At 42.4% G+C, this 144,179-nt stretch overlaps 5 protein-coding genes across 6 annotated transcripts; 3 read left to right on the top strand and 2 right to left on the bottom strand.

The window, feature by feature from the left end:
* Window positions 1-39,667: 39,667 nt before the first annotated feature.
* cmc2 (C-x(9)-C motif containing 2) lies at window positions 39,668-48,312 on the bottom strand. Of its 2 annotated transcripts, none has more exons than XM_067998147.1 (4): window positions 48,245-48,312; window positions 46,611-46,763; window positions 45,060-45,131; window positions 39,668-41,045 (listed from the first exon to the last, which is right to left on the bottom strand). In XM_067998147.1, exons 2-4 carry the CDS (start codon window positions 46,689-46,691, stop codon window positions 40,971-40,973), a joined length of 228 nt encoding a protein of 75 aa, XP_067854248.1. In that variant the 5' UTR covers window positions 46,692-46,763; window positions 48,245-48,312; the 3' UTR covers window positions 39,668-40,970. The 2 variants fall into 2 exon arrangements, with proteins under 2 accessions (XP_067854248.1, XP_067854249.1); XM_067998148.1 differs by lacking the exon at window positions 48,245-48,312 and adding an exon at window positions 46,878-46,948.
* Window positions 48,313-50,642: 2,330 nt separating this feature from the next.
* cenpn (centromere protein N) lies at window positions 50,643-74,037 on the top strand. Its single transcript, XM_067998146.1, has 11 exons — window positions 50,643-50,912; window positions 58,947-59,124; window positions 60,225-60,270; window positions 61,782-61,841; window positions 61,952-62,031; window positions 63,078-63,248; window positions 65,889-65,990; window positions 66,795-66,852; window positions 70,691-70,806; window positions 71,888-72,014; window positions 72,408-74,037. Exons 2-11 carry the CDS (start codon window positions 58,957-58,959, stop codon window positions 72,518-72,520), a joined length of 1,041 nt encoding a protein of 346 aa, XP_067854247.1. The 5' UTR covers window positions 50,643-50,912; window positions 58,947-58,956; the 3' UTR covers window positions 72,521-74,037.
* A 6,650-nt stretch (window positions 74,038-80,687) lies between these two features.
* On the top strand, window positions 80,688-109,658 carry atmin (ATM interactor). Its single transcript, XM_067998144.1, has 4 exons — window positions 80,688-80,990; window positions 88,162-88,290; window positions 88,946-89,145; window positions 99,097-109,658. The coding sequence occupies exons 1-4, from the start codon at window positions 80,694-80,696 to the stop codon at window positions 100,919-100,921; spliced, it is 2,451 nt and encodes an 816-aa protein (XP_067854245.1). The 5' UTR covers window positions 80,688-80,693; the 3' UTR covers window positions 100,922-109,658.
* A 558-nt stretch (window positions 109,659-110,216) lies between these two features.
* si:ch73-103b9.2 (uncharacterized protein LOC100150067 homolog) lies at window positions 110,217-119,263 on the bottom strand. The gene is made up of 3 exons (XM_067998145.1): window positions 119,084-119,263; window positions 116,129-116,392; window positions 110,217-112,264 (listed from the first exon to the last, which is right to left on the bottom strand). The coding sequence occupies exons 2-3, from the start codon at window positions 116,348-116,350 to the stop codon at window positions 111,251-111,253; spliced, it is 1,236 nt and encodes a 411-aa protein (XP_067854246.1). The 5' UTR covers window positions 116,351-116,392; window positions 119,084-119,263; the 3' UTR covers window positions 110,217-111,250.
* A 1,318-nt stretch (window positions 119,264-120,581) lies between these two features.
* Window positions 120,582-122,417, top strand: mplkip (M-phase specific PLK1 interacting protein). The gene is made up of 2 exons (XM_067998143.1): window positions 120,582-121,504; window positions 121,645-122,417. Exon 1 carries the CDS (start codon window positions 120,816-120,818, stop codon window positions 121,434-121,436), a length of 621 nt encoding a protein of 206 aa, XP_067854244.1. The 5' UTR covers window positions 120,582-120,815; the 3' UTR covers window positions 121,437-121,504; window positions 121,645-122,417.
* The last annotated feature ends 21,762 nt before the right edge of the window (window positions 122,418-144,179 follow it).

The raw sequence follows: 144,179 nt of genomic DNA, 5'->3' as shown, positions 1-144,179 counted from the left end.
TTTAAGGGGACATTGCTGCAATGTTGGTATTTTCAGTTTCTGGAAGAGGCTGCTCTCAAAGTTCCACTTTACAGCTGCTGAGGAGGCCTGTGCTGCGGGAAACAGTAAATGAAAATTGTTTTGTCATCGTGCCTCTTTTAAACTGCTATGTTGTTTCTGTGGTCACATTATCAGTCACGTCATGCTACACTTTGTGGATTATAAACTTGGTAGAATGACTTGAGTTGCATTGACAGAACAATGCATCTTTGAAATAAAGAGAAGTGCAGGTTGAATGTTGTTCCTGTATTTCTGCCACAAGCTAAAACTAAAAACAATCCTTGAATGCTTTCCAAGAGGCTGTCACTAGGGAAGGACTATTGGCAGAGTCCTTACATTCAGGGGGATGTTCCCTAAAGCAAACTCATGTTGCCACGATGCAAATCATTTTTGTTCTGCTCCTTCATTTCGCACCTCATTTCCATTTTTCTGTGCACTATGGAGGAGGGGACATAAGTTGGTTTAATGTGGTGCTGCCAAAGACATATTATTCCTTCCAAGAAGGGGGTCTGTCTGCTGCAGCAGCCAAGTACCATAGTGCTCAACTCATCCATGGACTGTTGGCTATGTATGTAATAAACACCACTAATAAGCAGGCTAGGAAGCCAAATTACTAATTCATTTATTTTTGTCCCAATTTTTCCAAATGTAAAAGAAACCATTCTTGTCAACACTGAAGAAATAATCTCTGACTTTTTTTTATGCAAGTCTAACGTTCCTGCAATTTGAACACACTTACAAACGGAATAACTAAAATATTGCCTTCAAACACTGATGGGTTGACACACTTGCTAACATACCCTAGAGTAATGGAACTCAGCCCTAAATGTTTAATCAAAACCTTGACTTCAACCCTATAACTTGCTGAGTTAGCAGCATCCACCTCAGGCAATGCCTGGACATAGACTTCAACAATCTTAGCCCTCTCTACGACAGCCTTAATGCTTTTAATGGAGATCTCCGCGCACCTCCAATCCTGGCCTCTTTCACATCCCCAGTTTTCATCACTCCACCATTGGTGGCCGTGCCTTCAGCTGCCTAGGCCCTAAGCTCTGGAAGTCCCTCCCTAAACCTCTCCACCTCTCTACCTCACCTCCTTTAAGATGCTCCTTAAAACCTACCTCTTTGACCAAGCTTTTGGTCACCTGGCCTAATCTCTCCTGATGTGGCTCAGTGTCAAATTTTGTTTGGTAGCGCTCCTGTGAAGCGTCTTGGGGCGTTTTACTACGTTGATGGCGCTATATAAATGCAAGTTGTTGTTGTAACGGTTTGCATGCAGATACCATAAAACCCGTCGAAATTTAGATGATGGTTTTGAGTCTGATTCAGAAACGAGAAAAGGAAGACTGTCACTTGGACTTTCACTTCCACATCAGAGCAAATCTCATTGGATCAATGCAGTGCCCAAGTGGCAAGGGTGATTCTTAATTATTCCTGTTGAATATTATACACAGAATTGAATTGGATTGGATTTTTTTTTTGTTCTAGATTTGGTGTTGGTGTTAATATTCGTAGTGAGGTGAGGGCAAGACCCATAAGGCTGGACTGAAGAAAAGCAATCAGACGGTGGTAGTAAGGATGATGGTGATGAGGTTTGCGGGACTGTTGGTGTATTGAGGATGGGGAGGATAGTTCACGTGAAGCACTCTTCGATGAACTGTTCTCTAAGAGCTCTGGAAGCTAGGGGTACTGGTGGTCAATGTTGCTCCTCCTCTTCATGCTCTTCCTCCTCCTCCTCCTGCTCTTCATGCTGCCCAGGTGGTGGTATGAGCTGGTCACAGTATCGCAAAGTTATGCAGCATGCAACAGACGACCACAAATCTGGATGCACGGTCTGGGCTGTACCGCAAAGCTCCTCCCGAAGAGTACAGGCAGCGGAAGCATTGCTTAAGCATGCCAACGGTCTGCTCAATGACGTTTCTGGTGGCAGCATGGCTCTCGTAGGCGAGCTCTACAGCTGTTCCCAGGTTCCTGACAGGAGTCATGAGCTACGTATGTATGCCCTGGTTCGACGCTCAAGTTGTGGCTGGAGCTCAGCGACAGCGTCCTTGGTGAAACGAAGGCGCCTGAGACATTACTCCTCAGAGAAGTTAAGATCGGAGAAGTGCTCACTGAAGACCTGCTGTGGGTATGATCTCCTGTGCAGTGCTCTCCTCCTCCCTCTTCACCCAGCTGCACCTGCTCTCTCCTGTCTTCTCGGCTGCCCCCCCCCTCGTCCTCCAGCCGCAAAGGCAGACCTACCAGACCACCCACGTCTACAGTAAAACTGTTGTGAAGCCAGACAAAAGCAGTCCAGCCATCAGCCCAGAAGTTAATCAGCAGCCTAAAAGAACAAACCAGCCACTAACCCATATATACTGGATGAACCCTTTAAATAGCGCTCTTGAAGGGCCCTTCCTGCCTGTTAGCTCCATAAGTTGCTAAGCAAGTTTATCACGTGGCAATTCGGGTGCTGGGGCAGACCATTTTTACAAAAGGATCGTACAACAAGTGTGGGATCCTTATTTAAATATGATGAGAGAGACATCACAGTGACGTCACAGTGAACAGTGAGGAGGAGCTCTGAGAGACCCGGAATAAAAGGGTAGGTTAATCGGGATAAGTTAAACAGTAAGTAAATTGATAATCGAGTATATAAAGGGAGTTCAGAAAAAAAAGGTTTCTAAATATAAAGGACGGGCGGCTGAGACCCATTGCCTGCAATTCCTGCGCCACGTGGGAACTTCAGGACACTTTGTGCAGAGCATAAGGGAGGTTGAAGGCTTCCTGGATCATACGTTCCAGGAGGTGGTCACCCCGCAACCACAGAGAATTCAGGATAACAAGTGGGTGGCCATCTGAAAGGGTAGGAAGAGTCAGGCAGTGCAGGAATCTTCTGAGTGTGTGGCACTCTCAAACCGGTATTCAGCATTGAATGAGGGTGACAACAACTTGAAGGAGTGCAGTCCTGATCATGGCACCATGGGGCTAAGGACTGCACAGGGGTGGGGGGGGCACACTGAAGTGTAGAAATGCAGTAGCCATGGGGATTCGATAGTCGGGGGGACAGATAGGCATTTCTGTGACCACCGACGTGAGCCCCGCATGGTGTGTTGCCTCCCTGGTGCCAGGGTAAAGGACATCACGGAGAGGGTGCAGAACATTCTGCGGGGGGGGGGAAGGGGAACAGCCAGAAGTCGTGGTCCATGTGGGTACCAACGACATAGGAAAGAAAAGGGATGAGGTCCTGCGGTCAGAGTTTCAAGAGTTAGGGAGGAAGTTAAAAAGCAGGACCTCAAAGATAGTAATCTCTGGATTACTCCCAGTGCCACGCGCTAGTGAGTACAGAAATAGGAAGATAAGGCAGGTTAATGCGTGGCTAGAGACATTGTGCAAGAGGGAGGGCTTCAGATTCTTGGGGCATTGGGACCAGTTCTGGGACCTGTTCAAGACGGACGGGTTGCACATCAAAAGAGCTGGGGCCAATGTACTCGCGGGGAGGTTCACTAGTGCTGTGGGGGAGGGTTTAAACTAATTTGTCAGGGGGGTGGGCACCAGAATGTCGCATTAGAAAAGAGAAACAAGGTGCACAAAGGATTGGGAGAGACAGATAGCACTAGAGTAAGAAATAGAACAGAATTAGGTGGGATCAGACTAAGAGAGAATACGGAAAGTTCTAAGATAGGTTTAGAGTGCATGTGTGTAAACGCACGAAGCATGGTAAATAAGGTTGGTGAGCTGTAGGTGCAAATAGCCACATGGGAATCTGATGTTGTGGCGATAACGGAGACCTGGCTCAAAAAAGGGCAGGATTGGGTACTAAATATTCCTGGATACAAGGTTTTCAGGAATGATAGGGAAGGTAAAAAAGGAGGGGTGGGGTGATGGTGGCAGTATTGATTAAGGAGAATATTTCAGTGCTGGAGAAAGAGGATGTCCTTGAGGAGTCAAGGACAGAATCTATTTGGTTAGAGTTAAGAAACAATAGAGGTGCCATTACACTACTGGGTGTATTCTATAGGCCACCAACTAGTGGGAAGGATATAGAGGAGCAAATTTGCAGGGAAATTACAGAGAGGTGCAAGGACTATAGAGTAGTGATAATGGGAGACTTCAACTATCCTAATATAGACTGGATGATAATAGTGTAAAGGGCAAAGAGGGGGAGGAATTTCTGAAGTGTGTTCAGGAGAACTTTCTTGATCAGTATGTTTCCGGCCCAACAAGGAAGGAGGCATTGCTGGATCTGGTTCTGGGGAATGAAGTGGGTCAAGTGGAGCAAGTGATACTGGGGGAACATTTAGGGAACAGTGATCATAGTATCGTACGGTTTAGATTAGTTATGGAAAAGGACAAGGAGCAATCTAGAGTAAAAATACCTAATTGGAGGAGGGCCAATTTCAGTGGGCTGAGAACAGATCTGACCCTGGTATATTGGAATCAAAGATTGGCAGGCAAAACTGTAATCGAACAATGGGCGGCCTTTAAAGAGGAGATGGTTCGGGTACAGTCTGGGTACATTCCCACAGCGGGGAAAGGTAGGGCAACCAAAGCCAGAGCTCCCTGGATGATGAAAGAGATAGAGAGTAAAATGAAGCAGAAAAAGGGGGCCTATGACAGATGTCAGGTTGATAATACAATTGAGAACCAGGCTGAATATAGAAAGTTCAGAGGAGAAGTGAAAAAGGAAGTAAGAGGGGCAAAAAGAGAGTATAAGAATAGACTGGCAGCTAACATAAAAGGGAATCCAATAATCTTCTACAGGCATATAAATAGTAAACGCATAGTAAGAGGAGGGGTGGGGCTGATTAGGGACCAAAAAGGAGATCTATGCATGGAGGCAGAGGGCATGACTGAGATAGTAAATGAGTACTAGAAAGGCTGGCTGTACTTAAAGTAGATAAGTCACCCAGTCCGGATGTGATGCATCCTAGGTTGCTGGGGGAAGTAAGAGTGGAAATTACGGAGGTACTGGCCATAATCTTCCAATCCTCTTTAGAAATGGGGGTGGTGCCAGAGGACGAGAGAATTGCAAATGTTACACCCTTGTTGCAAAAAGTGTGTAAGGATAAACCCGGCAATTAAAGGCCAATCAGTTTAACCTTGGTGGTAGGGAAGCTTTTAGAAACGATGATCCGGGACATAATTAATAGTCACTTGGACAAGTGTGGATTAATAAAGGAAAGCCAGCACAGGTTTGTTAAAGGCAAATCATGTTTAACTAACTTGATAGAGTTTTTTTAATTAGGTAACAGAGAGGATTGATAAAGGCAATGGGGTTGATGTTGTGTTTATGGACTTTCAAAAGGCGTTTGAAAAAATGGCACATAATAGGCTTGTCAGAAAAAGTGAAGCCCATGGAATATAAGGGGCAGTAGCAGCATAGATACAAAATTGGCTAAGTGACAGGAAACAGAGAGTAGTGGTGAACGGTTGTTTTTCGGACTGGAGGAAGGTATACAGTGGTGTTCCCCAGAGGTCGGTACTAGGACCACTGCTTTTTTTGATAAATATTAATGACTTGGACTTGGGTGTACAGGGCACAATTTCAAAATTTGCAGATGACACAAAACTTGGAAGTGTAGTAAACAATGAGGAGGATAGTGATAGACTTCAAGAGGACATAGACAGGTTGGTGGAACGGGTGGACACACGGCAGATGAAATTTAATGCAGAGAAGTGCGAAGTGATACATTGTGGCAGGAAGAATGAGGAGAGGGTTAAGAGGAGATTTGATAGAAGTGTTCAAAATCATGAAGGGTTTAGATAAAGTAAATGAAGAGAAACTGTTCAAATGGCAGAAGAGTCGAGAACCAGAGGACACAGATTTAAGTTGATTGACAAAAGAACCAAAAGCGACAGAGAAAAAACTTTTTTACGCAGTGAGTAGTTATGATCTAGAATGCGCTGCCTGAAAGGGTGGTGGAAGCAGTTTCAATGTGGCTTTCAAAAAGGAATTGGATAAATACTTAAAGAGAAAAAATTTGCAGGGCTACAGGGAAAGAGTGGGGGAATGGGACTAACTGGATTGCTCTTACAAAGAGCTGGCACGGGCTCAATGGGCCAAATAGCCTCCTTCTGTGCTGTAACCATTCTTCGGTTCTGTATTGAGGCTTTTAATGATTCCGGCACGTGCCCTGGAAGCCTACGGAGGAGCCCAATCCAATACAGTGGGCGACGCACTTCCAGCACAGAAATGAGTGCACGCCATTTTGGTTCCTTAGGCACCCATTTTACACCTGTAAAACGGGCACGGTGCAATTGAATTTCTAGGCCAACACGTCCAGCCGATGCAGAGCAACAATCAACATAGTCAGTAAAGTGTTTAACTTCACAGCCACAACAATAGAATACAAGTCAGAAGGAGTCATGATCAAACCGAATAGTGCTCTGGTCAGATCACATCTTGAGGAAGTACTGTGTCCACTTCTGGTCATCGAGCCACAAAGGAGACATTCAAGCATTGGAGGAAGTCCATATAGCTGGTCCCTCATGTCAGAGATCTGAGCTATGAGGAAATATTGAAAGTAGATGTCTAAGACGTGATCTTATAAGTACATACAGAAAATTACTTAAAAGTAAACTGCACAAATAGGACAAGGGCACATAGGTTCGGACTAGTAGGGGAAATTTAGGAATGATATCAGGAGGTTCTTCGCACAAAGAGTGATCAATGTATGGTATGGACTTCTAGACAGACTTGTATAATGTTGGGGTCACAAGGCTACAATGAGTATATGATAGATTGTCATACCAGAATGCATGTGGAAGCTAAATTTCAAAGAAAGTCTGAGGAGGAATATCACATGAATGTTGATAATTAATTTGTTTGTATTATTGAATTTTCCTGTTTGAATCTTGCTGTTGGGAGTTACTATCTTGCCCAAGTGTCTTGTGGAGACAAAAACTTTAGACTCATCCAAGAGACAGTCAGACAAAGTGTTGGACGGGATGGTGAATTACAATGGGCCGATTGGCCTCCTTCGTTAGTATATATCTTGTGATTTTTGCATTGCAGTTGCCAACTCTCCCTCTCACTGCTTTCGGCAATTCCAATTTCCAGAGCTCAAATATCAAAGCATAACATTGAAGAAAACACAATATTCCAGCACAAAATTGTAAGACTTGCATCCAACAAAGGAACAGTATCTGGTGCAAGAAGAACCCTCATCCACCCCCTCATCTGGGAAAAGAGTGAATCAGCAGGGTGTGAGTCAAAAAGGACAAAGAAAAATGTGATGGATCAGATGATTTATGCACACCCAGCCTTGTAATCTTACCTTTAATGTGGGACTGGGAGTCATGCATTTTAATAACTTGGTGTTCTAGTTGACTATTGTCGATAGATGTTTTTTTATTTGACCTGACATTGTCGGTAAGATGTTAGTTCTGGTGTATGAGCTTTTTCATAATAGAATCTTTGCTCAAAGATGTAATAGAAAAACATCTAGAGAACGAAAATGCAATAAAGAATAGTCAGCACGATTTCAGAAGAGAAAGTCATGCTTGACCAACTTTATTGAATTCTTTGAAGAAGTAACAAAGAGTAGACAAGAGTAATACTGTAGACGTAATGTACTTAGATTTTCAAAAGGCCTTGGATAAGATACCGCATTGTAGATTCATGACTAAGGTCAGAGCATGTGGAGTCAGGGGACAAGTAGTAGAGTGGATAGCAAGCTGGCTACAAAACAGAAAACAGAGAGTAAGGGTTAAGAGTAGCTACGCAAACTGGCAAAAAGTGGGAAGTGGTATTCCACAGGGATCAGTGATGGGACCACTGTTTTTCACAATTTACATTAACGATTTGGATTTGGGAATCGGAAGTACAATTTCAAAATTTGCGGATGACACCAAATCGGGGGGTGTAGTTAATACAAAGGAAGAATGCGTCAAAATGCAAGAGGAAATTAATAAACTTACAGAATGGCGTGTAATTGGCAAATGAATTTCAATATAGATAAGTGTGAGGTGATGCATTTTAGTAGGAAGAATAAGGAGACCACGTACTGCTTGGATAATAAGAGGCTAAATGGGATAGAGGAGCAGAGGGATCTGGGGGTACAGATACACAAATCACTAAAAGTAGCGACGTAGATTAATAAGGCCATAAAAAGGGAAAATCAAACTCTGGGGTTCATTTCTAGAGGAATAGAATTGAAAAGCAGGGAAGTTATGTTAAATTTGTATAGAACCTTGGTTAGACCATACTTGGAGTACTGTGCACAGTTCTGGTTTCCATATTATAGAACGGATATAGAGGCATTGGAAAGGCTGCAAAAGATTCGCAAGGATGATACCAGAACTGAGAGGATATATTTATCAGGAAAGGCTGAACAGGCTGGGGCTATTTTCTCTAGAAAAGAGAAGGCTGAGGGGTGAGCTGATAGAGGTCTTTAAGATAATGAAAGGGTTTGATAGGGTAGACATAGAGAAAATGTTTCCACTTGTGGAAAACTCCAAACTAGAGGTCATAAATATAAAATAGTCGCTAATAAATCCAATAGGGAATTCAGCAGAAACTTCTTTACCCAAAGATTGGTTAGAATGTGGAACACGTTACCACAAGCAGTAGTTGAGGCGAATAGCATAGATGCATTTAAGGGGAAGCGAGATAAGCACATGAGGGAGAAAGGAATAGAAGGATATGCTGATATGGTTAGATGAAGTAGGGAGGGAGGAGGCTCATGTGGAGCATAAACACCGGCATAAACCAGTTGGGCCGAATGGCCTGTTTCTGTGCTGTAGTTTCGATGTAACTCAATAGCACTTTTACTGAATTTTAGATTTTGTATCTGATTAAATCTGCCAGAACAGATGTGCTAGTGTAACATAGCATCTGCACTGCAATGATACTGGGATTTATTTCACAGCATGTTATGTGGGATGTCATAGCTCATGCATATTATATAATAATAGTTTTGTGCTGACCATTATTCTGTGTTAACACAGTTCCTCCAGTTCTCAGGTGATCAATGAGATGACTGAGCAAGTCAAAGGAATGCCCAGTTACTCTATTATAGTTATTTAAATGCAGCCTTATTACATCTATAATTATCATACTGATTTAAAATGAGAAAAAAAATCCATTTAATTGGCTTGAAATGAGATCTCATTTTGTAAGCTTTCCCTGCGACTGGATAGACCTCAATTTGTGTGCAATTACTAACTATATCTCCATTAACCTACATCAGTCATCGCACCTCTCCACACAGCTGGAAAAAATAATTTGCTGCAGTATATTAAATGCAGGATATTATTTTTCTTCACTCAGACTCTATCTTAAATAAATAACATTAAATCTAAAATTATTTAAAAGTGCTATAGTCAACCTTACAGTTCATACATATGAAAATATGAATATTTTACTGACATTGTCAGGCCAAATTTTAAAACAAATTCTGTCCACAGAGCCAGGTTTAAGAATTGAAACACTGAGTGAACACTCAAGGGAATGATTATGAAAATCCTTCTTGTGAATTCAATCCTACTCATTAAAAGTTTCTTATGTAAATGAGTAAGTTTATACTTAGCAGATAATGCTAGACAAGCACAATAGGACAATCAGAATCAGAAAGAGAAAGATCGACAACATTTCAGGTGTAAGATTTCTGAAGGGTCCTTGCCTGAAACATGAGCCTCTCTCTCCCTTTCAGGTGCTGATTGACCTGCTGAGCATTTCCAGGCATTTGCTGTTTTTATTTCAGATTCCCAGAATTCACGATTGGAAAATTTCATCAACTTTGCTTCCAATTTCCACCCTTCCCTCGCCTTCACATGGTCCATCTCCGACTCCTCCCTTCCCTTCCTTTACTTAGCAGATATTGTCCACCAATATCTATTATAAGCCCACTGACTCCCACAGCTACCTTGATTACACTTCCTCCCACCCCGCTTCCTGTAAGGACTCTATTCCCTTCTCCCAGTTTCTCCGCCTCCATCACATCTGTTTTGACGATGCCACCTTCCAAACCAGTGCTTCCGCTATGTCTTCCTTTTTCCTCAACCGAGGATTCCCCTCCACCGTAGTTGACAGGGCCCTCGACCATGTCCATCCTATTTCCTGCACTTCTGCCCTCATCCCTTCCCCTCCCTCCCAGAACCATAATAGGGTCCGCCTTGTCCTCATCTTCCACCCCACCAGCCTCCACATTCAACGGATCATCCTCTGCCACTTCCGCCAACTCCAGCGCAATCCCACCACCAAACATATCTTCCCCTCCCCTCCCCTTTCTGCATTCTGAAGGGACCGCTCCCTCCGCAACACCCTGGTCCACTCTTCCAACACCTGGGACAACGACTGGGAATTAAATATGCCAGGGTATTTAACAATCAGGAAGGACAGGCAGGAAGGAAGGGGAGGTGGGGTGGCTATGTTAATAAGGGAAGGAATCACTGTAATACAGAGAAAAGATATTGGGACAAAGGATCAGGATAATGAAACAGTTTGGGTAGAGATAAGGAATAATAAGGGGAAAAAACACTCGTGGGCGTAGTATATAGGCCTCCTAATAGTTGCAACTGCTGGAAGAAGTATTAATCAGGAAATAGTCGGGGCATGTAATAAAGGAACAGCTATAATTATGGGGGATTTTAACTATCATATTAACTGGACAAATCAAATTGGGCAGGGCAGCCTTGAGGAAGAGTTTATTGAGTGTATTAGGGATGGATTTCTTGAGCAGTATGTAACTGATCCTATAAGGGGGCAAGCAACCTTGGACCTGGTCCTGAGTAATGAGCCAGGATTAATTAATAATGTCCTAGTTAAGGATCTCCTTGGAATGAGTGACCATAACATGGTTACATTCCATATCCAATTAGAGGGTTGAAGGTTGGTTCTCAAACAAGCGTACTGAGCTTGAATAAAGGAGACTATGATGGTATGAGAGTGGAATTGATTAAAGTGGACTGGGAAAATAGTTTAAATGGTAAGACAGTACATGAGCAATGGTGTTCATTTAAGGAGTTATTTTACAACTTTCAAAAAATATATATTCCACTGAGGAAAAAAGGGTGTAAAAGAAATGACAGCCATCCGTGGCTAAGTAAAGAAATTAAGGATAGTATCCGACTAAAAACAAGGACATATAAGGTAGCCAAACTTAGTGGGAGGATAGAAGATTGGAAAGTCTTCAAAAGACAGCAAAAAGTAACTAAAGGATTGATTAAGAAAGGGAAGATAGATTATGAAAATAAATTAGCAAAAAATATAAAAACAGATAGCAAGAGTTTCTAGTTATATAAAAAGAAAAAGGGTGGCTAAGGCAAACATAGGTCCCTTAGAGGATGAGACCGGGATATTAATGGTGGGAAACATGGAGATGGCAAAAATGCTGAACAAATATTTTGTTTCAGTCTTTACAGTAGAGGATACTAAGAATATCCCAACACTGGACAAACAGGGGGCTCTGGGGGGGGAGGAGCTAAATACGATTAAAATCACCAAGGAATTGGTACTCAGTAAAATAATGGGACTCAAGGCGGATAAATCCCCTGGACCTGATGGCTTCCATCCTAGGGTCTTGAGGGAAGTGGCAGGAGGGATTTTGGATGCTTTGGTAATAATTTTCCAAAATTCTCTGGACTCAGCAAAGGTCCCGGCAGATTGGAAAACTGCTAATGTAACACCCTTATTTAAAAAGGGTAGTAGGCAAAAGGCTAGAAATTACAGACCAGTTAGCCTAACATCTGTGGTGGGTAAAATTTTGGAGTCTATTATTAAGGAGACAGTAGCGGAACATTTAGATAAACATCATTTAATAGGACAAAGTCAGCATAGCTTTATGAAGGGGAAGTCATGTCTGACAAATTTGCTTGAGTTCTTTGAGGACATAACGTACAGGGTGGATAAAGGGGAACCAGTGGACGTAGTGTATTTAGACTTCCAGAAGGCATTCGACAAGGTGCCACATAAAAGATTATCGTTCAAGATAAAGAATCACTGGATTGGAGGTAATATTCTGGCACGGGTGGAGGATTGGTTATCTAACAGGAAGCAGAGAGTTGGGATAAATGGTTCATTCTCGGACTGGCAACCAGTAGCCAGTGGTGTTCCGCAGGGGTCGGTGCTGGGTCCCCAACTCTTTACAATCTATATTAACAATTTGGAGGAGGGGACCGAGTGTAACATATCAAAGTTTGCAGATGATACAAAGATGGGAGGGAAAGTAGAGAGTGAGGAGGACATAAAAAACCTACAAGGGGATATAGACAGGCTGGGTGAGTGGGCGGAGATTTGGCAGATGCAATACAATATTGGAAAATGTGAGGTTATGCACTTTGGCAGGAAAAATCAGAGAGCAAGTTATTATCTTAATGGCGAGAAACTGGAAAGTACTGCAGTACAAAGGGATCTGGGGGTCCGAGTGCAAGAAAATCAAAAAGTTAGTATGCAGGCACAGCAGGTGATCAAGAAGGCCAACGGAATATTGGCTTTTATTGCTAGGGGGATAGAATATAAAAACAGGGAGGTATTGCTGCAGTTATATAAGGTATTGGTGAGACCGCACCTGGAATGCTGCATACAGTTTTGGTGTCCATACTTAAGAAAAGACATACTTGCTCTCGAGGCAGTACAAAGAAGGTTCACTCGGCTAATCCCGGGGATGAGGCAGTGGACATATGAGGAGAGGTTGAGTAGATTGGGACTCTACTCATTGGAATTCAGAAGAATGAGAGGCGATCTTATTGAAACATATAAGATTGTGAAGGGGCTTGATCGGGTGGATGCGGTAAGGATGTTCCCAAGGATGGGTGAAACTAGAACTAGGGGGCATAATCTTAGAATAAGGGGCTGCTCTTTCAAAACTGAGATGAGGAGAAACTTCTTCACTCAGAGGGTAGTAGGTCTGTGGAATTTGCTGCCCCAGGAAGCTGTGGAAGCTACATCATTAAATAAATTTAAAACAGAAATAGACAGTTTCCTAGAAGTAAAGGGAATTAGGGGTTACGGGGAGCGGGCAGGAAATTGGACATGAAGCTGAGTTCGGTTCGGTCAAGGCCCTGTGGGTGGCAGAGTGGGCCCAGGGGCTGAGTGGCCGTGTCCTGCTCCTACTTCTTGTGTCCTTTAGATTTGAGGTTAGGATCAGATCAGCCATGATCTTATTGAATGGCGGAGCAGGCTCGAGGGGCCGATTGGCCTACTCCTGCTCCTATTTCTTATGTTCTTATGTTCTTTTGAAGGCCATGATTGGATCTGCCTCCACCACCCCCTCAGATAGTGCATTCCAGATCCTAACCACTTGCTGTGTCAAAAAGTTTTTCCTCATGTCACCTTTGGTTCTTTTGCCAATCACCTTAAATCTATGTCCTCTGTTCTTGACCCTTCTGCCAATGGGAACAGTTTCTCTCTATCTACTCTGTCTAGACCCTTCATGATTTTGAATACCTCTATCAAATCTCCCAGCAACCATCTCTGTTCCAAGGAGAATAACCCCAGCTTCTCCAGTCTATCCACATAACTAAAGTCCCTCATTCCTGGAATCATTCTGGTAAATCTCTTCTGCACCCTCTCTAATGCCTTCACGTCTTTCCTGAAGTGCGATGCCCAGAACTGGACACAATACTCCAGTTGTGGCCAAACCAGTGTTTTATAAAGGTTCATCATGACTTCCATTTTGTACTCTATGCCTCTATTTATAAAGCCCAGGATCCCGTATGCTTTTTTTTAAACCGCTTTCTCAACCTGCCCTGCCACCTTCAACAATTTGTGCACATTTACCCCCAGATCTCTCTGTTCCTGTATCCCTTTTAGAGTTGTGCCCTCTAGTTTACTGAATGTAAAAATAAGAACTCTCCGGCCAGCACAAGAAGTTCTCCCCTTATAAACACACAATAATAATAAGCATAAAAGCAGAGCTCAGTGTGTCTGTGGAGATGGTTTCTCATTCTCAAAGTGAAAGTGCTACTGTGGCACAAGGATATTGTTCTGCTGCAACAGGAAGAAGTGCCAAACATGAAAGTAAAATCACCTCTTAATTCTTGCAGGCTACTCCAATCAACAGTTGCACTCTTTTTCAAAAAAAAAGTATATTTTTAACTTTCCCAAGTAACCTGGTTTGTTATATTCCACCTTTTGGGTTTACGAATAGATTCAGTGTTAAGAGACATGAACATATATCCACAAGACTAATCTGGGGAAACAATATTTCAGTGAGTGAATGATCAATCTGTGGAACAGAATCCCTCAGGAGACAGTGGAAGCATTTAGTTTTGATTCATTCAAATGCAAATTAGATTTCTTTCAGAAAATAACATTTCGGGATACAATATATGAGTAATTTGAGACATGACATGTGGTAAGTGGAGCATGCTTGAGATGAAAAAGGTGACTTTCGACCTATGGTTCCCAAAGCTCTCCACCACTGAGGTTTTCCCAGTCTCATTTCTGGGTCTGTTGTAGACTAATTGATAAGAGATTGATTGCTGTGATTAGTCAACAAATCCATTATCATTGTTTCATACAACTACTGGGCTGTGTCTAGCATTTTTTAATATATTATTCGTTCATGGGATGTGGGCATCGCTGGCAAGGCCGGCATTTATTGCCCATCCCTAATTGCCCTTGAGAAGGTGGTGGTGAGCCACCTTCTTGAACCGCTGCAGTCCGTGTGGTGAAGGTTCTCCCACAGTGCTGTTAGGAAGGGAGTTTCAGGATTTTGACCCAGCGACGATGAACGAACGGCGATATATTTCCTAGATTCCCAAGAAGTCCTTGCTTTCCAAATTCTATTAGGCTTGCCTGTAAAGGGTATATGCAAGCCAGTGAGCCCTCAGACCAACTAATCATATATAGCGGAAGAAATGCAGACAGCTATGAGGAAGTGTCAGGTTAAAAAAAATTAGGAATGGAGAAAAATAAATGTCAATTCAGCAGGAATGTTTTGCTGCACCCGTTGTACTTCTTTGAATCCACAGTTCAAACCTACTCCACAATGGAAGTGGAACCTGCCGATATATTTCCAAAAAAAAACAGAACAGAAGGCTGTGTTTTTTTTAAATTACTTTTTGTAAGATCTGGGTGCAAATCGAAGTAAAAGGAAAAGCACCAAATGTTGGGATCTGAATTCAAAATAAATATTTCTGCACAGCAGGTCGATCCGTACAGAAAGAGAAAGAGAGCTCGGTGTTTCAGCTTATCCCTTTGTCACAACAGATCTGGCAAAGGGTCATGGCTGAAATGTTGTCATCTATCTTTCTGTTTTGGATGCTTCTTGACCTATTCTATGCTTTCAGCATTTTCTGATTTTGTTTTCAGTGAATAGCCAGTTGACTGTTAAGAGAAGCACAGTGTGCTAACTTAAGTGGTAAAATAAATTTTATGGTCATCGTATCCGTATTGTAATTTTTTCATGAGGGATAGGGTTGAATTTTGTGCAATGTCCATGTTGAACAATGGGATATTTGTCTATGTTTTACACCCAGTGTCAGTACTGAATGGGTTCAGTTAAGGTTACCATTTGGGTTGGGTAGTCCAATTTTTTCACTCGGCTGTGCAGAAATTTCTAAAATGTAAAGTGGGCACCAAAACGCAGTTTAAAGCAGAGGTAATTTTCCTTTACTTATGTCTGTACCTCAAAATGGGGGACGGCGTTAGTTCTTAGGGTGTTCAATGAATTTTTATAAATAACAAAGCAAACTTTCGGAACTCTGGCCATGATCCCATCTTTCCTCTACCCCCTCTTTCCCCTTTCTGGTTTTGGACTATGCAAGAGCTGGCAATCCTTACCTTCCCAATAAGGTCATCAACAAGTGCTGCTGTGTTACTTAGGAGGCTCATTCATAAGATTACTGGGATGTGTGTGTGTGTGTGTGTGTGTAGACCAATTCTTACTAATGTGATAATGTAAGAAATTAGCAAATCAGAAGAATGAAAATGTGAAGATAGATACTGGAATACATATGGTGTGATTACATCTTGCTCTGATTGGGTTGAGCATTTCTAAAGATTGCACAGTTGTAATATTTTTCAGACAGTCTATAATTTTGTCCTAAGAAAAGTCTAGCAGGATAAGCTGAATTGATCAGCGTCCCAGTGTGAGTTTTAAAGAGTCCATTAGTTGTCATATTCATAGGAGCAGTGTGCGTCCTTTTAACATTCTCTCAGAGGCAACAGGGGAGGAGGAAGGAGAAAGTTAGTGAGCACTCGAATCTTATCCTTGGCAAAATATACAAGAGCCTAGTAGATGGCAAAATTCACATGAATCATAGAATTTTTATATTTTACTATTGTGAAAAATATTGCTGGTTCCCATGCAAAAGAATTTAGAATATATTTATATATTCTAACAGCCTCATTTGATTTTTCAGTGGAAGACACTGCGATGCACAGAAGACATCCATTCTGTACTTACTTTTCCCAATTTTTCTCTCATTGTCCTGTTCTGAAGGCGTTGTTTCCAGCTGGGGTCCAGTTTCATGGGCCAGCTGCCCATGGTACTCTTCCCAGTTTAATGTGAGCCTTGACTGTGAGCGGCAATGGGGTATACACAACTCAGCATTCAATATTCACAGACGTGTACTTTGCAGCAAGAGTCAGTGGACAGTTATAAGGAGCAGGAATGTTGGCTAATTCTGCTCCCCCCAGTCCAAGGGTGCAGAGTTCAATTGTAGAAGGACTCTTACCACTACCCCAGCTGAGATCAACTAACTCAGCACAGACAGGAAGTCAAACTCGGAATCTCGCTGGTCTCCAAATCCACACTGTCAGCACATTTATCAACGGGACCATTGCAGAAGCTCTCAGACTGCCCGTTAGTGAAACAAACAAAACCGAGAGCTGGAACATACAAATGAGTCGAACACTTCATTGCAACGGCTGAGATTTGCTTCTCTAGGTGAAGGCAAAATCCAATAAAACGCAAACAAAACTGGGCAGAGGAGAGGGAGGGAAATTGATGGAGTGACTAGTGTGAGTAAACTCGGAGGGATAGATTGTGAGGCCTCCCTCCTGGTGGAAACGGGACGGTGGAGCCCCCAAAATGTTGGGGAATGACTTACCGCCCCGTTCCCGCCGTCACTGTGGCCGTCGCAATAATCATCCCGGGCCTAACGCTGGGCGGGCCGGAGAGCCTGCCTGAGTCTGGTGGTAGGCCCATTTAAAATGCAAATTGGCATCCTATGACCTACGCGTGTCCATTCCAGATGTCAATTATAGAAACATAGCAGTCGGTCATTCAGCCCCTCGAGCCTGTTCCGCCATTCAATTAGATCATGGCTGATCTGTACCACAACTCCATTTACCCGCCTTTATTCCATGTCCCTGGATACCTTCACCTAACAAAAAATCTATCGATCTCAGTCTTAAAAATATCAATTACCCATAGCCTCAACAGCTTTTTGGGAGAGCGAGTTCTAGATTTCCACTGCTCTTTGTGTAAAAAAGTGCTTCCTGATTTCACTCCTAAATGGCCTAGCTCTGATATCAAGATTATGACCCCATTGTTCTTGATTCCCCCATCAGAGGCAATATTTTCTCAGTATCTAACCTATCGAATTCCTTAAGCATCAGATCACCCCTCAACCTTCTAAACTCAAGGGAATACAAGACAAGTTTATGCAACCTCATAATTTAACCCTTTAAGCCCTGGTATCATTCTGGTCAACCTGTGCTGTACCCTCCCATGGCCAATATATCTTTCCCGAGATTCAGTGCCCAAAACTGAACGCAGTACTCCAGATGGGTTCTGACCATGGCTCTGTACAACTGTAGCATCACTTCCTCACTTTTGAATCCAATCCCCTTGAGATAAAGGCCAGCATTCCATTAGCCTTTTTGATTCCTTTGCATCAAGTAGGAAAATGTTTACTTCAAACTCATCTGTGCCATTCATAATCTTTTGAAGACCTGCAACATGTCTACCCTTTCTGTTCCAGCAAGCGTCGCTATACAGTGGACAGGAGCGCAAAGGTGGGCTGATTATCTCTTTTGAAGTAGCCCAGGACCACTGGAGCTCCAAGTGAGACGAGCTAACTCAACACAAAGCAAGGATGAAACCTGGGAGCTTTCTGGTTTGCGTGGCAACTGTGTCCATGTATTTCATTTGGCTTGGAAGCAGTTGGTGTCTGTTATATTTGTTACCCAGAGAGTGGTTACCACATGGGGAGTAGTTGAGGCGAATAGTGTAGATGCATTTATGGGGAAGTCTAGGATAAGTACATGAGGGAGATAGTGTTAGAAGGATATGCTAATAGGGTGAGTGGGGGTACATGCAGTACTGTACTGGAATGTCAGCCTAGATTAGGTGCTCAAGTCTCTGGACTGGGGCTTGAACTCGCAACCTTCTTAACTCAGAGGTGACTGTGCTACCCACTGAGCCACGGCTGGCATACCCAGAAGTGCAGTCAACAGTGGGAGAAGTGGTTGTCTGCAGTCAGCTCACCTTCCTCAAATAGAAATGTTCCATTGTGTTGCAGCGCTGTCTCTACAAGCAGCTCTGCCCTCAGAGAGGCAGCAGTGCGCTATAAATGAGGGCGTATACATGCCTCTGGAAGCAAGAAGCTGCACCTCACACGGTGCTTTCACATCCTGCCCCTGAGGAAGGAGCACCAGCGGTGGCAAAGTTAAGTGGTCCCCACCGATGACGCTTGCTGCAGGGCTCTGGCTGGGGCTGGGCTCTCAGTTATAGGCCGGCAAATCTGATCTTGCTGGTGGGCTGCACAGCACGGGAATGATCGTGAGGGCGACTTTAGGGGTGTGTGGTCCTGCTGGATTTCTGAATCCACTGAAAACGAGATATGAGAGAGAGAGAGAGAGGGAAAAAATAAAAACACAGAGGTAGAAATTATGAAACAAATAGGCTTTTGTTAGTCAGCGTTTTAAGCCCTGGTGAAATTCTGAGAGTGCAGCACTGACAGGCTGCCTGCAGCAGCACTGATTATAGGAGCTGGAAATGTCCAGAGGGAGCGTAGTTGGACTCATTAACTGGCTTTACACAGCTTCTTGTACCTTTCAGTCAGTGATTTTATACACCAGATTTAAATCTGCGGGCTTTTATTTTACTGCAGCCTTGCAAATATATTAACACCCCATTAATATGAATGGTTTCAATGCACCTAATAAAAAAAAACAAGTAAGGATGTAATTTATTTTAAAAATATTAACTTGTTTTCATATAAATTGTTCAAAAGGCTTTGAGGGAACTGCAAGTGTTTTGCTTCTTAAACAATCTTCTGCAGTGTTGCTTTAATCGTAGAAATAATTAGTTTCCATCTATTTTATTTAAAGCCTTGGGAAGAAATTTGCTAATGATTTTTTAAGAGGTCATATTCTGATTAGAGCCTCCCCTGCCAGCAGCATAGCAAAGATTTGGGCGCTCACTCTGCATAATTTTTGACCACCAAACTGGGCAGCACAGACCTGAATTTCCGATATGTACTAATAATGGGCCTGGCTCCCCACCGGTAACATCATGGAGCCAGAAAACTTATGATTCATCTTATGTTTACGAATTTAAGTCGCAGTTTAAGCTTCAGTCTTGGGTAGGGGATAAGTCGAAGGAAATTTAAACTTGCTGCTTTCTATATTCACGTTGGAGGAATTTTTTTTTTCCAAATTCTCACTTCTCAACTCGACGTTTACAACCTTTCCCCGGGGTTTCTGCGGAAAGTACAATGGACAATCGGGAGAGCCGCTGTGGACCGTATGTGTAAGGCTTGTATTCCCTGGAATATAGACGGTTAAGGGGTGATTTGATTGAGGTTTTTAAGATTTTGAAAGGAATTGATAGGGTAGGTAGAGAGAAACTTTTTCCGCTGGTGGGGGAGTCTAGGACAAGGGGACGTAACTTTAAAATCAGAGCAAGGCCATTCAGGAGAGAAGTTAGGGAACACTTCTTCAACTGACTGTAGAAGTGTGGAGCTCACTCGCACAAAAAGCAATAGATGCTAGCTTAATTAATCATTTTAAATCTGAGATCGATAAATTTTTGGTAGCTGAGGGTATTAAGGGATTATGGAGCCAAGGTGGGTAAATGGAGTTAGGATACAGATCAGCCGTGGTCTCATTGAATGGCAGAACAGGCTCGAGGGGCTGAATGGCTGACTCCTGTTCCTTCATAAGTTGTTGGACGCAAACGGTATTCCAGTCCCCAGCATCCCTTAACTTAATCAGCACAAAAATTCACAAAAAGCACAAAGCCCCTGAAGCATTGCTGGCTCCTATACTCCTCTCCCACAGTTTACACATCGCTGAAAGAGCCACAGTCCTAACGAGCAAAAAAAAAAAATAATCTATGCTCCTTTGTGTCATTTCTGGCATTTTCTGTAGTTTTATTTTAAGGATTATGAAAAAAAAACGTGCCTTTTCGACGTGCTTGTAAAGCCATTAGGTAAGTCCGACTGCTTGATGATTGAGCAGTCTTAACATTGTCTGCTCCGACACAAATTCAGTAATCAATATGCTGAACAATATTCAATTAAAAAATATACCAACTGCGTCAAGCTGACACTTAAGGCAGAAGGGTAGGTGGGCAGCCTTTGTTAGTGTCAAGTCAGAAGCCAGCTGCTAAGGGGATTGGGATGGTCAAGTGACCTCAGGTGCTTTTACATTATACAAAGTGCAGCTGAGGGAGGAACTATGCGCTCCATAGTATAATCTAGCCCAGCTCCTTGATTCCAACAGCGTCCTGCCATCAGAACAAGGTGAGAAGCACCTACCCTTCTCTCGCTCACTATCCCTGATGGTATGGTTGAGGTCAGGATAGGGTACAGCAAAACCATGCTTGCAGTGGGACACAATGTACTGAAGTAGTTACCCGCTGTCCCAATGCAATTCCCAAACTTTTCTCCACCCTCCGTCTGTTTTTAAACCGAGTTCTCAATCAAGATTCACATTTCAAACCATGGCAGTAAGCCAAATTTTTTTTCAGTAGAAAACATTTCCAATTTGGTTTAACTTTTTTTAGAATAATCTTTTTAAAAAACATCACTCTGTCCTTTTTTTAACATGCATCTTGGGAGTGAGCCAAACTATAGTGTAATGAGGGAGTTTTACAGGAGTCCCATGATTCTGTGACGATTGTGATTGAACTATGCTGCGTGACCCAACATATAATCGCCTGTTCCTTAAATGGTTTCTAATTACCTGGACAGAAGAAAGATTTATTTTCTAAATCTATGCACCACAAAATGTTTTATGACTCAAAGTTGCCAGGGAGGACAGAATTGTCATAGGCACTGACTTTGAGATGCCAGGGAGAATAGAACTGGCAGGGACTGACTGAAAAGATATCTGGAATGACAAATCTGCCTGGAACTGACAGAAATACCAGGAGAATAGAATTGCCAGGGGAATAAGTGAGAGATAACGGGGAGGACAGAACTGCCTGGAAATGACTAAAAAGATACCAAATAGGACAGAATGGTCACATCTACTGACTTAGAGATGCCAGAAAGAACTGACAGGGGCTGACAGAGATACTAGAGGATTGACTTAGAGATATCAAGGAGGGCAGGACTTTCAATAACTAACTGAGATACAAGAGGATAGAACAGCCAGGGGACTGATTGAGAGATGCCACGGAGGACAGAACTGCCAATGGAATCATTTAGAGGCATGAGAAACCTGACTTCGATAGCGAGACGACAGCGAAGGTATCTATGATGCTATACTAGTAGCCTTTCCTCTGATATCCCTTCCATTGGAATTAGGTCCAAAATTGAGTTGGTCTCCATTTACACTGAGGGTGTATTCAGCAACAATGGGCAACTGCCAAAAATTACTAGGATCATTCCTGGCCAAAGACAAGGTGGCAGGCTTGACAGCAAATGTGCTGGTGGGAACCACTTAGCTTTTCTGCCACCAGCACATTTCATCAGCAGCACCGGTGAAACTGCTGAAGGCAGGTTTCAATGCCACCAGTGACACAGGCAGTTGTTTACATTACAAGGTCATCACGAATGGCCTTCAGAGGCAATCTTATAGTATGGGGGAGCGGGGGAATGATTGCTGGAGAACAACTGAAATAGTTTTAACACCTGAAATATCACAGCCCAAGACCCACATCTTTTTGGGATTGAATCTGCGCAGTTCAATATTAAGAACAAACATGTCAACTTGCTTGTTTGAAATTCCTTTGTCCATTAACAAAGGTACTGTACATTTATATAACAGATTCGTGCCTTTATTGAAATAAAAGCTGCAGGAATTGAACGTGTTCATTACAATCTCACAGTGCTAAATCAGCTCTTTTGTGCCTCTGATGAATTTGAGCCAATTTATGCCTGCTAGTTACCAACTCACTGACCAGCAGAAATAGTTTTTCCAGATTAACATTATCCAAGTTCCTCATAATTTTGAACATCTCTGTCAGATCTCCTCTAAACCTTCTTTGTTACCATGAAAAGAGCCTCAGTGACTCTCGTCTGTCTTCCAAACTAAGGCCACATATCCCTGGTATCATCTCAGAGGATCTTTTCTGCACTCTCTCCATGGCCTTGACATCTTTCCTAAAGTAAGGTGCCCTAAACTGATCACAATATTCTAATTGTGGGTTAACCAGTGATTTGTACAGGTATAGCAATAGCTCTTTGCTTTTGTATTCTGCACCCTTATTCATAAAACTAAAGACTCCATACCCTTTTGTTTTTTACAGCTTTATCAACTGCTCATGTCAGCAGCTACATTTTTACTCCATCAACCTCCACAGCTGCCACCTCAGGTTATGTAAGGAGTGCAGAAAGTTGCATACTGCTTAACCCCACGCTGAGCTGCCTCCCACACATCTGTTCTGTTGCCAAGGCTGCTTATTCCCCTACCTCTTTTCCATTTCTGCCAAAATCTTTGTCCATGCCTTTATCACCTCAACTTCTCGAATCCTCTCCCAGTTGATCACACCACCTCCACAAATTATAACTCATTCAAAATGTCACTGCCTGCATCCTCACCCACACTGGTTTCCCATGCCCCAGAAAATTGACTTCAAGACTCTCATCCTTGTTTTCAAATTCCTCCGTGGCATCAGTCCACCTACCTTAGTGATCTCCTCCAGCTACACATTCCTCTGCTCCTCTGACTGGTTCCCTGTTCCACCTCTTGCATCATTTGTGGTCGCTCTTTCAATCACTATGTTCCTGCCCTCTGTATCTCCTTCCCTGGACGCTTCCACCTTGTTATCTTCTTCCCTACTTCCAAAAACTTCCTCAAAACCCTTCTCTACAACCCTGCCTACACTCTCCTCCAATCTTTTCCATTTTTTCCCTGTGCTTGGTGTTCACGATCTGTCCTCCTCAGTGCGCATCACTTTAAGACACCTTCCTGTACGTGAGCAGCATTACAGATCAGCAGGTGGCAGTTGTCTGTGTTTTTGTGTTGGTTCTGTTTATTAAAAGGGTTGGATCTTAGTATATATTATTGAGAGAAAAGAGTTCTTCAAAAGAAAAATGTTAGTGTATATTTATTTTAGTTCATACAGTTTGGCGGAGCTAACAATTTCTGAATTGATGTGTATGTGTAAAGTGGGGGAGGGGAGGACAGCTCAAAGAGGAGAAAGGCTCGATGATAAGGGACTTGATGTTCAAGACAACTCGTGACAGAAAATGCAGCAGCCCTGTGACTGACGTTCACTGTGTGGTGAAATTCAACTGAGGGTGGACAGTCACACTGCAACACAGTTTAACCAACCACCCCCTTTAGTGGTTGAGCTGAGCAGCATTTTTGCATTTACCTTTACTTGTATACTGATGGTGTTATTGTATAATACAGTGATATACTGACGGTTATTACATTCTGCACTATCATACCGACTGTCATAAAATATTAGTTGATCTGAGGTGCTGCTCACTAGTTTTAGCCGATGCTCCCCTTATGTAATGTCCTCGTTGATCTTGGTCATAAGCACTGTGTTTCCATTCGAGTGACTTATTCCAGTCATATAGTCTTCAAGACATTTATTTCAGTGGCACATTTTTCAATTAGTGGAAATTGGGTCAACATTTAATGTTAGTCTTTTGAGAGCTGTTGCATCATTTACTGATGTCCTTTAGCACTGCAGAGCCAGCACTGCACTGGGCTGACTGAGTCTAAGACTGGGGGCAAGGGTCTGTTGGGCTGAGCTCAGTCGCCACTGTGCATAAAAAAAAGCTGCATAGAGCCATACCAAGTCCCGGCCAGAATGGAGATGATTGGGTAATTCCCCCGTCAATCATGCCTGGAGATCGCACAGCTGTAAGTGACTGGGATTGATTTTACCACATAATTTGTCTGTAACTATCCTCCACTCGCTGCATTTTGCTGGAGAAATAATCCTGCTTTTATCGGGAGACTTTGCTGTAGTTTTGCTATAGTTCATAGAGACTCTGTTTGCTGAGTAAAAAGACTTTGTTTGCTGTCAGTGACCCCCCTCCCCCTCCCCCACCTTCGCAGAAAAAATGTGAGGAGTGGTCAGGTTTGCCTGGAACTCCAGCAGTGGAGCCAGAATGATGTTAGGTGAGTGAGGAAGATTATTGGCTCGGAAAATCACGATGTGGAATCTGTATGGTTGGAGCTAAGAAAAACCATGGTGCACAAAACATTGGTGGGGTTGTCTATAGGCCCCCGAACAGGAGTGGAGATATAGGGGAGGGCATCAAACAGGAAATTAGAGATGCATGCAAGAAGGGTACAGCTATAATCATGGGTGGCTTTAATATACATATAGATTGGTCAAACCAAATTAGCAATAATACTGTGGGGGAGGAATTTCTGCAGTATGTACGTGATGGTTTTCTAGACAAATACGTTGAGGAACCAACTAGAGAACAGGGGATCCTAAACTGGTTTTTGTGCAATAAGAAAGGATTAATTAACAATCTTGTTGTGCAGGGTCCTTTAGGGAAGAGCGACCATAACATGATAGAATTCCTCATTAAGATGGAGAGTGAAGTAGTTGAATCCAAAACTAGGGTCCTGAATCTAAATAAAGGAAATTACGAAAGTATGAGGTGCGAGTTGTCTATGATAGATTGGGGAACTTTACTAAAAGGGATGACGGTGGATAGGCAATGGTTAATATTTAAAGAACATGTGCAGGAATTACAACAATTATTCATTCCTGTCTGGTGCAAAAATAAAACAGGAAAGGTGGCTCAACCGTGGCTTACAAAAGAAATTAGGGATAGTATTAGATCCAAAGAGGAGGCATATAAAATTGCCAGAAAAAGCGGCAAGCCTGAGGATTGGGAGCATATCAGAATTCAGCAAAGGAGGACAGAGAGATTGATTAAGAGGGGAAAAATAGAGTATGAGAGTAAACTAGCAGGGAACATAAAAACTGACTGTAAAAGCTTCTATAAATATGTCAAAAGAAAATGATTAGTGAAGACAAATGTAAGTCCCTTACAGTCAAAAATGGGGGAAATTATAATTATAATGGGGAACAAAGAAATGGCAGAACAATTAAACACATACTTTGGTTCTGTCTTCACAAAGGAGGACACAAATAACCTGCCAGAAATGTTAGGGAACCAAGGGTCTAGTGAGAGGGAGGAACTGAAGGAAACCAGTATTAGTAAAAAAATAATGCTAGGGAAATTAATGGGGCTAAAGGCTGACAAATCCCCAGGGCCTGATAATCTACATCCCAGAGTAATAAAGGAAGTGACCTTGGAAATAGTGGATGCATTGGTGATCATCTTCCAAAACTCTATAGACTCTGGAACAGTTCCTACAGATTGGAGGGTGGCAAATGTAACCCCACTATTTAAAGAAGGAGGGAGAGAAAAAACAGGGAATTACAGTCCAGTTGGTCTAACATCAGTAGTGGGCAAAATGCTAGAGTCTATTATAAAAGATGTGATAACAAAACACTTGGAGGGCATTAACGGGATTGGACAAAGTCAGCATGGGTTTATGAAAGGGAAATCATGCTTAACAAATCTACTGGAGTTTTTTGAGGATGTAACTAGTAGAATAGATAGGGGAGAACCATTAGATGTGGTGTATTTGGATTTTCAGAAGGCTTTTGATAAGGTCCCACACAAGAGGTTAGTGTGCAAAATTAAAGCACATGGGATTGGGGGGAATATACTGGCATGGATTGAGAATTGGTTGACAGACAGGAAACAGAGAGTAGGAATAAACGGATCTTTTTCTGGGTGGCAGGCAGTGACTAGCGGGGTACCGCAGGGATCAGTGCTTGGGCCCCAGCTATTCACAATATATATCAATGATTTGGATGAGGGAACTAAATGTAACATTTCCAAGTTTGCAGATGACACAAAGCTGGGGTGGAATGTGAGCTGTGAGGACGATGCAAAGAAGCTCCAATGTGATTTAGACAAGTTGGGTGAGTGGGCAAGAACATGGCAGATGCAGTATAACGTGGATAAATGTGAGGTTATCCACTTTGGTTGTAAAAACAGAAAGGCAGATTATTATCTGAATGGTGATAGATTTGGAAAAGGGGAGGTGCAACGAGACCTGGGTGTCCTTGTACACCAGTCACTGAAAGCGAGCATTCAGGTGCAGCAATCAGTTAGGAAGGCGAATGGTATGTTGGCCTTCATTGCAAGAGGATTTGAATACAGGAGCAGGGATGTCTTACTGCAGTTATACAGGACCTTGGTGAGACCACATCCGGAGTATTGTGTGCAGGTTTGGTCTCCTTATCTGAGGAAGAATGTCCTTGCCATGGAGGGAGTGCAACCAAGGTTTACCAGACTGATTCCTGGGATGGCAGGACTGACGTATGAGGAGAGATTGGGTTGACCAGGCCTATATTCACTAGAGTTTAGAAGAATGAGAGGTGATCGCATTGAAACATATAAAATTCTAACAGAACTAGACAGACTAGATGCAGGGAGGATGTTCTCGATGGCTGGGGAGTCCATAACCAGGGGTCACAGTCTCAGGATATGGGGTATGCCATTTAGAACCGAGATGAGGAGAAATTTCTTCACTCAGAGGGTGGTGAACCTGTGGAATTCTCTACCACAGAAGGCAGTGGAGACCAAGTCATTAGATGTATTCAAGAAGGAGATAGATATATTTCTTAATGCTAAAGGGATCAAGGTATATGGGGAAAAAGCGGGAACAGAGTACTGAGTTAGACGATCAGCCATGATAATTTTGAATGGCGGAGCAGGCCCAAAGGGCCGAATGGCCTACTCTTGCTCGTATTTTCCATGTTTCTATGAGAAATGGAGGCGCTGCTGGGTCCTGCAATGAGGGACCATAGACAGTTAGTTGGATCAATTGATAAGGCTGCAAGAGTACCAGGGACTGGACACTAAATGGGCAGCCACTCGGAAAGGAATAAGTGGAGTATGGAGAAAGCAGAAAAATGTGGTGTGGCCGTATCTGACATTAGAATGCAGGGAGAGATGGAGTCCTAAGTTTGTGCATGGCTTTGCGCAGCCGTGCATGCGTTCTTCATGTCAGTCCTTAGGACATGAAGTTGGGCTGCGGGCTGTAATACAGGGATGTGAGAAAATGTGGTGCTGTGTGGTAGCTGTGGAAGGTGTACTTGGAGTTTTGGGGAAGGAGATGTGTGCGTAATTGAAAAGAAAGACAAAAAGAAAGACTTGCATTTATACAGCGCCTTTCATGACATCAGCACGGCCCAAAGCACTTTACAGATAATGAAGTACTTTTCTGAAGTGTAGTCACTTTTGTAATGTAGGATTTGAAAGCTGGGATGGGGAATTTTGCAGTTTTTCTTTATCAATTATTGCACGTGCTTATTCTGTTGTAAATTTTAACCTAGATTTTCCATTATATTTGTGCCAGTCAATTAACACGGCAGGGGTAGGAAATGAGTTTCACTAGGGCCCCACTCATTTCTTTCATTGGTGCAATTTGCCAATCGATGTCATGGGCATCATACAATGTTCTTGCCCGCGGCCTGCAAATGACAGTAGTAGGTCGTCTGATGTGTCATTTGCACCATGACAACACTGGGCATAAGGGATGCCCATTTGTCCCTGGCGCCCTGTGTTTCCTTTGCATGGCGCGAGGGAGCTATTTAAATTTTAACGGGCCAAAGGTGCGCTTTTTGAAAATGTTTACATTTTTTTAAAATCAGCTTTTACAGGCCAACCATGCAATGCTGCTGTGTTTCTCCAAAGCCTGTCACGGCCATTCTTCGCTCCTCCCCCAACCACACTGGAGCCGCCAAAATTATCCCAAACGGAAAGTTGCTGGCGTCAAGGGCGTTTCCTTGCAGCAAGAGGAACTTTGCATCCCATAGCATTCCTGCCAAGTGGAAAATCCAGGCCTACAAATTTGGGGGGGGGTGTATAGTGGGAAGGCCTTGATTCCATCCACCTCCTCAATTGTCCTCTCATTCTATCTATATTTCTATATATGTATATATATATATCTATATAGAGTGGTGCGCAAGCTTGGCATCCTGTTCGACCCTGAGCTGAGCTTTCAACCCTACATTTGGCCCATTGACAAGTCCACACTCTTCCACTTCCAAAACACTGCCCCCAGCTGCTAATATGTTCATCCATTCCTTCGTCGCCTTGAAAATTAATTTCTCCTCACTGTCCCTCTGTTTCCACTCTTCAACTTATCCATCTGTGGAAAGCATATGACCAGGCTTCAGTAATGGAGGTGAATGTGACTCCGTGATTTTGCTTGCCTATCTTTGGCGGGGTGGGGGGGCGGTCAGGAAAGCATGTTGCAAAACTTTCCTTCAGGAAATTGATAGCCAAGTTCCGCACCCATGAGGACGGCCTCAACCGGGATCTTGGGTTCATGTCACGCTACACGTAACCCCACCAGCGAAAAAAGAGTTATCTGTTTTTAATACAACTGGTCATTCTCTCTCTTTCTCTTCCTTTCGGATGTTTCTCTCTCTCTCTCTGTCTTTGGGTTCGGACCGTTTGTATATTCAGTAGTCCTGTATGTAATGTCTCTCTGTCTGATTGCCTTGACAACGGGCAGTTGGAAAGATTATCTGTAATCACCAGGCATTGTTCTCTGACTATATATGCGGTAACCTTCATGGAATCCCACACTCACCTGACGAAGGAGAAAGCCTCCGAAAGCTTGTGATTTTCAAATAAAACTGTTGGACTATAACCTGGTGTTGTAAGATTCCTTACATTTGTCCACCCCAATCCATCACCGGCATCTCCACATCTTAAATAAGTGAGGTAGAGATTGTACATGGTTTTTGGAAGGAGTAGGTTTGATGAGTTGAATGGCCCTCCCGTGCTTATGACTTCAGACTTTGAATGGATAGAAATTGTGTGCGAAATGAGTGACAGGCTTAATAGGAGTGTGTTGTATTTTTTTTCAAGGGAGCCAGAGGTCAAAGCCAGTGTCATGTAGCCTTTCAATGCCAAGTAACACTTCTATCATAATCGCCCCATAATACAAAGGAAGAAGGAGCTTGCATTTATATAGCATGTCCTCAGGACGAGCCAAAGTGCTTCACATCCAGTGAATTATTTTGGAAGTGCAGTCACTTGTTATGTAGACAAACACGGCAGACAATTTGCACAAAGCAAGAACAGCAAATCAAATAACTGGCCAGTTAATCAGTCATGTAAAGGGATATTTTCCTCCGCACTCTAATTTTAGTCAAAAAGTGAACGTGAGATAATGCGTGAGACACTATTTTATACTCACCTCTACGTTTCTGCTAAAATTAATGAATGGGGGAAAATATACATGTGTTACGGCATTTCAAATATTTGTTTGGTCCCAGAAAGAATTTGTTTATCTTTCCGAAAGTTCAATGTTATAATCAAGTACTATTTTTAATGTGTTTCTACCCTAAAAATTAACTTTAGAGAACAATGTTCGACAAAAAGGGTGCCTTTCCCAATAAGAGAGGAAAGAAAAATCAAAGCACAAAGTGGTTACGATTTCTGAGTCAGAGCTAAGTGTTGTACTTGATAAAGACACAATATAAACACAAGTTGAAGGCAAAAGACCAAGAATATAATGCAATGCATTTAACTCAGAACAGACATTCAGCAGTCACTTACTATTATATCATCATTCAATGAGACATATTACAACCATTAACAAACAGCTGGTGTTAATATATAGCGGCCAGCAGAATTAACCATGGTTTGAAACTGAGCAGACAGCAATCGTTTATTTGTATTGCTGCTAATCATATCTACCTGCTTATTATTGAACTGCCATTCCTCTCTCTTCATTCCACAACAGCCTTCTTATTCCTATCCAATATCTTTGGCAGCTCCAAGACGCATTCATGATTAGACTGTCAGGCTTGGTCTAATTTCATCGGAAAGACTGTTGAAGGGATGGGAGAGTTCACGTTTGACTGTTTTTCAAGTCGACGGCCCTGTCATAATATAAACCGAAGCAAGATATCCCTGTGCATTCTATTTAACAATTCAACCATTTTATTTAGTCCCTAATGTTATTATGACCGTGTTTGGATTGCTGTAATTTTGAACTTGATTTTTTTTTAACGCTTATAATAATAGTGCAACATTTAAAATTAACACATTTATTTTTAATTTAGCATTTAAATAATCAACACATGCATTCTTTAAGCCAAATAAACCCTACAATTAATTCCTTCCTATAGCAACAACAATGACTCGCATTCATAGAACACCTTTAGCAAAGGAAAACATCCCAAGGCGCTTTGCAGCAGCGATGTTGCGTTGGTGGAATTGGCGTTTTTGGGGATGGAGAAGGTCATGGGGTTGGAAGCTCATCTCGGGGTCAAATAGGACGCCGACATCGCCTGCAGTCTGTGTCAGCCTGAGACAGTGGCCGGGTATGGGGATGGAATCGGTGACTTTGGAATGGAGTTTGTGGTGGGGGGGGGCATCGGTCTCCCCAATGTTCAATTGGAGGAAATTGCAGCTGAGACAAGCAGTCTGACAACGCAGAGGCAGTGGAGGGGTTCAGAGAGAGGTCATGACGAGGCAGAGCTGGGTGCCATCAGCGTCGATGTGGTAACTGACATCATGGCCCCGATATTTGCGGGAAGGGGACGGCGGTGGGGGGGGGGGGGGGGAGGGGGGTGGGGAGGTGTAGCGGCCGGGGGAACCTGGAAATGCGGGTAACCCGGAGGTCCTGCCGAATTTAACGGCAGGACCTCATTTGAATTTTTTTGTCTCTTTTTCCCGACTGGCAGCCAGACAGATTGAGAGGCCGGCCGGCTGCGGTGCGGGAAGGCCTGCGCTGGTAGGCCACAGCAGGGGAGCGGAGAGGAGGGAGGGAGGGAGAGATCGTGGAGGCCGGGGTGGGAGGTGGTGGGGGGCAGAGATCGGAAAGGCTGTGGGGGGAGATCGGATCGCAGGGGAGGAAGGTGGGGGGGTGAGGTTGGCCGATCGCGGGGAGGGAAGCAGGTTTGCTTGGTGGGCCGTGGGGAAGCACTCTGGCTGAACCCGGCCATTCTCGCCTCCCTTCAGCTGCCGGGTTTCCTGAGCCCTGGGAAGCCCGGCCCGCAGGCATTAAATCAAAAAGCCTGTTAAAATTTGACGGACCTGCCTCCGGAGAGCAGGTTAGTCGCCCGCTTCCCAATCCGCCTCCGTTAAAACCGGAAGTGGAAGCTTTGGAAGCAGGGTTGGGGTCGGGTTTCCAATTTTTGAAATCTCAACCCCTCTCCCGCCCATCCTGGGGGATTAAAATTCCCCCCCCTCATGAGAGAGATGAGAAATAGAAGGGGGCAAGGATAGACCCTTGAGGGACTGCAGCATTAACGGTGCGGGGTCGGGAAGAGAAGCCATTGCAGGAGATTCTCTGGGTACAACTGGATAGGTAAGGCTGGCACGAAGCAAGGACAGTCCCACTCAGCTGGACAACCGAGGAAAGGTGTTGGAGGACGATGGTGCAGTCAACTCTGTCAAAGGCTGCAGAGAGGTCAAGGAGGATGAGAAGAGACAGTTTACCATGGTAACAGTCACAGAGGATGTCATTTGTGACTTTGATTAGGGCCGTTTCAGTGCTGTAGCTGAAGCGGAAACCTGATTGGAAAGATTCAAACATGGAGTTGAAGGAAAGATGGGCATGGATTTAGGAGATGATGATCTGGGAGATGGGTTTGCAAGGTCAGAGGCGTCAAGGGTGGGCTTTTTGAGGAGGGGGGTTGACGACGGCAGATTTAAAGCGGAGGGGGACAGTACCTGAGGAGAGGGAACTGTTTCCAATATCAGCTAGCATGAGGGCTAGGAATGGAAGTTGGGTGGTCAGTTTAGTAGGAATAGGGTCGAGAGAGTAGGAGCTGGGTCTCACGGACAAGATGAACTTGGAGAGGGCATTAGGGGAGTGAGGAGAGGAACTAGAGAAAGATGCGAGGGCAGGGGGAACCTTGGGGGAAGCTTGGCATGGTAGGGGCAGAGAAAGCTGAGTGGATGGTCTCAATCTTAGTGGCTTAAGAAATCCGTGCACCTCTAGCACTAGTTGTTGGAGGTGAGGGTAGACAGGGCAGGGGGGAGGGGTTTATGGAGACTGTTGGCAGCACCCTACAAGCAACAACATTGACAAGGGACTAAAACCCACTCATTTAATTCTATTACTTGCTCTCCTGTCCATTTAATTATTTCAGATGTTTCTCAACGATGTCTAATGCCTGTGATCAAACCGAACTCTGCCCACTTTTTTAGGTCACCTGGGTTGTGAAAAGAAAGAAGAACTTGCATTTATATAACGCCTCTCACAACCTCAGGAGGTCCCAAAGCATTTTACAAACAATGAAGTACTTTTGAGGTGTAGTCACTGTTGTAATGTGGGAAACGTGGCAGCCAATTTGTGCACAGCAAGATCCCACAGACTATGCTATGTGAAAATAACCAGATAATCTGTTTTTTTCAGTGATGTTGGTTGAGGGATAAATGTTGGCCAGGACACCAGGGAGAACTCCCCTGCTCTTCTTCGAATAGTGTCATGGGATCTTTTACGTCCACCTGAGAGGGCAGACGGGGTCTTGGTTTAACGTCTCATTCAAAAGACGGCACCTCCAACAGTGCAGCGCTCCCTCAGTACTGCACTGGAGTGTCAGCCGAGATTATGTGCTCAAATGGGACTTAAACCCACAACCTTCCAACACAGAGGCGAGAGTGCTACCAACTGAGCCACAGCTGGCACAATCCAATCGCGCTACCCAAGCGGCAGGGGTATGGGGGGCTGGGGGTTGTGGGCACTTGTCTGCTGGTTGTACATACGAACCTCTTGGGAGCAAGGGGACCTTCTCCTCCCCGGCAGCTTAGTCCTGAGATGGAACTGCTGCAGGGTGTGCCGCTTTCATTACTGTGTGGGCAGTCTTGGCCTCTGTGTTTCCTGTCACATGCGCAGGTATCAAAGGCATTGGTGGGAGTCCTGAGAGACAACATCACCTGTCCCATTCCAACCATACCCCTGCGGCTGAGCTCCGTCTTGCCAATGGCTATTGAATGGTGTGAGACCAGTGCTAATGGAACAACAACAACTTGCATTTATACAGCACCTTTAATATGGTAAAACATCCCAAGGCACTTCACAGGAACGTGATCAAACAAAATTTGACACCGAGCCACATAAGGAGGTGTTGGGACAGGTGACCAAAAGCTTGGTCAAAGAGGTAGGTTTTAAGGAGGGTCTTAAAAGGAGGAGGGAGAGAGAGAGAGAGAGATGGTGAGGATTAGGGAAGGAATTCCAGAGCTTAGGGTTTAGGCAGCTGAAGGCACGGCCGCCAATGGTGGAGCAATGAAAATTGGGGATGCGCAAGAGGCCAGAATTGGAGGAACGCAGAGATCTCGGAGGGTTGTAGGGCAGGAGGAGGTTACAGAGATAGGGAGGGGTTTGAAAGAAGCCCTGCCTATGGCTCTCACTAACCAATCCCCAAGCCTGTCTAAGACAGAAGAGACAACCTCAGGCCTAGCAAGCAGCTCTCTCAGCATCCACAGGAGAAACACCAACTGCGTGTAGGGCCTCTGGCATGGGGATTCCACGGCAGATGTCACTAGAGCTGTCCCAGGCTCCGTAAGAAACTGTGGTGTTTGCAAAACCATTGGGCAAGGCTGCACACATGCAGCTAGCGGACCCTTTCACCCAAGCCACTACCCTGACGCATGGTTATCAGCACTTGATGCTCGTAAAGCATTCTTCATGGGTCCCGTGAGCAGTTTCTGGTTTTATTTCATGGAGGATACAAAAATGTGCCAGAGCACACTGGAAATGGAAAGCCAGTCTTCGGGGTTCTCCTCGCCTTTGTATACCCTGGAAGCTCTTAGTGTGCGTGGGTTGATGGGAGAACTCCTGACTGTTGAGGCTGATTTGTTTCTTTGTGTATTTCAGATGGCGCTACAGATAACTGACCCCCGACCTTTTGTGTTTCGGTGCTGTGAAGCATCTGGAACAAAGGTTACATCCACTCTGCAATCCCCTCCTATTGTGTTTTGCCCGTCATATGTTAACCATCCAGTTCTGGCAGATTCCACCCACTCGTCATCCTCTAAATTGGCTGAGTCACCCTCCTTCTCAGAGACAACAAAGAGTTGGAGGTCATCAGGGTCTTACGTCGTGGTTGTGATGTAGAATTCTGTGAGTACTGTATATGATTGTAGAATTGATGGATTTATTACTTTGTACTGCTTTTCATCTGAGGAGGATAATTTCTTAAATGGTTTGGGCTGGACTTTGAACTCTATTTGCTTTTATGAAATGCAAACACAAGAGAACAATAATCATTCCAAATGTGCTACATCAAGCGACTTTGGAATTCAGAGCAGGTTTGCTTACATCACATGCGTCTGATATCTGTACATGGTGAATGAGATAAAATATTAATGATTTTAACCCTTAAACTATTGATGTCTCCACAATATTTCATTCCCCCCCCCACCCCCCCCCCCAAACCAGCTGCTTTTTCCAATTACGTGAGACAAGACAAAACCGGGGATCATCAAAGTAAAATCAGGCTGTTCAATTGCTGAAACAGTTTTTGGAAGACAGTTTCTTTTCTTACCCAATGCAAAATAAGTTACACCTCATCACCAGGGAGAGGTCAAGAAGCATACGTGCAGTTTCAATAACCAAAGGAAGAGGAACCCATAAAACAAACCAACTACTTCTAGCAAAAAGAGACAGCACACACATGATGGGCCAAATGGCCTCCTTCTGTGCTGTGAACTTCCATGGTTCCATGGAGCAAGATATCAAAACGATGTATCTCACAGGAAATGAAGATACGGGACATTAGAATCATAGAATCTTACAGCACAGAAGGAGGCCATTAGGCCTGTCGTGCCTGTGGCGTCTCCTTGAAAGAGCTGACCAATTTAGTTCCACACCCCAGCTTTTTCCCTATAACCCTGCAAATTGGTCCTCTTCAAGTACATGTCCAATTGCCTTTTGAAAGTTTCTATGGAATCTGCTTCCACCACCCTTTCAGGTGGTGCGTTCCAGATCTTAACAACCCTCTGTGTGAAAAAAATTCTCCTAATTTCCCCTCTAGTTCTTTTGCCAATTATGTTAAACCTATGACCTCTGGTTACCGACCCACTTGCCAGAGGAAATTTTCTCTATCAAAACCCTTCATAATTTTGAACACCTCTATTAGGTTTCCCCTTAACCTCACTGCTCTGAGGACAACAATTCCAGCTTTTTCAATCTCTTCACATAACTGAAAACCCCTATCCCTGATATCATCCTGGTAAACCGCCTCTGTACCCTCTCCAAGGCCCTGACATCCTTACTGAAGTGTGGTGCCTAAAATTGTACACAATACTCCAGCTGAGACCTAACCAGTGATTTGTAAAGGTTTAGCATGACTTCTTTGTTTTTGTATTCAATGCCCCTATTTACAAAGCCAAATATCCCACATGCTTTCTTAACCGCCTTATCAACTTGCCCTGCAACCTTCAAAGATTCGTTAATATGCACCACCAGGTCCCTCTGCTCTTGCACCCCCTCAATATAGTACCATTTAGATTATACTGCCCCTCCATATTGTTCCTCCCAAAGTGCATCACTTCACACTTATCCACATAAAATTGCATCTGCCATGTGTCTGCCCATTTCACCAACCTGTCTATGCCCTCCTGAAGTCTGCTACTATCCTCCTCACTATTTGCTACATTGCCAAATTTTGTATCATCCGCAAACTTTAAAACTGTGCTCCCTCTACCCAAGTCCAGGTCATTTATATATCACAAGAAAAGCAATGGTCCTAATACCGACCGCTGGAGGACCCCACTGCAAACTTCTCTCCAGTCAGAAAAACATCCTTTCACCACTGCTTTCTGCCTCCTATCCCTTAGCCAATAACGTACCAAAGATACAACCGTCCTTTTAATACCGTGTCCTTCTATTTTCCGAAAGGTCTGTTATGTGGTACTTTATCAAATGCCTTTTGAAAGTCCATATATACGTCTACTGCATTACCTTCATCAAAGAATTCAATCAGGTTAGTCAGACACGATTTGCCTTTGACAAATCCATGCTAGCTGTCCTTTATTAACCCATGCTTCTCCGAGTGAGAATTAATTTTGTCCTTGACAATGGTCTCTAGTAGTTTTCCCACCACTGACATTAGACTGATTGGCCTGTAGTTACCAAGTTTATCCCTCTCCCTTTTTTTGAACAGGGGTATAACATTTGCAATCCTCCAGTCCTCTGGCACCACTCCCATATCCAAGGAAGATTGAAAGATTGTGGTCACAGCTTCTGCTATCTCCACCCATGTTTCCCTCAGCAACCTAGGATGCATCCCATCTGGACCGGGTGACTTGTTAACTTTGAGTAATGCCAACCTAATTAGCACCTCCTTTCTATCTATTTTTATCCTATCCAATGTCTCTACTCCCTACTCCTCCACTGCAACATTAACTTCATCCTCTTCTTTTGTGAAGACAGATGCAAAGTATTCATTCAGTACCTCAGTCATGCCCTCTGCCTCCACAGGTGATTTCCTTCTTTGACCCTAATCAGCCTCACCATTCCTTTAACTATTCTTTTACTTTTTATATGTTCATAAAAGAATTTTGGGTTCCCTTTTATGTTACTTGCTAATCTTTTCTCAATCTCTCTTTGCCCTTCTTATATCCTTCTTCAATTTCCCCCTGCACTCTCTGTATTCTGCCTGGTTTGTGACTGTATTCTGTACCTGACATTTGTCATAAACCTCCTTTTTCTGTTTTATTTTAACCTCTTTTTCCTTTGTCATCCAGGGAGCTCTAGCTTTGGATGCCCCATCATTCCTCCTTATGGGAACATGCTTGGTTTGTACCCTAATTATCTCCGCCTTGAAGGCCTGTCGTTGATCATTTGCTGTTTTCCTGGCCAATCTTTGTTTCCAGTCCATCTGTGCTCGATCCCTTTTCAAATCACTGAAATTGGCTCTCTTCCAGTTGGGTATTTTTACTTTGTTGAAGCAAAGTGTTACATCATCAACAGCACTCAATGAGTTCAAATTATAATACTAGAATCTGGGGATTTTCTTCACTTGAGTTCCTTCTTCTTCAAGGACTCCTTAATTTTTCACTGCAATTCAATAGTTTTTAGGTGCCACAGTTCGACCCTTTCACTTTCTGTGATAGGTCACCTTCAATCATGTCGCCCTTTTCGGGGCATTTAGCCTTTTCTCGCATTGTTCTGCACCCTTTATTATGTCGGACAACTTATTGCCAATTTGGGCTAATTTAACCCAACAACAATGCCTGTGTATTGCATCTTTAACATAGAAAAATGTAAAAGGATGATCCCAGGCAGCCTAGGGGGAAGATGCCTTCTTGAACCACTGCAGTCCGTATGGTGAAGGTTCTCCCACAGTGCTGTTAGGAAGGGAGTTTCAGGATTTTGACCCAGCGACGATGAAGGAACGGCGATATATTTCCAAGTCGGGATGGTGTGTGACTTGGAGGGGAACGTGCAGATGGTGTTATTCCCATGTGCCTGCTGCTCTTGTCCTTTTAGGTGGTAGAGGTCGCGGGTTTTGGGAGGTGCTGTCGAAGAAGCCTTGGCGAGTTCTTTCTTTGGTTAGTAATAAGTTAGGTGATCTCGTACTGTGTGGCAATGGGGGGGGGGGGGGGGGGGCGGGGGTACTACAACTGAACCCAGTGCCCTTTGGTGATGGGGAAAGGGGAAAATCAGCCAGCGTTCCTGCTCCTAATTGGTATCAATTTACCCCTAATTGGAAAGAGTGTGTGTGAATCGGGCTTGGCCATGGTACCTTCTTACTGATGCTCACTGCTGCAATTCAGACATGAAGGACCACCATTTGGGTGAGGTACTGACCAGTACCCACACAAGTGTCCCCAGCCCTGAGTCACCACCTTCGGGAACAGAGCAAAGAACGTTAGATCAAAAAAAAAGGTACCTGGTAGAAAGTACTTGGGTACTTTGAAAAATATATAAAACTCAGCACAGAGAGGGTTAAAAGGCAAGAGGGATGAAGCGAAGCCCAAAAGTATGAGTGAGCAAAAAAAAAACTTTCCCAAAATACGAAAAGGAATCTTGAGATCATGACAACACACATTTTTGTGTCCTTGCAAAGACCACAGAAAAACAAGTTCAGTGAACGCACTGTAGAGTTTACTAATGGACATCTGGATCCGACAGCAATGGGGATATTGTCCTGAACCACTTTGTATGCAGAAACCAAGCCAAGTTTTGGGAAATGGGTGGAATGCAGAATGGAGCCATTTAAAAAGGACGAGAAAGTGACCATCTTTAGTACCATAGGATCTGAAGCTCAAAGGATTTTCTGTGGGATTACTGCATAGGTCAAGTCGGACAATACTGTAACCCCGCCTAATCTCTTCAGATATAATTAGTTACTAAAGTGCTTTATTGCCAAGTGGTCTGTGAATTAAATTCTTAAATTTTATACAAATTGTGTTTAAATTTAGGAAGGAAATTACCAAAATTTATAAAATAAAAGTTGCATTTCAAAACATTAAGAAAATGGGAACATTTTCAGAAATTAAAAAAAAAACCAAGGCCATTGAAAATTCACTGCCCCAGCCCCGGCCGGGCCTACTCCCTCCGTAACTTCGGTGGGAGTTCACCAGGAGGGCCGCAATTTAGGCCAGGATCTGGCCGCTCCGAGTCCCGGCCTTGTGCTGTACTCTCCAGGATGGCCTGGTAGGGTGGAGTCTCCGTCCAACCCAAACAAAACCATTGAAGCGAGGGGAGGGAAGGGGGAAGGACTGGGGCCTCTCTCCGTCAGGGGTTCCTGCATGCCTGGTCTTCTGAGGAACCAGGCGCATGATTGGCAGGGGAATGCCCGCTGAGATCAGGTATACCAGCTGACAAATAGCGAACGTGGGGCCAGTCAGAGGATCTAGGCCAGGAGTGACGGTCAGACCTCCCTCGAAGGAAGAGTTTTTAAAAAAATAAAAGGGGTCTGCAGAGAGCAATTTCCGAATGTTTCTGCCGGTGGGGGGGGCGGGGGGGGGAATACATTGCTCCTATCCTCGTGGCACTTGGCTCAATGGTCATGACTGCAGCGCGCAATCCCTGCTAGCACTTCAGCACAGTACTGAGGGTGCTGCGTCAGAGGTGCCACTTTTCAGATGAGACGTTAAACCAAAATCCCGTCTGTCTGTTCAGGTGGATGTAAAGGATCTCCTGCCGCAATTCGAAGAGGAGCGAGGAGTTCTCCTGCTGTGCTGACCCACATACATCCCACTACCAAAGCAGATTAACTTGTCATTTATCTCAGTGCTATTTGTGAGACTTTTGCTGTGCTCAAATACATTTGCCTAAATACAGTGACTACGCTTCAAAAGTAATTGATCAGCTGTGAAATGCTTTGGGACAGACACGGCAAGTGCTGTTAATTATTTCACTTTCTTTTTACAGTAAACTGCTCCATTGGATGCCACTCTTCAGCCGACCACAACAATTCATACAAGGCGCGATGTTATTAGCCTCATCTCACTCCTGCTACAGACAGCACACATCTTCCACCAGCTGGTGCAATCAAGATCAAGAACTCAGCCTGTGGGGTAAGTGCTTTCCACAAACTTAAGCCGCCATTTTAGCTTCCAGGGCTAAAAAGGGTTAAATTATGAGGCTGGGTTGCATAGACCAGGCTTGTACTTCCTTGAATTATAGAAGATTAAGGGGTGATCTAACTGAAGTGTTTAAGATGATTAAAGGATTTGATAGGATAGAGAGAGAGAAACTATTTCCTCTGGTGGGGGAGTCCAGGGCCAAGGGGCATAACTTTAAAATTAGAGCTAGGCCGTTCAGGAGTTATTCCAGGAAGCACTTCTCCAGACAAAAGGGTAGTGGAAATCTGGAACTCTCTCTCCCCCCAAAAAGCTGTTGAGGCTGGGAGTCAATTGAAAATTTCAAAACTGGGATGGATAGATTTTTATTAGGCAAGGGTATTAAGGGTTATGGAACCAAGGTGGATAGATGGAGTTAAGATCCAGATCAGCCATGGTCGAATTGAAAGGTGGAACAGGCTCCTATGTTCCATTCCCTGGCACAGATATTGTAATCATTTAGTTTGTTCTTAGGCAAAATGGATTTTAAGAGGTTGACAGTGAAGCGTGAATTTTTTTTTTTAGAAACCTCCCCCATGGGATTCAGTTTTTAAAACAGTCAAACCTTCAATAGGGATCCACTTCCATCTCATAAAAGAGTTGCTAAAATTTAAACAAATGCCACATCTCACGTCCACTGCACTGCAACACACTCGATGTCCAGCAGGTGTCAGCGTCAGAATGCACTACTTCATGGCAAAGCTCGACAATGGTAACTAAGCTGGGGATCAATATATTACCAGAACTTATTTCTGGTTCAAGAAAAACAACAGGAATGATCTTACATTTCACTGCAGCAGAACAAAATCTGCAGAGTTTAAACATCTGGAGTTTGCAGGTCTTGTAACAATCCACTTCTGAAAGATTTTAATGGATAACAAACCCAACAGTCAGGTGTGAATATCGAGGATTAGAATATTTGCACCAGCGGAGAAACAAAAAAAAGAGCAAGTGAACACAACTGGCATCAGGTTCTGTAAATCTCCAGACTGCAGCACACGCGTCTGTGAGCTCAGTTCACAGCCCAGCGGGTTTGGACGCACCACCCGAGAGGAAAGTTACTCGGAAGACTCTCTAAGTTTCTGTCGCATCCTTTCTGCGTGTTCTCTGCTTTTGGCTCTCTTGGTCTGTAACTGTTGGGGAAGGGGGGAAAAAAACAAAGCTTTAGAAACAATAATCAATTAAGTAGAACTAATTTGAAAGCAAACTCCGATGGGAAAGTTGGTTTATCTAGTCAGTCGCAGAGACATACAGAACGGGAAGGTTTTAGGTTCGCTCCCCAGTTTGTTAGCTAACTTCGAATGTCGGGGCGGGGGTAGGGTGGGGTGGTGGTAGGGGGTAGTCAGGGCACTGTGATCCGCTTTTGGATTCCTTTGGTTAGGGAGGTGACAAATGGCCATAATTCCAGATTGCAATCCTGCGCCCCCCCCCGCTGGAGGCGTGCCAGCCCGCGGCCCCCTCCCCCCCGCTGGAAGCGTGCCAGCCCGCGTCCTCCCCCACCCCCCGCTGGAAGCGTGCCAGCCCGCGGCCCCCTCCCCCCCCGCTGGAAGCGTGCCAGCCCGCGTCCTCCCCCACCCCCCGCTGGAAGCGTGCCAGCCCGCGGCCCCCTCCCCCCCGCTGGAAGCGTGCCAGCCCGCGTCCTCCCCCACCCCCCGCTGGAAGCGTGCCAGCCCGCGTCCTCCCCCACCCCCCGCTGGAAGCGTCAGATGTCAGGTGAGAGCTGTGATGCCAAAAGGCCTAGTGGACATCATTTATAAGGGTTACAAGTGAATAATGGGCATGTGGGCGAGTTACCCGAGGGTACCCGATGCCTTGTTGAACCACACACCAGCAAGGTGTCAATTGCTAAAAGGAGAGAAGGGAGGAGAGCAAATGAACAAGAAAATTAAAACCACAGTATATTAAAACAGAATCTTAAAAAGGGAAACTCTTGCATTAATTGGTTGATATTTTTTAAGTTCCCAATGCTCTCCACCACTGGGGTTTTCCTCCTGGGTCTGTTGTAGACTAATTGATAGAGATTGATTGCTATGATTAACCAACAATTCCATCATCATTGTATCATATGACTATCAGGAAGGTGAATTCGACGGACCCTGGTCTCTAGCAATTCCTATGTTCCTAAGTCTGCAGAACTCGATGAGATACCATCATTCCCTAAAATTTACAAATAATTAATCAATCTCATTCTTTTTCCATCTTCCTTCCTGTTAATTTGGAAAAAAAAAGGTAACAATTCTATTTAAATGGAAGGTGCTAATGGCCACTGGTACCTGACCTGGAGAAGTTATCGAGCACGAGTGTGCACAGTTAAGTTTTCATTCTGGAATCCTACTCGCACAGTACGGTGCTCGCTAGCTGCCAGTTCCACCCCATTACTGGCTCTGGCATCAGGGTAATATAGACAGACGGGCAACGTCACTCTGTGAGATGGTAGAGCAGACAGAACAACCAATGTGGCCGTCGTGACATATTAAATAAATGGCTTGGCAATTGTAGCTTACAGGTGCTGCCAGAGGGAGAAGTTTCCAATCTCAGACAGGGTAGTGGGCAAAGCACACGCAGGGACGAAATACTTCCCAGTGAAGGGGATGAAACAAGAAGCTACAGTCCTGGTTGGTTGTTGAATGACACGGGCAGAAATGTGTAAACAAGGAGAAATAGAAGAAAAAATTTATTTTTTTAAAAAAAAGATAATGGAATCTTCACTCAAAGATGTAATAGACAGTCATCTAGAGAACGAAAATATTTATTACATTTTCAGTTTCTAGATGTTTTTCTATTGGATCTTTGAGTCAGAATTCCATTATCTTTCCTACCACCGACATTACACGAATGGTCCATAGTTCCCTGGACTGGTTCTATCACATAAACACATGCAATAGTGCCTCTGCAATCTCTTCCCTAACTTATTTTAATCTGTGCGGATGCAATCCATCTGGACCAGGGGTTTTATCCTCTCTAAGTTTAATTAGTTTATCAATTATCTCCCCCCTTTCTATATCTTTTCTGATCTCTTCTTCTAAATGTTTTATCCACCTTGTTAGTCTCCCTGGTAAATAATGAGGCAAAGTAACTATTCAATATTTCTGCCATTTCACTGTCATTACCTGTGAGTTTATCTTGTGTACCCCTTTGTGGCCCTATCCCTATCCTGATTTTTCTTTCGTTATTGATGTGTCTGTAGAATACTTTACTGTTTCCTTTTATATTCCTTGACAATTTAATTTTGTAATTTCTCTTTGCTTTCCGAATTGTTTTTTTTAAAAACCTTTTTCTATTCCCTTTTGTCATCCTTTCTCTTGTTGTCTATGTACTTAGTGAATGCCTTTTGCTTTAGTTTCAATGTTGCCCTTATTTCTTTATTCATCCGTGGTGTATCATTACTGGCTAGTTTGTTCTTGCTTTTTAATGGGCTATATTTCTCCTGGACTCTATTGATCACGGTTTTAAATGTTTCTCACTGCTGTTCTATTTCTTTGTTTATCAGTAAATTTTTCCAGTTTATTTTCCCTCGTTCCATTCTCATCCCCTGAAAATCAGCTTTTTTCAAAATTATTTCTTTGGTCTTTGTCTTACTTATGTCCTTCTCAATCTTTATCTTAAACCTTATAATGTTGTGATCGCTATTGCCTAGATGTTCCCCTATGCTTACTTCCCTTATCTGTTCTGGTTCATTTCCCATTACTAGATCCAGCAGTGCTTCCTCTCAATGTGCTTTTTACATACTGGGTAAGAAAGGAGTCCTGCACACATTGTAAAAACTCCATTCCCTGTATCCCTTTATCTACTTATGCTTGCCTGTTTATTCAGAGATAATTAAAATCTCCCATGGTTATTATTCTATGTCCTTTACTCATTTGCTTACATATTTCTTCCTCCACCATTAGGTGGTCTGCAGTAAACCCCTATTAGTGTGATCAATCCCTTGTCTTTTATTTCAATCCATGTGGATTCTGTTTCTATCTGTTAGTGATGCCCCCTTTTTCTAATTAGTACAGCTACTCCACCCCCTTCTTCCCTCCCTTTCCTTTGATTGTTACAGCCTGCAATATTTAGTTGCCAGTCCTGATCTTTATGTAGCCATGTTTCAGTAATTCCTACTACATCTGGTTCCTCGCCATGGATTATTGCCTCCAGTTCCCCCGTTTTCTGTTGGACGCTGTGTACGTTGTTGTGCAGGCAGTTTAATTCATCTTTAATAGTTGATCCTTTTGTACTTCTGTTTTATAATTGTATTTCTTCCTTGACCATTTATGGCACTGTGGGAGAACCTTCACCACACGGACTGCAGTGGTTCAAGAAGACGGCTCACCACCACCTTCTCAAGGGCAACTAGGGATGGGCAATAAATGCCGGCCTCGCCAGCGACGCCCACATCCCATGAACGAATTTTTTAAAAATTATGTTATCTTTATTCCTAACTCTGGTCTGGCCTTTACACTCATCTCCTGGTTCTTTTATCTTTAAGCTTTTGTTATTGCGACCAGATCCCTCCCCCCATCTTGCTCGTTTAAAGCCTTATGCACTGTCCTATTTATCCTTTCCACTAGGACTCTGGTTCCATTCCGGTTCAGGTGGAGCCCGTCCCAGTGGTACAACTCCTTCCTGTCTCAGTACTGGTGGCAGTGTCCCATGAAATGGAACGTCTCCTTCTCACACCACTCTTTCAGCCTCACATTCACTTTTCTGATCTGCCTATCCCTATGCCAATTAGGACGTGGCTTGGATAGTAATCCTGAGGTTACCACCCATGAGGTCCTGCTTTTTAATTTATTTCCTAGCTTCTGATATTCCCTTAGCAGGACCTCTTCCTTGTTCTTCCTTAGTCACTGGTGTTGAAATGGACCACGACAACTGGATCCTCCCCCTCCCTTTCCAAGTTCTTCTCCAGTTGCTCAAATAGCATAGATGCATTTAAAGGAAGCTAGATAAGCACATGAGGGAGAAAGGAATAGAAGGGTATGCTGATAGGGTTAGATGAAGTAGGGAGGGAGGGAGGGAGGAGGCTCGTGTGGAGCATAAATTCTGGCATGGACCAGTTGGGCCGAACGGCTGTGCTGTAGTTTTGATGTAACTCGATGTAAAGTGGTACTGCACCAATAACAAGCAAACAGCAAAATCTACATCTTTTAAGACCATCTTACCTCCACTTTTAAGCACTGCCTCATCTCTCGGTCAATATCGTTACATTTTCCCAGAAACTTCATGAAGCTGTGCTGTTGAAGTAAAATGATACCCAGTAAGTGACAACATTGGTCACATTACGCCAGCACTGTGAGTAACCCCTCACTATGACAAGACTATTGTAATCATCTGACAACGTTGCATTACCTGCCACGGTGCATTAAGGTCCTCCTATATTGCATTTAATTGGAAGACTTTAAAGAAAAACCTAGCAATAAAATCAACGATAGTTTGTATGTTTGATATTTTGTGCCCACGTTCCAGTGCAGGTAATAAAAATTATACAGATTTAAGAGTTATTGAAGGAGGGAAAGAAGTGATCGTCTCGAAAGGGAAAACGGAGCTTCTTGGAAGAGATGTGCGGGGTCCCCTTCAGAATGAGATGTCTCTGCCGTGCCGTTATGAACAATTAACAAACTTTCACTTTCAGAACTGCTGCCTCACCAGATTTTACACTCTCCAGCCTAAAGCGCTGCAGGCCAGGTACTCTGGGCAAGCATTCATGTGCCGGTATGCTTATTCAAATTAGGGGGAGTGACTCCTGATATAGCAAAGGAGGAAGGAGAGCAGGGGAGAAGACTAGGCGAAGAGTTGAGGAGCCAAGGGACCGGGGACAGGGAGAAAAATGTGGTTACAAGAGTGAGACAGGAGATAGTAAAAAAATAACAAACCAGGGACTGTGTTAATGAAATGATTAAAATCAGGAATTATATGTTGGAGGATTGTTTGAGAATTAAATACAAGATGTTGCATTTTATTTTCAATCTACAATGTGAATTTTTTACAAATTCAGCCAAATGCAACTTAGAAAGAATTCAGATTGGAGCTTTTTCCTGCTACGGTCAGTGTCGAGGCAGAACTAGTCAAACGTCCCCCCCACTTCACGTACTTCTGTATTGGGACTAATTCCATTATTACTCACACTAGTCAGCTAGTTTGGTAATTACTGGAGTGACTCTCAGACATGAGGCTTTTGCTTAAATCAGTTACATTATTAACATTAATAAATATATTAAAACATGAAAGCTTGGTAGGGAATGTAGTGTGCTATTTTTGTGATGGTGATGGTTGCCCCTTGGATTCTGCCGATGCAGTCTGTCTCTTCCGTTCATACCTCCCTCATATCTCACAGGTTCTGCCCTATACCTTTGCAATGCAGAAAAAAATTCATTTGTTTTTGAAAATCAGACCAGTCCAAGGAATTGCACAGTCCTGCCCCAAGGACCAACTTCTTGTGAATAGTTACCTGTGCCACATTCGTTTGTTTGGCAAAGCAAAAGCTGTCTGTCTACTTTTCTCAGATTATCCCAGTGCTAGTCTGTGAATACAACAGTACAGCACATCTGTGTGATTGCTAGATAGGCTCAGTGGGCCAATAAGGAAAACAGACAACGGTATAATATTTGGAATTAACCTTCCCGAATAGGATCAGCAATGGTGCCCAGGAATTCATTAAAACATATCACACAACACTTCAGAAATGAAAGTGCACCATTTTAATTCACACTCACTTCTCTATGGCACTGTTTGAGACGATCGATGATAATGTTGCACTCTTCCGTATGCAGATGTGGAGATAGATCCGGGTGCATGTTCGATTAAGGTTTATCCTTTGCTAATCTGGAAGTGGATCCTTACTACTGACGTCAGGGGTAAAAACTCGCCTGTGAAAATTGGGTTTATATGTACAGATCAATACCTGCAACCAATAATCACTAAATTGTACATTATCAGCAAAATTGCTCATGCTTACACCACAACGAGCACATTTCACTCACAAGTGAGAAAGGACAGGCTGGTGACGGATGTCAGAATGATAAAAACACTTTTCTTCCGTGATAGCAACATCAGTTGCTCCTTTAAAAGAAAATAAATCATCCCACTCAGAGTGCTTTCTCTTTTCCTTACGTGGCGTTTCAATTTTGGGTATTTATTGTAATGCATAATAATATTAAAATTCTTGCATGTAGAGCACACTTTGTCAACATCACACTTCCTGTCATGCTTCAAGTGTCACACTTTAGTGTACCCTCCAGCTCACCATAAGCAACGCCATGGGAGATCTGCCAGTAATACGATAATTTATACAGCTCAAAATTTCACACAATTCATTACTTCTGAAAGAAAGACTTGCATTTATATAGAATCATAGAATGATACAGTGCAGAAGGAGGCCATTCATCCCAGCATTCCTGTGCCGGCTCTTTGAAAGAGCTATCCAATTAGTCCCACTCCCCTGCTCTTTCCCTATAGCCCTGCAAATTTTTCCATTTCAAGTATTTATCCAATTCCCTTTTGAAAGTTATTATTGAAGCTGCTTCCAACACCCTTTCAGGCAGTGCATTCCAGATCATAACAACTCACTGCATAAAAAAATTTCTCCTCATCGCGCCTCTGGTTCTTTTGCCAATTACCTTAAATCTGTGTCCTCTGGTCACCGACCCTTCTGCCACTGGAAACAGTTTCTCTTTATTCTATCAAAACCTCAGGAGGTCCCAAAATGCTTTACAGCCAACGAAGTACTTTTGAAGTGTGGGCACCGTTGTAATGTAGGAAACGCAGCAGCAAGGTCCCACAAACAGCAATATGATAATGACCAGATAATCTGTGTTTTTTTAAAGTGATGTTAGTTGAGGGATAAATATTGGCCGATGAGATCTTTTACGCTCACTTGAGAAGGCAGGCAGGCCCTCGGTTTAACATCTCATCCGAACCACCGGCAGTGCAGCACTCCCTCCGGTACTGCACCCGGAGTGTCAGCCTAGATTTTGTGCTCAAGTCCCTGGAGTGGGACTTGAACCCACGACCTTCTGACTCAAGAGGCGAGAGAGTGCTACCCACTGAGACAGGGCTAAGTGCAGTGACTGTCGTTACATAAGCGAATACGACAGCTATGGTGCACCTATAAGTAGCAATGAGATAAATAAGCAGTTAACTGTTGCATAAAGTCTCCTGGGGCACCGGACAGGAACTCAGGGTCACAGAGGGGAGACTGCAAGACATTAATTTCTATATTTACACCTATGATTCCTGATGTTTTATTGTATCAATACATGACTTTTATTTAGAGCTCCTGGCATTTTAAGATTGATTTATTTATTTATTTGTAACTCCCAGTGTTTAATACATTCCCTACAACACTCACCGTGTCCTCTCTGCCTCCAGCTGCCTTTGGAACCTTGTGTAACTATTCCCCGCATGCCAGGAAGTAACTCTTTTTGTGATTGACAGCGGAACGGACCATACAGATGATCGAATTCCAGCGTCTGTCAAATAAAAGCCACCAATAGCACCAATAGCCAGAAGGGGGCGGGTACATCTGAAAATAACCAATCAGCGAATAGGGGAGGCGGGAGCTGTCTGCGGCTGGGTTGGAAATGAGGTAATGCGTCCAGAGCATCAACTGACAGCAGGCATTAGGCAAAGAATGAGGATTTAAAGGGGCAGGGACATGAATACAAAAAGCTGAGTCCTGAGGGAGGCTCTGCAGCCGGAATCCTAACCTCCCCTTTAAGGGAATTAATTGTAAACAATTTTACAACACCAAGTTATAGTCCAGCAATTTTATTTTAAATTCACAAGCTTTCGGAGGCTTCCTCCTTCGTCAGGTGAACGATGTGAACAATTTCAAGAGTTCCCTTCTCAATGACTAGCTGCATCGTCCAGTCCTCCACCTTCTGTTTCCTCCTTTCCACCTTCAATGTAAGTGTGAGACACTCATGGATTTTGTTCATTTACAAGATGAGGTCTATCTGCTCAACTGTCTCAGCATTGCTTAAATATTGCATGAGCTGGGTGTTTTCTACATAAAAAGCATTAAATTGTTTACTGTTCTAGCTCTTATCCCTTCCTAGCAACGTAGACAGTGTTAATTAAAAAACCATACATTAGCAAGATAATGTAATGGTGAGATCAGGTTTGGTAGTTATTCCATATGTGAATGAATCATTGTGAGCTTATCCAAGAGCAGGTCTGTACTCAGCTATGCAGCAATGTGAGATTCTACTTTTTGTAATATGGATGTAGCATTGAGACCTGTTTCATAACAATTAATCTGACAGGCAATATTTACCTCACTTATAAGGAAATATAGGTTTAGAAGGTATTATGGGAAACCAGGCTCGATAGGGTTAAATAGTCAAGGCTTTAGCTGGACCCTGCTGTGCCACACAATAGACAGCTTTTAAATTAACTTACTGCAGCTGCAGGATCACTGACAGCCATAAGCATCTTGTTATTGCAAACTGGGAGGACCATAATGGTACCCCCACTCCTTCAGACATACTGGAATGTGCTGCCAGCATTTTCTGTTTTATTTTAGATTTTCTGCATTGCAAATTCTTTTCTCAGATACATTTAAATGTTAGTATTCTCAAAGAATGTATGCAGAACAATGAAATAAAGTAAAACTTACAATAGTATAGGCTTATCAGCAATGCTTTCTTCTTCACTCTCCCATCTCAAGAAGGACCAAGTGACAGGTGTAAAAGCATAGAACATGAACCGTTGATATGGAGAGCTGGGATGGCAACTGTTACTGAAGCTGCTATTCTGGAAAGTCTAGATTTGTTTCCTGAAAATGCTTTACCTGCAACTAAATCCTGCAGCTAGAAATTTAAGATATCTTATGTAAACATAACTTTTGGCCACCACAATTAAAGTAGGGGTCTTTTCACCAAAGATAAAAAGAACAAATGCTGGAACTGTTCCCAAAAAAAAGCAAATGGTGGAAATACACCAGAGGTCAATCAGCACCTGAGAAACAATTTGAGTGCGATGCTATCTTGGAAACTTTAATCGACCTTCCCTAGTAGCTGTCAGATACTGACTCACCAGTCGTACATTTCCACCTTTATACAATGCCTTTAACATAGTAAAATGTCCCAAGGCGCTTCACAGGGGCGTTATCAAGCAAAATTTGACACTGGGCCACATAAAGAGATATTAGGACAGGTGAGGGGTGTCAAATTTTGTTGTTAAGGCTCCTGTGAAGCACCTTGGGATGTTTTATTACATTAAAGGTGCTATATAAATGCAATTTTTACATTTATTTATATATAGGATTAAATTTGCTCTTTGAGAAATAATCAAGGGGGTCTTTACTTCAATCTTACTGGCATGAGGTAAACAGTCTCAGTTATTTGCTGGACATGCTTTATCTTCTCAAAAGCAAAATACTGTGGACGCTGGAAATCTGAAATAAAAGCAGAAAATGCTGGAAATACTCCGCAAATCAGGCAGCATGTGTGGAGGAAGAAACAGAGTCCTTTAATTTTTTTTTGTTGGTTAAAACCCTTTCACACTTGAGCTGCGTCCATTCATGCTCACCCACCGCTCAGAGCTGCGCTGCCCGACAAGGCAGGATAAACCTTTTGGGGGGGAACGGGACCAGGCAGCGCAGCCGCTTTACCTCCTCGGCCAAGGACGGTGGCGCTGTGCTGGGATGAGCGGGGCGGGGCGAGGCGACGCGACCTTCTTGCCCTAACGGACGCGCTAGTGATTGGCCGTTTTAAAAAAAGACATTTGGCGGGGTTTGGGGGCGTGCGTCTGTCGGCGGTGAATGGAAGCTCGGTTTTGAGGTAAGGTTCGGGGGACGAAGAAAAACCCCATCGCTATTACAGCGGGGCTGAGAACTCCGCTCGCTAAACCCGGTGAACAAGTCGGCGTCCGAGAGACAGTAAATCCAGGCCGGAGGCGGCGGCGGCGGCGGCGGTCCGTTGGTCGGCCCAATTACTTCCCGAGCATTCATCTCGAGTTACACCGTTTTTTCCTCGGAGACACTTAAAACATTCCACCCGCGATAAGTTTATCAGGTGAGCGCTGTGCTCGATCCTTAGGACAACTGCATCTCTTGGCCGCCGGTCAATAGAAACCATTGTGACATCTGTGAAGGCCTAGTTCACAACACGAAGCTGTCACGTAATGTTTAGTTGCCTGTGTACGTGGTGCATCACTGTATATTTTATAAGGTGTCGGCAGTGGGGTTGGCAGCTCTCACCTCTGAGCCAGAAGGTTGTAAGTTCATGTCCCACTCCAGACATTTGAGCACAAAATCTAGGCTGACACTCCCAGCACAGTACTTGAGTGCTGCACTGTTGGGAGGCGGGGGTCTTTCGGATGACATGTTGAAAGGAGACTCTCTGCCCTCTTGAGTGCAGGCGAAAGATCTCACGTCATTTTGAAGAATTGTAAACAATTTTACAACACCAAGTTATAGTCCAGCAATTTTATTTTAAATTCACAAGCTTTCGGAGGCTTCCTCCTTCGTCAGGTGAACGATGTGAAAATGAAATCCTCGAAATGAAATCGCATTTATAATTCACAGAACAATGCTTGGTGATTACAGACAGTTTTTTCAACTGCCCGTTGCCAAGGCAATCAGTGTGCAGACAGACAGGTGTTACCTGCCAGGTCTCAGAATATACAAATCACCAAAAAAAACAACAAACAAAAAAAAAGAGATAGAGAGGTAGAAACATAGAAAAGACAGCAACTGACCCGTTATATTAAAAACAGATAACATTTGTTCGCTGGTGGGGTAACGTGTAGCGTGACATGAACCCAAGATCCCGGTTGAGGCCGTCCTCATGGGTGCGGAACTTGGCTATCGATTTCTGCTCGACGATTTTGCGTTGTCGTGTGTCTCGAAGGCCGCCTTGGAGTACGCTTACCCGAAGGTCGGTGGATGAATGTCCATGACTGCTGAAGTGTTCCCCGACTGGGAGGGAACCCTCCTGTTTGGCGATTGTTGCGCGGTGTCCGTTCATCCGTTGTCGCAGTGTCTGCATGGTCTCGCCAATGCACCATGCTCTGGGGCATCCTTTCCTCCAACGTATGAGGTAGACAACGTTGGCCGAGTCACAGTCAACTCCTGTGACTCGGCCAACGTTGTCTACCTCATACGTTGCAGGAAAGGATGCCCCAGAGCATGGTGCATTGGCGAGACCATGCAGACACTGCGACAACGGATGAACGGACACCGCGCAACAATCGCCAAACAGGAGGGTTCCCTCCCAGTCGGGGAACACTTCAGCAGTCATGGACATTCATCCACCGACCTTCGGGTAAGCGTACTCCAAGGCGGCCTTCGAGACACACGACAACGCAAAATCGTCGAGCAGAAATTGATAGCCAAGTTCCGCACCCATGAGGACGGCCTCAACCGGGATCTTGGGTTCATGTCACGCTACACGTTACCCCACCAGCGAACAAATGTTATCTGTTTTTAATATAACGGGTCAGTTGCTGTCTTTTCTATGTTTCTACCTCTCTATCTCTTTTTTTTTGTTTGTTGTTTTTTTTGGTGATTTGTATATTCTGAGACCTGGCAGGTAACACCTGTCTGTCTGCACACTGATTGCCTTGGCAACGGGCAGTTGAAAAACTGTCTGTAATCACCAAGCATTGTTCTGTGAATTATAAATGCGATTTCATTTCGAGGATTTCATTTTCACATCGTTCACCTGAGGAAGGAGGAAGCCTCCGAAAGCTTGTGAATTTAAAATAAAATTGCTGGACTATAACTTGGTGTTGTAAAATTGTTTATAATTGTCAACCCCAGTCCATCACCGGCATCTCCACATTTTGAAGAAGAGCAGGGGACTTCTCCCAATCCCTTGGGCAATATTTATCCATCAACTAACATCACTAAAAACCGTTTACCTGGTCGTTATCTCATTGCTCTTTGTGGGACTTTGCTGTGCATAAATTAGCTGTCACATTTCCTACATTACAACAGTGATTACACCAAAGGTACTTAATTGGCTGTGAAACGCTTTGGGGCGTCTTCAGGTCATGAAAGGTGCTATATAAATGTTTTTTTCTTTTTTAAAAAAAAAAGCAAATCCAATGGCATTTTCTGTTTTATAAATTTGTGCATTGAATGCAGGAGTAATAAATTTGTGCAAAACATTGGTTTTGTAGGTCAAAATCAAAATACTGTGGATGCTGGAAATCTGAAAAAAAAACAGAAAATGCTGGGATTAAGGGCGGTTTGAAGCAAGTGGAACGTGCAACGGTTGAATTTAAATTTAATTTTTTTGGTGGTGGGTTTTAAAAGCTCCGGTTGGTTTATTTCTGTGCTTTTTTCCAGCATCTGTGGAGAGAAAAACAAAGTTAACGTTTCAGGTCGATGACCTTTTGTCCAAACTGGAAGAAGTCAAAGATTTAACAGTTTTAAAGCAAGTCTAGAGCCAGGCAAAGGGAGGAGGAGGAGGAGGAGGAAAGCAAAGCAATAGGGAAGGTCTGTGACAGTGTGGAGGGCAGGGGTGATTAAATGACAGAAGTGATGATGGTGCAAGGCAAAAGGAGATGGTAATGGGACAAGTAAAGAAACAAAGGATGTGTCTAGAAGAGCTGTAAATGGCAACAGCAGAACCATTACCAGCACTTGCTGTCAGGAAAAAATGGGAGCAGTGGTTATGATCTGAAGTTAATGAAATCAGTGCTTTTCTAGGTGTCCCATTATAGAAAAGGTGTTAAAGCCATAATATAGTTGAGGAGAAACTTAAGATAGTAACAGATTTCAGGAGGACATAGACAGACTGGTGACACATGGCAGATGAAATTTAATGCAGAGAAGTGTGAAGTGATGCATTTTGTTAAGAATGAGGAGAGGCAATATAAACTAAATGGTACAATTTTAAAGGGGGTGCAGGAACAGAGATCTGGGGGTGCACGTACACAAATCTTTGACAGTGGCTGTTAAAAAGATATGGGATCCTCGGCTTCATTAATAGAGGCATAGAGAACAAAAGCAAGGAAGTTATACTAAACCTTTATAAAACACTGGTTAGGCCTCAGCTGGGGTATTGTGTTTAATTCTGGACACCACACTTTAGGAAGGATGTCAAGGCCTTAGAGAGGGTACAGAGGAGATTTACTAGAATGGTATCAGGAATGAGGGACTTCAGTTATGTGGAGAGACTGGAGAAATTGGGGTTATTCTCCTTAGAGCAGAGAAGGTTAAGGAGAGATTTGATAGAGGTGTTCAAAATCATGAATGGTTTTGATAGAGTAAATAAGGAGAAACTATTTCCAGTGGCAGAAGGGCCGGTAACTAGTGGACACAGATTTAAGGTGATCGGCAAAAGAGCCAGAGGCGACATAAGGAAACATTTTTTTACGCAGCGAGTTGTAATGATCTGGAATGTACTGCTTGGAAGGGTGGTGGAGCAGATTCAATAGTAACTTTCAAAAGGTATTGGATAAATACTTGAAGGGAAAAAAAGATTATAGGGCTGTGGGGAAAGAACAGGGGAATGGGACTAATTGGATAACTCTTTCAAAGAGCAGGCACAGTGGGCTGAATGGCCTCCTCCTGTGAGACTATTTCCACTGGAGCAGAGAAGGCTAAGAGACGATTTAATGGAGTTTTTAAAGTTATGAAATGATTTGATAATTAATAGGAAAAGATTATTTCCTCTGGTTGGGTAGTCAGTGATGAGGGGTCATCAATTTAATATTACCATTAAGTGAGGAGAGGGGTTAGGTGAAATTTCTTTATGCAGAGGATTGGAGCATGGAATGCTTTGCCACAGGGAGTGTTTGAAGCCGAGAGCATTGCATCTTTTAAGGGAAAATTGAATAAATATTTGAAGGAGAGGAAAATACAGGGGCACACACACGATGGGCTGAATGGCCTTCTGTGCTGAAAACTTCTATGACTCTGCCTGCTGTTGGGAATAGGGTCCGTGACCTCTTAGGGAGCCCCTGCTCCGCTACTTCCCAGTTTCGAAAGATTCGAGTTGACACCAATTGGTTACAGTGGAAATTACTTTATTGCAAAAAACTGTTTAATACTCTTAGTATTTAAGCATTAGTTTACAGAATAGAAACTGGAGATATATTACCCACTTCTACGCTGGATAGAGCTTGTTCCTTGACCTCTTCCGGTCCGCTCGGGTCCCCGCCCCTTGGATCCCACAGATCCTGCTTTCTGCGGACTTCTTCAGACTACACCGGCGTGGGCGAGTGCCAGCCTTTATGCCTGCCCAGACAAATCTCGTCCGTACTGTTGGGGTTCCTCTTCTCTGAACCTTGGTTCGAGCTGTATATTTTTGCACTGTAGCTGAGGATCATGTCATAGAGTCATAGAGTTATACAGCACGGATAGAGGCCCTTCGGCCCATCGTGTCCGCGCCGGCCATCAGCCCTGTCTACTCTAATCCCATATTCCAGCATTTGGTCCGTAGCCTTGTATGCTATGGCATTTCAAGTGCTCATCCAAATGCTTCTTGAATGTTGTGAGGGTTCCTGCCTCCACAACCCTTTCAGGCAGTGAGTTCCAGACTCCAACCACCCTCTGGGTGAAAAACTTCTTTCTCAAATCCCTTCTAAACCTCCCGCCTTTTACCTTGAATCTATGTCCCCTTGTTATAGTACCCTCAACGAAGGGAAAAAGCTCCTTAGTATCCATCCTATTTGTGCCCCTCATAATTTTGTACACCTCAATCATGTCCCCCCTCAGCCTCCTCTGCTCCAAGGAAAACAAACCCAATCTTCCCAGTCTCTCTTCATAGCTGAAGCGCTCCAGCCCTGGTAACATCCTGGTGAATCTCCTCTGCACCCTCTCCAAAGCGATCACATCCTTCCTGTCGTGTGGCGACCAGAACTGCACACAGTACTCCAGCTGTGGCCTAACCAGTGTTTTATACAGCTCCATCATAACCTCCTTGCTCTTATATTCTATGCCTCGGCTAATAAAGGCAAGTATCCCATATGCCTTCTTTACCACCTTATCTACCTGTTCCGCCGCCTTCAGGGATCTGTGAACTTGCACACCAAGATCCCTCTGACCCTCTGTCTTGCCTAGGGTCCTCCCATTCATTGTGTATTCCCTTGCCTTGTTAGTCCCTCCAAAGTGCATCACCTCGCACTTTTCCGGGTTAAATTCCATTTGCCACTGTTCCGCCCATCTGACCAACCCATCTATATCGTCCTGCAGACTGAGGCTATCCTCCTCGCTATTTACCACCCTACCAATTTTTGTATCATCAGCGAACTTACTGATCATCATACTGATCATCTTACTGAAAATCACAAGCTTTCGGAGCTTACCTCCTTCGTCAGGTGAGTGACGAAGGAGGTAAGCTCCGAAAGCTTGTGATTTTCAAATAAAACTGTTGGACTATAACCTGGTGTTGTAAGATTCCTTACATTTGCCTTTTTCTAGACATTCTAGGTCCTTTTATATCTATGAAATTTAAACAAAGTGTTAACGGTGCGGTTTGAACACACTAACAAGCTAACTACTATACAATTGCCTTGGTTACATAAAATAAATGGGGTTAATAAAATACGTGTGGTTACATATTAAATGCATTTCATGATTATATACATTGCATTAAACAATTCTTTTATCTGTTACTGTTTTTTTAAAACACAACAGCATAGTCTGACACTACTCGCTTGAGACATTGAGTGTGGATGTTACAATGTTAAACATTTTTTGTATATAAGAGAAGAAAAATATGCTCCAGAATATAGTGGACAGTTAGGTCCATTGTATATGCTTTAGAAAATGTAGTTCTAATAAGGATACCTTCTTGGCTGTGCCTTTTGAGTATAGATGTGGCTCTGCGTAGTTAAAATCGGCTGGGGTTTTTGCTCTGATGGAATCCCACCACGATGATGATGAAATTGTTGACTAATCATAGCAATCAATATCTATCAATTAGACAACAGACCCAGATATGACGTGAAGAAAACTCCAGTGATGGAGCGCGTTGGGAACCACAGGTCCAAAGTCACCTGTTCCTCCCAAGCATGCTGCACTTCATGTCTCAAATTGCTTATGTACAGTATCCCAAAATATTTTCTGAAAGAAATCTATCTAGTTTGCAGTTAAATGAATCAAAACTATCTGCTTCCACCATTTCCTTAGGGGAGCCTTTTCCATGGATAGACCACCCGCTCATGGTTTAGCAAGTTGTCAATAGCTGCACAGTTAAGCAGGCATCCATGCCCCTCTTTCTGGTTAATATGATTTAAATGTTTGCTTTTAACTTTCAATAGCATTGACACAGCCCCAGAGATTTGGTAGTCTAAACTTTACCAGTTCGTGATAGTGGAGGTTGAAAGCAAAATGCTGCAGATGCTGGCAATCTGAAATAAAAATAGAAAATGCTGGAAATACTCAGCAAGCCAGGCAGCATCTGTGGAGAAAGAAACAGTTAACGTTTCAGGTCGATGACCCTTCGTCAGTGCTTGCATTCATATAGTGCCTTTCACAACCTCAAGACATCCCAAATTGCTTTACAGTCGATAAAGTACTTTTGAAGTGGAAACTTTGTTGTAATGTGGGCATTGTAGATTCATGACTAAGGTCAGAACATGTGGAGTCAGGGGACAGATAGTAGAATGGATAGCAAGCTGGCTACAAAACAGAAAACAGAGAGTAGGGGTTAAAGGTAGCTACTCAGACTGGCAAAAGCTGGGAAGTGGTGTTCCTCAGGGATGGGTGCTAGGACTACTGTTCACAATTTCCATTAACAATTTGGAATCGGAAGTACAATTTCAAAATTTGCGGACGACACCAAATTGGGGCGTGTAGTTAATACAAAGGAAGCATGCGTCAAAATGCAAGAAGACATTAATAAACTTGCAGAGTGGGCGTGTAATTGGCAAATGAATTTCAATATCAGTAAGTGTGAAGTGGTGTGTTATGGTAGGAAGAATAAGGGGGCCACATACTGCTTGGATAATAGGGTCTAAATGGGTTAGAGGAGCAAAGGGATCGTGAGATACAGATACACAAATCACTAAGTAGTGATGCAGGTCAATAAGGCTATAAAAAAAGTCAAATCAAACACGGGTTCATTCTAGAGGGATAGAATTGAAAAGCAGAGAAGTTATGTTAAACTTGTATAGAACCTTGGTTAGACCACACTTGGAGTACTGTGCACAGCTCTGGTTTTCATATTATAAAAAGGATATGGAAGCATTGGAGAAGGTGCAAAAAAGATTCACAAGGATGATACCAGAACTGAGAGGACATACTTATCAGGAAAGGCTCAACAGGCTGAGACTCTTTTCGCTAGAAAAGAGAAGGCTGAGGGATGATCTGATAGATGTCTTTAAGATAATAAAATGGTTTGATAGGGCAGATGTAGAGAAAATGTTTTCACTTGTGGGGTAGTCCAAAACTAAAGGTCATAAATATAAAATAGTCACTAATAAATCCAATAGGGAATTCAAGAGAAACTTCTTTACCCAAAGAGTAGTAAGAATATGGAACGTGCCACCACAAGGAGTAGTTGAGGCAAATAGTACAGATGCATTTATCTAGCTAAGCACATGAGGGAGAAAGGACTAGAAGGGTATGCTGATAGGGTTAGAAGTAGGGAGGGAGGAGGCTCTTGTGGACCCCATAAATGCCGGCATAGACCAGTTGGGCCGAATGGCCTGTTTTTGTGCTGTAGACTTGATGTAACTCGATCAAACAGCCTATTTGTGCACAGATAGCTCCCACAAACAGCAAAGAAAGAAATGATCAGATCATCTGCTTTAGGTGTTGGTTGAGGGATAAATGTTGGCCAGAACACTGGGAGAACTCCCCTGCTGTTCTTCGTGTAGTGCCATGGGATCTTTTATGTCCACCTGAGTGACCTCGGTTTAACGTCTCATCTGAAAGACGGCACCTTCGACAGTGCAACATTCCTTCAGTACTGCACTGAAGTGCCTGCCTAGATTCAGTGCTCAAGTCTCTGGTGTGGGGCTTGAACCCACAACCTTGTGACTCAGGTGGGAGTGCTACCACTGAGCCACAAATGACATCCTGCAGCCTATTGTGTTTTTGTTTATCCCCCCGATGCATTGTCAGTGATTTTTTTTAATGTACTGTAAAGGTGCCTGGAGATGGATGGGACGGAATACCTGATTAAGGTGCTGTCAAGGTTTCGAATGGCTGATTTCCCCAAGTTGCTGAAGTCCTGGGATTTTCTGTCCGAAAGGCAACTGCAGAGAGTCAACTTCAACGAAAAAACGCGAAAAGATCTGGTTTTGCAGTTAGCTACACTTTGTGAGGTATTGTAGAGTGTGTACAAAATGGCTCATGGGTGACTGATGAATTATCATCCGATTATAAAAGACAGATAAGCGGGGATTTCTCTAGTTGTCATTTAGCCTGGCCTAGACAGACATGGGGCGATTACAGTAGCGCTCTGCAGTTTGTTTTTTGACATCATTCTTCACATACTTCCCAAGAAATCTGACTCTGGGAGAGACATGAGAGTGACTTGTGCGCATGGCCTCTGCGCAGTATCTCTTAATGGAGTGGCTGAGCTTTGAAATATGCTGTGGATAATCATGATTCTACAAATCTGGAGCAATGCTGCATTATTAAACATTGAAAATTGTTTAGCAAGGGTTTGCATACTGGTTCTGTAGGCAAATTTGTTGTACACTGTGGTGTTGACCCATCTAGACAAGTAAAGTACCAATATAATCCCTCATCTATGTTGTTATTTGATGTCTCAAAGAGCAGTGGTAAGGACACACTGCAGTTGGACTTGCTGTCCCTGGACAAGGAACAGAAAAAATAATTACGGTTCTTATTCCTGATTGTATTGGGTGAGGACAGGATCATGTTTTATTATTGTAACCAGGGCTGGCCTGATAGAGGTTTTTAAGATAATGAAAGAGTTTGATATGGTAGACGTAGAGAAGATGTTACCACTTGCGGGGGAGACCAGAACTGGGGGCTGTAAATATAAGATAGTCACTAATAAATCCAATCAGGAATTCAGGAGAAACTTCTTTACCCAGAGAGCGATTAGAATGTGGAACTCACTACCACAAGGAGTAGTTGAGGCAGCATAGTTGCATTTAAGGGGAAGCTAGATAAACACACGAGGGAGAAAGGAGTGGAAGGATATGCTGATGGGATTAGATGACGTATGGTGGGAGGAGGCTCGTGTGGAGCATAAACACCGCCCTGGACCTGTTGGGCCGAATGGCCTATTTCTGTGCTGTACATTCTATGTAATGTATGTTTTATGGTGACACAATGTTGCATGCTAAGTCTGTTATTGAACTTGTTTGGTTTGCAGAACAGAAAAATTTGGAGCTATTTTACAATTGCATAGAAAATTATTTTTTGATGCATTTCTTAAAATCTATTCTAGGACAATGGAGTAACCCTAACACAAGTAGCAGATTTAGAGATTATTTGTAAGTATTTTTTTCTTTTTCATTGCACATTCGGAATCGCATTTTCTTGTAACCAATTTGCAGCAGAACTTTTACCATTAAAATTAACACTCTCAAACAGATGTTTTTACACTCAGTAAAACACAGGAATCCACTATCTGTTTTTAGTTCACACTCGTGTAAGATACTAGCATTCTGCTTTGCCTTCTGTTTGAATGTTATCAAAAGAAATGTTACAATTATCTTAGTGTTTATAAGATGGAGATAGAGGAATATGCACAGAATCTAATTGGCGAAGACTCCAATTGTGGTTTTCAAAAGAATATTGATTTTCAGCAGTCCCATTTCTAATTTCATATTGATGGTTTTGATGATGCTAGTGTAGTTTATGTAAATGTTCAAACCATTTGAAGTATTAAAATTCGAATAAGTCACCCAATGACTGTTTAAGACTTGAGTTGCTGAGCCATTCAGACCAGTAGGGTACAAATTCATTCCTACATCTGTTTTTGCTGATGGCTGATTTCACCTGTTGTGGTGATTGGGGTATTATTGTTGGGATGGGAAGGTGGCATTGCCAATTTCTGACCAGTAATCCCTGCTGGAAGTCAGTGTGTATTGGGGATGATGTAATTGAACCTGGCTGTAAAGCTCTGCAATGTTAAATAGTGTGTCAGCACTCACTATTTAGCCTCACCAATGAGCTCTTGTGAGTAGGTCCTTCTAGGGCAACTGGCATCCCCATGGATCCTTACCTCAGCAAGCTATGTCCACCTTTTTTTGGGTGTGTTGGGGTTTGTTACTGGCAGGGAAAAGGGAACATGAGTGGGGAGGTATCTAGGAAAGCTTTGCATTAATGAAAAATATATGGAAGCTGTTCCTTGTTCATGTTGAATGATTTGTGAAATGAAGGTTGCAGTTTTGAGGTTTTGTTTTTTGTTACTTTTTTTAATTGTAATTGAGTGGAAGTAGCAAAAAGAATGATTATTTTGTTTGCTCTGTATTATGGGGAAGGGGAGGTCAGTTGCAACAATCTAGTAGAAATTGGTGTCGAATTTAATGTTTAGTAATTTTCAGAATTGTCAGGCAAATCTGTAGTCAGGCAGAGGTGCCAGAGACCTTTTTAGATTTATTTTATTTACAGCTTCATTCGTTAAACTTGGTGATTGATTTTGTATGGCTTGCATGTTATGAGAAAAGGGAAGTGTCATAAGCCAATAAACCTTATATTTTTAGCAGCGTGATTGAATTTCATTCACAGTCACGATGGTACTTATGTTTGTGAAATTTGATGTTTTTTTGGTAGCTGGGAATATTCATCTTCATACGACTGGTGACTTTTTAATTAATATGGTCAGAGGATGCAAGGAAACTGGGGGTGCTGGAAATCTAAAATATAAACAGAAAATGCTGGGCATACACAGGTTATCTGAAAAGAGTTTAGGATTACACCCACAATTTCAACTTTCTCTGATTTTTGTTCATAAGATGTTTAATTTGTGTTTTATTTTCTGCTTGGTATATGTCTTCAGATAATTGTGCATACCCTCAGAAGAAAAGATGGAATGCCTATCAAATGTTTAGTTCAAAAGGTAGGTAAATCAGTTTTCACTTTGCAATGACCATTTCTTTTCACAGCATTTAGTAGCTGTTTCCTATCTGTTGCAATATGCTGATTCACAACTGCTTAATTCCTTTTCAGGTGGAGAGGAAATAAAGTTATTTGATTTTGGAGACTTCAGAAAGGCATTTGAAATAAATCTCAAAATGCTTATTAGAAATGTAAGTTGCAAGACTTAAGGAATGATAAAATAGCTCTCGCACAATAAGCCAGAATACATTTTTAAATATGTCTTACCAAGTGCAATGTTAAGAGACTATATAAATACAAGTATATTATTACATTGTCAAAATGTTTCAAAGCAGTTTGCATTTATTTTTGAGGCGTGGTGACTGTTATGCAGGCAAACTCAGCAACCATTATGCACAAGTAATGATCACAAACTGCAAAAAAGGTGAATGACTAATCAATATATTTGTGGTGTTGTTGGTTGAGAACAGACACTACTCCTTGCTCTTCAGATATTGGCATGGGATCTTAAAAGCATTGACCTGAACTCCAGGGATGAAGGGCAGACAGAACCTTGATAACAATTTGTCCAATGGAAGGCCCATTGGACAGAGTAGCACTCCTTCAGTGCTGCATGGAAGTTTCTAGATTTTGTGTTAAGTCCTGGACTGGGCTTCAACTATGACTTTCTGACCCATAGGTGAATGCTCCCAACTGAACCAAGCTGATGCACGTTAACCTGATCCTCTTTAAAACTAACATACAATGGTCAGGGAGAAGTAAATATCAGAAATCTTAAATATAAAGAGAGAAAATGCTGGAGATACACAGCAGTTCGATCAGTATCTAAAAGAAACAGTGGGGCTCATCAGAACCTAATTAAAATTCTCAAACCAAACTTCTGTCCAATGTTCTGGGTTGTTTGCAGATATATTGAGTAACCCAAGAAATCCTGGAACAAATGACCGACTGGGTGAAGCTATAACAGATATGTTAAACTGTTGCATTCCTTTTACAAAACAGAAGGAATTATAATATCCTATGAGTCTGCTTTGTTTATGTTTCACTCCTGCAAGCTATTGGCCCATATCTATTTAGGTTTATGTCGTGTTAATTGACTCTGCAGATTATATTGAGTAACCCAAGAGATCCTGGAACAAGTGACCGATTTGTGTTTTTTGTAACAGTTCTATTGATTTTAAATAGTGCTGTTAACTAATTAGTTTAATTTGAAACCCAATTTATTTTCCCTCCATAGGTCACAATCAACATTTTAGAAGATGGGGAAGCTGTTTGGATCAGAATTGCTTGGGGCAAACGCCATTCCCCACCTAACCAGCAAAGGGCTTCCTATGCAGTGTACTACCCGCAGACGCCTTATGTCTTCATGGCTAATCTTGCTGCGCAGTACAGAGTGTATGTTTCTCAGGTAAAAAGACACTGCTTTGGTTTTACCTGTAATCTGGGTTATAGTGGTCAGTAGTCAGTTTTTTCATTCTCCTCCCCCCTTTTTTTAATTCCTGCACTCTGCACCATTTCAGTCAATACTGCTGTACATCTCCACTACGAGCAGTTAAACCAAGTTCAACCTCCCAATAGTTTTCTGGAAGAGTTTCAGACCTTGCCATGTGGTAAATTGAAGTTGTAAGTGCATGTCATATAGTTGCATGATGCAGCACTTTGGTATATTCATGATGTATGCTATTGAGCCATCTGTATATTGTGAGGTATATTATCCCAGTGGCTCAGCAAGTTTATTCGGTGAGTATCTGAGCTGTACAGACTGGACAAGTCCCAGGTTCAACCCTGGTCTCTGCTGAGTTGGCTGCTCTCTGGGCAGGAGTGCTACATTTGGTGTTGGTGCTCCTGGGTAGAGAAGGGAAAATTGACCAATATTCTCACTTTTGACATCCAGTGAGTCCAGCAGGAAGTGTGGATGCTGCCGGGAGATTGGGCCCAGCTGCAGTGTCCCTACTTGAGGCTCACTTGTGAATTGTGACCTCTTGGTCAAGGTTCTGTGGTACCATACCTCAACAGTCTAAAACGTTGAAGGTGGGGGGCGGGGGGGGAGTTTTGTTTGGCAGGGATAAGAATTGCTATGTAGAGCGTTTTTGTTTTTGAAACGACACAAAGACTGTAAGCCAAGTAATCTGTCCATGCAGTTCTCTAAGGATTTTTTAAAGAATACTCCTCCCAAAGAATATAACTTGAGATAAATGAACCACTATTCTAGCTCTGCTTAAGTCATCATGGATCAATTTTTCATTCACTAAACTAGGCAGTTGCTTATTTCAAAAGGTAAAAAACACATATAATGTAGCTACACAAGTTGTGTTCTACCTCTGGGTGTTTGATCCCCTAGTTCATTGGTTTTGTGTGGGGGACCCACTACAAATAGTGGTACTCCCAGTGGACCATGATCAATATTCCAAAAGACAGTGTCAGGAATACACTGCTATAATGTTAATTGGCATGCTACAACAACAACTTGCGTTTATATAGTGTCTTTAACATAGTAAAATGTCCCAAGGCGCTTCACAGGCACGTTACCAAACAAAATTTGACACCAAGCCACATAAGGAGATATTAGGACAGGTGACCAAAAGCTTGGTTAAAGAGGTAGGTTTTAAGGAGTGGCTTAAAGGAGGAGATTCAATTGTGGCTTTCAAAAGGGAATTGGATAAATACTTGAAGGGAAAGAAATTTGCAGGGCCACGGGGGAATGAGTCTAACTGGATTGCTCTTACGAAGAGCTGGCGTGGCCTCGATGGGCCGAATGGCTCCTTCTGAGCTGTAACCATTCTATAATTCTATGAGAGAGGGGTTTAAGGAGGGAATTCTAGAGCTTAGAGCCTAGGCAGCTGAAGGCATGGCCGTCAATGCAAGAGGCAAAAATTGGAGGAACGCAGCGATCTCGAAGGGTTGTAGGGCTGGAGGAGGTTACAGAGCTAGGGAGGAGTAAAGCCATGGAGGGATTTGAAAACAAGGAGGAGAATTTTAAAATCGAGGCATTTAAAAGCCCCAAACACAGTGGTGATGGGTGAATGGGACTTGGTGCAAGTTAGGATACGGGCAGCAGATTTTTGGATGAGCTCAAATTTACGGAGGGTGGAAGATGGGAGGCTGGCCAAAGAAGTCTAGAGGTAACAAAGGCATGGATGAGGGTTTCAGCAGCAAGTGAGCTGAGGCAGGGGCAGAAATGGGCGATGCTATGGAAGTGGAAGTAGGTGGTCTTGGTGATGGGAGTGGATATGTGGTCAGAAGCTCAGCTCATGGTCAAATAGGACACCAAGGTTGTGAGCGGTCTGGTTCAGCCTCAGACAGAGGCCAGGGAGAGGGATGGAGTCGGTGGCTAGGGAACGGAGTTTGTGGCGGGAACCAAAGACAATGGCTTTGGTCTTCCCAATATTTAGTTGGAAGAAATTTGTGCTCATCCAGTACTGGATGTCGGACAAGCAATGTGACAAGTGAGAGATGGTGGAGGGTCGAGGGAGATGGTGGTGAGGTAGAGCTGGAGGTCATCAGCATACATGTGGAACCTGACAACATGTTTTCGGATGATGTCACTGAGGGGCAAAAATATCATGCAAATAAGTCAATAGATGGAAAAAAAAATTGAACTCACCAGGGCCCTGGAGAGAAAAACTCTGTCCTAGTTCTTCCTGCATTGCTTATATATGATCCAGAAATTGGATTTGAGTTGGTTACAAGTGGACTTGCTGTAAATGATCAACCGTTTACCATTTCCTTTCTATCGCTTGTTCTTATCCCATTTGTCGAACTGGTTTGTCTACAGCTCTCTTCATGGGTATGAATTTTTTTTTAAATGGCAAGTTCAAGCAGCTTCAGCTTAGTTTTTTTAAAAAAGGTTAATCTTTTCAAACAGCTGAACTCCAATCTCCTACTTGATATATAACTTTGGCATGCATTTGGCTTGACTGTTAAGCAGTTTGAGTTCGTGTCACTCCTTGCTTAGAATTTGGGTTGGTTCTTATTACGAGGAACCTGTGTTAAAAATGGAAATTTCAAATAGCGGCCCTTTCCTAACTTGGCTGAATTTGTTTTACAGGCACTGGTTGTTACTACTGAACATAACATGCTCAAGGAGATGGATCTCCGAGGCCATTGCTTGAACTCACTCCGAGACATCGCTCTTAAAAGATTTAATCCGGTAGTGTAAAGCATTCTTTTCCCTTCAGCAAAACAGTTTTATTGTAAACCAGACTCTATACCTTGACTTTGAGTTGGATTGGTTACATAGTTAATGTTGTACCCCTTTCTCTTTCCCCATGTTCAATTAACAGAAGAGAGTCAGTATTCAAAAATTGAATTTTAGTCTTCCTGGGTTGTACAGATTTCTGCTCTGGAGCAATAACAATAGTAGCCAAGACGAGGGAGGACGTCAGTTGTCACAACCACAGTTCGAGCCACTGTTTGCCATTGAACCTATCCCTCTCCTTGACTGCTCACCTGAACAAAACTGTCTGTTGAACACACAGTTGAGCTTCAAGCCCCACATCCAGTTCATCGCTAAGCCCACTTATTTCCAACATTTAAGCATTGTCCATCACCCCTGCCAGTACTGAAACCTATAAATAGAAGTTACAACACAGAAACAGGCCATTCGGCCCAATCAGTCTGTGTTGGTGTTTGCCCTCCATGCAAGCAAATAGTCCTAATCACATTTGTCCGCTCTGTTTCCATGTCCTGTCATTCAACAATTCACCCTCCCAAAACCCACCACTGGCAAACCCTCTGCTACTCGCTGTTATTCTCCAGAGCTCCCCCTCCCTCTTAAAAGCCAATGTATCGACCAAACTTTCGGCTATCTTTCCCACAGAGTTAGTATATGTACCTTTCTTCCTCTGTGAAGCACCGTGGGACGTTTTTTTCTGTTAAAGTTGCTAAATAAATAAAGGAAATGGTTGCAGTCAGGAGTTGGAGTTTTATTATCTTCAATTTATTTTAATTTCAGGCACTTTCTACACACCACAGGAAACCTTTACAACAGCTAAACGCCAGCCAGGAATCTGGTATTGTTTTATTTTATTATTTCAATGCAGTTAAAATCTCATATGTTGTGACAGCATTCAAGTGATTTACAGAACGAGAATGTTAACACCCCCCTGTGCTGGTTTGCTGTTTGAGAAGTGTCTTGCACTAGAAGTAGTGGTAAAATTTTACTATTGTTCATAAAATGTTGTACGTACTTTTGGGATGGAGTGTGTGGTGTTTCTGTCTTTGTCGGTGCCCTTACCCTCATTCTTCATTGCAATAACTGTGCTTGTGATTTTATTGTGGAAAACCTCTTTTTTGTGGGGGGGGGGGGGGGATTTTAGCCGTGTAAACAACATTTTTACTTAGAATCTTCCAGTTTCTTTGCAGTGGTGGGATGGAAGTTTTAATCTGGCAGTAAAATTATGAAATGCTCTTGCTAGTGAGCTTGGGCTTTGGGTTAGTTTTGTGTATTGCATATCTACGATTAAACAGATCAAAGATACACAACAGTGGAATGCTACACATCCATCCGCACCAGTTATCTGTTGCGACGGGGATTTTTTTTTGCAGTGGGCCCATATCTTGGAGTGTAGCTGTCCAACATAGTGGTCCCTCATTGACTTTAAAACAAATATCTCTCTAGCAAGGATTGACTTAAGCTCTCAACTAATCTGCTTGTTGGGGAAGGTTTAAACTAGAATGGCAGGGGGATGGGAACCTGAGAAGGGAGACAGAGGAGGGGGAAACAAGGATAGAAAGAAAAGAAAGGGAAGAAGCAATAGTGGAAGGCAGAGAAAACAAGGGTGAAAAACAAATAGGGCCATAGTGCAAAATAAAACTAAGATGACTAGAAATCTTAAAAAGACAAGTCTAAAGGCATTGTGCCTTAATGTGCAGAGTATTCGCAATAAAGTAGATGAATTAATAGCGCAAATAGATATGAACAGTTATGATATAGTTGCGAATACGGAGACATGGCTGCAGGGTGACCAAGGATGGGAACTGAACATCCAGGGGTATTCACTATTTAGGAAGGATAGGCAAAAAGGGAAAGGAGGTGGGGTAACATTGTTAGTAAAGGAGGAAATCAATGCAATAGTGAGGAAGGATATTGGCTCGGAAAATCACAATGTGGAATCTGTATGGGTGGAGCTAAGAAACACAATGGGGAAGAAAACATTGGTGGGGGGTTGTCTCTAGGCCCCCAAACAGTAGTGGAGATGTAGGGGAGGGCATTAAACAGGAAATTAGAGATGCATGCAAGAAGGGTACAACTATAATCACGGGTGACTTTAATATACACATAGATTGGTCAAACCAAATCAGCAATAATACTATGGGGGAGGAATTCCTGGAGTGTGTACATGATGGTTTTTTAGACCAATACATTGAGGAACCAACTAGAGAACAGGCGATCCTAGACTGGGTATTGTGCAATGAGAAAGGATTAATTAAGAATCTTGTTGTGCAGTGTCCCTTAGGGAAGAGCGACCATAACATGATAGAATTCCTCATTAAGATGGAGAGTGAAGTAGTTGAATCCGAAACTATGGTCCTGAATCTAAATAAAGGAAATTACGAAAGTATGAGGTGCGAGTTGGCTATGATAGATTGGGGAACTTTACTAAAATGAATGACGGTGGATAGGCAATGGATTATATTTAAAGAACGTGTGCAGGAATTACAACAATTATTCATTGCTGTCTGGTGCAAAAATAAAACGGGAAAGGTGGCTCAACCGTGGCTTACAAAAGAAATTAATGATAGTATTAGATCCAAAGAGGAGACATATAAAATTGCCAGAAAAAGCGGCAAGCCTGAGGATTGGGAGCATATCAGAATTCAGCAAAGGAGGACAGAGAGATTGATTAAGAGGGGAAAAATAGAGTATGAGAGTAAACTAGCAGGGAACATAAAAATTGACTGTAAAAGCTTCTATAAATATGTCAAGAGAAAAAGATTAGTGAAGACTGTAGGTCCCTTACAGTCAGTAATGGGGAACAAAGAAATGGCAGAACAATTAAACGCATACTTTGGTTCTGTCTTCACAAAGGAGGACACAAATAACCTGCCAGAAATGTTAGGGAACCAAGAGTCTAGTGAGAGGGAGGAACTGAAGCAAACCAGTATTAGTAAAAAAAAAATAGTGCTGGGGAAATTAATGGGGCTAAAGGCTGACAAATCCCCAGGGCCTGTGGATCTACATCCCAGAATACTAAAGGAAGTGGCCCTGGAAATAGTGGATGCATTGGTGATCATCTTCCAAAATCCTCTGGAACAGTTCCTATGGATTGGAGGGTGGCAAATGTAACCCCACTATTTAAAAAAGGAGGGAGAGGAAAAACCAGGAATTACAGACCAGTTAGCCTAACATCAGTAGTGGGGCAAAATGCTAGAGTCTATTATAAAAGATGTGATAACAGAACACTTGGAGGGCATTAACGGGATTGGACAAAGTCAGCATGGGTTTATGAAAGGGAAATAGTGCTTAAATCTACTGGAGTTTTTTGAGGATGTAACTAGTAGAATAGATAGGGGAGAACCATTAGATGTGGTGTATTTGGATTTTCAGAAGGCTTTTGATAAGGTCCCACACAAGAGGTTAGTGTGCAAAATTAAAGCACATGGGATTGGGGGGAATATACTGGCATGGATTGAGAATTGGTTGACAGACAGGAAACAGAGAGTAGGAATAAACGGGTCTTTTTCCGGGTGGCAGGCAGTGACTAGTGGGGTACCGCAGGGATCAGTGCTTGGATCCCAGCTATTCATAATATATATCAATGATTTGGATGAGGGAACTAAATGTAACATTTCCAAGTTTGCAGACAACACAAAGCTGGGGTGAAATGTGAGCTGTGAGGAGGATGCAAAGAGGCTCCAATGTGATTTAGACAAGTTGGGTGAGTGGGCAAGAACATGGCAGATGCAGTATAACGTGGATTAATGTGAGGTTATCCACTTTGGTTGTAAAAACAGAACATTCAGATAATAATCTGCCTGTGATAGATTGGGAAAAGGGGAGATGCAACGAGACCTGCGTGTCCTTGTACACCAGTCGCTGAAAGCGAGCATTCAGGTGCAGCAATCAGTTAGGAAGGCGAATGGTATGTTGGCCTTCATTGTAAGAGGATTTGAGTACAGGAGCAGGGATGTCTTACTGCATTTATACAGTAGTATTGTGTGCAGTTATGGTCTCCTTATCTGAGAAAGGATGTCCTTGCCATGGAGGGAGTTACAGCGAAGGTTTACTAGATTGATTCCTGGGATGGCAGGACTGACGTATGAGGAGAGATTGGGTCGACTTGGCCCATATACACTAGAGTTTAGAAGAATGAGAGGTGACCTCATCGAAACATATATAAAATTCTAACAGGACTAGACAGACTAGATGCAGGGAGGATGTTCCCGATGGCTGGGGAGTCCAGAACCAGGGGTCACAGTCTCAGGATATGGGGTATGCCATTTAGAACCGAGATGAGGAGAAATTTCTTCACTGAGGGTGGTGAACCTGTGGAATTCTCTACCACAGAAGGCAGTGGAGGCCAAGTTATTAGATGTATTCAAGAAGGAGATAGATATATTAATGCTAAAGGGATCAAGGGATATGGGGGAGAAAGCGGGAACAAGGTACTGAGTTAGACGATCAGCCGTGATCATTTTGAATGGCAGAGCAGGCTCGAAGGGCCGAATGGCCTACTCTTGCTCCTATTTTCCATGTTTCTATGTTTGTTTCTTTGATAAAGCTGGATATTTTCAGTGTTCTACTGGATATTGGGAATTATTCACTTAGTCTTTAGTCTAGTCAGAATGTTCACCGAAGTTACATATTCATCTAAGCATTTCCTTCTTTTTCTCCCCTCACCCCTCAAGTACAAGATCAGAGAATCACTATAGAACATCTCAAAGAGAAAGAAGATGCCAAAAGATTAACATCAGCAGTATTTGGAGAAGGGTCACTACCAAAACTGGAACAGGTTCACTACAGGGTGTGTACTGAATGATACTGGAGAGACATTCTATGATTTGATAAACTATGTTGTAGATCATGGCATATGTTGCCTGGCTGTGGGTCTTTCTCAATAAGAAAACCTTGTAACCTTCTGTATGATACACTTCGTGTGTAGAATGTAGCTTACAGATATTGTCAGCTTGGCTCAGTGATGGTGCTCTCATCTTTTAGTCATAAGGTCATGGGTTCTAGGCCCACTCTGGGAACTTGAGCAAATAATTTAGGCTAACATTTCAGTGCAGTGCAGTATTGAGAGAGTGCTGAATTGCCAGAGATGCTGTCTTTCAAATGAGACATTAAATCGAGGTCCCAGCTACCTGTTCAGATGGAAGTATAAGATCTCATGGCACAATTTAAAATTGGACCAGGGGAGTCTCCCAGTATCTTGGCCAACATTTATTCCTCAACCAACACCACCACTTTATTTTTTGCCTGTTTTCTGGTAGGGTGTTACGGTAATTGGCAAAAGTACCAGAGGCGAGTTAAGGAGAATTTTTTTTACGCAGTGAGTTGTTATGATCTGGAATGCACTGTCTGAAAGGGTGGTGGAAGCACATTCAATAATAACTTTCAAAAGGGAATTGGATAAAAACTTGAAGGGGAAAAATTTGCAGGGCTATGGGGAAAGGCCAGGGGAGTGGGACTAATTCGATAGCTCTTTCAAAGAGCAGGCATGATGGGCCGCCTTCTGTTCTATGATTCTCTTTCCCCTGCTCCATTATTGACAATTACTTCTTGCTGAGGTGTGGTTGAGCATTCGGGTGTAATCTTTGGCGCAAGCCATTCATGCACAGGAACCATTGCAACCAATTCTGCCCACGTGCATTTCCAGCAGGGGTTGTTGGATAGAGATTAGGAGCAGGAACCCTGACTGATTTCTTTGCTCCTCCATTGCTCAGTGCAGCCTGGAGAAAAGCGCTTTTTTTAAAAAAAAAAAGAAAAAGAAGTGCTCTCCCTGTTTCAATCTGAAAAGGATTTTTCTATTAAGATATTTTAGTGCTGCTGTTCAATTGCCAATTGTTATCACTAATTCTAATACTAATGTATTCGTCTGTCAGTTACAAACTGTCTTTAAGGATGAACATGACAGAGGAATTTTATCAGACAGAAGAAAACCATTCCGATGTGTAGCAAAATTTTCCAGTCCAAATATCCTTGAATCGTTGAGAGCTCTGCCAGCATTAGGTAGGTATATCCTGTGCTCATATTCATCACCTCATATCTACCTATTTCTTTTCTCTCTCTTCCACAGTAACCACCAACATAGTGTAGTTTTATAGTGAAAAATTTCAGTACCCCAATTCGAGATTTGGTCACAAGAAAATAGTGAGTGTGACTATTTGCTATGCATCAGGTGGTGCTTTATTTTGTTGAGCTGCTAATTGCTAGTAATGAGCTCCTCTAGCTTTTCAAATTTCTACAAAGCTCACTTGTAATTTACTTTGTGTTGCGGCTTATTCAGGTTGAATGTGATGGGGCAAAAGTTTGTAAAATATCTGAAATTAAAGTTTGATAATGGAAGATTTATAGCAGTAATTCTGCTGTTATAACTATGGTATTTTGTGTGGTTTTTTTTAGGGGTTGCTGACGTCCCCATTTCAACCATGTTCAGCAGTATACCAGAAAAGGGGAAGAATTATTTCAAAATAACAGACAAAAGAGCTGTCGAGCCTAATATGCCAGCCCTTTAAATCCATAGTCCAAGGACGTTCTGTAAATACTTGTATGTTTCCTGTGGAAAACTCTTGCCTCTTCTGTGCTGTAATGTAGCTTTGGATTTCTCCCATGTCTGTCGACCAAACTTTTGCACAATGTGAATGGTGTGGCATTGTTGACATTACTTCTAGAAATTAATCTTAGTTATTCGAGAAGCGGCACATAAATTCCTGGTATTGCAAACATTAAAAAAAAAATACCCTTTGGTATAATGTATTTTGTGGGGATAGGGGATTTTTGCATTTGAAAGGCATTTGAATTTTTCTACATTTTAGATTCTTCTTTCACCCCATGGCATCCCCTTGCAGATGCCAGTTTAAAAAAAAATATTCTTCACTGGTCTGTGGGACAGCCACATACCTTTAAAAATGAAATGCAAGTGATTTTAAACTCCTGATTATTCTAGATATTCAACAAATTGACCTTTAGAAACTGCTGGAAAATAAGTGGGGGAAGTCGAGTTGGGCTATGATGCTCTGCACTGTAATAGTCTGTTGACACTAGACTCACAGGTGCATAATGGCCATTGGTCTAGGTATCCGAGGGTGCCCCTGGCGTCCATGGAACCATAACCCACCAAGGAGTTAAAGATTTCCCGAATAACTTTGGTTAAATGTCCCTCAATATTTGCAAGCTCAATTCCCCCGTTGGACCCCCCTCCCCACCGTGCATGAAATCTCGGAATACTTGATCCTGCTCTGAAATGAATCTTTACTGTAGTGGTTTTCAAAATTTTTTTCTGTGTAGGAGGCCCCTTGCAAATGTCAATACTCTCCAGTAACCCCCCACCCCTGCAATCTTGGCTTCCAAAATACACTGCAATTACAGTTTTTTTTAATAGTATACAGAAAGCTGATGTCTGACCCCATGACACCCCTTCGCAGACCCTAGATTAAAAAAATTGTTCTTCACTAGTCTGGGACAGCCGTATATTTTAAAAACAAAATGCAAGCGATTTTAAACTCCTAATTATTCTAGATATTTAACAGATTGTCCTGTAGAAACTGCTGGTAGCACTTTTTCTCCTTTGCTTTTAAAATATTCTTATTCATTTCCCTTTCTTTCAACTCTTCCCCTCCTGCAATTGTCTCAGATTTTACTTTGCCCACTATTAGTCTTTAGCATTGCCAAAAGACTACTTTTCCCATCAATTTCCCATTACTATCTGATTTCTCCCCCAACACGCACAGTTTATATGCTACAATATTGTGAAATTCCAAGTTCTGACAATGTGCCAACTAGCTATTTAGTCCAGTTTTATATTTAAAAGTAATGGGGCAATGTCATGCATTGGATAATTTTGGGATATCCAACCAAAGCTTCATTCATTACAGGAACTTTACCTTTTTTAAAGTAAGCCCAAGTTAGTGGGTTAGAAGAAGAAATGGTTCGATGTGGATCTTCACATTTCCAGCCTGCACACTGTCAGCTTCCTTTATTTAACCTGTGGGATGTAATCTAATGTTTAATAAATAAATGTCTATATTTCAAATCTTCGATTGGGAAGTATGGTTTAAGAAAATAGCTACCTTTTTATACTTTAGGAAGATTGTATATTGTTTTCAGCCTATTGTGTTTTTGTTGGGGGGGGGGGGGAGAATTAAATCTTCATTCACTCCTGCAGTATTATGGTTGCAGATCTTTTGAAATATAGCCCACTTATTCATTAATTGCCAAGAATGCCAAGCGCTCAAATAACTTCATAACCATGCATCAACTTTAGGTAAGAATGCTAGAGAGACTTTTGGTTAAAATCCCTGCTTTGACTATCATTTGGACTTTATCTCACTTAGTAGACAAGTTTCACTTGCACTTGATGGGTTGTATTTTTTTGCCAGTGATGGCTCCCATTTTGGGCAGGGAAGCAATGAGAATTTAGCAAGCTCGCTCTACCAAACAAGACAGTACCTCCTATTAGTAGGTCATTGGGCATAATTAACAATATGCTGTAAGCAAGATCATCCAGCATGCCTGCCTAAGGGAAGCATGTAGATAAGTGGTTTCATTTTAGGGGGAGGTGAGATTGGGGTGCTAAACTTTTAATATAATATATAGTTATGTGGTCCAGTTCCACTGCAGTTTTTAACCTATAATCGCTGGCTCTGGTTACAAATTCTTGGCGAGAAAACTACATGTGAATATTCACTTGCCCTTAGCCCATATAGGTCACTGCTCCCCTTTAGTTATAAGAGATCTTGCATTTGACTTGATTTTTAGATCTCGTTTAAAATAACTGAGTTGCAGCACAAGGACTAATTCACTTGACAAGGTACTGGATCTCCATAACCATTGATCAGTACTTGAGTCACTGTTTCCAATCCTATTCCGTAAGGAGATGTGTTCTATCTGAAATGATTTGCTGCACTGTCTTGCATTTCTTGAGCTCCATTTTAAAAACTGAAACCATACAAATACCTGAGTTTGTGAACTTTTGTCCTTTTAACTTTGTTCTTGAAAAATATAGGTTCACGTTTCATTATAGTGGTTGATTTCAGTCGGAACATAGGAAGAACATAAGAACAGGAGTAGGCCATTCAGCCGCTCGAGCCTGTTCTGCCGTTCATTTCGATCATGGCTGAACTGAATCTTAACTCCATCTACCCGCCTTGGTTCCTTAATACTCTTGTCGAACAAAAATCTATCAATCTCAGTTTTGAAATTTTCAATTTACCCCCAGCCTCAACGGGGGGGTTTCAGATTTCCACTACCCTTTGTGTGAAATGCTTTCTGACATCACTCTTGAATGGCCTAGCTCTGATTTTCATTAAATGTTTTATCAATGAATTCCAGAACAGTTATTTTCACTGAAGTGAAATATTGTCACTTGATTGGAAGTATTGATTCATTTGTGAAGTAACTCTATTTAACTGCTGGTGTCAGACTTTTTAATTTCTTAAAGCCATGAAGATTTTCAGCTCAAGACCAACTGACTGCAAATTCCAAGTCTTTTCATTCCTCCCAAATATTTTCCTCCATTTGTGTGAATTTATGTAACGGGAATTATTTTGATGTGAAATGCTTGGGTCTCTGACAGACTTATAATCTTCCACTGTTGTACTTTGCAAAGCACTTTGACTCCTAGCTTGGGAGATGGTTCTGTGGGTGTCTCTGTGCCCTCTGGTACATCACCTAAGTGTCCATTCACGTGAGACTTGGCAGTGAATGTCGGGTTATTCAATTACCGCGAGCATAACAGCTGAGCCCAATACAGTTCACATATGTTCATTTCCAGCAGATAACGATCAGAAATGGAAATGCTATCCAATTTTCCTTTTGAATCCTTTGGCATGGAGGCCAATTGTATCACCTTGACTGAAATTACTAACAGCCCAGATTCTGGGGAATCGAACCTGGGCCTTGCTGGTCTGCATGGCTATACCTGTTAAGATATTGGGCAAACCTAGTCTCTAATGATGAAGATCTAACTGGATGAATAATGAAGCATCTCCTCGTTAAAGCTTTTCTATATGCAGTCCAAAGGAAATTTGTTGGAGCAGGACTGGCATTCCAGCTTCCTTCCAATTTTGAAAGGCTTGAATTGAAGTCCAGTCTTGCTTGTGAAATTGGGAATCTAGCCCTGACTGTTCTGTAAGGTATTGTAAAAACTATTGACATGTATTTGCACAGTGTAAAGTTGTTTAAAAGTTTTGTTTATTTGTGTAATAAATTTTTGTGGTTACTTCTAATCTCTACTTCATTTGTTTTGGTGTTTGAATGAAAGGATTGTGTTCATAAACTCCATATGATGTACAATCTTTCTAATAATTCAATGTCTGTATTCTTTCAACATAACCCGGGAAGATAATAAAGACTATGTTGCAGTGGATTAGATGGAAGACAACTGAGATATCCTAAACAAAATTGATGACTTAAATAAAAATGAGATTGAAATTGTAGATCAGCTAAAAGGGCTCAAAACAAACCAATCCCTGGGGACTGATAGTATTTATCTTTAGTATGAAGAGACCCCAGACAGGAGACTGAGGCATTGACACCCTTATGAGAGAGTCATTGGACATTGGAGGTACCAGTAAATTAGAAACAGGCTAATTTGGTCCTCATGTTCACAAAGGGTGACAAAACAGACCAGGGTAACTACTGATACAGTAGTCTTGCTTCAATTCAATTGGTAGGGTATGGGCGCTTAGTGGTTATGTCACAACTAGCAACCTAGAGGTTGAGTGCAAATCCAACAGCAAGTTGTGAAATTGAGCACCAGATATCTTGCCATGAAAAGATGCTGAATTATCATTAAAGACCCAACTGGTTCACTAATGTCCTTTTACCTGCTCTAGCCTACATGTGATTCCAGTCCCACAATGTGGTTGACTCTTAAGTGCCCCCACCACCACCTCAGGGCAGCTAAGGATGGGCAATAAATGTGGACTTGGTAGGGCTTCACACATCTGAAGTAAATATATTAACAATTCTATTTTTACACTTTTTATAACATGAGTATCTATAATAACAAGAAAAGTTGAATCTGGACGTGACTAAAGCAAGTGCTTCAGCAGCAGTGCAAGTGTAGATGTGGACAATGCCAATCATATGCCACATTACTGCAAGACGCTTTTTATTTTTCTAGCTATCAAAATGGTGCTGTAGTATTGGCTTGCAACAAAATCCTATTTTTGCAACAAAGAAAGAAATAACTTGCATTTATATAGCACTTTTCACAGCCTCAGCACATCCCAAAGCTCTTTACAGCCAATGAAGTACTTTTGAAGTGTAGTCACTTGTAATGTAGAAAACATGGCAATGTTGACCTGATAGAATTACATTTGCTGAAAGGAAAATGGGCTGAATGCTGAAAATGAGCTCTTTGCTAGAATGCAAATCTATTTTATGAATTGCCTAATGATCCTCTTTCAAACCACCATACCTGTCATGCAACTCAGTTGTATGCAGCTGATGAGATATTGAGATCCGAGCTTAAGGCATATGTGGATGACCATTATTTACCTTGGTTTCAAAGTAAATTATGGCCTACAGTAGCTTCCTGCTTTGCAAAAGAGAACATTTCCAGAAAAGGAACTTTTCTCCTGTGTGATGAAGAGCCCACCTGTCTTCCTGGGATTATAAAAATCATTTGGCCACATCTGTCAGCAATACATTTGTTGAGAAAGATCTTCAGTGTTATGATGGATCAATGAAAGAACCAAATGAGTAAAGGTTAAGGTTTGAGTCCAGACATAAGTTCTGATGCTCTTAAGTTTTATGAGTACATCTGCAAAAAAAAAATCAAAATATAAGTATGCATTTGATCACAAGTAGCTTAAAAATCTTGGGTGCATTTGTTGTTTAGGAACACTGTGGGGATAAATGACTTGTAAGTACTGAAACTATTTACAAGTTTTTTTTACAACTATTTAATAATTGTAAGAAAAAACCTTGTGAATAGTTTGTTAACGTAACTTCATGGTATGTTACGTCAGTTAATAAACATCTTTGTTTATTCAGAGTTCTACATTATTATGCACATCTGAAATAATTTTTGGTAACATAAAATATTAAATATAACATGCCAAACACTTGCATTCAATTGGGTTCTCTTGAAACCATGTTTTTCACCTGCTCAGTGAAGGTGCTCCTTGTCAAATTTTGCTTTGATAACGCTCCTGTGAAGCACCGTGGGATGTTTTTACTACATTATAGGTGCTATATAAATGCAAGTTGTTGGTGTTGCTCTTTATCCTGACCGATTTTGAATTTGGTGAAAGGTAGGAACACTACTGTCAAGTTTCACTCATTTTGAATTCACTCATTGGTTTAAAAGTTTGACCTATTTTGATGCAGCTTACTCTTTTAAAAAAATAGACACAGTTCCATGTGTTGATATGGATCTTCCATCAGTCTCATTGTTATTGATCCTAACAGTCCCCTTAATGTTGACAGCTCTGCTCTAATGTGCACCAATTTATTTTTATGTTTTCTTCATGCTTGCCAAAAATGATGGAATTTGGTTGTAGGTGCTTAATAGTCTAAAATAAAATAATCTAAATTAAGACTAAGTATATCTCTTCCAGCATTTTTGCCAATCCAGTTGTAAGTTTAATGTAACTGAATAAAAGGTTTTAAAGTCTGCCAGTTTGTGCAGACATGTCAACTCGCTCAGATTTGATGTCTATCTCACGATTTCACTTAAATGTGCTCTAAACTCACGGAAAATTAACATTTAATTGTCTTTTAAAATGCTTTAACGTGTTTATATTTTGGACATCTGCGTTGCAGAGTTGTGAGTGTCCACATAGGTTGAGAGCGGGAGGTTTGTCTGGGGTGGTTGTGCCTTGTGCTGTGCCCAGTGGACTATTTTGAGCGGAGCTGGAGCTGGAGTCAGGGTCAGGCAGTCTGGGTTCATTGACTTTTTAAAAAATAACTGGCTAAAAATCAAAAGGTCCATTGGTAAATGGACTGGAATGACATTTAAAAGTTGTCTACAGGTGAGTGCAACAGAACATGTTGTACAATTACAGTCAGGAACAAAGTTGCATAAACTCTACCAGGTGTCAGCTTTGGCTCAGTAGTAGCACTCTAGCGTTGGAGTCAGAAGATTGTGCTTTAAGTCCCATTCCAGAGATTTGAGCACAAAATCTAGGCTGACACTCCAGTACAGTACTAATGGAGCACTGCACTGTCGGAGGTGCCATCTTTCAGATGAGACATTAAACTGAGGCCCTGTCTGCCCTCTTGGGTGGATGTAAAATATCCCATGGCACCATTTCAAAGAAGAGCAGGAGAGTTCTCTCCGTGCCCTGGCCAATATTTATCCCTCACCCAACATCACGAAAACAGATTATTTCATTGCTGTTTGGGAACCTTGCTATGAGCAAATTGGCTGCTGCGTTTCCGACATTACAAAGTGACTACGCTCCAAAAGTACTTCATTGGATGCGCTTTGGGACGTCCTGAGGCCGAGAAAGGTGCTATATAAGTTCAAATTATTTCTCTTGTCTGTTTGTGGGCCTTTGTCCATGCCTGGGTGGTATATGGTCACTATCCTGGAGTGAGAACAGAAAATGCTGGAAAGGCTCAGCAGGCCAGGCAACATCTGTGGAGAGAGAGAGAAACAGAGTTAACGTTTCAGGTCGATGACCTTTCATCAGATTGCCTGCATTTTGGTCTTGTTACTATCCTAGTTTGGTTGGGTTGCTAGGGGCGGGGAAGAGATTTGCAGCGAGAACAATGAATTCAATATCAGGCTTTGTTAAAATCAAAAACTTTGGGCAAAAATTGGTTCTTCCAAATGTACATAATATATGGCTTAAATAGATTAAGGCAATAACACTAATTGATTAAAACAGATGCATCATTTAATAATTAAAGTAGGTTCAATCTAAAAATAATTTTAAAATCTGATATTATTACACAAGGTCAACCAAGCCTTAGGAACCCTCCAAACAGGAGGGTTCCCTCCCAGTCGGGGAACACTTCAGCAGTCATGGACATTCATCCACCGACCTTCGGGTAAGCGTACTCCAAGGCGGCCTTCGAGACACACGACAACGCAAAATCGTCGAGCAGAAATTGATAGCCAAGTTCCGCACCCATGAGGACGGCCTCAACCGGGATCTTGGGTTCATGTCACGCTACACGTTACCCCACCAGCGAACAAATGTTATCTGTTTTTAATATAATGGGTCATTTGCTGGCTCTCTCTGCCTTCCGGATGTTTCTGCCTCTCTCTGTGTTTTTTTTTCTCTGTTTTTTTTCCCTGTTTGTTTTTTTGTTGAATGTGTATTCGGAGGTTCTGCAGGTAACACCTCTCTGTCTGAACACGGTGATTGCCTTGGCAACGGGCAGTTGCAGGGGCAGTCTGTAAACACCATGTATTGTTCAATATGTATAAATGCGTAGGCTTCAAGGAGATCTTGAAACATTTGCCTGAGGAAGGAGAAAATCTCCGAAAGCTTGTGAATTTAAAATAAAATTGCTGGACTATAACTTGGTGTTGTAAAATTGTTTACAATAAGCCTTAGGTAGATGAGCGAGTAGTAACTGACGTGACAATCCGCCAATTAAAGAACGCGTTGTCGCAAGGGGGCGGGGCCGTTGGCGGAGTGCGACCAATGGGAGCGGCAGGGAGGCGGGTTAAGTCAGATTGACGGCCAGGTGGGCGGGGCGGGAGGCAGTGCGTGTGGGAGCGGCAAAATGGCGGCTTGTGCGGTGGGAGGCCGAGACGGGGCGAAGCCGCCTCAGCCTCACCCGGGCAACGGCCAAAGGCTGATGGTGGTGGAGCCGGTGCCTCTAACAACGACGACACCACCACCACCACCAACAGCCGCCGCCGCCGCCGCCGCTCCGGCCCGCCAGATAATTAGGCCGTCCGTCAGCGAGCTGAGCAGGGAGGCGAGGACCAACATCTTGTGCACGGTGACGGGCTGCGGCAAGATCCTGCCCAACACGCCGGCCCTCAGCATGCACCTGGTCAAATCGCACAGGGTGCAGGTAGGTGCTGATCCCGCCCGCGGCCGTCCTCCCAGCCCCTGGGCTTCCTCCAACCCTTTCAGAGCAAGCTAATGTCCTCCTTGTTGTCATTGTGCATCTGGTTTATTGGCTCATTTGTGTGCAGCAACCTGTGATTTTTTTTTTTCAAACGTTTTAAATTGTTAAAATTTCGGTTAGCAAGTTAGTAATTGGCTCTCACTTTTTGGCTCATTGCGCGTCTTTTTTTCTTGTGGCTTATTTACTCCATTGTTTGCTCTCTCGTCCAAAAGCTATTGATATTAGGAGGGGTTTTCATAAGATAAATGGAGAAAAGCTATTTCTGCTGGCTGCTGAGTTGGAATTCCCTCCCTAAACCTTTCTGCCTCTCTACCTTAAGGTGCCCCTTAAAACCTCATTGACACAAGTTTTCGGTCACTTGTCTTAATATCTCATATGTCTTGGTGTCAAAATTTTGTGTGATAATCGCTCCTGTAAAGCGCCTTGGGCTGTTTTACTACGTTAAAGGTGTTGTATAAATGCAAATGTAAGGAATCTTACAACACCAGGTTATAGTCCAACAGTTTTATTTGAAAATCACAGCTTTCGGAGCTTACCTCCTTCATCAGGTGAGTGAGTGAAGGGTTCTAAAATCGCATAGCATATATTAGGCTGGGAGATGATCACAGCAATCAAAGGTGTCGTTGGTGTTCAGACAGGTTAGCCACGGAAAACATTACATCCCAGTACACTGACCCATTGTGTATTCAGTATACTGGGACTATAACCTGGTGTTACAAGATTCCTTACATTTGTCCACCCCAGTCCATCATTGGCATCTCCACATCTTGTATAAATGCAAGCTGTTGTTTGCCAGAGGGCATAAATTTAGGATACCAGGAGAAGGTAGGAGTTCTTATTTATTTTGCAGAGGGTTGTTGGGACATCAAATGCCCTTCTAGAAGTGGAAATCATAATAGCTTTTTTTAAAAAGGGGTGAGGGTAAATATTTGAAAAGAACACATTTAAAAGAATAAGGGGAAGGGGCAAGGGAATGGAGCAATGGTTAAACATTGCTGGTGCAAATGAAATGAGCTAATTAGCATCCTTCTGTGCTGTAAAATGCCATCATTTATATAACACATACTGTATATTGTGGCATTACATCAAACAGATCAGGAAACGCCCAAATTCAGTCCCTAGTCTGTGCTGAGGTAGCTGTGCTGAGGTAGCTGGAGGACATTTTGTCAGTGCCCCTTGGCTGGGGAGGAGGAGGAGGAGGAGGAAATCACTCAAGATTACCAACCAGATATTCAGTGATCTCTGCTGAAGAGTGTGAATGTGTGGTGAGGACTGGATTAGGACTGGTTGTGATGACTTGCTTGAAGGAATGTGTTGCTGATGCGCACTGTTTATAGTTGCTGCTAAAGAATGGCCATTTAGGTGAGGTATTGGAGGAGTGTAGTTGGCAGCAGTGGAACTTGGTATCACAAAATTTTGTGTAAGGGGATGGAGGAGTCAAATAAATTTTTGATGAAATGGAGGGGGATTTCCTTCTGAATATAAAAGTTGATGGTTATATTTGCATTGTTATGAAAATGTGGGAAACCCTTTATGTTGGGTGAAATGTTTGTATGTGTGTACAAATTATTTAAATTACACTTGGGAATAAATATTTCAGATCAAAGTTTAAAAATCTGTTCTTGAATTTTGGCAAAATGGTCGGGGACATCTGGATACCTATGAAGGGATATAAATCATTTAGAGGGAAAATTAGATAAATTCTGACTAGAATTACCCAAAAGCAGGCCTGAGAAAACTTCATAGAGGTTTCATGGGACAAGATTCAGTGCACTGTTAGGATGTAGCTGGACTGTGTGCCATTTGGTCTATGCTGTCGGTGAATGGGATTTGTGTTTTATATTTAATATAAATATATATTTGAAGCCTAGACAGTGAGTGTTAGCAAGCTTTTCTGCCATAGGGGCCATTAGAGCCTAGCCTGATGCTATTCTAAGCTGACTCCAACAATGATACTTCCAGTAGAGATCGCTTGTTAGCGGGGGTTTGAGCCCTGGCTGATTTTCCCAACCCTAATCCAGAGAACTTTGAACCCAGTTGTAGCTTCCTTACTGCCACCTGGTTAATTCAACACAGACCGTGCACTGAAGTTGGAATCTACCTTGTCCTTATGGCTCAGCTACGTTCAGGCTAATTTTGAGCCATCAGAGACTCACATGGTATAGCTGAAGGAGTTGGAGGCAGTACTAAAAAAAAAAGTGGATACTGCTTTTTCATTTTCTGAAAGTTTCAAGGGAATGTTCAGCAATTCCAGCACTTCTAAAGTGTAGCTAACAGAAATTCAACAGTCTGGCATTTTTCACATTTTTAAGAGATTCAAGTATTCAGAGTTATTTCTGGCAGTTTCCTCGCGAAGGGTAATAAGCCTATTTTAGTTCCAAGAGCCAAGTGTCGGATTGTTGAATAGATTTCAAATGAGTGAAGTATAGTTTCTGGAAAGGATGGAAAATCTCGAGTTGAAAGCTGAAGTTAACGTGAGTTCAAATGTTTAATGGCGCGCTTTGTGTGCGTAAGTTGTATATGCTTCAATTTAGCAACCTTGAAGCAATTTTTAAAAATGTTTGGAATCTTAAATGTTTTTTTGATTCGTTCATGGATGTGGGCGTCGCTGGAGAAGCCAGCATTTATTGTCCATCCCTAATTGCCCTTGAGAAGGTGGTGGTGAGCCACCTTCTTGAACTGCTGCAGTCCGTATGGTGAAGGTTCTCCCACAGTGCTGTTAGGTAGGGAGTTCCAGTATTTTGACCCAGCGACGATGAAGGAACGGCGATATATTTCCAAGTCGGGATGGTGTGTGACTTGGAGGGGAACGTGCAGGTGGTGGTGTTCCCATGTGCCTGCTGCCCTTGTCCTTCTAGGTGGTAGAGGTCGCGGGTTTGGGAGGTGCTGTCGAAGAAGCCTTGGCGAGTTGCTGCAGTGCATCCTGTGGATGGTACACACTGTAGCCACTGTGCGCCAGTGGTGAAGAGAGTGAATGTTTAGGGTGGTGGATGTGATGTCAATCAAGTGGGCTGCTTTGTCCTGGATAGTGTCGAGCTTCTTGAGTGTTGTTGGAGCTGCACTCATCAAGGCAAGTGGAGAGTATTCCATCGCACTCCTGACTTGTGCCTTGTAGATGGTGAAAAGGCTTTGGGGAGTCAGGAGGTGAGTCACTCGCCGCAGAATTCCCAACCTCAGACCTGCTTTTGTAGCCACAGTATTTATGTGGCTGGTCCAGTTAAGTTTCTGGTCAATGGTGACCCCTAGGCTGTTTATTATGTATAGTTTTGGAAGACTTTTTAAATTGCTGCAAGCTGATTGTTTGTAATTGTAGTTCAAGCTTAGCAATTATGGCAGTTTTTTGTAAAGAAAAATCCCATCACATTTTTAAAAATTAAAGTTTAAGCTTATTTCATGAAACCATTATAAATTATTACAGGGAAGCAGTCAAACATTTTACTATTGACAGTCCAGCTATAAACATTTGAGGATTCTTAAGATGGATCATATGGTGGTTTTCACATCAGTGCAACATGGCATTTACAACAGGGTGCAGTGATGGGTTCAGGGAGCCATGGAATAAGATACTCAGGCACAGGTGCACACGGGACTATTCTATATTTTATGGAATCACTGTTAGATTGGATCATTGTTGCCATGCATGGGAGAGGGTGGTGATGTGCTTCCATTTTCCATCTAGGATCAACCTGCTCCTCCCTGTGTAGGGGTACATTGTGATGAAGGTGGTGGTGGTGGGGAGGAGGTTTATGTGGACCTCCTGGAAAGGGGTTCTGAGCCACCACCACAAATATTGGTAACGCTGTTGCCTTTGAATCAGAAGGTTTTTGGGTTCAAGCCCCAGTCCTAGACTTGAGCTCATGATGTAGGCTGAAACATCAATGCGGTACTGAGGAAGTGGTGCATTGTTAGAGGTGCCACGTTTCAGATGAGAATAAAACCGAAGCCCCATCTGTTTGCTGATGTGTAAATATCCCATGGGACTATTTGAAGAAGAGCAGGGAATTGCTTCCTGTGTATTCCCTCAATCAATCATCAACAAAAATAAATTGGATACTCATTCAGCTCATTTCTTGTTTTTGGGTCCTTTTAAAATGTGCACATTGGTTGCTGCTTTTACCCACATGACAATAACTGTATGTATTTGAAAAATAATTCATTGGTTTTGGAGTGCTTTGGGACATCAGAGAACCTGATGAGGTGCTATAATAAATGCAGGTTCTTAATTCACATTTGTGGTGGTGAGTTGCGTGTTATGGCTTTGTCATAATGAGGGAGTCATCTTGCTGCCAGCAGTGAGAGATGTGCCAGTCTGGATCGTGGATAACCCAAAACTAGTGGACATGGGAGTTGGTCTGAGGGGATCTCATTGGATTGCTATCCAGACTGGTTAGATCTGGAGCCAAAATGTGCAGCAGTGTGCAAGTTGGACCACATCTTAAAAAAACATTAGTGCTTCAAACCCTATATCCTATCCAATTCCAATACCTGCAACATTGCCTACCTCAGCCCCTAACTTATCCTTGCTGTCGCCGAAACCTTTATCCACACTTTTTTGTCACATCTAGACTCTCTCCAATGTCCTCCTTGCCTGCGTCCCTTTTTCCAACCCCCATAAACTGCAATTCCAAAACTCAGCTGCTTAAACCTTGTCCATTCCGCCCATCACTCCTGTTCTTGCTGACTTACATTGGCTCTCTATCGTCAATGCATTGGATTTAAAATTCTCATCTTCAAATCCCACCAAGGCCATGTCCCGCTCTTAAATTTGCAACTTCCTCCAACTTTGTCGCCACCCACGCTCTTTGGTCCTGCAACTGGTATGTTGTGCATCCCATTCTCCCTTTGCCCCATCTTTGGTAAAGCCTTCAGCTGCCTTGGTCCTAATCTTTGGGTCTCTTCCCTAAACCCCATCACTTTTTTTTTTAAAAACTCCTCAAAAACCTATCTTTTCGACCAAATGTTTAGTCAACTCTTCCAATGTAGCTTGGCTCCTAGTTTTCCCTTTAACTTCTTCCCGCAATAAAATGGCCGAGGTGGTTTCTACATTAAAGGTGCTAGATAAATGTTAATTGTTAAAGTAGTTGGGGCAAGAATCAGGAGGTTCAGTACAAGTAATTAAGCTAGCAAACTACCAATTATTGCAATAAATTTGCTGGTTTCCCATTGGAACGTGCCTGGTAGTCCATCTGGGAAGTGACATTAAACAGGGTGCTTGTATAGTTTAATCTGGAACATAAACTTGGACCAGCTTGGCTCCAAAAATCATCTTGTTTGCCCACCACTACACTGGTCTGACCTTTCATTTGAGATGATGTGGAGATGCCGGTGATGGACTGGGGTGGACAAATGTAAGGAGTCTTACAACACCAGGTTATAGTCCAACAGCTTTATTTGAAATCACAAGCTTTCGGAGGCTTCCTCACCTGACTAAGGAGGTAAACTCCGAAAGCTTGTGATTTCAAATAAAACTGTTGGACTATAACCTGGTGTTGTAAGATTCCTTACTTTCATATGAGGACAGAGAGCAACAATAAAGGGAGACTCCATGCGGCCTTACTGCCAATTGTACACACATGTTTTTGGCATTATGTGTAAAATTTAAAAATACTTTAGAAGCAAGGCTATTGCAACGGGGGGAAGACAGGGTCTGAATATGTTTTTGAAAAGTTTTTATTTAGTTAGGAGAGCAAGCTAGTGATCCTTCAGAGGTGAAACATCTGTTCGTTCAGTGCCATAACCACTAAACTGCTGTTCCCATTTTTATTCTGAACGATGGGAATGTATATGGAAGGAGAAAGCAAAGATAATAGGGGATTTATAATAAATACTATTTTTAACACATTATTAAGGTACTATTTTGTAATAATCGTTGAGTGTAAAACTAACAGCAGCCACAGTAGTCACATATTAATATTGAATAATATCTCCTTCCTGAGCCACATCTGAGTAAACAAAGCAATAAATCATTCTTTATATGTGTCTGCCTTTATTGTGAATTTCTGTATTGTAAAGTGGGTCTGAGACTTTATTATAATAGTGTGTAATGCCCTCTGTTGAAACATATGGTCCTCTGACTCTGGCCTTCTGTGCACTCCCCAGTCTCTCTCGGATGACTGAAGGATGTGAAAGGGGGCATAAAGCCAGAGGGGGTTGCAGATTTAGGGTGGGATGAGACTATGGAGGGATTTGTAGGTGAGAACAAGGATTTTAAATTCAAAGCATTGAGGAACAAGGAGCCAGTAAAGATCAGCAAAGAATTTTTAAAACTCATTCTCTGGATATGGGCATCGCTGCAAGGCCAACATTTATTGCCTAGCCCTATTTGCCGTTCAAAAGATGGTGGTGAGCTGCCTCCTTGGACTGCAGGTCCATGTGATGAAAGTGCTCCCACAGTGCTGTTAGGGCATTCCAGGATTTTGACCCAGTGTCGATGCAGGAACAATGGGGATGATTGGCCAGCTAGACTTCATGTGCGACAGGATATTGGCAGCTGAGATTTGAATCAATTGGAGTTTATGGAGTAAAGGAGGCTGGCAAGGAGAACATTTGAGAAATCAAGTTGATACAAAAGGGTTGTACGGAATCACCTTGCTCTTCTGAGGTTGGGTTGAGGCACGTTGATGCAGTGGAAGGCACTATCCTAGGCTGTTCCATCTTGCTGATGCTGGATATTAAAATTTTGGGGGAGGTTCAGGAAAGAGTTAAGAATGCAGAGACACAATTTTTACATTGTGGCATGAATAACATCATGGGAGATAATCTAGTTTTAACAAAAATACTGCAAACATATTTACCTAATCTTTCAGATTCTAAAATTCCCATGTTTATTTGATTTTATTTGTATGAGTGAAATATGTGTTTTAAATTGATTAAAATTAAAACTCTCTACATTCTGATCCAGGGACAGCGCTATCTCTCGGTAACTTCGTTATGCATGAATTTGCTCACCACTAGAGGACCCTTTTTATGTGTCTGATATTGTTCGAGATCTCGTTCCCTGTCACGTGGTATAATTACTGCAGGGCTGAAGAGGAAAATTGTAGCTTGTGTTATAGTGGCGTGTGACCCTGAAAACAGGTGCATTTAATTTATTGGTGTTTGGTTCTAATTTCAGGACTGCAATGTTAATCCAACTGTTAAGAAAGATTTGAAGTCTTCTGTACAGAAACTATATTGCTGCCCCATTGAAGGTTGTCCAAGAGGACCAAACAGACCGTTTTCCCAGTTTGCCCTTGTTAAGCAGGTAAGCACTACTAATCTGCAATCCCATTTTTAACTTGTTTATGTAGCATGTTGAGTCCTGCAGAAATTGTACATAGTGTCTGGGTTGAATTTGTAGACAGGCAATTGCTGTTCTTGCGATTCGGTCATTGATTAGGAGGTGAAAAGGGGAGTTCTCCCCATTGTGCTTCAATTTATCCCTCAACCAAAACCTATAACATATTATCTGGTCATTATCGCATTGCTGTTTGTGGTAGCTTGCTGTGTACAAATTGGCTGCCGCATTTCCTACATTACAACAGTAACAATCTTAAAAAGGAGGAAGAAAGACAGTCACTTAATTGTAGGTTTGTCTAACTGGGAGTCTGAATTTCACAAGCACTTTCTAATTTCTAAAATTCCCTCCACATAAAACAACTAAACTGTGATTGATCTGAAGTTGTGTTTACAGAACAACAAATAAACTTAAAAATTTTGTAATTGTACATGATGTGAGAAGAACCGCTGAAAGCTAGACTTCTAACATCAGTCAGCTATCTGCAGTCTTAGAACCAGCACTGAACATTAGCTTCTTGAGCGAACTGGATGTTTGCCAGTATGTTCTATTATGCAGTAAAGGCTATCTAACCACTTTGGGTATTGTAGCTTAAACTGCTGTTTGTTTTCCTTTTCTCCAGCACTTTATGAAAATTCATGCTGAGAAGAAACACAAGTGTGACAAATGTAATAACTCGTACGGTACAGAATGGGACTTGAAACGACATGCTGAGGATTGTGGGAGGATCTTCCAGTGCACTTGTGGATGTCCTTATGCCAGCAGGCCAGCACTGTTGTCTCACATTTACAGAACTGGACATGAAATCCCTGCTGAACACCGGTGAGTAAATGATCTGCTGAGCACCCTCCAGGCAAGCTGAAGTGTTCGCACAACATTCTTTGAAAAGCTTTTGTGGGACAAGTCATCTGTTCTGCCATCAAGACAAGCTATTCAAGCAGGTTTTTACCCTTTTTTTTTGACCAATGCATATCCATCAATCATTCAGATCTAGCGGCGAGTATTTCAGTTGATCATAAACTAGTCGTGTCTGGCATTTATATTGCTGCGCTGCCTTTGGAGGTGTTAATTGTATCTGTGATTTATATCAATTAGTGTTAATTGTATTCAGGTAGTATCTCAATTGAGGACTGTCTTGTATCCATATATGCGAGCTTATCTAGAGTGTGGTGTGTGCAATGTGGAGCTCTGTGAATAAAGGCTTGGAAGCAACTGAAGACCAGGCTGTAGTATTCTATCCTTTGCCACCGGGCTATCCAGCTTATAACAGGAGAGACTCAGACTCCTGTAATGAGTTGACTTTCCGAGGAACCTCTGGAGGCAAAGCAGTGGCTCTGGTGTTGCTGACCATAGATGGGCTGTACCAGCAACCTGCCTGTACATGCCAATAATATGGCTTTCTCAATACTTCTTGCCCCCTCAGATATGGGGAAACTCATTCATGTAAATCATGCAAAATTTGTTTCCTTTTTTAATTTAACTCTGTTCACTTGTTGAAAGCATGTAAATGTAGCGAGATTTCATGATGCAGAACGCCCCCCCCCCCCTTAACAGTTGGACACTTTCAATGTGGTCTTTTATTAATGTAACATTTTCAAAATTAAATTTGTATGGATCTTAAGTTGGCTTTAATGTGGTTCTGATGACATCTTCAGCTTGATGCAAACATTCTGTTGTTATTCCCCCCTCCCACCCCCCCTCAAAAGGTGCTGAGAAGACTGCATCCTATGCTATGTGAAGTATTTTGGCAAACAAAATAGATTCGGTAATGTGTTTTCTGCTCCAGCTAGCTCAGACAAAGGGTGGAGAGAAGAGGAGGCAAATGGATTAAGGCAGGGATATCCAACCTTTTGGAGCTGGGGGTCACATACGGGCTGCATGATTGCACAGAAATCTGAGCCCCCGTCCGGAAAAATCGAGAGACCCCCCATGGACAAAAACAAGCCTTCCGCCCATACACAAAAAAGCTGCCCCCGCCCACACGCAAATGTTGCGATTCGCTCTGTGCGTAAAGCTATACTCCCATTCACAAAAAACACCAGACCTCTGTGGACACAAAAGGTGAGAGCCCATGCACAAAATAGGCGATTCCACTCCTGTACACACACAGATCCCATACAGAAAACAAGCGAGACCATCCATACATGAACATAAGAATATGAGAAGTAGGAGCCATACAGCCCATCAAGCCTACTTCGCCATTCAATAAAATCATGGCTGATCTTCTACCTCAACTCTACTTTGCTGCCCTATCTCCATATCCCTTGATTCCCTTAGTGTCCAAAAACCTATCAATCTCAGTCTTGAATATGCTCAACGGTTGACCATCCACAGCCCTCTAGGGTAGAGAATTCCAAAGATTCACAGCCCTCAGTGAAGACATTTGCCCTCATCTCAGTCCTAAATGGCCAACCCCTTATCTTGAAACTATGACCCCTAGTTCTAGACTCTCCAGCCAGAGGAAACAGCCTCTCCGCATCTACCCAGTCAAGCCCTCTAAGAATTTTTATACGTTTCAATGAGATCACCTCTCATTCTTCTAAACTCCAGAGAATATAGGCCCATTCTACTCAATCTCTCCTTATAGGACAACCCTCTCATCCCAGGAATCAATCTAGTGAACCTTCATTGCATCCTCTCCAGGGCAAGTATATCCTTCCTTAGTTAAGGAGACCAAAATTGTACACAGTAATCCCTGGTGTGGTCTCACCAGAGCCCTATGTAATTGCAGCAAGACCTCCTTATCCTTGTACTCCAACCCCTTGCAATAAAAGCTAACATACCGTTCGCCTTCCTAATTGCTTACTGTATCTGCATGTTAACTTTTTAACATTTCTTAGACTCACCTTTTTGAAAAATATTCTGCTTTTCTATTCATAGAATCATAGAAAATTACAGCACAGAAGGAGGCCATTCGGCCCATCGTGTCCATGCCGGCCAAAAAAGTGTTATCCAGTTTAATCCAGCACTTGGTCCATAGCCCTGTAGGTTACGGCACTTCAGGTGCACATCCAAGTACTTTTTAAATGAGTTGAGGGTTTCTACCTCCACCATGCTTTCAGGCAGAGAGTTCCAGACCCCCACCACCCTCTGGGTGAAAAAACTTCTCTGCTCCCCTCTAAACTTTCTACCAATCACTTTAAATCTATGCCCCCTGGTCACTCATTCATCTGCTTCATGGAAATAGGTCCTCCCCATCCACTCTATCTAGTCCTGTGATAATTTTATATACCTCAATTAAATCTCCCCTCAGCCTCCTTTGTTCCAAAGGAAACAACCCCAGCCTATCCAATCTTTTCTCTTAGCTAAAATTCTCCAGCCCTGGCAACATCCTCGTAAATCTCATCTGTACCCCCTCTCATGCAATCACATCTTTCCTGTAATGTGGTGACCAGAACTGTACGCAGCACAGCAGTACACAGCAGTGGCCTAACCAATGTTTTATACAGTTCTAGCATAATCTCCCTGCTCTTATATTCTATGCCTTGGCTAATAAAGGAAAGTATCCTGTATGCCTTTTTAACCACTTTATCTACCTGTCCTGCTACCTTCAGGGATCTGTGGACATGGACTCCAAGGCCCCTTTGTTCCTCTACACCTCAGTATCCTTCCATTTATTGTATACTCCCTTGCCTTGTTTGCCCTCCCCAAATGCATTACCTTACACTTCTCTGGATTGAATTCCATTTGCCACTTTTCTGCCCACCTGATCAGTCCACCGGTATCTTCCTGCAGTCCTCACTATCAACCACACGGCCAATTTTTGTATCATCTGCAAACTTCTCAACCACGTTCAAGTCCAAATCATTAATATATATATCACAAAAAGCAAGGGACCTAGTATTGAGCCTTGCGGAACCCCACTGGAAACAGCCTTCCAGTCGCAAAAGCACCCGTCAACCATTACCCTTTGCTTCTTGCCACGGAGCCAATTTTGGATCCAACTAGCAACTTTCCCTTGGCTTACTTTTTTGACCAGTCTGCCATGTGGGACCTTGTCAAAAGCCTTGCTAAAATCCATGTACACTACACCGAACGCGTTACCCTCATCGACTCTCCTTGTTACCACCTCAAAAAAATTCAATCAAGTTAGTCAGACACGACCTTCCCGTAACAAATCCACGTTGACTGCCCTTGATTAATCCGTGCCTTTCTAAATGACGGTTTATACTGTCTCTCGGAATTGATTCCAATAATTTGCCCACCCCCGAGGTTAGACCGACTGGCCTGTAATTACTAGGTCTATCCTTTTCTCCCTTTTTAAACAATGGTACAATGTTAGCAGTCCTCCAATCCTCTGGCGCCACGCCTGTAGCCAGGGAGGATCAGAAAATGATGGTCAGAGCATCCGCTATTTCCTCCCTTGCTTCTCTTAACAGCCTGGGATACATTTCATCTGGGCCTGGCGATTTATCTACTTCCAAAGATGCTAAACCCCTTAATACTTCCTCTCTCACTATGTTTATCCCATCCAATATTTCACACTCCTCCTCCTGAACTACAATCTCTTTATCGTCCCCCTCTTGTGAAGACAGACAGGAAGTATTCATTAAGAACCATATCCATATCTTCCGCTTCCACACATTCTACCAAAGTGAATAATTTTACATTTCCCCACATTTTACTCCATCTGCCACTTTCTCGCCCACTCACACAACCTGTCTAAATCTCTTTGCGTCTTCCTCACAACTTACTTTCCCACCTAGCTTTGTATCGTCAGCAAACTGATCCATTACACACGGTCCCCTCATCTAAGTGATTGATAAATATTGTAAACAGCTGAAGCCCAAGCACTGATACCTTGCGGCATCCCACTAGTTACAACCTGCCAACCCAAAAATGACCTGTTTATTCCTACTCTCTGTTTTCTGTCCGTTAACCAATCCTCAATCCTGCTAATATATTTCCCACGAGCCTAAACTTACGCAACAAGCTCTTGTGCGTCACCTTACCGAATGCCTTTTGAAAATCCAAATATACTACACCCACTGGTTCCCCCTTATCTATCCTGCTAGTTACACCCTCAGAAAATTCTAATAGATTTGTCAGACACTGTTTCCCTTTTCATTAAACGGTGTTGAATCTGCCTAATCGTATTATGATTTTCTAAGTGCCCTGTTACTACGTCCTTACTGGTCTGTAGTTCCCCGTTTTCTCTCTTCCTCCTTTCTTGAATAGCAAGGTTACATTTGCTACCTTCCAATCCATGGGGACCGTTCTAGAATCTAGGGAATTCTGGAAGATCAAAACCAACGCATCCACTATCTCTGCAGCCCTCTTTTAAAACCCTTGGATGTAGGCCATCAGGTTCAGGAGATTTGTTGGCTTTTGGTCCCATTAATTTCTCTGGTACTTTTTCTTAAAGTAATTAAGTAAAGTTCCTCCCTCTCATTAGACCCTTGGTTCCCCACTATTTCTGATATTTGTTTAACATGTCTGCCATTTCCTTATTCCCCATTATAATTTCTCCTGCCTCTGCCTCTAAGGGACGCACGTTTACTTTCACTAATCTCTTCCTTTTTACATACTTGTAGAAGCTCTTACAATCTGTTATATTTCTTGCTAGTTTATTCTTATTCAATTTTCTCCCTCTGTCAATTTCTTGGCCATCCTTTGCTGATTTCTAAAACCCTCCCAATCCTCAGACTTACTACTCTTTGGCAACGTTGTAAGCCTCTTCTAATCTAATACTATCCTTAAGTTCTCTAGTTTTCTACGGTTCGATCACTTTTCCCTTGGATTGTTTATTCCTCAAAGGAATGTCTATTCGTTGAGAATTATGAATTATTTCTTTAAATGTTTGCCATTGCTTATCTACGGTCACATCTTTTAATCTAATTTCCCAATCTACCTTGGCCAACTCGCCCTTCATAACTACGTAATTGGCTTTGTTTGTTTAAATGTATAACCCGAGTTTCGGACTTAACTACATCATTCTCAAACTCAATATGAAACGCTAACATATTATGAACACTCTGCCCCAGGGAAACTTTAACTGTAAGATTACTAATTAACCCTGTCTCATTACACAATACTAGATCTAAAATAGCCTGTTCCTTAGTTGGTTCCTTAACATATTGTTCTAGAAAACTGTCTCGAATGCATTTCATGAACTCGTCCTCCTAACTACTTTTGTCAATTTGGTTTGCCCAGTCTCCTGAAGATCAAAGTCCCCAGCCCTCATCTGTATAAAAAAAATTCAAACTCTCATTTCCTCCCATCTTGCTCACACCCATCCTTCTGCCCCCATTCTTCCCTTCCCTGAAATTTGAAAACTAGGCAGCTTCAGCCTCTGCTCCTTAAAAAACTCCTGCCACCAATTGGGGAATCAGCCTTTTCTAGTCTCAGACCTGGGGAAGTTTAAGGAGCTGCAACTGAGCCGTAATTCAAATCAGCTTTGTTGCTTATTATGAGAAGTGAGGGCTGAATGAAAGGAGGTTGTTGGCCAGATTTGGCCCATGTGCTGTGTGTTGACACTTCTGGATTAACGGATCAATTTCCTTATTAAATTACATTTTAGGGACACATGTTAGGCTCGCTTGGATTAAGGGATCAATTCCCTTATTCAGTTACATTTTACGGAAAGTACTCTTAGAAGATATGATGGTTCCTGAAAATAACATTTGAAAATAGAGCTCTATTTTCAAGACAGCTGGCTGAAGAGAAGCAGATTTCAAAAGTACTGTTGTACAAAAATTGCCATTGGAAACCTGTTTAATCACATTAAGACCACTTTGGACAGCTTGTAGGGCTGCATACTTAACAGAAGATGGAGAAGCACTTCAGAGAGAGCAGAACAACTCCAGACCTTTTTCCATTAAAAATGTCCTCAGCTGATGTGTGGAGACTGTAACACAGCTGTCACAGATCAAAGAACCAGATTCTCAATGTTAGAGGTTCAAAATTAATGGCAAATAGAAATAACTATACTGAAAGTTTCAAATTAAAGCTAGAAAAAAGCTGACCCTAATCACCCTGGATCTCAGTATTGTCTGCTGCCTGTGAAGAAGTCAGTAATGCAAGTTCATTTGTTCATTCAAGATTATATTAAGTACTGTAATGTTTGAAACAACAGGAGAATTTTACTTTTGAGAAATCCAATATTAATATGTAACTGAATTTTTTTTTAAGTGTGGGGTGTCTATTTTTCTGCCTTGCCTGCTTGCTTCTATGCTCCTCAGTTTAACACCAACTGTTCTATGTCTCACATGCCCTCTTCTTTTGCTGCAAATGGTCCATTCAGGTTTCCAGTAAAATGGAGACCCTGCTTAACCATACGCTTCGTAGATTGCATGAAATCAACTTTTCTCTAATTGCTGTGAGATTGGGTAGCTACCTCCTATACTTATTACATGGCATCCCAATCAGCAATTCTTTCAGAAGACTATCCTGGCTGTTCCTTGAATTCCAACAATGCATGTACTCTGGTCAGTGACCAAAGAATGTCCTTATCACAGTTGCTTCTGTAATGTGCATATTTTGCACTTACAGAGATGCATGTCCCCTTCTATGGTACAACATGGCAATCCTTGGGATGTGATGTGGACATTTTTTGAGAGATGTCTTTATTTGGGTAATGTATAGCCTGGAGCTATGCAGGTATGGGGAAATCAGTCCTGATTTCTGATCAAATGCTTCTCTTATAATCAATGATAATGTGACACTCTACATCTCCTTTGGATCTAAATTACTTCCCCTCGGGTACAAAACGTGAATGAACCCATGACCTGATGCATAGAACGAAACTATTTGCTGCACCTCTGTTTGCATTACATTAGGAATATTTCAGCACTTTTTGTAGACAAGCATAATGTACTGTAACTTAGTTTCTGTGTCCTTATTGTGCAATATTTATTATGTTTTGATCGTAAAGTTGAAAATCTTCAGTTTTTTTTCCCATTTTAAAGTAGTTTAGTAGGATTGAAAGTTGTGATATTGGATTGCTTACCTGTGTAATTTGGTATTTTTCCAACCTCAACTGTGCCTTTTTGTACATTAGCCATATAGTCAGACACTTCATAAGTGTTTTTGCTCAAACATTTGCCCAAACTACTGAAACACAAAAAAAAATCGTGATTGCCAACTGCTGGTCCAAATTTGACAAGCAGCCTAATTTTTAATCAGAGAAATCTGTCAAATAGGCACAGGTAAACATTTGAAACGGCTACTTAGTTACCATTATTGACATTTTAAACTGACAGCATCCAGGAAAATATTATATGGTGAAGAAATCGAAGTCTGAAACTTATTTTTATTCCCTCCTTGGATATCTCAATAGCTGCTGAAACTGCATGTGGCCTGTTGGAGTCTCCGTTGTGTTGCAGTATACTTCACCCAATCATGACATTTAGATCATTTTAGCTGTCTGTGTCTGTAGATCACTTGTCTTGTGATAAGTGTAAATCTTCTGTCCGGTGGATACTAGTCCTGTGCTGATTGCCACAGCCAGCATTTGCAACAGATGAAAGCAATGTATCCCTAGGTTTAACATTTTTAGACTATGCTGTCAGCGTTCATAAAAATAGGACTAGCTATGAAGCATGGAGACAGAGAGTAATTTGACTTCATAATTGACCATTTTAAATCAGAGTGGGCAAATGCAGGGATAGTGCTGCACGTTTGGAGCACCAAGGCGTAGGACATAGACTCATGCATGTGGCTTTCTCAGAACTGCTGCAAACCTAATTTCAGCCACACAGTTGTGGCCGGGCACTTCCTCACTGGGAGGCAGAAAAATCAGGGGCAGGGAAGCAGTCACCCTCTGCTTACTCTACACTAAAGTTACTTGCATTTTACTCCGAGCATCCCTAAGTGGTGGTCTGGGAGCAATTTGCCGTTCCAATCACAATATGGGAAGAATGTAACTTATCACAAAACAAGTACTTGACAAAAATCCAGAGAACTTATAGTGGCTAACTGCCACAATTTCAGTGTGATATTCACAGTTTCCAGTTGTTCAGTGGTTTCTTCACTATCACTGGTTTTATTCGCTTTTAATTTGCTTGAGATAGACAATGGTAAGGTGGGTGTCAATCTAGTAATCTTAATTATTTTCTCCCACCCTATCAAGTTGTAAGAAACAAGGTTGGGTCTTAGCCGTAAACCAGTCTCCAGTTTAATCTAAGTGCGCTTGTTTGACTCCTAACTGGGGATTTTAGACACATTGCAATCTAGTCTTGACAGCACAAACCAGCCCACTTCAGACATCTGTTTCTCATCCACAGGTTAGAGGTGGTAATGCTGTAAAACCTTCTTGCCTTTGCTCACCTTTGTAGCTTTTATTTTTAAGGGTTTTCAACCGTTTTTGCATTTTGAACATCTTATTATGAACTGGTCATGGCAGTATAATCTAAATGGGAAGCATGGAGAGGGTGTACAGGAAGGAGTTCGATGTAGCGATTTAGAGGCCAGGTATGCACAAGCTTATTTTACAAAACCATGCTGACTCTGCCTAAACAGCTTATACTTTTCCAAGAGCTCCACTTGCATTGTACGTGATTGATTCTAGCAGTTTTCCTACGACTGACATGAAACACTTTTGCCTGTGGTTACTTGATTCTTCCCTTCCTATTTTTCCCAATAATAGTGGAATGCTTGCTATCTTCCAATCTCCTGGTACTGTCACTGAATCCAACTCGCTTTAGGAGATAACAAACACATTCCAAATGTCCTCACCTATTCCTTTTAATATTCTTGAGTGGTAACTATCTGGGCCTGGATATTTGTCTCACTTCAGTCCTCTTAGTTTATCCATGTTATAGTTTTTCCATTTATGTTAATGCCTGTAAGTTTCCTCCTTTCACGAATCTCTAGTCTTGTAACTCTAGTAACGCATCTTCCTCTTCCACTGTCAAGAAAAGTGCAAACACTTGTTATATTAAATGCTGCTTTAGATTTACATGTTTATTCAGTTGGTAAAGACAGTGAGTCATAGAGACCAGAATATACCTGGTTTCGTTCCCTGCCATGTGCTGAGTTGGGTTTGCTAATCTCAATTAAATAGCAACAGAATCATAGGAAACTCGGCTTAGGAAAAGGCCATTCCAGCTGTGTTTATGCCAATACCTTTGCTAGCTCCCCATAAGAATTATGTATTTTAATCCTATTTCATTGCTCTTTCCATGTATTCAACTTTTCTTTTTGTTTTTATTTAATTCCAGTTTAAATGTTTTGTTTCAGTCATCGCTTGCATTTTTGCATTCCATATTCTAATAACTGCATGAAAAGATTCTTCTAACAACCCCCTTTATATGTTTAGTACTAATGCTAAATTAGTTCCCATTTGTTACTAAAGGAGGATGTGATACCAGAGGTACAGGGAAGGCTAGAGATTAATGAAGGGAAAGAAATTACAGAGAGCAATTTTTCACTCCTTCAGAATTAAAGGGCCACTACAATTGGCCTCTGTGCCCCTGAATTAGGGCACAGAAAATCAACCATTGTTCTATCCTGATTGCACTCTGGGTTATCAGAGTACGGAAGTGTGGATGTTTTATCTGGGCAGGGTTTAAAACCCCTGTGATGCAGCCCATGATGTAAGAGTACGCAACACTCATTATCTCGGCTCGGACGTAGGAATGACCATTTGAGTGCCCTCGGGGGAGAAAGATTGTACTTTTTCAGACAAATAATTGATAGTAAATCTTGTACACTGGAATCTTTTTACAAACTTTTTTTTCAAAAATTAAAGGTTACAGGCATTTGCAAAAGAGGTGAGCTATTCTATGTTATTACTGGGGATCTAAAGAGCTAACTTGTTTATCTGCTATTTAGGGATCCACCACGCAAGAAGAGGAAAAGTGAGTGGTTAAATCAGAATCACTTGAACAAGGTAGCAAAAGAGAAGCAGAAAGTCCAGGCAGTCCAAGAGCCAATGGAGATGAACAAGAGAGCCTGCATTGAAAATTCCTTTGGCGATGACTGCAGTAATCAGACTCCAGCTCCTGCAAAACAAATTCAGAAATTGTTGTTACCAAAGCCCAAGGTTGCACTTGTCAAACTTCCTATTATGCACTTCACACATTTACCAGTTCTTTTATCTTCAGGCACATCCATGGATAATTCTGTCAAGTCCATTGTTGTTGCTGTTGACAATCAAGGATCTGTTGTGAGCACAATGCATATTTTGCCTACATCAGTGGGAACTCTGGTACCAACTTTGGAGGCTAAATCTTTGAATTTTAAAGGTGGCCTGCCCATCTCCAAGGTGGCCAGCGTCATGATGGTTGAACCCGTCAGCGCTGCAGTGCAAGTCAACATGGATTCAGATTTTGCCAATAATCAAGGATTGCCGTCATTTGGAGACCTGGGCCAAAAGAGCAAATGTATTTCCATGAATGTCCAGACAGACAAATCGTACCTTGCACAGAACATGGCGCCAGAATCTCTAGCCACGTACTGCTCTACAGAGAGCACCGTGCCCGCTTGTGCGCAGACTGATTTGAGTTTCAGTGCTCAAGTGTTGCTGCCTGTAAGTGTCCAGACGCAAACATTCGAACCAGACACCAAAATCACTACATCGATAAGTGCTCAGACAGATACTTTTGGCCAGTCTTTTCCATCTAGTGGCGTTTCTAGGAAAACGCAAACTAGTTTGGTGAATTATGCTCATGATAAAGGCCCTGCAGTTCAAGCACTAATTAATGCAAATAATCATGAAGACATTTTCAACCATACTTTAGTTCCCTCTTATGGTGTTTGTAGACAGACTCAAACTACTTTTGCCCTGGGTGCAATGGACATGGACCAAAGACTATCCCAAACAACCAACCATGCTGACCTTTTACAGAACTCTAAGTCAGTTGTTGATTTTCACATTCAATCCACTTTACTTCAACAGAACCCTATGACTGACAATCAAACTCAGACAATTAACCTATTTAATGACTTGGAAAATATCCTGTCTGAAAGCATATCTGGTCATTCGTTAGAAAACCGTGGTCTTTTATCCGATGCCAGCAATGCTTCTGCAGAGAGTATGACCAGCAGCCAGACACAAAGTGCGGGTATTGATTTTGATATTGAAGAATTTTTATCTGCGAGCAACATACAAACTCAGACAGAAGAGAATGAATTTGGTGCTGTACAGACAGAATCTGCCTTGGAATCTCTAGATATTGAGACTCAGACAGATTTCTTATTTTCAGACCATCCTGCCCAAGCATACAATGGCAGGGGACAGTCCAACTATTTAGGACTAGAAATGTTTGACACACAGACTCAAACAGACTTCAATTTCTTATTGGACAGCAGTCCTCATCTACCTCTAGACAGTATTTTTAAACAGTCCAGTTTCTCTATAAGTACAGAGTCTTCTGGTACAGAAACCCAGACTGATGTGTGTAGTAGAAATAATTTCAGTAGTGTCACTGAAAGCCATGTCCGGTTAAACTGCGCTGAAACTCAGACAACCAGCAGCTCCTTTGACAACCTTGGCAGTCTATTCTTCACTAGCAATGAAACACAGACTGTAATGGATGACTTTCTCTTGGCAGATATGGCATGGAACACCATGGAGTCTCATTTCAGCTCAGTTGAGACGCAAACATGTGATGAAATTTTTTCCTTATTTCGAAATACTGATAAAAGCAGCAACTGAAGTGCACAGACTACAAAGGAACATGAGTTTGAGCTTTGGTGTAGTGTGGAAAATGCCAGTTTAATGTTAAGTTGCAGTGCTGAAATACTGTGTTCATCCTTGGGTAGCAGTGTGCTGGAGAAATCATTTTCGGCAGGAAAAGAACTGACAAAGAAATCCCAGATATTTAAACTGATTTAGTTACTGGGATCTTTCTCCCCCGTACTTCGGGTCTCCACATACTTATTTCTTGGATGAGTAAACAACCAGGCTTCCTACCTTTAGGCTTCAACCGATGCTGTACTGTAATTCACAATTCTTCAGTATCTGAGAGTAGGCTCCTTCTATTTCTCTTCCTTTTCCTCCCCCCACCCCAATCCCATTTGACTTGTTCGTTTTCCCCTTGGCACCTTCCTCAAACACACTTCTAGATTTGCATACTCTATATGGGACTGTTGCAGAGCCATGTCTTTCCACGTTCAAATGTAAGGCAGTGTATACCTTGCCCACTCTTGTACGTTGATGTATCATGGTACAATATCACCATTTTTTTTTTTGTTTGACATTTTTTTTCCCTTTCTCCCCACCCCCACCTTGGAAGATGTTGGCTGCTTGCTGGGTTAGATTTCATGGACACCAGGTGTCCTCTAGTACTTTGTCCAAGTAGCAGTTCTTCACGTGTGTCCCTTGCGAGCTTGTGTCGACAGGCCCTTCAGTCAGGAGGAGCATCACAGCTAGGGTTGTTAACTCTGGCCGTATTCCTGAAGGTTTCATTACATGGCCTCTCACTTGCAACCACCCTGCCTAGTCAAACAACATTTTCCCCCAACTCCAATATCGTTATAATCAATAAATGAAAGTGTTCAAAGAAAACGGGGAAAAAAAGTAGTCTTTGTTTTTTATAAATGGCCCTATGATTTTTCTCCTGGGTTGCTTGCAACAGTGTCCAGGGGATTACTCTTAAATTCCTGGAGGGTTGGCAACTCTAATCACAGCCTAACCCAAATCTGGCCTCAACTGATGTCCACACATGCACTTCGAGCATGGTTTGCTGGATAGCTATTGGGAACAGGTGCTCCTGCTGATTGTCCGCTACGTAGCCTGGTGGCACTGAAGTTAATTGTAGTACCACCAGTGCCCCAGCTGAGAGCACAGACTGCAGATTGAAATTGGGACCTTACGTACGTGTGTGTGTGTGTTTTTGTTTGCTACTTGGCTTAATGCTGAGCCATCGAGGAGCTGAGTATTGTTAACACTATGCTGAGAAAACTTTGAACAGAAGTGAATGTCCATTGAAGTACTTCTTCCCAGCAGAATTATTGTTTAATGCAGTTTACGCAACCTGTGATTTGTGACATGACGTTGATTATAGTTATTTTATCTGACCAAATTATTGGAAGACTTTTTTTTAAAACATGCATACCTAACCTTCCAAGAGAGAGCAGTAAATCTGATCTTCCCCAACCTGCAGTGTACAAGTGTCATGGGGAGGCCATTCTTTGTTCTTCTGCTATCATTACCTGCAGCATTTGCACATGTAACAGCTTTGGCCCTTTCATGGGCTATAATTTTGAATTATTCCTGCAAATAGCGTTTCTTAAAACTAATTTGATTTTTTTATGTTAGGTTTCATGCCTTGGACCTTTAGAAATCGCTTCACCATTTCACATGACCATGCGCGTTACCCCTTGCTCAATGACTACGTTTGCTTTTGTTTTAAAAAAAGAGGAGGAAAAATGGAAAAAAAAAGCACACTTTTTTTAATCTCATTAAAACTTAGGTGGTAAACATGAAGCAATCTGGAATATTGTGTGGGCATTCTCCAGGGCTTCTACAGCAAAGAAGCCTCAGCTCTGAGGGCCCAAACTTTCATTCTGCCATCAGATCAGCCCTTGGGACTTTAGCTGAAGCAGGCTATAACTCGTCAAGAAATACTTCATTTCCTCCATCCGCAATCCCAGTGCAACGCACTAGTATCTGGGACAAGATTGCAGCTGTTTGTCTGATAATCCACATTACATTATTATAGTGCATTATTTCTCCCTGATGCTTCTGTGTTGGTGCCGGCTCAGGCCTTGAAATTGGGCTCTAAACCTATATTGGCTGTGTTTTGCTTCACCAGGTTACAACATTAACTAGTATGGTCTTTATTCCATGCAATTCCAAGTTAATGTCACCCAAGTGCCAAGATCAGTAAAGCACCTATTTGGGAAAATGGAGATGAAGTAGTGTCGGAAATCCAGGCTTATAGCCTATGTCATCAGAGTATTTGGAACCTCCTTGAATATGATGGTGTCCCATCCAGACCAAATAATATATGCCACTGTGCCCTTGTGTCACTGCTGAGTAATTTCTGGTACCTATTTGGGACACGAGCCTAAATGAATTCTCCAGGGAAAAGGAGACTTTGTGTGCTAAATCTAGTGGCTGAATCTTTCGGCCCGAATCCCAGGAAAAATATTCAATTTTAATCTGCCTGTTCCTCGGCTTCTACATTTTGTGTATTCCAGACTCTCAGATGGATACTCTATTTCTATTTATATTCTCTTGCCTTTATGAAAGTGAGGTTTTCTAGGCCTGCTGTTAAATTTGAAAGAGCTTGAGTATGATCAGAAGCCTCTCTGAAAGCAGGCCTTAGTGCCTGCATTAGTGGATAAACTACTAAATTGTTAAGTATTGGTCCAAGTAGTTTTACAGAATTGGTGATTTCTCACCAGGTACAATACCAAACGAGGAAAGCACCACCTAAAGTTTTAGATTCTGTAGGACTGAATGTATATAATGAGATGGGAACGCAAATACATGTCACTAATGGATGAGTTTGTTCTACCAAGTGACAGAGTTGCAAAGAATTTTGCACATCAGTAATATCAGTGTGTCAGGGAGCTATTTGTAAGTGTGAGCTGATATCTGTGGAGGTTCTCTGCACAAATCTGGTTGTGTGTGTTTGGTTGTCTTATCTGAATTTATGGGGTTGAGCTTCTGTTTTATGGTAAGAGGTTGTTTGCAAACCAGGTTCAAAAATAACTTGCAAGCCACAAGTGTGATTCCTGCTTTCAAAGCCACTTGGAAACCATAAGACACCTGTCAAAGGGGAAGAACAAAGGCTTCATTTTAAGGCCAAATTTCATTAGTCAGGCTTTAAATGCCTCCTGTCTGGTGAAATCTTGGGGGGGAGGTGCTGAGTGGTGGGCATAAAAAGCCCTCTGACAACTCCAGAATTACCCATAATCTTCAGTGGACTGGGGCACTTTTCCCAGATGGTGGAAACAGTAAACAGTGCCCAGGTTGGTATCTTGGGTTACTTTCTTATTTTGAAGTGCATATCGCAAGTTGGAACTCTGGCTTAACTTCTGAAGCTTCTTTAACTGTTTATTTCATTGGTGAGGTGTGATGATGCACCAACTCTCTGTATTGCACAAAGTCCTGACTGTTATGTATCTCTTTCTGAATTTTCCTTTTGTTTCCTATATTTTGCTAGCTTCCTGGAACTGTATCTGATTGATGTGTATTTAATTCACTTCATAAGTGTAGCATTTACTTGTTTAGGCCAAAAACTAGACTGTACACTCAATGACATTGCCTATATTTGTGCTTTGCTGCTGCTTTTCAATGCTAAGTGTAGGTTTGAGTCTCTGATGCAGATTAAGTTTGTGTCTATTTAAAAATTCCATCCCAAAACAACAGTTGCTCCACACTATGACAAATATACCTGCACATACCCCTGGTAAGTTTTTGAGTGCATGTTTGCATTTCAAGGGTCACCCTGTGTTTGATGTGCTGGATCATATTCAGTAATGCCTCTTCTATCTGTTGAGTTGATATGTAAATTATTTTTTGTCAGTAGTTTGATTCCTAAGTAAATAGCAAGCTCAGACATGCTATATGTAAAAAATAGTACTTAAGGACTTTTAATGCTTCAATACACTGCTTGTGTGACACTATTAATTCATTGTCTTAAGTTGTTTTCATCGCTGTTAGTGCCAGTGATAAATCTGTAACCATCAGTACTTCATCGTTGTATTATGAAGCTTAAGATGCTGTCTCCAGACAAACTGCTCAGTTTTGTTTTCAGTTCAAGTGACCATAGTGGACACATCTCTCTCTCCCATGCTTTACTGAAATCCTAGTGGGAGGTATGAAAATTTTGAATCTCCTTCTTCACTGAAATTATTAACAACACTGAATTAAATCCCTTTGTTTCCAAGTTTATGAAGAGAGTCTGGCAGTCAGAAGAAATCTTTTGTGCATTGATCAGAGTATGGGCCTTTGTTACCAGCTACAGCAACTGTGGCAACATTAAGGGGCTTTACAGCACGCACTGACTACTTGGATTAATCACTACTGTACAGACTTACAGGACCCCTGCATAACTGTTTTGAGGAGTAACCTGCACATTTTTACTCAGCACTATATTCTTGACCTGCTCTGTCCCCATTAATGCACCTCATATGTGCACCCACCTCTCATAGGTTGCTCCCATGTGAAGTATAATGAATGAAGGGAGTGAGGTCATTTGCCCTGTTGGGCTTGTGGTCCTTATTCTTAAAATGCTGGCATACTTCATGTCCCATATTTTACACCCATTTTCTCATCTTGCAGAAGTAATAAACTTCATATTGTATAAGTATATTGCAGTAATTTTTTTGTGGGTAACAATTTAATGATGCAGTTCACTTGTACTTTATGTACATACAATACATATTATGTGCCGTCCCTTATCTATAGGTGGAAGATATTGGTATTGCTTGCTTGAGGATGCCAATTATTTGGTGGCTGAATAGAACTGAAGGTGGCCAAAATTGGTTATCCTTTTGTAGTGAACTAAGTGTCACCGTGATTTTTATTTTTGGTTAGTAGGTGACTTACTTGTGCTACTTGAAGTTTACCTTCAATTTATGAATGGCAACAATACTTAAAAAATGGATTACTTACCTTTTACGTACTCTTGTCATTACGCTTTCTATGTTCACAAACTCTTCCCCCTTATGATGGGACATTGAGCAATTTCACTGGTCTCTAGATGCCTTGATGGGTAAAGGTACTACATGGCATAACACAAAGTCAAACCAACCAGTAGTCCTAGGTTCTGTTCTCAGTCTGAAGTTAATTAGCCAATCTCAGTTGGGGTGATACAATTAGATTTTGCATTTCTGGGCTGGGAAGGGGGGAAATAAGCCACTGTTCACACTCCTGATTGCTACCGATGCACTAGTTGGAAGGGCCCATGTGGGTATGTTGGGTAAGGACAGGATCAGGCTTGGTGATTCCTCAGACACTAAATATCTAAGCTTGCATATGGGGAACAGCCATTTGGTCAAAGTTATGGAAGGCTGCTGGCATATGTGAAACAGGAGTTGGTGACCTCTGGAGGGGAAGGGGGAAAATTGGCAAAAATAAAAATGCCTCCAAGTCTGTGGGATGTTTGTGAATTATTTTTTTTAATTACTGACGTGATTTTACTAAAATTCCTGTTGAGTTGCATTTTGCTTTTTTACACCAAAAAAAGGACTGCATGGTACATGACCTTCACCTGTATTTGTGTTTATACAAAACTAAAGGGTTTATGAGATGAGTTTCATTAACAAACAGCTGCTGCACATGACATTGACAAGTGTACTTGTGCACACTTCTATGGTAGCTTTTTCTTTGGCAGCACCTGAAGAATTGTGCATTCCTTTTGACCATGTATATATCTAATAAACATTGTATAAATGCATGTAAATTATTGAGTTGCCAAAAGTGAATTTTTTTTTTGTTTTTAAAATAAATTTGGTCGTGTGGATGGGAATTTCTTTAAGTTGATGCTACAACAGTGTTATTTAAAGTGGCTAAGATTTGTTTCATTGTACTCCAGTTAACTGGAATTTTGCACATTCAATTATTTTCCCAGTGTATAGTGTAAGTGGATATTTTGTATAAAGCACATAGATGCTGGTCAAAATTATGCAAAGTTGCACAAAATAAACATCAGTTTCTTCTCTGACATGAGCAGCACATCTTGATTGTTGATGTAGGCTTAATTTATGAAAATGTCTTTGATTTCAGCAGATTGCTGTGTTGCATGGTTTATGCTGTGCTTTTGAGTTGCACTAATTGAGTTCCGTTACAATAGACAACCCAGCTGATTTCTTAAAATGCAAAAAAGAACTGAAAAAAGCAAACCTGCCATTTAATGTCAGATCTAAGCATGGTTGTGTGTGTGTATAGACTATGTACACTGGGAATTGAATTGAGACACCTGAATAAATTTTCCTATGAGGCATTCAGCAATTATAAACACTTTAATCCCTTTCGTCTGGAATGGCTTTGAAATTGGGTCTTGTGGGTAGGTGGATGTGTTGGGTGAGTTTTTAAAGAAATATAACTGCGGTATTTTTAAAACTACCTGTAGATTCTAAGTTATAGTACCATTTTTTACCTTGGCCCAAAAACCTTTGTTCACCGTGTACCTGACCTGCTGTCTTGACCGAGATTTGTACAAAAGGATTACATCGAGAGGTTGGGATTGTTGTTTGTGAAGTCCAATGCCAGGCATGCCTGAATTTCTGCAGTATAGTTCCAGGTTTATTTTTCCCCTCTAACCAACATTCTTCCTGAAAGTGCTAATTCTTTTCTGGAGTATGGTTCCATTAGGCAACAGTTGCCCTCTGGTATCACACCTAGGCCAATATTTACATGAATCTTGACGTAGAGTGTTGCCACGCTATTCAATAGCAGTGGCTGATTGCAGCTGAGCCTAATCCTGGGCTTCCTTAACATCTACATGTATGTACTTCAACAGATGTCTCTTAACTTTTCAATTTCCATTTTCTTAACCCAGAGACACTGAGACCATTTGTAGAACTCCCACTGCAGCATCAGCTAAGTCAGCACAAACCCAGGATCAAGCCTGGCTCATTCCTAGTCTATGGATCAGCTACTCGGTGGACAAACTTAAGCCTTTCGAAGAGTATGGTTCCAGTTTCATTCTGACTTGAGAAGGCAAACGTTTTGAGATTTGTAGCATACCCTCATCCCCTATATTCACTCCACTACAGTGTTCCAGCTGTAGACCAATACATTTATCATTATTTAAGAACATAAGAAATAGGAGCAGTAGGCCATACAGCCCCTCGAGCCTGCTCCACCATTCAATCAGATCATGGCTGATCTTCAACCCTCAACTTCACTTTCTTGCCCGATCCCCATATCCCTTGATTTCCCCTGGAGTCCAGAAATGTATATATCTCGGCCTTGAATATACTCAATGACTCGGCATCCACAGCCCTCTGCGGTAGAGAATTCCAAAGATTCACAAAGCTCTGAGTGAAGAAATTCCTCCTCATCTCAGTCTTAAATGGCTGACCCCTTATCCTGCAACTATGCCCTCTAGTTCTAGATTCTCCAGCCAGGGGAAACAACCTCTAACCTGTCAAGCCCCCTCAGAATCTTATGTTTCAATGAGATCACTTCTCATTCTTCTAAGCTACAGAAAGTATAGGCCCATTCTACTCAACCTGTCATAGGACAACCCTCTCAGGAAATAATGTAGTGAACCTTTGTTGCACTGCCTCTAAGGCAATTATATCCTTCCTCAGATAAGGAGACCCAAACTGTACACAGTTGAAGTCCAATGCAATTGCTTTCATACCAGTGGACCTTAAAGACAAGCCAAATCAAATTTCCCTCACAGTACATTGGTGACACTGTAGGTATAGGTATGGGGATCCTGAGCTTATCCAGCTCCATCTAGTGGTAAAGGAATACAGCTGTAGACATGACTCGCAGAACGGTGATTCACAAATAAGGAGTGCATGGCATATGTAGGAAATGTAATACATTATAGATAGTGTTGATGGTAGTCAGAGTCCCTGGGTCAGGATTGCACTCTTCTAGTATTCTTACCTTTCCCCCCCCCCCCCCCCCCAAGTCTTGATGCTACAGCTGCTGTCGGTACAGGAACAGGCCATTCAGCCCTTCAAGTCAGTTCCTCCATTCAATTAGATCATGGATGATCTGTATTTTAACTACATCTACCCGCCTTGGTTCTGTAACCCTTAATGCCCTTACCTAACACAAAGCTATCAATCTCAGTTTTGAAATTTTCACTTGAGCCCCCAGCCTTAACAGTTTTTGTTTGGGAGGTGGGGGGAGTTCCAGATTTTCACTACCCTTTTGTGTGAAGAAGTGCTTCCTGACATCACCCCTGAATGGCCAAGCTCCAATTTTAGGTTATGCCCTCTTTGTCTGGACTTCCACCACCTCTTTTTCCCCTCCTCCCCCACCCCCCCCCCCCCCCAAACCACAGGAAATAGTTTCTCTTTACGCTATCAACTCCTATTAATCATCTCGATTAGATCACCCCTTAATCTTCAATATTCAAGGGAATACAAGCCTAGTCTATGCAACCTGTCCTCGTATGAAAGCTGATGAGTGTGACGAGAGGAGCCTAACAAAATGAAAAGAGAACAATAAAGACCATTTTTATAAATGTGAAAAATAAGACACAGCCTCTTGTTTTCATCTCCCTCAACTCAGTCAAAGATGATGCACTGAGTATTCTACGGTCCTGTGTTGTCTATCGATTATCCAGAGTCCTCTAGAAGTGAATAATTGTGGTTATTTATATCAACACCTGTAATATGCACCGCAGTGCAATAAGACTTAAATTTTTGTAAAAGACAGAAATATTCAACATTTTTCTGTACCTTTTTAACATGCTGTGATGTCCTCTGATAATCCGTGTTATGGTCATATGCATTGCTGCCTCTTCCCCCCCCCCCCCCCCCCCACTCGCAAATCATGACTGGTTAGTTCTATTAAAAGCTCCTTGGTGGTAGAATGGAGCGTTGAATTCACTTGGCCATTTCCGTGCCACCTATTATTACTGTTCTGAATGAGTCGCAGAATCTGTGTGACTATTTAGATTCCGGTGAAGAGAAAACTATTAGTCTGTGTTGCTAAATATGCTATAATCCAATCTACAGTGGTGCTGGTTTGGTTCTGTATTACTGTCCATAAATGTGACGGTACTGCTGTAAAATGCCTGCAAGTTCAAGAAGTCATCGTTTTAAGTGTGATACATGTTACACATTTCGTATTCCATTGCTGTGTGCTGACTTCAGAGCTCAACACCAGTTGTAAAACCAGAAGATTGTAAGTCCTCGTTGAATTACAAACCAGTCACTCAACTGTGCCATTCAGATGTCCTCGAGCAGTTTAGGTTGAGCCCCAATTTTAGATTGTTGCCTTAAAATTTCCCACACACACTATTTAACAAAACAGCCTCCTTTCCCAGTAACACTACAGATAATAGTCCAAGAATCTTGCAGTGATTGTATAATTTATTTCAGCGAGGATATCTGTGCATGTTAACTTAAGGGAACAAGGTAGACTAACTGCAATAAAATAGGCTCTTGTCTGAGCTCGGAAAGGGAACAATCAACCAGGGTTCCTACTCATGATTGCTATCCACTGATTTCTTTGGAAAACGTGCATGTATGGACATCTGGTGCAGACAGGATTACACAACTGTGATGGGCATTCACTAGGTTCACACAAGAACAGTGGCTGCTTGGGCGAGGTGCCAGAGTGCAACAGTGCTTATGAAACTACCTTGGTGTGATTCAGCACCATCATGGAGGGGGGGGGGGGGAGGGGTGAAGTAGCTTCATCTTAGGGTTTGGATGAAAACAAACACCTGGAATTTCCACAGAGCTTCTCCCCGATCTCCTGCCGTAACTTTGCAGAAACACTGGAAAATTGGCCATTTCTGCAGGGTTTCGGCCTAAGTTGTAAGGGCATGGAAATTCCACCCCAAGTTGCTTGATTCTTTGCTCTTCCATTAAATTATTTTGTTGAAATCAATCCTGTATAAGGTTTATACCATATGGAGTTATGAATTTTCTGTTAAGATTCTTTGTGCTTTTGCTGTTCTCATCCGAAGATGAAATTAAATCATAGTGAAACAAGGCAAAATGTGTTATCGATATCATGATTTAAGACCTGGAGGTGCATTGAATGTATAACATCATTTAGGTCCTGCAATATTATTAGATTCATTTTTACATAATGAATTACAGGAACATGTCACTAATATATAAATCTCTTACTCAAATACATCCTTGCTGTTTTCCAATAAACATCATACAATAAATTATTATTCATTATTTCTAGGTTGCTCATTCCCTCCCAATGGGTAAATGCACCACAATAAACCTTGCAGACCAGGAGTTGCCTCAGGCTTAATCAGTGATCTGTACTGAGTTAGCCGATCTCAGCCAGGGTGGCAGAAGGGGAACCACAATGAAAGGTCTCGGCAACCATGGGCCTGGTAGGGGGAGGGCAAAGAGGAGAAAATATGATAGACTATAGAAGTCTATGTGGCAATATGGAGATTGCTATCCTGGTCCCTGATGATGGAGGTGGGCCTGGCTGTGGGATCACAGGGAGAATATCTCTCCCTCCTACATTCCTTTGTCTTATTCTCTTCAAATGTTTATCACTTTGGCCACCATGATTGAAAGCAGATTTACTGAAGTCCTCTTGCTTTAAGTTCTTTGTGTGCTGTTTTGTTATTTTCGAGGGATGCACCCCCATGCTATGGCATTCCATTAGCTTGGAGGCTGGGGCACCAATGATGGCCAGGTTCTTGTTGCCTTGCATAAAGGAATATTGCCAGCACCAATGATTCATGGTGTGTAGGAAGGGGATCCTTGTAATTCGAACAGGAACAGAATTCACAGCTTTTTGGATCCTGCTGACCTGTAACATGGTCATGTTACAAGCATGGGCCCGAATGCACATGGTGGTATCATTGTTATTGCTCTCCGACACTTCTTTCACAGTTTGAAGATCTTGGTTGTCATTTTGCGTGCCCAAGCAAAATGTTTCCTTTGGTTTGAAACCTGAGGCAGGTGTTTCATCGCCATTAGCCACTTTTACAGGTGGCAGCACAGAAAAGTGTTTTTTTATTGGGGCCTGCTGATCGGGGCCATGGATAATTTCACACTCTGTTTTGTGAGATGAGTTAACTTCAGTCTCTGTCTTTTCTTGGATGTGGATTTCTTGAGTCACTTCACTTATTGGTTTCTGTGAAACTATGGAGCTGTACGGGTGTAACTTTGTTCGTGGAGCAGTAGAAAGAGTTCTCTCTGCAGAGGAGGTGGTGGTATTCCCTGTACAATTATACGCCATTGTGCTGTTGGACGATTTGGACGAAGGTTTGGAATGTTCAACTTTACGGACAGCTTTCTTTTCTGAGACGGGCACCATTTCTGTGCAGAGCACACAGTGGCTATCTTTCCTCTCTTTTCTTGACTTCTTTGGCTTCTTCAGAGTATGAATGGAGGAATAGGGGGTACCTCTTTTCCAGCCTTGCACCTATAAAAAGAAAACCTTTTTAAAATTACGTTAGCTGTTTGAGAATGCGATAAGTGACAGCAGCCTAATGAGCTATGGCATGGAAGGAACATTATTTCTCGACATCGAGTCTACAGCACAGAAACAGGCCATTCAGCCCAACTGGTCTATGCCAGTGTTAATGCTCCACATGAGCCTTCTCCCATCCTACTTCATCTAACCCCATCAACATATCCTTCTATTCCTTTCTCCCTCGTGTTTATTTAACTTCTCCTTAAATGCATCTATGCTAGTCGCCTCAACTACTCCTTGTAGCAAGTTCCACGTTCTAACTACCCTCTGAGTAAAGAAGTTTCTCCTGAATTCCTTATTGGATTTATTAGTGACTATCTTATATTTATGGCCCCTAGTTCTGATCTCGCCGGCAAGTGGAAACATCTTCTCTACATCTACCACATCAGACCCTTTTCTAGAGGAAAGAGCCCCAGCCTGTTCAATCTTTCCTGATAAGTATATCCTCTCAGTTCTGGTATCATCCTTGTGAATCTTTTTTGCACCTTCTCCAATGCCTATCTCCTTTTTATAATATGGTGACCAGAACTGCGCACAGTACTCCCAAGTGTGGTCTAACCAAGGTTCTATACAAGTTTAACATAACTTCTCTGCTTTTCAATTCTTGCCCTCTAGGAACAAACCCCACTGCTTGGTTTGCCTTTTTATGGCCTTATTAACCTGTGTTGCAACTTTGTGATTTGTGTATCTGTACCTTGTGATCCCTTTGCTCCTTTACCCCATTTTGACTCTTATTATCCAAGCAGTATGCGGCCTCCTTATTCTTCCTACCAAAACGCACCACCTCACACTTACCTGTATTGAAATTCATTTGCCAATTATATGCCCATTTTGCAAGTTTATTAATGTCTTCTTGCATATTGATGCATTCTTAATTTGTATTAACTACACCCCCAATTTGGTGGTGTCCGCAAATGTTGAAATTGTACTTCCGATTCCCAAGTCCAAATGTAGATTGCGAACAACAGTGGTCCCGGCATCGATCCCTGTGGAATACCACTCCCCACCTTCTGCCAGTCCGAGTAGCTACCGTTAACCCCCTGCTCTCTGTTTGCTGTTTTGTAGCCAGCTTGCTATCCATTCTACCCTGACTCCACATGCTCTGACCGTAGTCATGAGGCTATAATGCGGTACCTTAACGAAGGCCTTTTGAAAATCCAAATATGTTACATCTATTACATCACCCTTGTCTACTCCTTCTGTTACTTCTTCAAAGAATTCAATAAGTTTGGTCAAGCATGACTTTCCCCTTCCGTGCTATTCTTTATGATATTTTCATTTTCTAGATGTTTTTCTATTGCATCATTGAGTAATGATTCCATTATCTTTCCTACCACTGATGTTAAGCTAACTGGTCCATAGTTCCCTGGATTTGTTCTGGCTCCCTTTTTAAATATAGGAATAACATTAGCTGTCCACCAGTCCTCTGGCACTACTCCCTTTTCTAATGGATTTTTATATATATGTAGTAGTGTTTAAACTATCTCTTCCCTAACTTTTAAGATGCATGGATGCAATCCGTCCGGACCTGGGTTTTTAATCCTCTCTAAGTTCAATTAGTTTATCAATTACCTCCCCCCACCCCCCCCCCCCCCACCTTTCTATCTTAAATATCTTTTTTTTACCTCTTCTTCTAATGTCACGCCCACCTTGTTAGTCTCCCTGGTAAATACTGAGGCAAAGTAATTATTCAATATTTCTGCCATTTCCCTGTCATCACCTGTGAGTTTATCTTGTGCAGCCTTAGTGGCCCTATCCCTATCCTGACTTTTCTTTTGTTATTTATGTGTCTGTAAAATACTATACTATTTCCTTTTATATTCCTAGATAATTTAGTAGTCTCGTATTTCCTCTTTGCTTTCCTAATTGTCTTTCTGACTTGTTTCCTAATCTTTTTGTATTCCCTTTACTTATCTACCTATGTGGATGCTGGGTCAAATGAAATTTTCGAGACTTGAGAGCGATAGTATTTTGTTAGGTAAGGGTATCAAGGGATATGGAACAAAGGCAGGTAAACGAAGTTGAGGTGCAGATCAAATTGAATGGCAGATCAGGCTTGACGGGCTGAGTGGCCTATTCCTGTTTCTATGTTCTTTGATGGGTTTAGAGAGTTGGGTCTTTTTACTCCAGAAAACTGTAGAGTTTGGGGAGATCTGATTGAGGTATTTAAAATAATGAAGGGACTAGACTATCCCCATAGGGAAAAACTATTTGAATCAGATAGGTTAGGGAGAATCAAGAGACACTTTTTTTTTAAAGTTACATAAGCAAATAATTACGTTAGAGGTCAGGACATTCTTCTTTTCGCAAAGGGTCATCGACTTTTGGAAGAAGATTGCGGATTTGGTGCAAGTATTCAAAGGTAAGCTGGATGAGTTCCAGGCTATGGCTGATATCACGGTGTAAAAAAGGTTGGTGGAATATTGTGTGATATGCTTCTTGGTCACTACAACCTCCTGGAACTCGTTTTGATTGCTAAATAGGAATTTCCCAGATTTTTTTTGCCATGAATTGACCTAGAGATTTTTCTTTTAATAAGTCTTTTTTTGCTTTTATTGCCTCTGCCTCTGCCAGGAGATTACAAGGCTGCTTAATGCGTGGGGAGCATTGGGTCCACGTTGTCTAGTTACAAGACTGGTGAATGGGACAGACTAGATAGACCAGCTGGTCTTTTTTGTATGTTCATATGTATATATGAATCTGTACAGATTAAGAAGTTCAAACCTACTACAGTCTACTACCATAGGCATCATGACGCTCAGTGCAACATGACCCTCTGAGATCTCTGCGCTCCTCCAATTCTGGCCTCTTGCGCATCCCCGATTTTAATTGCTCCACCAGTGGTCGTCATGTCTTCAGCTGCCAAGGCCCTTAACTCTGGAATTCCCTCCCTAAACCTCTCTGCCTTTCCACCTCTCCTCCTTTTAAGATGCTCCTTAAAACCTACCTTTTTGACCAAGCTTTTGGTCACTCGTGCTAATATTTCCTTATGTGGCTTGTGTCAAATTTTTTTTGATAACGGGTCTTGGGACGTTTTACTATGTTAAAGACGCTCTCTAAATGCAAGTTGTTGTTGTATGGGACAGGCTCGATAAACCAGCTGGTCTTTTCCTGTCTGTCATTTCCATATGTTCATAAGCATGCTTGTATGTATGAAGACTGGCCAGTTGACTGAAGTACTGGAGACTGCCGGTGCCTGTGGAACTGCTACCCAGCATAAGTTAATACCGGAAGGAGAAAACAGGAAGGAAAAACGGTCTTACTTTGTCAACTGTCATTTAAAGTATCCCCAAAACAATTATAAAGGGAAGTCAGGTGCCATGTTAATATTTTCATCACAATTAAATTTGGCTCATTAGATTACATTTTAACAGGAACAGGAGTAGGCCATTTAACCGCTCAAGCCTGTTCTGCCATTCAGTGAGATCATGGCTGATTTGTGACCTAACCACATATCCCTTAATACCTTTAGTTATCAAAAATCTCTCAATCTCAGATTTAAAATTAACAATTGAACTAGTGTCAACTGCCGTTTGCAGAAGAGAGTTCCAAACTTCTACCACCTTTTTTGTATAGAAGTGTTTCCTAACTTCACTCCTGAAAGTCCTTGCTCTAATTTTTAGGCTATGTCCCCTAGTCCGAGACTCCCCAACCAGTGCAAATAGGGTAGATAGTTCCTCTTTCAGTTCCCCTTAATATTTTGAAAACTTCGATGAAATCACCCCTTAATCTTTTAAATTCCAGGGAATACGACCCTAGTTTGTGTAATCTCTCCTTGAGGAAATTCTGAACTGAGAAGGTTAAACCACTTACTGCATCATCCCATCCACTACAAAGGATGAACCGATCCATCTGCTTTTGGTCTTCTTCATAGCCTTCCTCACTAAGTCTGACAAGAACATCTATGAGTTTTCTTTCAGATTCCCATGAATGTAGAAAATGGGTGGGACTGATCACCACATTATTGTCACCTCCACGAGAATCGGAAAATGTAATTTTTCCACTGTCGACCAAGTTTTCCTTGTGCAATTCCATTTTCCAACAAAGGTTTTCATCGATCCAGCTCAGATTATTTATCTGTTGAATGAAGTGAAGCATGCAGTTACTGCCTTACTAAAGTCAAGTTAAAGCTACATCATCAAATATTAAATAAGACATTCTATTTAATATTAATGATCGTAACTATGTGAAGCAACATCATTTGCTCCATGTTTAAAGGAGGATGCCTTCTCAAAGAGTGGCAAACTGTTTTTTGTTTGCAATCATACAAAATAGGATGCTGTAAATCACACATATGCATCATGTGTGTCACATTTGTCCTTCCCTGAGCAAAAAATAAGTTTAAATACTTTCAAAACAAAATATATACAGATACACTATTTATAAGTTCTGTCTCAGCAGGATAATACATTGGACATTACATTGTTTTATACAGATGGCATGATGTACTATGTATCATCTGACTTACCATTAGCAATGCTACAGGATGTCTGCTAATACATATGTAAAGGACCATTGGTCTTTTCTCATCTAGCAACTCCTATGTCCATCTAGTTCACCACACACACACACACACGATTATAAATGCTTTTGTATCTAGTGAGCAACGATTACAAAAAGCCATGAGGCACACATTTCCCAGGAACCAATCAAAAATTAGGGTGAGCGGTCAGTGTTAGGGTTAGGGGTTAGTGGAATCAGTAGCAGGGGTAGAGAGTTAGTGGTGGAGTCAAAGATGAAGGCTTTGGTCTTAATGTTTAACTGGAAGAACTTGATGCTCATTTAAGAATGGATGTTGGGGAAGCGTCCATAATAAAGTTGTTCAAAATCATGAAGGGTTTTGATAGAGTAAATAAGGAGAAAATGTTTCCAGAGGAAACAGATTGAAGGTAATTGGCAAAAGAACCAGAGGCGAGATGAGAATTTTTTTTACGCAGTGAATTGTTATGATCTGGGATGCACTGCCTGAAAGGGTGGTGGAAGCAGATTCAGTAATAATTGTCAAAAGGGAATTAGATAAATACTTGAAGGGAAAAACTTTGCAGGGCTATGGGGAAAGAGATGGGGAATGGGACTAATTGTATAGCTCGTTCAAAGAGCCAGCTCAGGCACGATGGGCCAAATGGGCCTTCTGTGCTGTATCATTCTATGATTCTAAGCAGTCTAACAACACAGAGGGAGTAGGGGGGGGTTGAGAGAGGTGGTGGAGAGGTAGGGCTGGCTGTCGTCAGCATGCTTCGGATGATGTTGCCAAGGGGCAGCAAATAAATGAGGGCTTATGGTTTAAGAGGAAGAGGCCAAGGATAGATCCCTGGGGGACTCTGGAGGTTATGTTGTTAAAGCAGGAAGAGAAGCCATTGCTGGAGATGCTCTGGATACAATTGGATAGCTAAGAGTGGAACTAAGAAAGCCAGTCCCACTGAGCTGAAAAATGGAGGAGAGGCATTGGAAGAGGATGGTATGGTTGAACATGTCAAAGGCACCAGAGAGATCAAGAAGGAATGGTACACCACGGGTACAGATACAGGATAGCATTTGTGACTTTGATTAGGGCCGTATGGTGGGGCAGAACCTTGATTGGAGAGATCAAACATGGTGTTGCGGGAACGATGGGCACGGAATTGGGAGGCAACAATATGTTCAAGGAATTTGGAGAGGAAAAGGAGCTTAGAGATGGGGGTAGTTTGCAAGGACAGAGAGGTTGAGGGTGGGTTTTTTTGGAGGCACAATGATTATTGATACCACAGCTCCATGCTATTGACCATTATATATACTGGTGTCACTAAACGCGTCCTATTAGGCGTGGGGTCAAGGGAGCAAGCGGTGGGTCTCATGGATAAGATGAGCGCCATGAGGGGAGATTTTTTTTATTTGTTCATGGGATGTGGGCGTCACTGGCAAGGCCAGCATTTATTGCCCATCCCTAATTATCCTTGAGGAGGTGGTAGTGAGCCGCCGCCTTGAACCGCTGCAGTCAGTGTGCTGCAGGTTCTCCCACAGTGCTGTTAGGTAGGTGCGAATCAAGCGGGCTGCTTTGTCCTGGATGGTGTTGAGCTTCTTGAGTGTTGTTGGAACTGCACTCATCCAGGCAAGTGGAGAGTATTCCATCACACTCCTGACTTGTGCCTTGTAGATGGTGGAAAGGCTTTGGGGAGTCAGGAGGTGAGTCACTTGCCGCAGAATACCCAGCCTCTGATCTGCTCTTGTAGCCACAGTATTTATATGGCTGGTCCAGTTAGGTTTCTGGTCAATGGTGACGCCCAGGATGTTGGTGGTGGGGGATTCGGTGATGGTAATGGCATTGAATGTCAAGGGGAGGTGGTTAGACTCTCTCTTGTTGGAGGTGGTCATTGTCTGGCACTTGTCTGGCACGAATGTTACTTGCCACTTGTCAGCCCAAATCTGGATGTTGTCCAGGTCTTACTGTATGCGGGCATGGACTGCTTCATTATCTGAGGGGTTACGAATGGAACTGAACACTGAGCAATCATCAGCAAACATCCCTGTTTCTGACCTTATGATGAAGGGAAGGTCATTGATGAAGCAGCTGAAGATGGTTGTGCCTAAGACACTGCCCTGCAGCAATGTCCTGGGGCTGAGGTGATTGGCCTCCAACAGCCACTATCATCTTCCTTTGTGCTAGGTATGACTCCAGCCACTGGAGAGTTTTCCCCCTGATTCCCATTGACGTCAATTTTACTAGGGCTCCTTGGTGTCACAATCGGTCAAATGCTGCCTTGATGTCAAGGGCAGTCACTCTCACCTCACCTCTGGAATTCAGCTCTTTTTGTCCATGTTTGCACCAAGGCTGTAATGAGGTCTGGAGCCGAGTGGTCCTGGCGGAACCCAAACTGAGCATCGGTGAGCAGGTTATTGATGAGAGTAAGTGCCGCTTGATAGCACTGTCGACGACACCTTCCATCACCTTGCTGATGATTGAGAGTAGACTGATGGGACGGTAATTGGAGAGATAGGAGAGAAATTAGAAAAAGATGCGGGTTTAGGGCTAGGGCATGGGGGAGCCTTGGGGGAAGTTTGGTTTGATAGGCAAGGAGAAGGGGTAGCAGCAAAGGAAACTGAATGGATGGTATTAATGGCAACGAAGTCCACGAGCTCCTCACTCCGATTGTTGGAGGTGAGGGTGATTTACATGGGAAGTTTCCATGATATAGGAAGTTATTATGGAAAAAGTTGACAGAAAAGTATGACAAAAATGTGACAATCAAATTTTGTGTACCAGAAGTACATGGAGATGTAAGATTTTTTAATATGTTATTGATTGTAAGACTATATTCTGTCTTACATACTATGATGCTCCTAACATTACAGAACATTCTTGTCCCACTGTGAGCAACATTAAGAGGCAGAGGTCCCCTAGTCGCAAATGAAGTTCAGGAGAAGATTCTCACGTAAAACTATCATTTTCCTCCTGATGCTGAGACCTGCTGTGCCTTTCTACCTTTTTCTACTGTTATTTCAGATTTCCAAGATCTGCAGTTTTTCTTTATTATTATTATTATTATTATTATTTTATTATTAGTCTTAAACCACCGCTATTGTTTACCAGTTACTGAAAATCCCACCGTACGAGTGCTACCTAGTCACAGGTTGTGACTGGAATATATCACCTATAGTAAGAGCGATTATTTATGGATGACTTGGAGTTTCATTATGTTTGCTTATGACTAACGTTTGGTGGTGAAAAACACCCACGCCTTAAGAAATCACATTTCCTTTTATGATCAAAAAAAAAATAAGTTTAAAAAGAATTAGATGCACAGTCAAGATGTATAAATCTCTAATTAAAAATTGCAAATAAAAATGCAGGAGACATTTCTAACAGTAGAGCCTGATCATGCCACTTGCCTGTTCATTCATACACCTTGTTTCCACACACGTGCCTCGATTATGAATGATTATTCTTTTTTGAATCTTGAGCATAAAATGTAAATAAAAAAGAAAGCACCTGCTGGTGAGGCCGAGCTGAGGTCATTGTGCTTTGTAGCAGCAGCAGCAGCAGCAGCAACAATAACAACACACCTTGGGTTTGCAGAAGAAGAGCTGGCGCCTTGGAAACCAATCAAAATAGTTACCATGGAAACACCTGCGTTGGCTGCCCCCCGACGTCAAGCGTCGGCTCCGGAGCGTAAAAGACGACGCACGGGCAGTCACCATGGAAACAACCGGGCTGGGTTACCACGAACCTCAGCCCCCCCCTCCTCCTCCTCCTCCTCCTCCGCGGGAGCCATGAGCGGAAATGACGTCGCGGGGAGCCGGAAAAGGTTTCCTCGGGGGGAGGGAGGCTTAGCAAGTGGCGCACGATTCGAGAAGCTTCGACGTGGATCGTGTTGAGAGTAGGCCGCAGATATTTTTGTTAAAAATCCCCCCCCCCCTCCCCCCTCCCCCCGTCTTGCTAAGCTTATAAGTGAGAGGAAAGAGAGGGGGTCGCGTTTGAATGTGGGGTCCGCACTGTGGCTTTTAAAAGCGAGTTTAAGTAGAAATGTTCCGGCCGAATTTTCGGCCGTCGCAGTTCGGCGGAGGGAACACGAGGCCGGGTTTCCGGAGCCCGCCGCCGATGTCGGGCCCGTTCCCCGGTGCGGGGCAGCCCGGCGGCGGCGGAGGTGGTAGCAGTATGTATCCCTGGGGCGTTCAAGGCAACTCTCCCACCCCGCCTTACGGAGCCCGGCACCGAGGTTACGCCAAATCCCCGCAGCAGCCGCCGCCGCCGCCACCGGGTGCGGGCCCGTCGCCCTTTCACCATCAGCACCGCTACAACAGCCCGTCTCCTAATCACCAGCAGCAGAGCTTCACCCCGCGCAACAGCCCCCGGCACCGCGGCCGCTACTCCTCTCCTCCTTACCACCCGCTCTCCCCCGGACAGCAGCAGCAGCACTCCCCCAGCTCGGGGCATCGGAAATACCAGGGCTCGCCCAGGACATCGACACCCTTCGGGGGCGGCGCAGACAAGAGATCTCCGGCGCCCGTGGAGCAGTATTACAAACCTTCGATGCTGGAGGACCCGTGGGCTAACATGGAGCCTGTCTGTGTCTCCGACATCAATCAACAGTACAGCAAAGAACAGACAACCAGTACTGGTAAAAGAGGGAGGTATTTCAGTTAACAGCTTTTTGCAACAAAAAGAAAGGAAAAGAGCAAAAACTTAATATTTTCTTTGTATCTGCGAACTGGGTAAGATAGAATAACTGATCTAGTTCCATTTTTGTCTCTTCCCAACTCGTGAACATTTATCAAGAACTATTGTGGTTCCTACTATAATTGCTTTCCAAAGACAAAGTCTTTTTTTAAAATTTTGATTACATTTTTTGCAGGATCGACTTTTTAAATGAGACCTATTTTTTTACCCACGCACCAGTTTTTTGCAACACATGGGGGCTTGTTGGATGTTACCTAGGAGAGTACAGTACTAACTACTTCAGAACTGGGAAGTGCCTGCTCAGAAGAACTGTTAAAATGTTCTTTAAAATCACCAGCCAGTGAACAGTGACTAATTGTTTTACAGGTGTCCACCACTCCTATGCATTAATGAACAGGTTAGACAACATGTCATCTAATTTTTACTGTAAACCATTGAAATGGTCATTTTTTAAATTTGTCAACTTTTTTAGATTCAAGATAAAAACTGCAATGTTTAATTTTGTATATCCATGTTTCTAGTCATGTGTGTGTATAAATGAAGAAAGAAAATGATTCATATATGAGTTAATAGTGAGATGGTATTTCTTGGGCATGTGCGGTAAAGGTATGAGGTGTACTGGTGTACTTCCTGTTTTCAGTATTTTTGTTCTCAAATAAATTTTTTTTTGGAAAGTGTAGATAAGAACAATTTGAGCAAATCTGAATTCAATTTGGAAACTTTGCGACCTGGGCGTGGTGGTGGGGAGTATAACGATTTGTCCTGGTACTGTAATTACTGCACAAAGTGGCATTTGGTGGCATGTAAACCTACCAGTGCAAATGGAGGAGAATTTTATTATAGTGTAAGAGGAGAAATATTTCTCCTAGTGACATAAATAGCTCTAATTGTCTCTTACCTTGGTATTTATCATAAATAAAGTTTGCCTGATTTGTTTTGTAACTCAGAGCATGGAGAAACTCTGCTCTTCGTTTCATTCAACTCTCAACTGTGGATGGATGTGCATACTTTTAATTCTGCTTGCAAGCAGTCAGGGTTTGATCAGTTGATTCTCTGGAATCTTTTGCTCAGTTACCTTCATGGGTCAGGGAGAATTAGAAGTGCTAACTTTTGCTGTGTTGCCTCTTACTGTGATACCATTCCACCATTCCATGGCTACCTAGCCCAGGAAGTCCGTCATTCTTATGTAAGCCTTGATGGTGAGTTTTGCCAGACTACTTAGCGAGTTCATCACAGGTAAGCCCAATGATGCCTTTGTCTGATGTGTACATATACACACTTTCTGACAGGGGTCATTGGATGGTGACAGTGACAATAGTAATCCCCCCCCCCCCCCCCCCCCCCCCCCCCAAGCCATGGGCATTTAGGCAAACAGTAGTAACCCAACTACTGCTCCATTTGAGATCGTGTGAATGACCACAGACCAGAGCTCGAACTTTGAATTTTGGGGTCTTTATGGGTCAGTACCACATCAAGCACTGCATAATCTTCTTATTGAAAATATTAGCCTGTAGATTTTCATCTCCATTGGAGGTTTTAGTAAAGTTTGGAAATGGCAATTATGATAGTACATGTTGTATGTGAACCAATGGAAGAAGAGAAGATGATGGGTTCAACATCTTTTCCTAATGTTTTATGCAGGCACGCTGTCCAGCAACAGAACACACAATTTCTGCAGCCTCTTAAGAAACACATGCATAAATATGTCAATTAACATCATTTATACTTTAGCCTTATAAGAACAAAAACTTGTACATTAGCACTTTCTAATATTCCTGTCCTTATCAAACAGCACATACTCTGACTTATGTGCCACAGGAATTCCCTAGTAATATAATGAAAACAGTTTGTCCACTGTGTTTCCTGTCACATTCAAACATGTTTTTTTTTACAAAGTATTAAGGAATTCTCCAGAAACGCACCACTCGCCTAGAATATCTACAGCTCTTAATTGGTCTTTGTATGAACTTGCCCTGTTTGTAGTTTTAAAAGGTTATCTACACTTTAGCAGAACAATAATCTTTTAAATGTATAATGTTCTTCTCCTTATAAAACAGCACGTCCTTTGGCTTGCCTTAAGCAGCACCGTGGGAGATTCGTTTGTGTTTAACCGGAATGGTATGTGTAGTGTGCATTTCCTGGCATGCTTCTCCAGTTCCTCAAGTGTCACACTTAAATTTGCATCTCACTTTTTAAACAGGTGGCCATTTGGAATGTACAGAGAAACTCCAGGAACAGAAAAATAGAATGTGTGCAATCTCTTAATTGGTCTTACAAGTCACGGTTAAAAAGACAAATCTAGAGATCTGGCCTGTAGCCTGAATAACAGTTAAACTCTGAATGAACTAATCCAGTGTTTACTCAAAGCAATTAGACTTTGTGGTGTTAAAAGGGCACTGCTTCACTTAACAACAACTTGCATGCATTTATATAGCACCATTAACGTTGTAAAATGTCCCAAGGTACTTCACAGGAGCGTCAAAACAAAATTTGACACTGAACCACAAGGAGATATTAGGACAGATGACCAAAAGCCTTGTCGAAGAGGTAGGGTTTAAGGAGCATCTTAAAGGAGGTGGAGAGATTTAGGGAGGGAATTCCAGAGCTTAAGGCCTAGGTAGCTGAAAGCATAGACTCCAATGGTGGAGCAATTAAAATCGGGAATGTGCAGAGATCTCAGATGATTGTAGGGCTGGAGGAGGCTACAGAAATGGGGTGTGGCCATGGAGGGATTTGAAAACAAGGATGAGAATTTAAAAATAGAGGTGTTGCTGGACTGGTAGCCAATGTAGGTCAGCGAGCACAGGGGTGATGGGTGAACGGGACTTGGTGCGAGTTAGGATATGGGCAGCAGAGTTTTGGATGACTTCAAGTTTATGGAGGGTGGAACATGGGAGGCCGGCCCAGAGAGCATTGGAATAGTCAAGCCTAGAGGTAATAAAGGCTGAGGGTTACAGCAGCATTTAAGCTGAGGCAGGCAGCAGATTAATACATTGTGCATAACATGGTAAAATCTCCTGTCTTTGAATGTTCAATGAGAAGTTCTAAATCTTACATTGTTTTAGTGATTTATTGTTGAGTCCCAAGCAATTTTGTAAGAAATTTTAGAGAGGCAGGGACTGATTAGGAACAGTCAGCATGGTTTTGTGAGAGGAAAATCATGTCTCACGAATTTGATTGAGTTTTTTGAAGGGGTAACCAAGAAGATAGATGAGGGCTGTGCAGTAGACGTGGTCTACATGGACTTCAGCAAAGCCTTTGACAAGGTACCGCATGGTAGGTTGTTACATAAGGTTAAATCTCATGGGATCCAAGGTGAGGTAGCCAATTGGATACAAAATTGGCTTGACGACAGAAGACAGAGGGTGGTTGTAGAGGGTTGTTTTTCAAACTGGATGCCTGTGTCCAGCGGTGTGCCTCAGGGATCGGTGCTGTTATTTGTTATTTATATTAATGATTTGGATGAGAATTTAGGAGGCATGGTTAGTAAATTTGCAGATGACACCAAGATTGGTGGCATTGTGGACAGTGAAGAAGGTTATCTAGGATTGCAACGGGATCTTGATAAATTGGGCCAGTGGGCCGATGAATGGCAGATGGAGTTTAATTTAGATAAATGTGAGGTGATGCATTTTGGTAGATCGAATCGGGCCAGGGCCTACTCCGTTAATGGTAGGGCGTTGGGGAGAGTTATAGAACAAAGAGATCTAGGAGTACAGGTTCATAGCTCCTTGAAAGTGGAGTCACAGGTGGATAGGGTGGTGAAGAAGGCATTCGGCATGCTTGGTTTCATTGGTCAGAACATTGAATACAGGAGTTGGGATGTCTTGTTGAAGTTGTACAAGACATTAGTAATGCCACACTTGGAATACTGTGTACAGTTCTGGTCACCCTATTATAGAAAGGATATTATTAAACTAGAAAGAGTGCAGAAAAGATTTACTAGGATGCTACAGGGACTTCATGGTTTGACATATAGGGAGAGGTTAGACCGACTGGGACTTTTTTCCCTGGAGAGTAGGAGGTTAAGGGGTGATCTTATAGAAATCTATAAAATAATGAGGGGCATAGATAAGGTAGATAGTCAAAATCTTTTCCCAAAGGTAGGGGAGTCTATAACAAGGGGACATAGATTTGAGGTGAGAGATACAAAAGGGTCCAGAGGGGCAATTTTTTCACTCAGGGTGGTGAGTGTCTGAAACGAGCTGCCAGAGGCAGTAGTAGAGGCGGGTACAATTTTGTCTTTTAAAAAGCATTTGGACAGTTACATGGGTAAGATGGGTATAGAGGGATATGGGCCAAGTGCAGGCAACTGGGACTAGCTTAGTGGTATAAACTGGGCGACATGGACATGTTTGGCTGAAGGGCCTGTTTCCATGTTGTAACTTCTATGATTCTAAGTATTTTTAAATTGCTCGCTGCATTTTTTTCAGCTCTCTGAAATGGAGTTTAGTCCAAGAAAATTCGACATGACATGATACTGTTTGTATATAACAGAGGTAGGAAAGAGTCACCAACATAAGTGCTTACAAGTTGGCAAGGTGATTTGTTTGCAATATAGACAGAAAATGCTGGAAAAGTAAAAGTTGATCAAAAATTTTCAATGGTTGTGACAAGGGAGTGCTGATGCTTGTTTTGTCATCCAGTTTTCTCACATTTCTCTTCATTCCATTAAAGGATTAGTGCTAGAAAAAAGTAGAGAGAAAATGAATCTGAGCAAATAGGAGGAAATTAAGAGGAGAAAGTTAGTTGACATTTGAAGCATATCTTCATTTTCATCAGTCTTTGCATTTTCTGTTTGATTTCCAGCATTCATGGTTTTATCTTTGCTTTGTACATTTTGGTAGGATTTTCTAGTCTTGGTTCCATGTAATGCAAATAACTAAATCAGTAAAATGTGAAAATTCTTGTAATTCAATGTTAATGTATTCAATACAAATCCTCTGCTCCATTCTCCTTGTTTCACTGTTTCTGTCTCTGCTCTTTTCTCTTCTGTGTCCTGTACTGGTACGAATCCTCTGCTGGAATGAGGGAAATGTAAGAAAATTGAATGACCAATGTAGTTTCAGTGCTCCCTCATCACAACCATTGCTCACCTGGTACAGTTGAGGACAGTATGGGGAGGACCATGTTGCTGGACCTGTCTCATCTTTGGTTTGGATCAGGTGGTATTTTTGCACTGTTCTGGTGTGTAGCTAGTAAAATATGTAATGAAAATGCCAAGTATGTTCCTAATGTGTGTATGCTTAGAGATTGGGGGGGGGGGGGTGGGTGTCATGATTTCTGTATTGACTTCCTGACCAAAGTGCAGACTTCCAGCCCAGTAAGCAGCTGAGTGGCTTTTCCCCCAGGCTATTACATCGAAACTGCAGCACAGAAACAGGCCATTAGGCCCAACTGGTGTATGCTCGCGTTTATGCCCCACACGAGCCCAGTTACTAGTCTTTGTGCTTGGCAACTGGGAGGTGTGAAGTGATATCGTTTGCATTCAATCATACTTTGCTTGATATGTGTCTCATAGTTGGTCTATAAATTATAGGTTGTGTGGGGGGGGTGGTGATTAATGGAGTGTAAGAAAGACTGATTGTGACAGTGACGTGGGAGTTTGACGCATGTGGAAGAAGCATCTGGGGCTATATTCTGCTTGACAACTGGAGACTATCTCCAGGTACATGGATGGATAAAGGGAAGGTGCTTGAAATATTTAAGTTCATGCTTTTGCATGACATCATAACCCACGAGCAGTGAAGTTGTAAATTGAAAAGTTTATCCTCACAATCTGTAAAGTGAGTATTTCTATTGATGCCATATTTATTTCCATTGAACTTATTTCAAGGGAGAGGATTTTTGTCCCATTTGGTGAAACCTTTGGGACCCTATGTCTAAGTTAAATGCCTTGATAGTGTGAATGAAGGAATGTGGTAACAGGGTGGCTAACTGCTTAGGAGTCTGCTCACGTGGAGGGGTAAACACTGACAATTTGTAACTTTTATGTATTTCTGTGTATGCTGAACATGTGTATCTATGTGTATGTTGGGAACTAATATGAAATATTGCAGTTTGATAATGCAACAGATACTGATTTATATTTTTGGCAAAAAAAACACTTTAAGCTCAATTCTTAATTGGAGATGTCTGTTTTAGACAGCTTGAACCTGTACTTATTTTGAAAGAAGGGAAGTACTTTCAATGTGAGATGGCACGGCTTCATAGCTTGTGGGAATAATCTTAAACTCAGTGTTCAGATGTATGTCTCATTTTTGAATGTCGAACTGTTGGTAAGTGACCCTGGCATTATTCTGGCCACATCCTTCCTATTGCAAGACTGAATAGGAAGACCAGGTAAGGTTTTTTAAAATACATTCATTTTTTTGTGTAAGAAGCGATTCTCATCCAGGAGTTTAATGTCGTTCCTAGCATACATTTCTTGATTATGTCTGAAGCACAAAGTATCTAGAGGTTTCTTTTATACAGAAGAGAATACAACTTGCCTCCTCATGGTCTCACTCAAGGCCCTTCCTTCTCTCCAAGTGATATTCCTCTCAATTCAAGTACTTTGTCCACTAACAAGAATTTTTTTGCAGCACACGGTATACCCAAATTCAAATGGGTGCTGTCAGGCCCGGAAGAATCCTAATATGCCTGATGTTAGCCAATCACTTCCTTTACATCAGAGGCAATGAAATATTTCTTTTGAATCTGATCATTGGGAAATGGCAGAAATGTTCAAATAAACAGTGTAAAATATGCCTGTGTGGTGGTGGACTTCTTCATACAGAGGAATTGACGTTTATAGTACTGGTACAACAGAGGCAGTTCACAAGATCATTATATAAACATGGATGAGGACGATCATTCAGTTCATCCATCCATAAAAACTTTGTTCCCTTATCATGGTCAAATTGTCTTCAAGGATTCCAAGGTTTTTGTTCCCATAACCGTACCTGGAACTTCATGACAAGTGTGGATCAGGTTATGTGAGAAGAACGTCCTGATGTCAGTCCTAAATTTGCCTTTTGTCAGTTTTGCTGTCATGATTTAATATAGTATTCAGCAAAGATAATTATCTTTTTGAGTTGTTTTTTGGTCATTGTTCAAGACTGAAGCACCCAAATTTTTTTTGTCACCAACATTGGATATACTACACAAGCTCAAGTCTGAGCAGAGCATTACAAAGAATGTACAGCACAGAAACAGGCCATTAGGCCCAACAGGTTCATGCCGGTATTTATGCTCCACACAAACCTCCTTCCAACCCAATCAACATATCCTTCTATTCCTTTCTCCCTCATGCACTTACCAGCTTTCCCTTAAATGCATCTATGCTAATCGCCTCAACTACTCATTGTTATAGTGAGTTCCACATCCTTACCACTCTCTGGGTGAAGCAGTTTCTCCTGAATTCCCTATTGGATTTGTTAGTGACTGTCTTATATTTATGGCCCCTAGTTCTGGTCTCCCCCGCAAGTGGAAATATCTTCTCTACGTCTACCCTATTAAACTCTTCCATAATCTTAAAAACCTCTATCAAGTCACCCCTCAGTCTTCTCTTTCCTAGAGAAAAGAGCCCCAGCCTGTTCAGTCTTTCCTGATGAGTATAACCTCTCATTTCTGATATAATCCTAGTAAATCTTTTTTGCACCTTCTCCAGTGCCTCTCTTTTTTTATATAGTGTGAAGACCAGAACTGTTCGCAGTACTCCCAAGTGTGGTCTAACCAAGCTTCTGTACAAGTTTAACATAACTTCTCTGCTTTTCAATTCTGTCCCTCTAGAAATTAACCCCAGTGCTTGATTTGCTTTTTTTGGCCTTATTAATCTGCATCGCTACTTTGTAATTTGTGTATCTGTACCCCTAAATCCCTCTGTTCCTGTAACCCATTTAGGCTCTTATTTTCCAAGGAGTATGTTGCCTCATTACCCCTACTGAAATGCACCACCTCGCACTTGTCTATATTGAAATTCATTTACCAATTACACACCCATTCTGCAAGTTTATTAATGTCTTCCTGTATTTTGTCGCAGTCATTCTCAGTATTAACTATACCACCCCCCCACCCCCCCCCCCCAAATTTGTTGTCGCCTGCAAATTTTGAAATTGTACTACCAATTCCCAAGTCCAAATCGTTTATGTATATGGTGAACAAAAGTGGTCCCAGCACCGATCCTTGTGGAACACAACTTCCCACCTTTTGTCAGTTTGAGTAACTACCTATAACCCCTATATTGTACTGTATTGTTTTAACATGACATTCTCTGACTTCTTTCAAAGCGTTGGTACAGACATGATGGGCCGAAATGCCTCCTGTGGTGTACAATTCTATGATTATTGATTTAGCAATATAGTTCAACACTTTGCTTATTTAATCACTCTGCTTATTAAAGTAATTTTATGTAAAGTGTATTGAGCTATTTGAGAGATTTGCTATACAAAAGCAGGCCTTTTTCTTCAATTTGCTTTTATTGGTGCTCCCACAGCGACTGAATTTGCTAATTGCCAAGTTTATGAACACCCCATATCTTTCAATGTGACCCATGACACCTTTCATAGAGGATGAACATATGACCCACATCTTTTCTGATGTGCAGTGGTTACGATACTGGACTAACAACCCAGATGTGGAGATGCCGGTGATGGACTGGGGTTGACAATTGTAAACAATTTTACAACACCAAGTTATAGTCCAACGATTTTATTTGAAATTTACAAGCTTTGAGGTTTCCTCCTTCCTCAGGTAAATGTCAGGAACTCCTCGAAGCCTACGCATTTATAAATCACACAACAATACATGGTGATTACAGATAGTCTTTGCAACTGCCCGTTGCCAAGGCAATCACCGTGTTCAGACAGAGAGGTGTTACCTACAGAGCCCCCAAATATAGTCAACAAAAAAAAACAAACAGAAAAAAGAAAAAAAGAGAGGCAGAAACATCTTTTTTTCTGTTTTTTCTTTTTTCTGTTTTTTTTTTGTTGACTGTATATTCGGGGGCTCTGTAGGTAACACCTCTCTGTCTGAACACGGTGATTGCCTTGGCAACGGGCAGTTGCAAAGACTATCTGTAATCACCATGTATTGTTGTGTGATTTATAAATGCGTAGGCTTCGAGGAGTTCCTGACATTTACCTGAGGAAGGAGGAAGCCTCCGAAAGCTTGTAAATTTCAAATAAAATTGTTGGACTATAACTTGGTGTTGTAAAATTGTTTACAATTAACAATCCAGAGATCATGAGTTCAATCTCACAGTGGCAAGTTGTAAAATTAAATTTAATAAATAAGACCCAAAATAATGCCACTAAACCTACAGGATTGCTGTGAAAATCCAACTTTTCAGGGAAGAGAGCTTATTTCCCACCTGCACTCAGTCTGGCCAACTATGCCCTCTTAAATGGCTGAGCAAGTAATAAGAAAACATAGGGTGGTTGTTGATATAAGCATTCCTATCAGCCCAGTTGACCTTGCAAAGAGTTCCTCACTAACAGCTAGAGACTGATGGACAGCTGTCCCACAGATGAATGGACTATCAACCTGACATAGTCACACTCACAATATCATAATCTATCAGTCAATATTCCAGACTCCTCTGTAACCATCCTGTGGTACTAGCAGGATAGACATATCAGAGGTGTGGGTATAATACTGCCGTGGGGTGGGAGAGGCTCTGGAGACTAACATTTGATTCTGGACTTCGTGGAGTCTTGTGGCTTGAGGTCAAACAAGTCATGGAAATGTACTGTTGATGACCTCCTGGTCCCCTCAACTGATAAATTGGTGGTACTCCATTATGAATACTAATTGGAAGGAAATACTGAGGGAAACAAAGTGACGATGTACTTTGGTGGACTTCAGTGTCCACTCAAAAGTAACTCAATCGTTCCCCTAGAGACATAGCTGCCAGACAAGGCCTACATCTGGTGAGGGAACCAATATGAGGGAACAGCCTACTTGACCTTGTGTTTGTTAACCTATCTGTGATTGACATATGTTCACAATTGCATTGGTAGGAGAGACCATCCATGAGGTGCATCCACAGTAGTATAATTATATGCCGCAATAATCTGTAGCCTAGCACATCCCTCACACCTCGCATGACTATCAAGCTGGGGAATCAACCATGGTTCAATGAAGAGTGTAGACAGGCATGGTAGGAGCAGCACTGGGCATAGAATGAGGTACCAACCTAATGAAGCTGCAGCTCTGAGGTACCAGCATGCTAAACAACAAAATCATTTCTAGAGGAATGAAATTGAAAATCAGAGGAGTTATGTTATACTTGTATAGAACCTTGATTAGACAACACTTGGAGTACTGTGAACAGTTCTGGTCTCCATATTATAAAAAAGATATAGAGGCAGTGGAGAAGGTGCAAAAAAGATTTACTAGGATGACACCAGAACAGAGGCTATACCTATCAGAAAAGATTGAACAGGCTGGGGTTCTTTTCTGTAGGAAAGAGAAGACCGAGGGTGACCTGTTCGAGATCTTTAAGATTATGAAAGGGCTTGGTAAAGAAGATGTTTCCACTTGTTGGAGAGACCAGAACAAGGGGCCATAAAAAAAAGTTACCAATAAATCCAATAGGGAATTCAGGAGAAACGTCTTTACCCAGAGAGTGGTTAGAATGTGGAACTCGCTACCACAATGAGTAGTTGAGGCAGCTAGCAAAATTTCATTTAAGGGGCAGCTAGATAAACACATGAGGGAGAAAGAAATAGAAGGGTATGTTGATAGGGTTAGATGAAGCAGGGAGGGAGGAGGCTCGTTTGGAGCATAAACACTGATATGGACCTGTTGGGCCGAATGGCCTGTTTCAGTGCTGTATGTTCTATGTAGCATGCTTATTGATTGAGCTAACCTGTGGATCAGAGAGGAAAGCTCTCTAGTCCTGCCATATCCAGTCAAGGATGGTGATGGATAATCTGGCAACTCACGGGAGGCGGAAGCTGCGATCATCCTTGTTCTCAACCATGGTAGAGTCTAGCACATGAAGATAAGAGACAAGGTTGCAATGTTTGCAAGAATTCACCACAATTCTCCATTTCCTCCCTCTTGTCCATCCTCAGTAGTGATAATGGGTTGAGATATTTTTGACTAATTGACAATAAGTTGTCAATAAGTTTTACCATACGGACTGCAGCGGTTCAAGAAGGCGGCTCACCACCACCTTCTCAAGGGCAATTAGGGATGGGCAATAAATGCTGGCCTTGCCAGCAACACCCACATCCCATGAACGAATAAAAACAAAAGTAGTCAAAAAACGGTTGTCCTGGAGATCTATTAACCCTAGAGGCTATGAACCCACCGATTTGAAGGCTTTCCATTCCCTTTTGCTCGCCCTCTGAAATGAACTTAGTCTGCCCAACTGTTAATTTATCAGAGCTCACAGCCAACTGTCACTGGCAGCTCGCTCTTGTTACTCATTGGGTGTGAGAGAAGAGGAAGTACACCCACCTATACTGACTCCCAGGACACCGTTCTGCAAATCACCTGGAGACTGTCCATACTTTGGCACAATGCTCTGGTGTTCTATGCTCAGAGATTGACAACTCGTCTTTTCGAGGAAATTGCCATATTCCCTTTCCCCTTCAAAAACAAAGTCCAAGGGGATAGAGTACATTTTCACCAACGAATCATAGCCCAACACAATTGTTCAGCGGGTGTTTCATATTATCAGGATATACAGAATTGTGGGGACCATGGCTGTTTCAGGCAGACCACCAAAATGATGAGACAGCATTGGTTGCCAAGGAATCAAACTTTTATTTTAAAACCAAGTGCTGTAGTGGCAGCATATTCCAGAATGTAATGGGATAACTCAGTAATAAAGTGAACATTGATTCTAATATGTCAATATTATAATATATTCTTGAAATAAATGTCTTCCTTTAATGTGCACTTCCTGCAAGCTAACTCAATTCCTGTTGCACTTCCCCCTTCACAGTTAGTTGATAACATTCCTATCCTGCAGAGAATGGCATGGGAGATCTGGTAATATGTTTTATGTATTGACATTTTAATTAAACTTTTTTTTATTGGGTTATTGAGAACACGTTCACATTTCATGAAAACATACATTTGTCTGGATTTACATATTTTTTGAAGCCTTGCATGATTTAAGGAGACATTCATATAGATATTTTGAGGTAATTGTACCTTAAAATTTATCATAGTAGGTACAGCACAGGAGATGGCCATTCAGCCCATCGTGCCTGCCTTTTGAAAGAGCTATCTAATTAGTCCTATTCCCCTGCTCTTTTCCCATAGCCATGCAAATTTTTTCCCTTTTGAAAGTTACTATTGAATCTGCTTCCACCACCCTTTCAGGAAGTGTATTCCAGATCATTACAATTCACTGCATTTAAAAAAAACTCTTCTCACCTCTGGCTCTTCTGCCAATCACCTTAAATCTGCGTCCTCTGGTAACCACCTTTTCAGCCACTGGAAACAGTTTTTCCTTACTACTCTGCCAAAACCGTTCATGATTTTGAACATCTCTATTAAATCTCCTCTTCTAAGGAGAACAGCCCCAGCTTCTCCAGTCTCTCCACATAACTGAAGTCCCTCATCCCAGGCACCATTCTAGTAAATCTCTTCTGCACCCTCTCTAATGCCTTGACATCCTTCCTAAAGTGTTATGCCCAGAATTAAGCACAATACTCAAGCTGAGACCTAACTAGAGTTTTATAAAGATTTCGCATAACTATCTTGCTTTTGTACTCTTAAGCCTCTATTAATAAAGCCCAGGACCCTAAATGTTTTTTTAACAGCCTTCTCAACTTGTCCTGCCACCTTCAAAGATTTGTATATGTGCAACCCGAGGTCTCTCTGTTCCTGCACTCCCTTTAAAATTGTACCATTTAGTTTATATTGCCTCTCCTCATTCTTCCTACCAAAATGCATCACTTCACGCTTCTCTGTGTTAAATTTCATCTGCCATGTGTCTGCCCATTTCACCAGTCTATGTTCTCTTGAAGTCTGTTACTACCCTCCACATTGTTTACTACATTTCCGAGTTTCACATCATCTGAAAACTTTGAAATTATACCCAAGTCCAGGTCATTAATATATATCTAAGAGTAGTGGTCCTAATACTGACCTCTGGGGAGCACAACTCTATACTTCCAGTTTGAAAAACAACCGTTTGCCGCTACTGTCTGCTTTCTGTCCCCTAGCCAATTTTGTATCCACGCAGCCACTGTCCCTTTAATCCCATGGACTTTACTTTTGCTAACTAGTCTATTATGTGGTACGTTATCAAATGCCTTTTGAAAGTCCATATAGACAACATCAACCACACCACCTTCATCAACCCTCTCTCAAAGTTTCCCCACCACCGACGTTAGGCTGATGGCCTGTAATTGCTGGGTTTATCCCCCTCCTTTTTTGAACAGGGGTGTAACATTTGCAGTCCTCCAGCACCTAAGGAGGATTGGAAGATTGTGGCCAGAGCCGCTGCAATTTCCACCCTTCCCTCAGTAACCTAGGATGCATTCCGTGTGACTTTCTATTTTGAGTACTGCCAATCATTTAAGTTTTTTACTCGTTCACGGGATGTGGGCGTCGCTGGCGAGGCCAGCATTTATTGCCCATCCCTAATTGCCCTCGAGAAGGTGGTGGTGAGCCGCCGCCTTGAACCGCTGCAGTCCGTGTGGTGACGGTTCTCCCACAGTGCTGTTAGGAAGGGAGTTCCAGGATTTTGACCCAGCGACAATGAAGGAACGGCGATATATTTCCAAGTCGGGATGGTGTGTGACTTGGAGGGGAACGTGCAGGTGGTGTTGTTCCCATGTGCCTGCTGCCCTTGTCCTTCTAGGTGGTAGAGGTCGCGGGTTTGGGAGGTGCTGTCGAAGAAGCCTTGGCGAGTTGCTGCAGTGCATCCTGTGGATGGTGCACACTGCAGCCACAGTGCGCCGGTGGTGAAGGGAGTGAATGTTTAGGGTGCTGGATGGGGTGCCAATCAAGCGGGCTGCTTTATCTTGGATGTTGTCGAGTTTCTTGAGTGTTGTTGGAGCTGCACTCATCCAGGCAAGTGGAGAGTATTCCATCACGCTCCTGACTTGTGCCTTGTAGATGGTGGAAAGGCTTTGGGGAGTCAGGAGGTGAGTCAGTCGCCGCAGAATACCCAGCCTCTGACCTGCTTTCGTAGCCACAGTATTTATATGGCTGGTCCAGTTAAGTTTCTGGTCAATGGTGACCCCCAGGATGTTGATGGTGGGAGATTCGGCGATGGTAATGCCGTTGAATGTCAAGGGGAGGTGGTTAGACTCTCTCTTGTTGGAGATGGTCATTGTCTGGCATTTGTCTGGCACGAATGTTACTTGCCACTTATGAGCCCAAGCCTGGATGTTGTCCAGGTCTTGCTGCATGCGGGCTCGGACTGCTTCATTATCTGAGGGGTTGCGAACGGAACTGAACACTGTGCAGTCATCAGCGAACATCCCCATTTCTGACCTTATGATGGAGGGAAGGTCATTGATGAAGCAGCTGAAGATGGTTGGGCCTTGGACACTGCCCTGAGGAACTCCTGCAGCAATGCCCTGGGGCTGAGATGATTGGCCTCCAACAACCACTACCATCTTCCTTTGTGCTAGGTATGACTCCAGCCACTGGAGAGTTCTCCCCCGATTCCCATTGACTTCAATTTTACTAGGGCTCCTTGGTGCCACACTCGGTCAAATGCTGCCTTGGTGTCAAGGGCAGTCACTCTCACCTCACCTCTGGAATTCAGCTCTTTTGTCCATGTTTGGACCAAGGCTGTAATGAGGTCTGGAGCCGAGTGGTCCTGGCGGAACCCAAACTGAGCATCGGTGAGCAGGTGCCGCTTGATAGCACTGTCGACGACACCTTCCATCACTTTGATGATGATTGAGAGTAGACTGATGGGGCGGTAATTGGCCGGATTGGATTTGTCCTGCTTTTTGTGGACAGGACATACCTGGGCAATTTTCCACATTGTCGGGTAGATGCTAGTGTTGTAGCTGTACTGGAACAGCTTGGCTAGAGGCGCAGCTAGTTCTGGAGCACAAGTCTTCAGCACTACAGCTGGGATGTTGTCGGGGCCCATAGCCTTTGCTGTATCCAGTGCACTCAGCCGTTTCTTGATATCACGTGGAGTGAATCGAATTGGCCGAAGACTGGCTTCCGTGATGGTGGGGATATCGGGAGGAGGCTGAGATGGATCATCCGCTCGGCACTTCTGGCTGAAGATGGTTGCAAACGCTTCAGCCTTGTCTTTTGCACTCACGTGCTGGACTCCGCCATCATTGAGAATGGGGATGTTTGCAGAGCCTCCTCCTCCCGTTAGTTGTTTAATTGTCCACCACCATTCACGACTGGATGTGGCAGGACTGCAGAGCTTTGATCTGATCCGTCGGTTGTGGAATCGCTTAGCTCTGTCTATAGCATGTTGCGTCCGCTGTTTAGCATACATGTAGTCCTGAGTTGTAGCTTCACCAGGTTGGCACCTCATTTTTAGGTATGCCTGGTGCTGCTCCTGGCATCCTCTTCTACACTCCTCATTGAACCAGGGTTGATCCCCTGGCTTGTTGGTAATGGTAGAGTGAGGAATATGCCGGGCCATGAGGTTACAGATTGTGCTGGAATACAATTCTGCTGCTGATGGCCCACAGCGCCTCATGGATGCCCGTTTTTGAGCTGCTAGATCCATTCTGAATCTATCCCATTTAGCACAGTGGTAGTGCCACACAACACGTTGGATGATGTCTTCAGTGCGAAGACGGGACTTCATCTCCACGAGGACTGTGCGGTGGTCACTCCTACCAATACTGTCATGGACAGATGCATTTGTGACAGGTAGATTGGTGAGGACGAGGTCAAGTAAGTTTTTCCCTCGTGTTGGTTCGCTCACCACCTGCCGCAGGCCCAGTCTAGCAGCTATGTCCTTCAGGACTCGGCCAGCTCGGTCAGTAGTGGTGCTACCGAGCCACTCTTGGTGATGGACATTGAAGTCCCCCACCCAGAGTACATTTTGTGCCCTTGCTACCCTCAGTGCTTCTCAACATGGAGGAGGACTGATTCATCAGCTGAGGGAGGACGGTAGGTGGTAATCAGCAGGAGGTTTCCGTGCCCATGTTTGACCTGATGCCATGCGATTTCATGGGGTCCAGAGTCAATGTTGAGGACTCCCAGGGCTACTCTCTCCTGACTGTATATCACTGTACCGCCACCTCTGGTGGGTCTGTCCTGCCGGTGGGACAGGACATACCCAGGGATGGTGATGGAAGAGTCTGGGACGTTGGCTGAAAGGTATGATTCTGTGAGTATGGCTATGTCAGGCTGTTGCTTGACTAGTCTGTGGGACAGCTCTCCCAATTTTGGCACAAGTCCCCAGATGTTAGTAAGGAGGACCTTGCAGGGTCGACTGGGCTTGGTGTTTTGCCGTTGTCGTGTCCGGTGCCTAGTGGTCCGTCCGGTTTTATTCTTATTATGACTTTTCGTAGCAAGATTTTACAACTGAGTGGCTTGCTAGGCCATTTCAGAGGGCAATTAAGAATCAACCACATTGCTGTGGGTCTGGAGTCACATATAGGCCAGACCGGGTAAGGGCGGCAGGCTTCCTTCCCTAAAGGACATTAGTGAACCAGATGGGTTTTTACGACAATCCGGTAGTTTCATGGCCATCATTACTGATACTAGTATTTTAATTCCAGATTTTTATTTAATTAATTGAATTTAATTAATTAATTGAATTTAAATTCACCAGCTGCCGTGGCGGGATTTGAACTCATGACTCTGGATTTTAGTCCAGGCCTCTGGATTACTAGCCCAGTAACATAACCACTATGCTACCGTACCTCCTCTTTATCTATTTTTATTCTGTCCAATATAGCTACTACCTTCTTTACTGCTACAATGGCAGCGTCCTCTTTAGTGAAGACTGAGTATTCATTTAGTGCCTCAACCATGCCCTCTGCCTCCACAAGAAGATCTTTTTTTTTGTCCATAATCGGTCCCACGTTTCCTTTGACTACCCTTTTACTATATATGTTTATAAAAGACTTTTGGGTTCCCTTTTATGTTAGCCGCAAATCTATTCTCATACTCTCTCTTTGCCCTTCTTATTCCCTTTTATAGATCTCCTCTGTACTTTCTGTATTCAGCCTGGTTCTCTGCTGTATTATGAACCTTACATTCGTCACACACGTTTTACGAGACCACATTCCCATACATAGTTCATGAAATCACTGCATATCCTGATTGCATGGTGCCTCCGGGGGGAGTGTATCCCATATTGGGCTGCTTGCACTAGGAGAAATGTGAGTTAGGGAGCCAAGAGTCCTGGGCTCTGAGGTTAGTTCACTTTGAGGGCAATGGAGAGGGGTACTGAATACTGGTGGTTATGTTGGTTGAGATTACTGCTTCTCATGACCAGTGGGTGGATTGCGGTAAGTAGTGTTGCCAACTTTGGACGTAGCCCTGGAGGTTTCATCACATGACCTCCCACCTCCAACTGCTGCGCCTGGTCAAACAGCCTTTTTTCCTCATTTTCAATATTTTTTGTAACTAATAAACAGAAACGTTCAAAGAAAATGAAAAAGACGCATAATTTTTTTTAATGCCCCTATGATTTTTCCTCCCGAGTTGCTGGCAGCAGTGTCCAGGAGATTAACCTTCAAGTCCTGGATGCTGATACAGAGGGGTGGAATTTATGGAGCATATACGATGAGCGATTGCATGATTTTTGAATTGGTCTTCTTGCAGATGGTGCTGTTTCGGGCCTGACTCCACTTCATTTGCCATTCTACCTCCCATCATGTTTGGCTGAGGTCATGATCTCAGGCAACATTCGGGTTTGATGTCCTGTTTTTGGTCATGGAAGGCTGAATAGCACACAGCATTCTTGTTTGTCGGCTCCCATTCGTGACTTGCGAGAAGGTGACTTTTAAAATTAATTTGTGAGAAGCTGCCGCCATTGCGAAGCTATCAATATTTTCTCATACGCTGGTCTAATGTTCTATGCATTTTACCCTTTGGTTTATCTTAATTTGTCTGGTCCTGACCCCAACTGCACAAGGGCACGTCCTTGATTATGTAATAAATCGGCAATGAATTAAACTAAAGATATTGCCAGAACAACCAGATTGTCTTCTCCACCCCACCCCCCCCTCCAAATTATTCATTTCTCCAAGGCTGCTTTAATTCATTGCTCTCTGCCAGAAGTCTGCATTTATATTGAATCGTGCACCCGCTCTCAACTGAGTTTAATTTTATCCAATTCTCCCTAAGGCGCTTTTGCTAGAAGTGCATGTATATATTCGTTTATTGCCATGCTGACCCCATCTCATTCTCCCCCTATGGTTGCTTTTATTTTAATTCAGTTGCCAGGATCCTGACTTAATTTAACTGCTGACCCTATCCCTATTTCACGCTGCTTCTTTGTTTCTACATTTTAACTAATTTGTTACTGCCGAAAGAGGAATTGAAATTGTTTTTACAACTTAATAAATGTGTAGTTATTTCTTGTACATTTTTTAACCTAGTGCTTCATGCAGCGCTCATGAGGAAGCTGTGATGTGGAGATGCCGGTGATGGACTGGGGTTGACAATTGTAAACAATTTTACAACACCAAGTTAACTGGGGCTGATCTCTGCCCAATTCAATGCTCTGACACCTAGCCTACCCAAGTTTGAGGTATAACAGAAAATAAAACTCAGCCCCAGTAAGCCTTCAGAGGGAAGTGATAGAGAATAGAGGGAACGTGACAAGGTTATGCTATACCCATGAATACTCGATGCTGGTACTCGGTACCTGAGCTTCCTATGCTCTATGCTGCCCCTCTATTCAAATGAAAGCTCATGTCCCAGTGAACCTCCATGTAGCAAGTTCCCAGTCTCAGCTTTGCAAAATGGGTAGTTGGTTTCCAGCAGGGAGAAAAGCAAGTGTCTCTGGATGTGTTTATACACAGAGTTAGAGAGCGAGAGCATTCTGAACCATGAAAGAAAACAGTTTGTGCCAAAAGATTCATCTCCATTTGGGTCTTCGCCATCATTGAAATAAATGAGAACGATCAAAACACCCTTCTCACTGCATTCCCAAATGTCAATGTCCAGGATAAAATTGGCATCCACCAGGATTTCCAGATACAGAAATGAACTGACAACTGGATCAAGCGCCTCATGACTTCTAATCAATACCTTCAAGATTCAGACAAGTGCTCCCACAGCTTCCTCATGTAAACAATTTTACAACACCAAGTTATAGTCCAGCAATTTTATTTTAAATTCACAAGCTTTCGGAGATTTTCTCCTTCCTCAGGCAAACATTTGGTGGATGCCAATTTTATCCTGGACATTGACATTTGGGAATGCAGTGAGAAGGGTGTTTTGATCGTTCTCATTTATTTCAATGATGGCGAAGACCCAAATGGAGATGAATCTTTTGGCACAAACTGTTTTCTTTCATGGTTCAGAATGCTCTCGCTCTCTAACTCTGTGTATAAACACATCCAGAGACACTTGCTTTTCTCCCTGCTGGAAACCAACTACCCATTTTGCAAAGCTGAGACTGGGAACTTGCTACATGGAGGTTCACTGGGACATGAGCTTTCATTTGAATAGAGGGGCAGCATAGAGCATAGGAAGCTCAGGTACCGAGTACCAGCATCGAGTATTCATGGGTATAGCATAACCTTGTCACGTTCCCTCTATTCTCTATCACTTCCCTCTGAAGGCTTACTGGGGCTGAGTTTTATTTTCTGTTATACCTCAAACTTGGGTAGGCTAGGTGTCAGAGCATTGAATTGGGCAGAGATCAGCCCCAGCTGATCTCTGCCCATTTTGTCAGCTATTCAAGTGGGGGTTGGAGTGGGCAATGGTAGTTCCCATCTGAAATAAGCAGGAGCTTTATTTAAATATGGAAATGGGTGTGGAGATGTTAGAAAAGTATGCACAGGATATCAGTCTGTGCGGGATGTCATGTATAAACTGAACAGTTCATTTAAAGCTTACAGTAATATGAAGAGAAATGTTTTTAGACTATTTAAAATTTTTTTGTTAGCATTTGAGTTCTCATGAGCCAATTGGTTTAAAAAAAAAATACCCATTGTACTGCTACTGCCATCGATGTCTTTCCCAATGGGCAAACGCCTATCTGAACTGTTTGGAAGAGGAGGGTCAATGAAGGGATGCCAGGAAGGTAAGGGTGCATGAAAGATGCTCTGTGCCCACCCACCAATGTTTGCACACCTGCAGATAGAGGGGAATATACACCTCACTCTGCAGATAGCCTGGCACTGTAAATGATTATGAAAATGAATTTACCCAGGAGAATTGAATGCTATTAGCACTTTGCCATTCTGGTGAGATTTGCACAATTTCTTGTGGTGGCTTCTATTCCCAAAGGAAGCTGAAATAGCAGACCCAATGGCACTTCCAGGTCTGACTAACTGTAATATTGGTTGTTTCCTCAGAAGCAAAGCAGCCTAATCACATTGTCCTGCTTTCAATGGCAATGCGAAAAGGCATGCCAGGGTGATCAACAACCAGTATAGCTTGATTGGCTACACTGATTGCTGCCAACCATTCTGAAGACTGCACAGTCATGGAAGGCAGGTGTGCTGAAGAAACTGTCTTCACAAAGTCTGGGCCATCAGAGAGCTGTGCCAGCCACCATGAGTCATAATGCAGGCACATCCAGTGACTAATGATCAGCTGTGACCTGAAACTTGGATCCACCTCCTTGCAGGCATGCTGCAGTATTGATTTATGGGGATAGTGCCATGGAGAGGTACAAAGGACCACTATCCTTATAATCACCTCATGCGATACCACCTTCACTTCAGTAGCTGTGAAATAGGGTAGCATGCTGGGTTGCTTTGTCTCTTGCCCATAGACTCATGCTGCACCTTATAGATTTCCTTTTCCTTCACTATTGTCTGCCACTTCTTTGCTCCTGTCCCTTTAGCATTGCCAAAGTCTACCTGGTACTGTAAATGATTATGAAAATGAATTTACCCAGAAGAATTGAGTGATATTTGCACTTTGCCATTCTGGTGAGATTTGCACAATTTCTTAACCATTTAGAGCTGACAGGCACCAATACATCAAAATTGGCCCCAATTATCTCAATTTCCCATAGAAGCCATTCTTGTGCTTTTTACAAGTGACAGTGCCAAAACGTACCAAGTTTGGTGCTGTGAGTCCATGTCACCAGAAACTGGATTGAAATTCCCAAGTTGCTACAACCAGCCAGGAGTGAAGACTTCCATTCTGTTCATCTGAGCTGGATTCAAACCCAAGCCACAAAGGTGAAAGGGATGCTGTGGTAACTTGTGGCACTTAGTCTATCTACATGCCTATGAATTTTTGTGTTTATTAAGGTGAAGGATGTCAGTGCTAGAGAATGGAATACTTTTGCATTTGCCATCCAGTGTCAACTTACAGGTTGACTATAATAGAGGTTGGAGGCAGAGCAAAACTCCAGCTAATCTCTACTTTGCCAACCTCCAGGAACATACAAACAATGATGGACAGAAAAACACCCTCTGGTCCATCCTATCAGTCCCACAAAGCTGCGATGTCTTCTGCATCACAATATATACACTCCTCACCCCGTCCGAAAGCTGTGTGATTGCCCGAGAGTTGCGCAAAACCAGATAAAAATCCAGGCCAATTTGGGGGAGAAAAATCTGGGAAATTCCTCTCCGAACCCCTTGGGCGATTGAAACTAGTCCAGGAGATTAAACCAGCCCTGATAATGTCATGCAGTACCTACCTTTTGTACAAGGTGATCTCTGCCCTGCCAGAAACAGATCCTGCTCTACTCTCTACCAACCATTCCTATAGTTGAGAATGATTTGCAGTGAATTGTGAGTGGTTTGTGCGGTGGACATATGGTTGAATCTGCATGAAATTGATGAAATAACACCCTTACAGTTAACAAAGGTGATACTTTTTCACACTGCTGATATGAGAAAGGCCCCTGCAATGAAATGACAGCAAAACTCATTGCACATATTTTACAATACAAGTGCATTAAAAGCCATAGGAAAGCATGTACGTTGTGAGGAAAATTATTTTGTGGTAAACATCACCCCAGGAAAATTATGTATAGAATGGAAATGAATTGACATCAAAGTTGATGTTCAAATGACCACCTAAACCATGTGAACAAAGCTGTTCTTGCTACTTTTGAAAGTCAAAATTTAGGACAGGCTTTTAAAATCCAGACAGCAGAGAGGCCAATAAGTAGGAGGCATAGATTTAAAGTAATTGGTAGAAGGATTAGAGGGGAGCTGAAGAAAATTTTTTTTCACCCAGAGGGTGGTGGGGGTCTCGAACTCACTACCTGAAAGGATGGTAGAGGCCAAAACCCTCATCGCATTTTAAAAAGTACTTGGATGTGCACTTGAAGTGCCATAACCCACGAGGCTATGGACCAAGTGCTAGAAAGTGGGATTAGGCCGGGTAGCTCTATTTTGACCAGCACAGACATGATGGGCCGAGTGGCCTCTTTCTGTGCGGTAAATTTTCTATGTTGTAAATGGTCCTACCGAGTTTAGTATTTGAAGACCTGATGCAATTCGGAATGACATTGACGGGAAAGAATTGATACTTGGTTTCTTCCTAATTTGGAAGGCAGTTGTTTACAATATATTACTTTGTCTCTGGAAAGTTGCTGTCTTAATATGGAAATGCAATCTAGGATACCGTTTTCAGTGAGTGGAGAGTCAAGAGATACATTTTTTTTTCAAT

Source organism: Heptranchias perlo, chromosome 16, assembly GCF_035084215.1.
Source record: "Heptranchias perlo isolate sHepPer1 chromosome 16, sHepPer1.hap1, whole genome shotgun sequence".
Classification (NCBI taxonomy): Eukaryota; Metazoa; Chordata; class Chondrichthyes; order Hexanchiformes; family Hexanchidae; genus Heptranchias; species Heptranchias perlo.
The sequence above is the reverse complement of the archived record's forward strand: the minus strand, read 5'-3'. Positions and strand labels throughout refer to the sequence as shown.

Bases quoted from the DNA above. Each gene is read 5' to 3' on its own strand.
- cmc2 (XM_067998147.1), bottom strand. From the start codon at position 46,691: ATGCACCCGGATCTATCTCCACATCTGCATACGGAAGAGTGCAACATT. The intron at 45,132-46,610 runs GTGAGTGTGAAT...TTACTTCAACAG, and splicing joins TCAAACAGTGCCATAGAGAA to CACAGCTTCATGAAGTTTCT. The intron at 41,046-45,059 runs GTAAGATGGTCT...CTTCCCCAACAG, and splicing joins GGCAGTGCTTAAAAGTGGAG to TTACAGACCAAGAGAGCCAA.
- cenpn (XM_067998146.1), top strand. From the start codon at position 58,957: ATGGATGGGACGGAATACCTGATTAAGGTGCTGTCAAGGTTTCGAATG. The intron at 60,271-61,781 runs GTAAGTATTTTT...ATATGTCTTCAG, and splicing joins AGCAGATTTAGAGATTATTT to ATAATTGTGCATACCCTCAG. The intron at 66,853-70,690 runs GTATTGTTTTAT...TCACCCCTCAAG, and splicing joins AAACGCCAGCCAGGAATCTG to TACAAGATCAGAGAATCACT.
- atmin (XM_067998144.1), top strand. From the start codon at position 80,694: ATGGCGGCTTGTGCGGTGGGAGGCCGAGACGGGGCGAAGCCGCCTCAG. The intron at 80,991-88,161 runs GTAGGTGCTGAT...TTCTAATTTCAG, and splicing joins TCAAATCGCACAGGGTGCAG to GACTGCAATGTTAATCCAAC. The intron at 88,291-88,945 runs GTAAGCACTACT...CCTTTTCTCCAG, and splicing joins AGTTTGCCCTTGTTAAGCAG to CACTTTATGAAAATTCATGC.
- si:ch73-103b9.2 (XM_067998145.1), bottom strand. From the start codon at position 116,350: ATGGAATTGCACAAGGAAAACTTGGTCGACAGTGGAAAAATTACATTT. The intron at 112,265-116,128 runs GTAAGTGGTTTA...TTCTTTTTATAG, and splicing joins GTAGTGGATGGGATGATGCA to GTGCAAGGCTGGAAAAGAGG.
- mplkip (XM_067998143.1), top strand. From the start codon at position 120,816: ATGTTCCGGCCGAATTTTCGGCCGTCGCAGTTCGGCGGAGGGAACACG.